Source organism: Culex pipiens, chromosome 1 (genome assembly GCF_016801865.2).
Source record: "Culex pipiens pallens isolate TS chromosome 1, TS_CPP_V2, whole genome shotgun sequence".
Lineage (NCBI taxonomy): Eukaryota > Metazoa > Arthropoda > Insecta > Diptera > Culicidae > Culex > Culex pipiens.
The window spans coordinates 25,298,651-25,422,763 of record NC_068937.1 but is presented as its reverse complement, the minus strand read 5'-3'; the positions used below and the strand labels follow the sequence as shown (position 1 = coordinate 25,422,763).

The following is a 124,113-nucleotide window of genomic DNA, read 5'->3' as shown; positions in this document are numbered from 1 at the left end:
AATTATAGTACCTAGAATTCTCACTTATATATTATATTATTTTCCACGGACTTGATTAAATATTAAGAATAAATATTGTAACTTCAGTGTTTATTCGACATTAACAGTTTATCAAGCAAAAAAAATAATAATTTTTAATAAATTGAACTGTTTAACATTTAGAGTCTTTTTGAATAGGTCCTATAAACATATGAAACAAAATAAATTATAAGACTAGTCACAGGACCTTTTTTTTTAAAAAAAAAACACGCAATGTAAACAAATCTCCTACAAATATATGAAAAACAATAGCTTAGCAAAAAAAAGCAAAGTAATCCACTTTAACGACCCAGGGTCTTTTGTGGTCTCTGTTGCAAGTTTCTGCTCATTTCTATGCGTCCGAAGGTTATGTGTGGTGAGTCACTCAAAACCTCTTTTACGCAATAGCTTAGAGGACCCTTAAAAAACTGGAAATAACAAACATTTGATATTTGTCTAACCGTTCTGTGCACTGAAGTTTGGTTACTGGAGTCCCGAGTTACCTACACGGAAAGAAGGTTTATCGTGAATCTTATTAAAATTTAGTTAAAAATCCTAAAAAAATAGGTTCTTTTTTCAACCACAATTTTTTAAAGTTAGAAATCATAAAACAAATCCTGGTCCAAAATATAGTAATCTAGCTAAATTGTAAGCTGGAAAAATGCTGTCAGTCTCAAAAGCTGTTTGTTTTCAGAAAGTCTGTTAGCTATTTTAGCTAGATTTTAAGGTATCCTTGTGAGCTTTATGGCTAGCCCAGCGAGTTTTTAGACTATTTCAACTATTTTTTAGGAATAATTTTCAAAATTTTCCATTGATGGCTGCGAATCCACATATTTTCACAAATCTTTTTAGCCAACTTTGCCACTATTCTTGGTATGTTCTATGGTTATAATAGCTACTTTTTTTGCTATTTCTACTAGTTTTCATTTCAAAAGCCTCCATTGCTGCCTGTAAAGCTTGCTCTATTCACCCAGCATTTTTGCTGATTTAGTTCGTTTCTTTTTTGATCTTGTCACGTTTCTCGGTACATCCAGCTAATTTTTCGACTGTTTTAACTAGTAATTTTGAAATCACTTTAAAAGTTTTTGCTGGTGTAGCATGCTTTTCCGCTATTCTTGGAACGGTTTTTGGTAGTCCAGAAAATTATTTGAATGTTTCAATAGATTCCAGGCTTTTTGAACTTTGTTATAATTGACCATCCTAGGCTTCACCCATAAAGTGCGTCACGCTAAAATTAGCCAAAATTTAACTTAATTTAACATAATTCAACTTAATTTAACTTAATTTAACTTAATTTAACATAATTTAACTTAATTTAACTTAATTTAACTTAATTTAACTTAATTCAACTTAATTTAACTTAATTTAACTTATTTCATCTTAATTTAACTTATTTTAACTTATCTCAACTTATTTTAACTTGATTTAACCTAATTTAACTAAATTTAAGTTATTTTAACATAATTCAAATTAATTTAACTTAATATAACTTAATTTAATCCAATTTAATCAAATTCAACATAATTTAACTTAATTTAACCTAATTCAACTTAATTTAACTTAATCTAACTTAATTTAACTTAATTTAATTCAATTTAACTTAATTTTACTTGATTTAACTTAATTTAACTTAGCTTAATTTAAATTAATTTAACTTAATATAACTTATTTTAATTTAACTTAATTTAATAAAATTTAAATTAACACAACGTAATTTAACCATATTACGTCAAATTCTATTAAATTATACAAAAAGGAACTAATTTCAACTAATTTTATCATAATTTAACTAAATTTAACTAAGTTAAACTAATTTTAATTAAATTTTCTCAATTTAACATAATTTAACTAAATTTAATCAATTTAACATAGTTTTATTTAATTTAGCAATTTAAAATCAATTTAACTTAATAATTTAACTAAATTTAATCAATTAAACATAATTTTATTTAATTTAACAATTTAACATCAATTTAACTTAATAATTTAAGTAAATTTAATTAATTTAACTTAGTTTAACTGAATTCAAAATTTTTTCTAAATTTAATCAAATGTTACTTGATTTTACTCAAATTAACTTATTAAATTTAAATTCAACTTCATTTTACTTAATAAAACATGATTTAACTTTATTTTATTTTATTTAATAAAACTTGGTTGACCTTAATTTCACTTAATTTAAATTAATTTAACATTATTTAACTCTTTTTTATGTGCTTCAAAGGCATAAGGTGCTCTGCTCGTTCGGATCTGTCAAACATTGAACAGTCTCGACATTCTGTACCCTCAGCCTTCCCCAATGGTAAATTTATCTGTAATTGGCTAATTTAACCAAAAAATCACTGTTTCACCAATTTGAAGCCAGCTAATTTGAATTGTTAAATTTTAGATGGAACTCCTTTCCGTGTATAATTAAATATGTTTATAGAAGTTGGGAATGTACATTTCATGAAACGTCCAATAGAGTTATCTATATGCGCATGTATTGCGTGTACGTACACGAAAAAGATTGTGGTTAAATTTTGTACCTACAAGCAAAACAAATGGCGTGCTAGTGTGCGTGAGATCGGGCTTAGATAACTCTATATTACGCGTTCGCACACTAGGGTACCATTTCATTTTGCTGGCCTATCCCACTCTTACACAACGATAACTGTCACCAGAGCAAGTGGGATAGATTGTTTGTTTACATTACCATTTCGCCCTTGTAAAAAAGTTACTACGGAACTATTTAGGACACACAGGGCCAGTACGCAGCTCGAAAAGGAAAGGAGTCAAGAAACATTTTTACGAACAGCAGAACAACGGAGCGTTTTTTGGGGGCTTTCCTACACCATCGCTGGCTTGCTTTCACTACTGTTGTTGCCCATTTGAAATATTCCTTGACTGGTTTCTTACCAAGTGCATACACTGCTTCAAGTGGAAGAAATCTCCCAGTTACGACGATCTAGCACAGTTCTAACAAAGCTGGAAATTCTTACAGCATTCTAGCAGAAATGCTCCACCGTTCTAGCAGGGTTCTAGCAGAACCAGCTCTGCTAGAATATTACGTGACTGGGCTGAAGCAACATTTGAAAGGGGCGGTACTACATTGCGGTATTTCTCCCCATTTGAACACATGCACCGTCCGAATCGAAAATTTGCCACCATTTCAACATGCTTCTTGCTCTTGCATAGTTTTTGGGCAGACAGGTCATGTGTAACATAACCTCCTACGGTTATATATATCCAGAATTTTTTTTTTTAAAAAAAAGGTCCTATAAGCTATTGTTTTTCATATGTTTAAAGAACCTATTCAAGAAGACTCTAAATGTTAAACAGTACAATTTATTAAAAAATTATTACTTTTATTGCATGCACTGTTTGATAAACTTGATAAACTGTTTATGTTGAATAAACACTGGAGTTACAATATTTATTCTTAATATTAAATCAAGTCCGTGGAAAATAATGTATATAAGAGAGAATTCTAAGTACTATAATTGTAAACGTTTTAACTCTTATAAGAAATGCAGGCACAATAATTTGTTATTTTCTGAGATTTTTTTATAGTCCCCCCCCCCTCCACCCCATTTAACTATTCTGATTTCTGCCATTTGACTATTCTGCCGTTTGACTATTCTGCCATTCAACTCTTCTGCTAATTAATTATTCTGCCATTTGACTATTGTGCCATTCAACTCTCCTGTTTATTAATTATTCTGCCATTTGACATTCTGCCATTTAACTGTTCTGCCATTCAACTCTTCTGCTAATTAATTATTCTGCCATTTTACTATTCTGCCATTTGACGGTTCTTCCATTTGACTATTCTGCCAACTAACTATTCTGCCGTTTAATTTTCTGCCATTTAATTTTCTGCAAATTAATTTTCTGCTAATTATTTTTTCTGCTTATTAACATTCTGCCATTTAACTTTTCTGCTTTTTAATTTTTCTGCCTTTTGATTTTTCTGCGTTTTGATTATTCGGCTTCTTAATTTTCTGCTCATTGACCCTTTCTGCCGATTGACCTTTTCTGCCATATTATATTCTGCCATTTGACCTTTTCTGCCATTTAACATTCGGCCATTTATTTTTCTGCCGATTGAAATTTCTGCCATTAGGCATTCTGCCATTCGGCATTCTGCCGATCGATTTTCTGCCGATTGACCCGACCCCGTTCAGATAATGGTTTGATTATTGTAGCGTTATAGCTGAATCTTCTACCATTTACTTTTTGTGTGTAGATCACTTTATCTTGTACCTTAAAATTAGTTTTTGTTTTCAATTCATCATTCTCAGCGAAAGTGCTGGGTTTAAACTTAAGGTTTACAAATTGTGTTCTTGGTTGAAATGCAAAAATTCGTTCGTTTGGTATGATGTTGTCACCTGTGCTCGGAGTTTGGTGGTGATGATGTATGAATGTCCGTATTTTATTGTCGATCTGTAAAGATGAATGAGAATCTTCCTCGCCTATTATTTTATCCAACACCGCTTTTGTGGTTTGCACTGCCCTTTCAGCTAGCCCATGCTAGTAATGGGTGATAAGGTGGTGAAAATATATGCTCAATATTTCTCGCCTTGCAAAACTGTGCAAATTTTAAACTATTGAATGGTGGACCGTTGTCGCTGACAATAGTGGATGGAAACCCAAAAATAGTGAAAATATTATCCAATTCTTGAACAACTTCTTCTGCTGCAGTTTTACTCATTCTTTTGACTTCTATCCACCGTGAAAAGGCATCTATCAATATCAAAAATGTGTTAAATTTTTGAAAAAAATCTATGTGTACACGTTCAAATGGAGTTGTTGCTTTTGGCCAATTACCATATATTTTTGGCGTTCTGTCTATACCATTTAACTGACATGTTTTGCAAGAAGAAGCATAATTCTCTATGTCTGTACCTATTCCTTCCCAATATAGAAATTGCCTTGAAATAAGTTTCATTTTATGAATTCCCCTATGGTTCGCATGCAATAACTGAAGAGCAAATTCTTTAAGAGAAGTTGGTATGACAACCCTATTTCTGAAAATTAGGCAATTCGCTTCTATGCTGAGGTCGTGCCTTTTCGAAAAATAGTTTTTAAACTGTTTTTGTCTTGTGTATGTTGGCCAACCATTTTCTACGAATCGTATAATTGAGACGAGAACTGGATCGAGTTTGGATTGTTCGGCTATTAATTTTGCATTTAAGTTAAAAGCTTGATCTTCAACAAGAAAATTTAGAAAATTTGGTGCACTTCTTTTACTTTCTTCTATATCCGCGATACTAGGTTTTTCATTGAGAGGTAGTCTTGATAGACAATCTGCAACGTGATTTTCTCTGCCTGGTTTGTGAATGATGGTGAATTCAAATATTGACAGTCTTGAAATGTACCTTTGCAAACGGTTTGCAATTACCATTGGGCTGTTCTTTTTACTTTGGAATACCCCCAACAATGGTTTGTGATCTGTTATTATAATGACTTGTTGACCAATAACGTATTTATAAAATTTTTCCATTGCAAAAACGATGGCCAGTGCTTCTCGGTGTAAAATAGGATATTTTCTCTCTGCTTTAGATAATCTTCGCGATACGAAAAACACTGGTCTTTCTTTTCCCTCTACGTTGTGGCTGAGAACCCCTGCTATACCGTCGTCACTTGCGTCGCATGTAACAGTGATGAGTTTTGAAGGGTCAAAGTGAGTTAGTATTTGTGCACTACAAATAGCTTTTTTACTATTTTCAAAGGCAAGCTTGCAGTCTTCATTCCATTCCCATACAAACAAGGGAGAAAGTATTAGATTTAATTTAGAAACAAATTTTAGCCGTGACCGTGGTGTAGGGGTAAGCGTGGTTGCCTCTCACCCAGTCGGCCTGGATTTGATCCCAGAAGGTCCCGGTGGCAAATTTTGAGACGAGATTTGTCTGATCACGCCTTCCGTCGGACAGGGAACCCAAGTAACCATCCAGCACTAATTAAAGTCATTAATCAGCAGGATACTGGCACTTCAATTGCAAATTAGTCACACAACAGCATTTGTTAATGCAAATCAGCACTAGTTCAACTGCACAGTCAATAGCTGTTATAATGCTGATTTAGAGCTACGCCTAGCAACACTTCCAAGATTATTCATCAAACTGGCAACACGATTCAGATTTTGAGTGAAGAGTGAAAGAGAGAGTGAACAAAGGAAAACATACTTCTCTCTCACTCGTCGTCTTGTCCGAAATTTGGAAGTTAGCAGAAATTAGCAAAGAGTTTTTCTTTTCTAAGTTTGAACTCGGGTTTTCATGTAAGTATGTGGAATAATTTGATGGATTAAAATTTTTACAGAGTTGCTTAATTAATTTTTCCAGTACTTTCCAAACTCTGCACCGTCACCATGTGGAAGATCAACTTGTCAACTGTTCTGGGCAAGCACCGTCCGGATGATCTACAGAGTACGATGGCCCGTAGTCCCATAGGATGTCCGGAGCTTGCAAGGAAGTGCTCGAAGCTACCCATAACGTCGGATGCACGGCAATGACGACATGGAGAGCAAAGCGGTTAATTTTATTTGATTTGCCGGGAGGCAGGAATTTTTGTTGTTCGCATTCAAGACATGTTTGTAGGAAGGATTTGTGTTGAAAGAGGTTTATTTTGTATGTTGTGCATACATATAAATATGTTTAATTAATAAAGGCAGTCAATTGATTTTGATGAATCTAAAAAAAAAAAACTTTTCAAATGTGATCAAGAACAAAATTAATGTATTTTATTCTATAGTCTGAAACAGTAAACACAAGATGCATTGAAGTTGCACTGGGAAATTACTTCTCACTTAGCCGTGCGGACACGGGCTCAAGACCATCACCACAACAGCGATGTCAACTTCCATACCCCTCTGCAGAACATCATCAACAAAACAACATCACAATCAGCTCAGTCGATAATGCAGTTATAAGCAAACTAAAAATAGAATAGAAATCGTGAAGGCAAGGGGAGAGGGAGAGCGAGAGCAACTTTTGTTTTGCTCTCTGTTTTTTGTTTTGACATTTTCCGCAGGGGTGGACAGAAACAGTCGAGGCCAGCACTAAACCAGCCGAGTAAAGTCCAAATGCGGTCATTATTCAGCATTATAGTAGCTGTTAGGGCTGACGTAAAAACTGTTCAGCTTTTACTCATAGCTGTAAAAGCGCATTAAATGCTGAAGTATGGCTATGTTTAAGTGCTGGATGGTTACTTGGTTACGGCCGTCACTGGTTTTCAATACGAATTATCCTACTTTAATAATAACCACGCTGTACACCACGTGCACGTCGTACACAACTTCTGCAAGTACTTAATACTTCTTCCTTAGTCACACAAAGTAACTAAGGGATCCAATCGCGAAATTTTCACCCTCGTCGCCAATTTGCTACGACCTTAATCTAGACACGTGGTTGTAAGACTCTTTCGGATATTAAATAACACGTCGTTCTTGTTTCGAGTTCAAGCTTAGACTGGTTTATTGGTAACTTTGGAGTATGAACAAAGCTTAGGAGAGTGAGGTTTCTCTTCTAGAAATCCTCTCTTAATCTTACCTCTCAATAGGTCCTTTTCAAAAGAAACTCTAGATATTGTTTTCAAAATATCGAGTTCCTTCAATGTGACTAGGTCAAATCAACGGGGTACAAACTAAATAATTCTTAACCACAAGTAAGCGAGTAGGCAAGATTCCATTCATTCTCATATCAGGTAATATAAAAAAAAAACTAATTTTCCGGGAAATGTCCATTCCGGGAAATTTCATTCCGGATAACGTCCATTCCGGATAATGGCCATTCCGGATAACGTCCATTCCGGAAAACGTCCATTCCGGATAATGTCCATTCCGGAAAACGTCCATTCCGGGAAATGGAATTCCGGAAATTGTCATAGAATCAGCGCGACAATGTGCTACTCGCAAAACCAGGCAGTTTGAGCAAGTACGCTCAAAACCAGTTCGCTACCCTCCTTGTAGACGTAAACGAGTAGAGAAGTTGAACGACGGGAAAAGGTTCAACCCATTTTTGTGAAAACTTTGTTTTTTAAACACAATTGCTTATAGGTCCTTTTCAAAAAATACTCTAGATATGTAAGTGTGACCAAAAGAGCGACATCAAGTATCGTGATCAACTCGTCGCCGCTAACTTGTCGTACGTGGATTTTGGGCCACATTGAGTTAAATTTTCAAATTCAAATTCGGTTTTATTGGTGAATAATCAAGATACAATAAGTTCTTTTGGGGTACAAAACAGAGTTTTGGAGTTCCTTTCAGCTGTGTGTTACATCATAATCCATTTTGGAACAGTTATTGCTTGTAAATAAAGGTGTTACCAAGAGTAAGAAAAATTAAAAAAAAACTTACTAAACTTGCTTGGAAAAGGGGATAGAAATAGAGAAAGCTTAAAACTAGATCACAGTTTTTTATCCTTTATAGATGTGCTTAATCATTAATTCCCCGAGGGCTAGAAATTGCTCCGCCTTGTTACGGCAGCTCCGAAACCGCGTCATCATCTCCCCCGCGAGAGCAAAGAACTCCGGCAGGGTAAAGAGATCTTCCCCGGTGACTTCTTGCTGGGCCGCATTGCCGCTACCGGCCGCGACCACGCTGGCAAACGATCGCCCCCAGCCAGGAGGGATCGCTGGGTTGTCCGCTGGAACCGTACGCTGACCAGCTGCAGGAACGGCTGCACTCGTACTTCGTTGAGGAGGGTGGGACGCTGCTGCTTTCTTCTTCCTCTTTTCCTGCTCCTCGAGGTAGGACTTGCGCGCGACGCATCCGCGGTAATTACCGGTATGGTTACCGCCGCAGTTCGCGCACTTTACGCGCGGCTTGGTTTGTTCTGCGTTTTCCCCCAAGTCCGCCTTTCGTGGCAGTGCGCACACCTCCGAGAGGTGTGACTCACCGCACTTCACGCAGCGGGGCTGGAGGTTGCAGTTCCGCGAGCCGTGGCCGAATTTCTGGCAACGGTGACATTGCGCTGCGTCCGTCGGATTTTTGGAGTAAAACCGCCAGTTTACCCAAAAACCGTCCAACGCCTTAGTCCGCCGCAGGTCTTGAATCTTGACGGTGCCGCGGTCGAAGTACAACAGGTACAGTGTGTGTGTACCTGTGACTGTTGTCTTCCGCGAGAGGACTTTTATGTCTCGCGGCGTTATTCCGGCACCCGAGAGGTGCTCCTTGAGGACGGAGGTCGGGCGGTCTTGGTACCCCTGCAAGACAATCTTTACAGCGGTCTTCTGCGCGGGGTCAAATGTGTAGAATTTGAAGTTTTTACGCTTAAATTTCTCCACAACCAGGTCGAAGTTCTTCTGGTCAAATGTGAACACTTGCACTGACGCTTTACCTATTTTGAGGCAGTACACGAGGCCTTCCAGCTGCTCGTCAACATCGTCCGCCTACGTGTCCAAAACAAAAATTGGTGGTGGTCGTCGTTCCTTTGGAGTAATTACTTTTTTTGGCGTCGGCACTTTTTTCCGTGCACGACCATCGTCGTCGTCGTCGTCGGTAGTGCTACCGTCGGTGTTGTTGTAGCTGCTTTCCTCGTCACTCAGCCTCGCGAACTTGTTACTGGTGGGAATGTTGGCGGATGTTGAAGCGCCATCGGTCGACGGATTGCCGGAAGTAGCTGAACGGAGCCTAATAGGGCTGCGATCCTGGACGCGGTAATTAGCGTGTAGTAACTTGGGGTCGAATCCTTTGGCGCTCACACTCCCCGGCGCGATGGCGGTCGACGCGGCGTTGGTTTGTTTACCTTTTTGCACACGGCCGGTAGACGAACTTCGCGGGTTTTTCGAGGCCGCACTCGAACTGCCACGGCCACGGCCGGCCCTTGGCATGCTGTTGGAGCAAACTCGCGGCTAATCACGGTAAATTGTGTGTGTGTGTGCAACCAACCAAATGGAGCCACGCGGCCGCTTCTTACAAATTGAGTTGTTTCCATGTATTTTAGATTTAGATTCTATACATGCAAATAACTCGCATAGGCATTTGGAAGGTGTTAGCTCTGCCGAGCTTCGGTGACCCATTTCTACGCAGGCTAGCCGTGCGCGAGGTACCTCAGCTTGAATCGACAAGCCCCGCCCTGAAGAACGTTTGCATCAATCGGATTCAAACGTTATTTAGAACTTCCGGATCTTTGTCAAATGGACAAAGACCCAGCACGTATTTAGTGAGCAGATTTTTAAATTTATGTTTTGGATGGATCTCACCAAATTTCAGCTGACTTCCTCTAAAGATGTAGTTCCCGAACATAACCAGCTCCTCTAACCCTACCTCTTTGTCGGTTGATAGAAAACATATAAAATATCAGATTTCACACACATCAGTGGAGGAAACACCACAAAAGTCCGCTTCAAAGTATTACAGTGAAGTTTCTTCTTAACTAGCTCGTGTAAACAAAAAAAAAAAAAAAACAACGCAGAATTTGTCACAAGATACCAGTTATTTTCATTCCTCCTGTTCCTCTTCTAGGCGCGTTTTCGCCACTTTCTTCTTGAGCCCCAAAAATCTTCCAATTCTTCAACTTCACGACATCTCCCGTGCGTTGAATGCCACGGTCACCAGATCTGATCTAGCCACCGCGTATTTTCAACCCGGTGCCCCACCGAATGCGTGCCACCGGCCTGGGATTTTATGCCGCACCTTTTGGCCGGAACTAATCAGCACTCCAAAACGTCCCTCAGCTCTACTCGTTGAAACATAATAAAACTACATTTTCAAATTTGTATTATAAAATTAAGCAAAAAAAAAAAGAAAAAAAGCAACAAAGACTCCACATTTTCTTTTTCCTCTATCTTGTCAAAACCACTTTTTACCATTTTTTTTCACAAATTCAATAAGCATTTAGAGGCATCGATTGGCAGAGTTCGTCGTTCACCAATGTGCCCGTTATGCTTAATGTTCCTTATGAATTTTGAACCAAAACAAAACATATACTCGCGCAGTGATTTTTAAACTTTTCGCGGCTAATCACGGTAAATTACGGCGAAAATTTTCGAAAAAACGATGGAGCACTGAGCACTTGACTGCTGCTTGCACTCGTGCGTACACGGAGGTGACATTGAGTTAAGAACGCCATTTTGTGCAGCTTAAAATGCCTTACCTTTTGACCGTCACAGATCCCCAAAATTCGATTTCAATTGGGTCCTAAAATGAAGCTTAGATTGCTGATATTAATGTTTACAGCGATAAAGCTTATTTTTCTGAGTACAATGACCCTTTGTACGATCACAAAGAGTTTAAAATTGATTTTTAAATCAATTTTGAAAAATTAACCTCGCGATACTTCTTGACAGAAAAACTCCTACTTGACAGCGCGTTCCAAGGGGACCATAGTTGATCCATCGAAAAAATGTTGTCTTGTAAAAAAAAAATTGCATTAAAATGAAAAAAAGTGATTTAGAAATGGTTTTTAATCGTGTTTTTTTACCGTTATACATAAAAACTGACATAGGGCTTTAGTACCCAATTCTGAGATTCTGAATGAAATCCGAAAAAACTCCGTGCATATTTGCCTCTTTTCATATGAAAGTAGTTTCAATCTTGTCGTGCTATCTTGTCACTCCCTGAAAATTGATGTAAGTGCGACAACTGGTCAAAGGGATTTCAGGTCAGAACGCGTTTGACGCACGTACTAGTTAGACTACCGTAAACATTTGTAATTATAACTCGGGACTCCAGGAACCAACTTCAAACAAACTTCGGGACAATTGTTATTGTTTACATTGCGTGCATTCGTTTTTGTTTATTTAAGGTCAACCATTAAGACGCGTTTTTCTCGGAACGTCGAAATGGCGGGTGCGGCAAGATAGCACGACGACGTTGAACTGTACCTTTTCTTATCGAGAAAGGGGAATGTTATCGTTCAGTGCACCGTGACGTGACGCAATGTTCGAACTGCTTGCAGTTTGGGCATAGTGGAAGGAACTGTTTCATCAAGAGTCGTTGCGCAACCTGCGGAGGTGAGCATAAAACTTAAGCTTGCAACACAATCAACGAAAACATCGAAAGCGAAATGCTTCAACTGTGGCGGCAATCATTCGACGAAGAATCGGAGCTGAGTTTGTGAAAATCGTAGCAGTCGCAGAATCACCAACATTCAAAAATTACAAACGTGGATTTCCCTGCTTTGGCGTCAATCGCACAAACCGTTATATTGTGCAAGCAGACAAAAATCAAAATACGAGCGCAACCTGTCAAAGCTGTTGCGCCACAGACTGATGTACACGCTAACGAAAAACCACTACATTTTTGTTCGGCGGAACAGATTTTTGCGCACTTCGGTTTGGTGCTGCGCGGATAATATTGTATCTAAAAAACTGCTAGGTTTTCTTAAATCTTGCGTAAAATCCGACAGCATCGTGCTCGACATGCGACCTGAATTGACGACTGGGTATTAGACTGCTTTTGTACTAGCCATACCCTAAATTGGATAGCTCCGTGCGATATAATTCAATGACTTCTAGTGGATTTGCTATGAACGTGTACGCATTGTTTACATCTCGCGTTAAATGTCAAAACAAACGTCGTCGTAACTAAACCTAAAACAATTTACAATTTTCTTTACAATAAATCTTAATTTAATGATTTTTGAGCATTTGAAGGACGTGTGACGAACGAGCTTCTAAGTTACCAAAAATGGCAGAACTGAAAACAGATGATTCCGTAGCGAAAGAGGAAAATATCGGTTCGGAGGAGAGTACAGTGATCTACAAAACAATATTCATTAAGGAAGAATCCGTAAGATTGAGTAAACAGTCGTTGTTACACCTTGATGACTCAAATTCGTATCTTTTAGGAGCTAATAAATGGTGATCTTTTAGCAGACGAAGATATTAAGCAAGAAATCATAGAGTTGGGAGAGTACGAACTGAATGTTCCCGCCGTTGAACCAGCGCAAGAGGCCACCGTGTCAAATGAATCTTCAGTGTCCAAGGAACCCGTAATAATGTTGGAAAAACGGCTGAGACATCCTAGGAATATGCCGTACCCCAGGAAGGAATGCGAGCATTGTGGTAAAACGTTCGCCTTCCAATACAATCTGGCCGTGCACCGGGTCAAGGAACACGGAAGTACGGAAACACCTACGAAAATTTGTTTACCACCAAAGACTTCGTTGCCGCCAAACCTCCGCTGCGACCAGTGTGGTAAATTGTACCATCATAAGGCTAATCTCGCGACTCACAAAGCTAAAGTTCACGGCATTGGAGAAGCCCCACCAAAAAGTTTTGTTCACACCTGCAAGCACTGTAAAAAGCAGGTAACATCGTGGAAATCTTTGGTCGAACACCTGAAGTTCATTCACGGAGAAATCATCGACCCGACGCAGATTGCTCTATGTCCATTGTGCCTCAAGAGATTTACTACGGCCGAGGAATTGTCGGGGCATTCCTGCAGCAGGAGAAATCAAAGGAAAACGGATCTTCCTTTCAAGTGCGACTTGTGCGATAAAGCTTATTCCTTCCAAAAAGGTTTGTATGCCCATTATTCCGTTCATCCGGAATACCACAACTTTAAATGCGATCAATGCCCGAGCGGATTCTTCAACAAAACGCGACTTAACATCCACAAAAAGGCATTACACGTATCAAAAGACGATTACCTTGAGTGTAACATCTGTAACATGCGCTACAAAAGCCAACGTGTCTTGAGACGACACCAGAAACTTCACGCCATTCGTGCATACTGTTGTGAGTTTTGTGGCAAAAGCTACGAGACTCGTGAAAGACTCGGAGCGCATCAATACAATAAACACGGGATTCAGGACGCGCTGCCATACAAATGCTCCTTTCCTCAGTGTGATAAAAGCTTCCTCTACAACTGGCAGCTAAAATCGCACGAGCAATGCCACATGAATAAGAAGAGTCCGTTGTACGCACAGCGGGATCCTGAATGATTTTAATGCGTCATGGCTTTTTATGACTTTGAATAAAATTTCACTTGATTTGGAATGAATAAAAGCAGTTTAAACTATTAAATAACTACGTTTTATGAGTGTTATACCCTCATTGTCATTGTTTTTATATTGTTGAAAAAAAATCTATGTTCAGATCGATTTGTACGGGTCGCATCATCATCGTCTAAAGATTAAACCAGACCAATTTCCTTATTCTGACGATATTTCCGATTTTTGACACTTGTGGCGGTAACCTAATCCAACATCTACAAACTGACATGGCGAGCGTCGTTGGTGACCTTCCTACCGGTTCAGTTCACGTTTTGACGACCTTCGCTTTCTATCTGTTCCATATTGCACGTATTCCCCAAAAAGACACGCGGCAAACCAGCCTCCAAAAATCGACGCGCCGCACTTTCGGCAAACGCGCGCTGTCAAATCCCGTACTGTGCGTTTTGTTTTTGTTGAGCTGCTTCTTCGAATCGCATCAAGGCTGTATACCATGGAATCGCATGGCATCTGTTGCCAGGTAGGTATGTGTTTTTATTGCACTAAAAGTGTAGAAAATCGCAGGCATGAAATGCCTTTGAAAGAAACGGACAATACATCCTGTTGATAAGGACAACACCACTAGATCGCTGAAACGTGAAACATAAAATGAAAAACAAAATTTTTTGAATCCATGTATTCCCGGTTTTGAGCGATCTGTGTCAAATTTAACACAGATCGGTGTTTACTGGATTTTGCGTGTATATAACTCCTAAAATAGAGTTATCTACGTGCGCATGTATTGCGTATACCAAGGGGTTGGAAACTCTTAGAGCTATAATTGGGTCCTAAAATGAAGCTTAGATTGCTGATATTATTGTTCACAGCGATAAAGCTTATTTTTATGAGTACAATGACCCTTTGTACGACCATAAAGAGCTTAAAATGGATTTTTAAATCAATTTTGAAAAATTAACCTCGCGGTCCTTCTTGACAGAAAAGCTCCTACTTGACAGGTCGTTCCAAGGGGACCATAGTTGATCCATCGAAAAAATGTTGTCTTGTCAAAAAAAAATTTTGCATTAAAATGAAAAAAAGTGATCAGAAATGGTTTTTAATCGTGTTTTTTACCGTTGTACATAAAAATTGGCATAGGGCTTTAGTACCCAATTATTATGTTAACCAGTATATCAAAATATATGTTAGTATACTTATTATTTCCTTTACATATCGCCAGTATACTTACCAATACACTGAGAGTATCTTAATATACTAACAGTTTATTGCTTTTCGGTTAGTATATTAACAAGTATACTGGAACATTGTTAATATACTCAGTATTCTTAAGTAATATTAGAGTTTCCAGCCCCTTGGCGTATACGTACACGAAAAAGATTGAGGTTAAATTTTGTACCGGCTAGCAAAACTAATGGTGCGCTAGTGTGTGTACGCGAAACGTCATAAAGCTCTATGTCCAACCCTCTGGCACCACTGTAAATGGCTAGAACGTTTGACAGTCACCAAAACCTCGAAGAGCCCACGTAGTAATATTAGTGAAGAGCCCACGTTGTTTATCGTGGGCTCTTCACTAATACTACTGCGTGGGCTCTGTGAGTGTAGCAGTATTGGTGTTGTCTGTTTGTTTACACCAAATCTTCAAGAAACATCACTTTTTGTGTGTGCAAATCTGTTACGAAAAAAGATGAAAACTGTTGCTTCCGATTGTCCGGTAAGATTTGCTGAGTAGTACTGGACTGGAGACTGGCCAAGTCCCGCTGTTGATCCTTCCGAACAACTCGCTGCAATCTCCGGCAGGGAGTTACCGACCAAGTGCAGAAACATCCGTGATTCCGGTGATTGTGGCGGAGCTGGTCTTTCCGAGCATCCTTCGATAACCTTCTCCGAGGACTGGCCCACTCCCGCTGTCGACTCGCACAGGGAATCGAAGGAATCGCGTGCTTGTGTAGAATCCGACCTTTTGTGGACTCACAAGAAGTTCATCGCGAAGTGGTCCGAATAAATCTGAACTTTGAACTTGCAAAACCGTCTCCATCGCTACTTCGCGGAGCATTTATCCATAGTCTCTGGCGGGTAGGGGTCTTCGGGAACTTGTGTTTGGAAATCCGTCCCGTGTCGTTATTTTTTCATGGAAATCATTTCAACATTATGAAATTATACCTTTGTTTACCACGCGGTTTGTTTATTTTCAAATTTTGACAGCAAATGCGTTCTTCATCTTCTTTGTTGTCTTCATGTTCGCGTCGAACATTTAGGTTTCATAAACATGGCCGTCGTGACAGAGGGCTGTCTATGTCTGATTTTCTGGCGACATTTACAGGGTTGTTACACTCAATATCAGAAGTATCCCTCAAAAGGATACTTTCTATCCTTTTTCAAGTTCACCCGGCGTCACCCTTTTAAGTTTCAGTTCAACCCATATAACCATTTTTATGGTTGCAGTACCTGAACTCAAAAAATCGTATGAAAAGTGGGATTTGGAACTCAAAAAATCATGATTTTTGGTAAGGGTGTGACGACGGGTGAACTAGAAAAAGGATACTTTTGACTTTGAGTGTACGGATGCGCCAATAGCGCGGATTTTTAGGCTAATTTTGCTTACACGCAGAAAAATATTTTGTAGAATCAGCCTGTACGAGGTTTGATTCAACAAAATTTTTGTTGAATATAATCAACGCCGATTTTGCGTTGAAACAAACCTTGATTTTCTCAAATCCACAAAAATCTTTTGTTGTTTTGAAAAAGTTGCTTTGACGTTTAGCGTTGATTCAACAAAAATCTTGATTTTCAAATCAACAAAACGTTTTGTTGATTCAAATATGCTTTATTTTTCTGCGTGTAGGTGTGGATTTCGCGCGGATGTGAAATTTGATTTATATTGCGCGTATTCCCGAAAAAGACACGCGGTATACCAGCCTCAAAACGACGCGCCGCGCTTTCGGCAAATGCGCGCTGTCAAATCCCATACTATGCGTTTTGTTTTTTTTTTTTTATCTTCGAATTGCATGGCATTGTTGCCGGGAATGTTTTTTATTGCACCAAAAGTGCATAAAATCACTGGCCTACCTTCGAGAGAAACGGACAATATTGTCGCTCTGGCACTAAACCGAATCGAGCGATTTCCACTCGCGCCGCGGCCCATTTTCTCTCTGCCTTTTTCTGTCAAGCTTAATTTAGTATTACTCGATCAGTGTGTAAGCCAAATTTGTTGTGATTCTTCCATCTTGTTTTGATTGTCAAAAAATTATGTCGGTGGATGAACCAATTTTTTTTTGTTTATTTTATTAAATAAATAAAATATGTACTACAATATTTTCCCGGCAAACTTCGTCCTGCTCTTTTCCCAAAATTTTGCGTTAGGTAATAAAAGAACGCTCCCTTGTTTCGGTGGCTGTACTGTGCTTAAATCACAAATATGAGCTTGATTGAACGTAACGGATGCTGGTTCTTCGCCTTTGAATTTTAATAAAATCTACCCCGCAGAAAGTTTTTTTTTCTAAATTTCAGCATTCTTGGGGAAATAAATAAAATATCAAAACATTCAAAAATGAAAGCTCCAATATTCAAAGTTTAAGAAATTGAAAACATTTTTGTTTTTATAGTTCTTTTTATCTGAAATTTTAAAAAATCAATATTTAAAATATTGAAAAATAAATATTCCAAAATTAAAATATACGAAATTTCATGAATTTATAATTTAAAAAATCTAAACTTCAAAGCTAAACAAAAATAGGAATCCAAAACTAAAAATATTATTCAAAATTAACTTAAGAATTTAAAAATTTAAAGAGTCAAAATTGAAAAAATATTTTTTTATATACATTCTCAAATGCTGTAAATGCAAATTTAATAATTTGAAAATTCAGGAATTAATCTAATCTAATCTAATCAGACCCTAGCGCAGCCAATCTTTCGAAGGGATCCTGGAGAGTGCCTTAGGTTAGATGACGCCTAGCACTCTTCTTGTCATTTATTAACATTTGTAGTGCGCCATTGCATTAGAATGCATTGAAACATCACAAGCGTTAAAGCGGCCAGGCCTACTGCGTAAAGCCGTATCGCAGAGATGACTCGTAATTGGATTGAGTTTGAGCACTGAGTGTTCGAACAACAACACAATTCTGAATCGACAGGGGAGGAAGAAGCGTGGGGACACACCACCATACGCTCCGAGATTTTTAGCTGTATTCGTTGGGAGCACCATGCTAAGAAGGTTTGGTACTCCGGGACCCTCTGGGATGGGACATTGTATTTCCACGAATGCCCTGGACACTATTTGCCGTGGTTATAGCCGTGGTTATAATTTGAAAATTCAGGAATTAAAGAATTTAATTAAGAATTAAAGAGTTCAAAATTCTTTATTAAATTCTTAAAATCCTGAACTCTCAAATTATTAAATTTTTAAATTTAGTACTAAAGCCCTATGTAAATTTTTATGTACAACGGTAAAAAACACAATTAAAAATCATTTCTGATCACTTTTTTTCATTTTAAAGTCAAAAAAAAAATATTGACAAGACAACATTTTTTTGATGGATCAACTATGGTCCCCTTTGGAACGAGCTGTCAAGTAAGAACTTTTCTGTCAAGAAGGGCCGTGAAGGTAATTTTTATAAATTGAATTAAAAATCCATTTTAAATCCTTTTCGGTCGTTCAAAGGGTCATTGTACTCAGAAAAATAAGCTTTATCGATGTGAACAATATTTTTACAAATTTAAGATTAATTTTAGGACCCAATTATTAAACTCTTAAATTCCATTTTTTTAATTATTGATTCTTTAATCCATTGATTATTTAAAATTTTCAATTATTAAACTTCCAAATTATTACTTTCTTAAATTTTCAAATTCTTAAATTTTTAAACTCTTAGAGTCTGAAATTCTTGAATTATTCTTAAACTCTTAAATTCTCAAGCTCTTAAATTCTTGAATTCATAAATTTTTAAATTCCTCAATTTTTTAATTCTCGGATAAGTTTTCAGAAATCCGTAAGAGCCATCGACAAACAAAGCCCTTTTTGCATCGGTTTTCCACCCACTTACGTTAAACCAATTTCAAAAAGGCTCATCTACACGTCCTTCAAGTGCCCCAAACTAAAAATAAATTATATTTGGTGTCAATTTGGAGAAAAACGGAAATTAATGTCGGTGGTCACGGTGGCTCATACGGCTTTTTGAAAACTCACCCGAGAATTCTTAAATTTTAAATTCTCAAAAAGTTCTCAAAAAATTCTTAAATTCTCAAATTCTTCAACTCTTAAATTTTTAAATTCTTAAATTTTTAAATTCTTAAATTCTTTAATTCATAAATTTCTAAATCAGAAGATCCCTAAATTTCAAAACTCTAAATTATTAAATTCAGAACCTTTTAAAAAAAAGGACCTGCAGAATTCTTAAATGATATTATTTTTGTCCCCATCATAGATTACAGAAAACCTGATATTATTGGAGTATTTTTGGAGACATAAATTAAGGTTCGACAAGTTTTGAGAAGAAAAGAATACAAATTTTGTGCTACAACAAAGATGAAGAGCATTTAACCACTTAGAATGTAAATGAAATGTAATTATTATGAGAAAGTTCAATAAAGACTTATTTAATTAAAAAAAAAAAAATTGTGCTTCGATTTTTCTGCGTAACTCTTGGGCAAAAATCGTTAAGTACGAACTGTATTAAAATTTTCAAATCCCTAGATTTTTTTTTTTTAAGATTTTCAAATTTATAAATTTTTTTATTGTTTAAATTTTTGAATTTAAACTTTATTTATTTTTTCATATCCAAATTTCTAGATGTTTTAATTTCTATTTTGAATTTCTTTTTTTTGCCAAAATGTTTGTTATGGCTTTTCCCTCTGGTTTACTTCATCCTAGCAAAAATAAATTTGTCCGTAAAATTTTTGGCGTTCCAAGATTCTGCGTTCTGAGATTCGGCCTCATGCGGCTATTCTGGATCAGGAATTGTATTTATTCAATTCAACTTAATTTAATGGTTTATCATTTTTGTGTTCCTTCTGATGGAGCTCTTGATTTTTGTTTCTAAATACTTTTTTTATTTCATAAAAAAATTAAATTATGGAACTCTTTTGTATGTTTGTCGCGAAAATATTTTTTTTTGGTCATAATATGGCGCGGATTGGGTTTTGGGACGGCGCGGATTTTTTCCGACTTCTCCGTAACAACCCTGCACTTAAGATTTTTTAAATTTTAAAGCGGTATACGCACTTCAGCGGTGTATGCACTTCGGAAGGAATCGGTCAAGAAAAAAATCAAATGGGCAGCAGCGGCAGCGCAAGCAAGTCAGAGAGGGTGAAGAAAAGCCCCAAGAAATCGCTCCCTCTCCTTTGTTCCGCTGTTCGTAAAGCTGTTTCTTAACCCCTTTCCTTCCGATCTGCATACTAGCCTTAATATTCTAAATTTTTAAATTTTAGAGTTTTTGGATTTATAAATTTGGAAAATTTGGCTTTCGGATTTTTTTGTCTGGTTTTCGATTTGAATTTAATTTCGTTTAGAATTTGCATTGAACTGACTGTGTTATGTCATCGTGATTTCGACCTCGTCAAACCAACCCCACTGCAATGTTTACCAACAAATCTTAAATCTTCAGTGCTCTCCACCAGAGGGAATTTCCCTAACAACCCAAAATCTGTTCAACTTTTCAAAATCAACCCGCGCGCGCCCTCAAGCATTCAAAAAATGGTCCGCCAGTGCGCCGTCCGGGGCTGCACGAGCAACGACCAGGTGACGCTGTGCCATCGGTTTCCGAAGCGGAAGGAATTTATGGAAAAGTGGCGCCGCGCGCTCGCCCTCGACGGCAGCGACCCGTCGGAACTGTTCAACCGGTTCGTGGTTTGCACGTTGCACTTCCAGCCGAATGATTATCGGAACGCGGCCTCGCGGATGCTGAATCTGGTGGCGGTTCCGACGGTGAATGTGATCCCGAAGGGGGAATTTTACGATGCGCCGAGTATGGTGGCGAAGCAGGAAAAGAAGGAATCGGGGCGGGTTCCGGAGGGGACCTTGATTGAAGTGCTGGAGGTGCAAGAGGCGGAACCGGAGGGCAGGACCACCGTTGAAAGCGTTGAGCCCGTGGACGACACGTTTGAGGTGCTTTACATCGAGGAGGAGGTTAAGACTGGGGACGATTCGGAGATAGATTCTATGCAAGTAGAAGTTCTTGAAGAATGTCCAGTTGAGGCGCTGGAACCGCCGGCTAAACGGAAATGTGTCCAGGAAGAACCACGATTGGAGCCAAGCCAGTGTGAGGTCACCCGGCAAGACGTGCAAGTTCAAACGGAAGAGGACGACGCTGAGCAACGGTTGATGGCCGAGCGGTACCCAGAATATTCCGAGTTAGGCAGACTGGAGTTGGCAAAAGAATTGCGGGAGGCCACCGAGCAGTTGGCGGATGTGAAAAAGAAACTGGCCCACATTGAGGCCGCCCATGCCGTGGTGCGGGAGGCGTTCAAGTCGATTATGAGCTAGTTTTAATGTTTAATTTAGCAATTTAAATTAGTTTAGATTCACAAACGTGACTTTATTCAATACTGACCTGTATAATAATTAAGTAAAACAAACAAGATTTAAGCTGTAATAATAATTCTTACTTTGGGAATGCAAGCAGTAATTCATCAGTCTTTTCACTGGCAGAATTTCTATCTATCTTTGGTTGAATAGCTTCTCAATAGCTCCGAGTACAAATCTAATTTGCATACTGACAATGCACAGTGGTACAGATCGCAAAATTAAGTGAAAAATTGATTTTCCGAAAAATGGTTAAGTTTTTGAGCTTTGGTGTCTTCAGAAGAGTTGTTGCATATGGAAAGGGGCAACTTTTGGTTTGGTTGAAAATTAGGGTGGTTCACGATTAGGGTGATTTTGGAAATCTAACTTTACAGGAATATTTTTGGGAATTTTTTCGTCTTCTAGAAAGTTGACGGGCTTGCCAATCCAAGCAACTTTGTAGAAGACACCAAAATTTTATCTCGTAATCTACGCCTTCTACGACCAAATTTATAGAAAGCATCTGAGCAAACCTTCAAAAATCAGTTTTTTTAACGTGGCAATTCAGGGTTAAGTTTTAGAGAAAAGTGGTATTCGGGGCACTTTTAGAGCTCTAAAAAACAAACATTTTTATTATCTGACAAGTCAATTTGGACTTGAGGGTCAAAAGTTACAGCGATTTTAAGGTAAAAAAGGTGCAAATTTAAAACTTAAATATCTCGAAATGGCGCAAGCCAAATTTTAAGCACTAGGTTGCATTTGAAAGAGAAGATCCAGCACTACAAACGCTGAAAAAATCTCAGGGGTGTTTTTCTTTAAACTCGAGATATCTTCATTTGTAAATGTCTAATTTTCAAGGGAAAACCTTATGGGACCACCCTAACGAATTTCGAAAATTGTCCAAATATATGTTTTTCCATGTAATTTTGCCCGCTGAATCTGAATCTGCCCTCAGAATTGACCCAAAGTGTCAAAAAATCGATTTTTGGTCATATTTTGGGTTTAAATGATAATTTTACATGGAAACCCAAAATATGACCAAAAATCGATTTTTTGACACTTTGGGTCAATTCTGAGGGCAGATTCAGATTCAGCGGGCAAAATTACATGGAAAAACATATATTTGGACAATTTTCGAAATTCGTTAGGGTGGTCCCATAAGGTTTTCCCTTGAAAATTAGACTTTTTCAAATGAAGATATCTCGAGTTTAAAGAAAAACACCCCTGAGATTTTTTCAGCGTTTGTAGTGCTGGATCTTCTCTTTCAAATGCAATCTAGTGCTTAAAATTTGGCTTGCGCCATTTTGAGATATTTAAGTTTTAAATTTGCATCTTTTTTACCTTAAAATCGCTGTAACTTTTGACCCTCAAGTCCAAATTGACTTGTCAGATAATAAAAATGTTTGTTTTTTAGAGCTCTAAAAGTGCCCCGAATACCACTTTTCTCTAAAACTTAACCCTGAATTGCCACGTTAAAAAAACTGATTTTTGAAGGTTTGCTCAGATGCTTTCTATAAATTTGGTCGTAGAAGGCGTAGATTACGAGATAAAATTTTGGTGTCTTCGACAAAGTTGCTTGGATTGGCAAGCCCGTCAACTTTCTAGAAGACAAAAAAATTCCCAAAAATATTCCTGTAAAGTTAGGTTTCCAAAATCACCCTAATCGTGAACCACCCTAATTTTCAACCAAACCAAAAGTTGCCCCTTTCCATATGCAACAACTCTTCTGAAGACACCAAAGATCAAAAACTTAACCATTTTTCGGAAAATCAATTTTCCACTTAATTTTGCGATCTGGACCACTGTGCAATGATGAAATCGAGCACACTGACCGTGTTAATATCCACAAAACCGTGACGAACCCCTCACTGGTCCAGCTTGTTGGTCGATCGGTAGCAATCGTGGTACACCTGAATGCCCTTCCCGTCCCGATAGCGGTGGCACTTCCCCCCACAATAAAGACACGCACTGTAAAACTGCGGATGCGGAGCATCCGCGTAGTGCCGAATAACCTCCGCAATCGTCTCCTTGCTAAAAGTGCCCCCACACGACAGGCACTGGGCCTGCTCCGGCTCCAGACGTTCGAGGAAGCGCTGGTTGACGGCGTCGTGTTCGGTCGTTCCGGGCGATGGAGGTTGAGGTGGTGGTGGCCGCTGCACCGGGGGTGGAGGCGGGGGCGGTCGGTTCCTGGTGGCTGGTGCCTGGGCGCGGTGACCGTTTTGGGACGAGACTTGGTACGGGAAGTTGCTCATGCTTTTTGGGCTTGGCGGCGGCGACGGCGACAGTCAATTTAATTTGCATGCAAAACGAATGTTTGACAGTTCTCGGGAGGTTTGTTTTGAAAAGATTGATGGGTAAGCTATAAATAACGTAGCGTTCGGTAAAATTGGGTAGGACATTTTGACATAAACGCTCTTTTGCCATATTTTTGTTTAGATTATGGCATTGGGTTCTTAAAAATCATTGAAATTTTTTTTAATGATTTTAGCTAGGGAAATTCTTTTATGTTTGGCAGGTTTAAGACTCGGTCATAATTCCATCCAATTTGCAATTTTTCATTATTTAAACAAATTCTTTTGCAAATGTTTTGAATCTTTGCAAAACTTTTGATTAAACTTATAATTAATGAAACTTTTGCAGATCACACCAACCAACAAAATTTCGGCGCAGGCTCAACTCAAGGGGAAGCATGGAGTTTGGCGTCCCCAGAAACACGTGCTTTTTGAATTTTTCAAAAATATTTAGACAGGGCCGAATGGTTTTTGCATAGACTAATAAAAGACTAAACAGTGACCTCTGAACCATGACTCAACCTTTTTATGACCCCTCGGCAGGGCCGGTTCACTGTCAAAAATGACAGATCAAAATGTCAAGGACTGGCTCCACTGTCGATTTTCTGACGTTTCTTTTTTTGTTTTTGTTTTGATTCTTGAATTTTTAAACAACCACACACATTCGTTTTATGGGGTGTGATTGTGCCATCCCAGAAGAATCGGAGAACCGGAACCACCGACATCTTAGCCAAGGTTATGGCCATAAAGTTTGTTTTGAAATTCAAATTTCTTTTCGGTCCCGTTCGAATGATGGAAAGATTGGTCGCTTACCGCATCGGTTTCGGTCGTGTATCGTGTCCCAGGACTTCCGACTACCGGTCGCAAAAGGAATGAATCCGGTTAGTGCAACTTTTGCGTAAGAAAAAGTGTGCTTTCCGGACAGACCGCGATGGCGGTAAGCGTGATAACTTTCGGTACATGGAACACAGGGGGAAGATGCGATTGACTTGTCGGTGAAATCGAAAGTAAATGAACCTCAGCCGCGGGCCGCAAACCCTATCCGACTCGGGCAGGTCTAGATAGGCTGGCGGAATAAGCGCCGAAAGGGCCAAAATTGGAATTGAAATTGGACTTAAACAAGGCGCAGCTAAATACTACACAGTGGTCGGCGGCTGCGGGCACCGGATCGCTTAGCTTGCTTCGATGAGTAGGACAGCCGCAGGTGAAGCAGATCATCAGGCAAATATTGCTTATTGATGTTTTAATTTTAATAACTGTTTTTCAAATTGTATGTGTTCGCTTTTCAAATATAATAACTGATTTGATTATTTTCAAATTTTATTTCATACAATTCAATACATCATTTTTGGGATGAGTTTCTTCCCACTCTATCTAGCACTCGATTCATTTGACAATACGGATTCTTCACATTCTGTTACATAAACAGTTTCGGTTTGACAGTAACACATCTTTTCGAAGCTTTAGCGGTTGGTCCTTTGAGTGAGCAGATTGTACCTATGGTAGGTTCTGTCGTCAAAACGATCGTGATTGGAGTTCCCGTCCCTGCTGGCCGTGTACACCGACAAGACGCTACTTATCGCTTATCCTAAGCACGCGCCAGGCCGAACCGACCGTCCCGGTGAATGATGTTCTCCAGATTGTCAAAATTTACACGCGTGGACATCAACTTCATTTCTCGTACCGCTGCAACGACCTGCGCCACGCCACGCCGGACTTTAAAAACGAAATTGTGTTCACCGAGGTCGAGCTGCAGCCGCAGCTCCAGACCCAAGGAGTTTATCTTTGTCTTAATCGGAGCGTACAGCATCACCTAGTCGATGGACATCCGCACGATGGACCTGTTCGACGATCCGATCCAGGTCGGAAAGCGATGATGGCCAGAAGACGTCCAGCGTTGAAATGCTTTTCCAGAGTGGGTTCGATTTTGGAAGTCCTCTGACATTTAGCGTACTTCTTGAGATGCTTTGCTGACTTCTTCACGCATCCTCCTAGCCGGCCTTCAAGTCATGCTTCTTGCCCAAGCAAAGTTGCCGGCGTCCAGACGGAGCACACGGAACTTCCTGTTTCCACAGCGAGTTCGCAGAAAGTGGATACGGCTGACCCTAATCTTGGTGTTGGCTGCCGGACGTTTCAACTCGTACTTCCTCTTCTTGCGGAAGCCGGCTTTCTTGCCACCGATGACTCGCCTCTTGTGATTGCAGATTTTTTGGAGTGGCACCAACACAATGAAATGGTGAAGCTAAAAGTAACAACCGTTTATAAAAAAAAATAACAAAATTCCCCCAAGAACCTGAACTTACTTTTCTACCCTAGCGACGTAACTTTCTCAATGATTAGCACCTGCATTGCATCCTGCTCGATGTAAAGCTGCAGGAGTAGCTGTTCCGAGTACTTTCATGTTCTGATTCCAAACAGAAAAAAGTTCACCTTCTTGATGCGGGAATTTTAATGCTCCTCGTGTACTGCAACTTCATTAACCTGCACCGATTTCCAAACCAATACAATCACGATTAAAATAACCTTTTTGCGGAAATTATGAGCAAAAGTCGGCATAGAAAATTTCACCAGCCAACAGATTTGCAAAGAATCAAAACATAAACAACTCGTTTCGCGCGCGCAAATCAGCGCGAAGCAAAATCGAAAAAAAACAGTGCAGCCAAGCAAATCTGTCATACGGGGGGCGAGCCGATGCGGTTGAACGTGGTTCACGCGGTTCACAGCAAATGAGTCACATTTTTTTGAAAAAAATGTTCAGAGTGTTTAGTCTTTAATTAGTCTATGGTTTTTGCCTTCCTCACCTTACCACAGAGAACAGATGTACATCTTGGCTCTAACTTGTGTGTAAACCGTGCAAACTAAAAAAATGCGTTGCATACAATCTTGCATCAAAGAAATTAGAGTGTGCAGGATACGCTTGGCGGCGCCACCGTCGCGGCTGAGAATACTTGACTTAACAATGAAAAAGGCTCAATAATTTCGAAAGAAAATAAATGTTAACCTCGTTTAAATATAACATTCACTTCTGTATAATTCCAGTTGACTAAAAATAATGCAAAAATGCATTTACATTAACGAAAACATAACAGAAAATTCATTCAAAAATGATTTTTCAAGCGACAACTTAAAATAGTCCCTTTACACATGTTATGTTTGATTTCGTTTTGTTTACCTTCTTTGGCGCGTAAAATTGCAACCCTCTGATAAAAGGCAGTCAGACATTGGTCTGATGTCGTTCGTACGGAATGTTTTATGCAGTGATTAGATGGTCCAACGTTCTGCTACTGTAGGCCATCATGATTTTGGAAGTGGCGCTATCTAGGTGGATGGTGCACACCCTAGCTCTTTTCAACGTATTTTGGTTTGAATTTTTACACACGTTTTTCAATGCTGTTTGTTCAATGATATACATCTGTTCTCTGTGACCTTACTGAGTAAAGGCTATAAAATCACTCGGAAAATGAACTTTTTAATCAGACCTTCTAGGCCTACCTTCATTTGTACATATCGACTCAGAATCACCAGCTGAGCAAATGTCTGTGTGTTTGGCTGTATGTAGACATGATTTTGGCCGGAATGGTTTTAATCGATCCGTCTTAACGTCCCCTAAGTTGCTATTTAAATTCATGCAGTTTTATCATGTATTAAAAAAAATTGTTAAAAAAACTGTTTCATATTAAATTGGTTCCTAAAATGAAGCTTAGATTGCTGATATTAATTTTTACAGCGATAAAGCTTATTTTTCTGAGTATATTGTACCTTTTGTACGACCACAAAGTGTTTAAAATGGATTTTTAAATCAATTTTGAAAAATTAACCTCGCGGTCCTTCTTGACAGAAAAGTTCCTACTTGACAGCTCGTTCCAAGGGGACTATAGTTGATCTATCGAAAAAATGTTGTCTTGTCATTATTATTTTTTGCATTAAAATGAAAAAAAGTGATCAGAAATGGTTTTTGATCGTGTTTTTTACCGTTGTACATAAAAATTGGTACATGGCTTTAGTACCCAATTAAAATTATGGTAAAAAGGGTGGTTTTTTCATGAAACCCTCACATGTTATATATTTTTAGAAAGCATATAAAAAGACCTTTTAGGTGGAGTAAAAATTTTCAAAATTTGACTTACCTATCTTAAATTACAAGCGTTTTAAAAAATGGTCTGAATTCACATAACCTCAACTGGTCGGGTCTGATCGCCACGAAAAAGCCGTGTAGAGGGATGCCATTTTCCTCAAAGGCCGTGTCTGTATAATCTTGACAAAAAGTCTGTAGGTAGTCTGTTTTTTTTACTCATCACTTATTTTTATTAGGACCTCTTAGGTGCTGCGAACGTTAGGGGAGATTCATAAACATGTGGGCACTTTAGGGGGGTTGTAATCACTTTAAATGAGAGGAAGGCATCAACCACCTGAAAGTGGATTAAGTAGCGTTTTTTTTTTTTCAAAAGTTTGCATGTATAATTCGTTTGCTACTCCCGCATATTGCATGCAACTTTTGCTTTTATGCAACAGCGATGAACTCGAGGACGATCCGCCCTAATTATCCATACAAATTTTGGAGAAAAACCATTCGGCCAAGTCTAAATATTTTTGAAAAATTCAAAGTGCACGTCCCAAGTAACCAATCAGCACAAAAACAGGAAATTATTCAGCACTAAAAGCGCATTTAGTGTTACGCATAACAGCTAAGGAGTTTTTAAAATTGCACCAAAAGCGCATTGACAGCCGATTTGCAGCTGATTTTGGACTATATATTTCTGTTTTACAGCTGGGCCCCTACTGTTGTCGATCCAACCCTGTAAGTGTCAAAAAAAAGTGGGAGGAACAAAAATATGTTCTCTCCCAAGGGGTTAGACTTTCCGCACCGTCTTCGGAAAACCGGTTGTGTTCAAGTGTGAAATGGGTGCACCGCGGTGTTCGTGGGTGCTGGCGATGTGCGCGCACCGCGCGCACACAATTCACGCTTGCGGAACTGTCATAGCACATTTTCGCAAAACTGGCATCACTTCGCTTTGAAATGTCAATTTCAAAGTTGTTTACAAACAAACGCGGTATGAAAATGGCCTGAAGGTGTCAATTCAAAACAGCGCAGATTCCGGTGATTCATCGTCGTTTTTTGGGCGTTCAAGAGATTTTCTGGAGTGGCCTTGATGCCAGTTAATTTCCGTTCTACAATGGAACCGCTTTCCTACAATTGGTACGGTAACGGTGGCCACGACTTCAACGCTGTGAGCTTACATCGTCGCCAGCACTGATCCGCGAGCAAATTCTTTTCCGGGTCCCGTCAATGGAAAATTGGCTCCCGGCTCCTCAGTTAGTGCACCGGGGACGAAGAGTGCAAGGCTAAGAAAGGCAGTGGCAGCAAGGAAGTTATCATCCGCCGCAAAATCGAATGAGACGGCCGCCAGTGTCAAAAATGGTCAAACGCATGGACATCAGCAGCAAGACGGACGAAAAGGTTACCGGTGACGAGGACGACGAACCGTGCAAGGTGGTGCTGCCACCGGTTAAGGAGAAGAGCAGCATCTTCTGGAATGGACTTCTCGGGCAGTTGGGCATGATGAAAGTAGACGGACGAATAAACAAATAAAGAATTTGAAAACAAAAGGTAACAAATCTCACACCAGTTATTTGTTTGTTTCATTGAAAAAGAAGAAAATCAACCCGCAAGTTGTACGGCTTTTTAATTGTGATTTTTGGGACCAAACAAAAACTCCTGCAAAGATTGTTAGTTTGCTGAAAAACAGAAAACATCAGCACGAGGGATTGTGCCAACCCACTCCCCCCTAACATGATTTTTTCTCCATACATTTTTTTTTACTTTCTAATAGACCTTGGGTTTTCGGCTGTAAAAAAGGGTCATTTTCGAAGCAGGTTCTTCACATGGGATCTTGCCGTCATCGTCGAAACGGACCACTGCACAGCGCCGCTTGTTTCGCATCCCACCGGTGGCCGTTAATCCAGCGGAAGCATTCTTTGAGTCTTGTCGCAGTTAAAATCTTATTCTTTGCGCCGAGAGAGTGTGCAGAGGCCAACATCAGATATCCGTACAGGGTGAAATTAACCTCTCATGTCATCTCCCAGATGTTCCTTTGTATTCCGCCCCGTGCAAACTCATCCGGATGTTTTCCACAATCGAAACCTGCTACCTCGAACTACCCACCGACAGACAAGTGGATGCTTCCTGGTAGGTCGCATTCTTCCCACCACGACCACGTTCAATCCATTCCGAGCTCTCTAACCAGTACGCAATCGACGAACCCACGCAACCTTCTCCCAATGACCAGAAGGTCACAGTGGCTCTCTCTCCGGTACCGTTTCAGACTAGGTTTCAGATCTTGTTTCAGATAATTTTCCACACTCTTGACCGTTTCCCGCTTCGGCCGGATAAAATTCTTCATCCGTTTCATGCCGTTCCCGAGAATCTTCATCGTTCGCGACAGTAAGTTCTGTAGATTCACCTCGACCTCCTTTGCCACCGTTGGATGCAAATTTCCGGACACTTTCACAAGAAAGCGGTAACCGGGCCAAAAGGACCACTCCGAGCGCCAAAAATTTGCTTGCTCCGCAGCTTCAACAAGTTGTGTGATCAACGGTATGTGTCTTCAACGGTAAACCACGTTTGGTCACCTGCGACGTCGTTGGTGGTGGCAGATCCGGCAAGGCTGTTGTTAGGATCGGTTAGTTGTCGATTTGCAGTGACGATGTACGTACAGTGAACATCGTTCACAGCTGCTTGAGGAACCGGGCGAAAGGCGGCTCTTTGCGCTCCAGAATTGTCAAGTAGAGTAGCCGGAACCAACGCCTTGAAAACGGAATAAACCATATTTGATATATGTTGACCTGTTTTAGGTAAAATTATAATAAAGATATCGTTTTAACTTTTTTACAGACAAATCAAAAAAGTCTTCGAAAATTAAATGGATTTTTCCAGTTTGTTTGAAAACAAAGTTGAATGCATGACATTTCTAGAAGTGTTGCCATGTTATCCAAATTCTTTCTCTGATTCGTTACGTCAAAATGGTGCGCGAAGGTGCGCGAGAGTGCCTGAAGTGTGCGCAGTGTGTAAAACGCCGTGCACGCACATCGTGCTGTGTGTCCAACTCCTGTTCTCTCCCTTTCCTCGCTCTGTCCGTTCTATTTCGGGTTTGTTTACTATTCTATACAACATTACCGACTCTCAGCTGACCGAAGGGGAACCCGATTTATTTGATTGATAATGCGTTGTTGGGGATTTGATGTTGGGATGTCGGAAGTGATCGACGATGTTTACTGGTGGTTCCTGTGCCTTTATCGTCACGCTTGTTTGGGAAATGGTTTTTTGACGGGATTGAGCAGCTTCAAATACTGTTACATTTTCTAATATAACATTCGAAATAAAATCTTTTTCTAAATTGCCTCCCTCGGAGTCAAGAGCCAGATACAGCTATAAATTTAAGAGAAAAACATGCTAACACTTAGATTGGGCTTAAATACATTTAATTGCACTTCATAGATCATTTGTTAACTGAAATTTCATCAATATACCTAATCCGAACTAAACAGAACTTTGGAGCGCTAGAACTACACTTTAACGAATTTGCGAGTGTGTCCTTCCAAACCTGAATCTGCAGCAGGAGCACCGCAAGCCTTTAATGTCTGTTGCATCCTGGCGTCTCCTATTCCGGTCAATCCTACAGACTTGAAATCGGGAATTTAGCTGCCAAATTGCGATACTGGAGGTCTCCGGGACAGCCACTGTTTTCTGGAATAAGTCCCACGGTGGAAAATACTTTGTCCCATGCATCCTGAAAGATATTTGTTCATTATAGGATAATTCTTAAGTGACAATCTTGTCTTATACTTACAAAAGTAGATTAAAAACAGGCTCCAGTTTCAATTTTTGCCAATAGAAATTTTCACGGCCATGCCATGTTTTGATTTGGTTCTTCTACGAGTAAGCGAGAGTTTGTTTTCTTTCTCGGTCGCTCTCTTTCACTCTCAGTCAAAACGTCAGACGTGTTGCCAGTTTGTTGAAAAAATATAACAGTGTTGCTAGTGACAGTTAGTAATCGCACTAAAACGGCTTTTATCAGAGCAGTTATTTTAGAGCTGATTTGCATTAATCTTTGCCTTTTTACGACTGATTAGCTGGTGAGTGCTGTTTAGCAACTGATTTATGATTTTTTTAATGCTGGATGCTGGGTGTTTGTGGAGACCTCAAACCACGGACGAACGGACATGACACTGGGTTTCAAAAAGTGAAGCAGGCTTTCTTTTACTTTTTCTTGGCGAAAACCTGCGCAAGCGAGATCGCTTACGTCAAAATCTTCGCGCCACGTGGTTTGAAACGTAAACAAAGCCAGCAGATGTTGCTAACTCATGGGCATTTTATAAAATGGTCGTATGAATTTATATTTAAAATACCATTTCTATAAAATTTTCGGCAATTTTAGTATCCATGATAAATTACCTAGAACGAGGGGCATGACATTGGCCTTAATATATTAATTTTTCGCATTTAATACATTAAGGAATTAAATTCCTCACGTTATTTCATATTTGACAGCACCACACCTGCTTTGAAAACATTGATTTGCCTCGTGTCATTTTCGCTCGCGAAACTGTCAAGTGTTTGTGTTTTGATTTAGTTTTGGGAAATAAATGCATCGTTGAGTTTTTACGGAAAATTTGAATTTGAATTCGAGGTCGCTGCCACAATTCTTTGGCTTCTACACGCATCTTCAAGTGGATCGGCGCTAGGTTGCAGCTGGACCTGAGCGTGTGGATGATGCCGAGCACGCCGGACCGCAGCATCCGGTGATGCACAGTAGCACCATCAGAGGATAGGCGGAGAGCCAAGAAAGGAGAAGATTTTTATACGAACAGAAGGCGCAGCAATCGATGCATCCGCCACCGGAGGTTCCCCAGCAGTTACCTTACCGCCATTTTATCATCTAGGTAAAGGACTACCTTGTCCGCTACCTGTATTTTCCGGCATTATGAACCAGCCGCCGTTGACGACCCAGTGATTTTTTCTCCACCGTTGAACATGGTTCCCTCGTTGCACCTGCTCCAGGCGAACGTTCAGTCTCCAATTCCAATGAATGTGCTGTCGCCGAACCACCCAGGTTCTGACCAGCGGCTGGTTCAGGAGGTTCAGCAAAATCATCCGCCAGCATCAGGGTCAGAATCGCAGCAGCAGCACAAAAGCCGCAAAATTGCCAAAAGAATCAGCAACAGATGCAGCACCATCGTGGCAAGGTGAATCACTCCGGGGAGTACGACGCGTACGTGAATCTGATGAGCGAACGGGACAAGCAGTGGCTGCGAGGACTTAGCTGACGCAGCTGGACACGGTCACACCTTCTTCATACAACAATTAATTTTTTTTTCATTTGTAATGAATAAATACAAGTTACTTTAGACTCAAGCATATATTTAAAAGAAAATTTGTATATATTGTTTTCACAATTTCACAGCATACTATCGATCTTGTCTAGCACGGGGAAGCGAATGTTGTCCAGGTTGCAACCACGGTTCAACTCACGCATCATGTCGGAGTCAGCACAAGTCTCAGTGGGTACTACTTGCGGCTATTGAAGGAACGATTCTGGCCGGGGCAGGCCATCACATCGTATCCGCTCATGACAATCGGAATGGCGTTCTTCTGGACCAACGCCGACACGTCGCAGTTCACCAGCTTAAAATTATTTTCGTTTTCCTCGGTCATGTGGGGTGGAACGTTCCCGACCATGGCCTACTCGCATCGGCCTCTGCATTCACCGTCACCTCCACCCTCGTTGGCCGGGGGATCCTGCCAGATGTCGTTCTGCGGCTGACGGTTATCATGAAAATCTCTTGAACCGCCCGATGGCCATCGAAAAAGTGATCATCACCAGACTCGCCGACGGGAAGGCTTCCACCACCATTTACCGGAAACTCCTGGGGTGGCAATTGACCCTAAAACGAATAAATATCAGTTTTGTACAAACAAAAAAGGAGGCAAACCTGCCGGATTGTCCCACGTCAGAAGTAGTCAGAAGTTAGTGACGCAATTTTCTGCCGCAACCAAAAACTCACCTGGGAAGACAGCTCCCGCTGCAGGAGTTGCTGCCCATCCGGGTGTCCACCGCCGCCATCGCTGTCGCTATTGCCGTAGTCTCCACCTCGGTTATTTTTGCAATCAATGAACCGGCTACCGCCGCCGCCTTCAACTACTATAGTAAACTTCGCAATCCCACTACGGTCAGAGTTGTGCCTCCGCCGTCGGAATGTCCACCGGAGTGATCTCTGTCACGATCGTAGCCACCACGCCTGGTTGTCTGGACCACCTTTCGACTTTTCGGCGACAACAAGGTTACATCAAACACAACAACAACAATCGTGCGCAATTTCGAACTGTCAAATCAATGTGGTGTAAAAAGAGGTGGCGATGTTTTGATCGTAAACAATCGTTATCGTTAATTAATTAATTTCAGCAGTTAATTAATTTATTTATTTAATTTTTTACTACTGTCCCGCCCCTCGACCTAGAATCATAAAGGCAAATTAAATACCAACACACTGTTTCTAGCACCATACTAAAGGACCATCCATAAACCACGTGGACACTTTTTTGGGAATCTGTTACCCCCCCCCCCCCCTCTCGTGGACAATTGGGTCCTAAAATGAAGCTTAGATTGCTGATATTATTGTTTACAGCGACAAAGCTTATTTTTCTGAGTACAATGACCCATTGTACGACCACAAAGAGTTTAAAATAGATTTTTAAATCAATTTTGAAAAATTAACCTCGCGGTTCTTCTTGACAGAAAAGCTCCTACTTGACAGCTCGTTCCAAGGGGACCATAGTTGATCCATCTAAAAAATGTTGTCTTGTCAAAAAAAAAATTTGCATTAAAATGAAAAAAAGTGATCAAAAATGGTTTTTTATCGTGTTTTTTACCATTGTACACAAAAATTTACATAGGGCTTTAGTACCCAATTGTCCATACAAAAAAAAACATTTTTGTATGGATCTAGGACATTCGCCATACCCCCCCCCCCCCTCCAAAGTGTCCACGTGGTTTATGGATGGTCCCTAATGCTAAATGTTTTAATTAATTATTGCATATGACATTTTGAGAAATCATGCGTAATCGCGCGATGCTACTTCGACAACTCGAATGTAGATGGCGCAAGTGATAGTTTGCTTCAGAAATTTGAAGAAAATTTGCTCTTGGTGTCATGTCCGTTCGTCCGTGCTCAAACTTCATGCTTCCTCTCGAATTGAACCTGCGCAGTAACTTAAAAAATACTTTTCCGGGACAGTACGCTGTTCCAAAAGAAAAGAGGTAAAAAAAATCGAGTGTTTAAATTCGACGGTAACATTTGAAAAGGCATCATGTACATTTTGACACTTTCTGGGTTATTGTATATTCTGAAAGTACTTCTAATAAGCTACCTCTCCACCAAAAATGAGCAAAAGTTACTTCAGTAAAGTCTGTTTAATCATGATTTTAAATAAAGTAACATAAACAAAATCTCTGCCATCAGCAGTCCCTGTTTATATAGCCCTGTCAACCTGTCAAACAAAAGGCTACATAAACCTCGTGACGAAAAAAAAGCAACATGAAAAAAGCGCCATGTACATTCGGCGAAGAAAAACGAATCATAACAAAGCGCCCCCCTCAGTGACAGCAGGGTGATATCGACGTTGGTGATTTCAAAAGAAGTTATGTTTGTTTTTCTCAAATAAAATTACGGAAATAATGTTTTATTGAATATGTATGATCAAGTATCAACAAAAACAACGTTTTTCATCGTTTGTTATCATTAGAACATCTTATTTTGCTTTTATATAAAAATGGTAATTGAAAATGGATGCTCAACATTCAAATGCGTTTTTCTCAAAACGCATGGTTTGTACATGATGCTTTTTGAAATGTTGGCATCGAATTGTGGTTTTGCTGCCATTTAATCCCTTTCTCGTTTAAATAATTTCTCATGCGGATGGCAAAGAAAATACTTCATTTGTTTCCTATGTCATGGCTAAAACATTGCATTCAGTATTTATAAACACATCAGATTTGGATTATTTTTATTTATAAGACTTGAATAAAGAACGCAAGAAAGAATGAAAAAAAGCTACAATAATAACCTTCCGTCGGGCGGGAAGTAAATGTTGGCCCCGGTCTAACCTAAAAGGTTAGGTCGTTAGCTCAGTCCAGGTGTAGGAGTCGTCTCCCTGGGTCCTGCCTCGGTGGAGTCACTGGTAGGCAGTTGGACTCACAATCCAAAGGTCGTCAGTTCGAATCCCGGGGTGGATGGAAGCTAAGGTGTAAAAAGAGGTTTGCAATTGCCTCAACAATCAAGCCTTCCCGCATAAAGATTTCTGATGAACTTACATTAAATTTTAACGTTACAAAACGATAAAATATATAGTCATTTTGACAGTGTTTTAACAGTAGACAGCATCGTTTTTTAAGATAATTTGCGTCGTATTTTGGGACTTTACCATAAAAAAGGGGGGTTGTTATGCACCGGTACCATAAAAATTTCGAAATTTTTCCATACATTTTTTTTCCAAATACGACGCATTTTACTGTTAATCTAATGTTGCATTTTTCATCCAAAAATTCGTTCTGACTATAGACAACATCATACATTAATAATAAAAACAGCAAGCATTACAATGCATTGCACAGTAAATTTACAGTGCTTCATGGTTTTTTTCCCTACTAAATGGAACTGTAAAAACTATATTCGGACAATGAAATAAATAAGCACTACAATGTAATACACAGTGAAATTATATTTTTTTAATGTTTCTTCTGTACTTAATCTTACTTTAAAAACTATATTTGGACAGTGATATCAATCATTTATACAGTAAATTTAGCAGTATTTCTAAATTGTTTTTTTTTTTATTGCATTTTATTTAAATTTCATTTAACGCTTTCTCTCCACGCCGTTTTCTTTTGAAATTCCGGTTCAATCAAGCCATCCACGGATCGATGGAACTGGTTCACGTTTCCTTTAGTTTAGTTCCAGTGCGTCCACACTGCTCGAAAATATATTCTTGATGAAGCTGAACACGTCGTCTACTTCAATGAACGGAGCTGTCGGCATTCGCGCAATCAAGCAGCACAATCCACGAGAAATTAGCCCCTGCAGAAAAGAAAAAAAAAACTTAATTAGAGATAATTCGCTAGAAATACAAACAACATTGAACGAAAATAAAATTAGTTTGTTAACCCTCTAATGCCCAGAGCTATTTGTTTAGCATTAAAAAGTACCCCGTTTAATTTTGGTCCACTCAAACTCCGGTTGTTGGTCCTTTTTTTCTTTTGACTTTTTTTAGTTTGTACGATGATTTAATGTCAAACGAAAAACTGACGAACTGTCATTTTTTTGTACAGAGCTCACGGGCACTAGAGTAGTACGGGACAAAAGTACGCATGGGACAACGTTACGTTGATCTTTTTGATACTTAATTTTTACCTTAAAAGCTCATATTCGGGTTTTTTACTTGATTTGATGGAAGATTGTGTAAGTTATTCAGAAAAGTCACTTTTCGGCCATTTTGATCTAATATTTGAAATTTACAGAATAAGATTTTACAAAACTTCAGGTTCACAAAATCATTGAAGCCATTTCACTAGTATTTAGCCTAGCCAATTACTTTGCTAATCATAAAAGATTTTTTGTAATTTCTCTTTTTCTGATTCTGATTCAAAATCACTGAAAAAAAGTATTTCTGCCAAAATCGAACCAAAAAATAAAACTTATGCAAAAATAAAACGGTTTTAACCCTACAAATTAAACTTTACTTAGTTCAAGAATGTCAATATACTATAAAATTATCTTTATTTGGTGTTCAAAACGACCCCCCATTGAAAATTAGATGAAAAATTTAGTTTTAAACAAAAAATAAGCGAAAAATTTTTTTGCCCGCGTGGTGCGTACCTTTGCCCCACATACGGGGCACTTCATTTTTTTAGCAATTGCCTGGTTTTCGATATACAAGCGATTTGAGGGAAATCCTGGTACTACGTGGTAAACATGTCGAATCTGAAATATTTAATGGTCATCGATGACAGAGTGATGGTCATTAAGTAGCTACCTTTGCCCCGCTCTACTCTATTATTACGAATATCGAGCTGACAAAACAGCAACATGTAGTTAAACATTCTGCCCAGTTGCTGTGAAGCTTACCATGGCTTTTCAAAAAGTCAAACTTCATGCTGCACGCACACACTCTTACTTTTAATTTCTCGTTATTGTAGTGTTTGTGAGCTCCGTGTAAAAAGGGTGTCAAACTTAAAATGGATCCCGATGGTTTGACTACAGCAGTATCAAAACAGAGGTTTCAGTGTATAATAATGCAACAAATGTTTTCACTTTTACCCACAACATCGAATCTGTGCAAAAAAAAAATATATATATTTAGGTGGCAGTGCGTGGCCGAATGGTTACGCTGTCCGCTTTGTAAGCGGATGATTCTGGGTTCGATTCCCATCTACTGCAACCTTCCATCGGATGAGGAAGTAAAATGTCGGTCCCGGTCTTTGTTGTTAGGCCGTTAAGTCATTCCAGGTGTAGAAGTCGTCTCCATGCCATAAGTACAAACAACGCACCAAACCAAGCCTACTCCGGTGGAATTGCTGGCGGCGGTTGGACCCGCAATCCAATGGTGGGGTGGAAGGTTCCTTGGAGTAGAAAGAGGTTTGGATGCTCTCCCCATTCAAGCCTTCGGACTCCTAGGTTCGAGCAGAAACTTGCAATAGAGACCACAAACGACCCGGGGGTCTTTAATGTGGATGGTTTGATTTTTTTAGGTGGATCAATCGGACCGCGTACTGGACTCACAATCCAGAGGTCCGGCGGCGAGCGCCATAAAATTCTAAGTGTCAATTTTTCGGGGCTTCGTTCCAAGCTATACCCTCGTACACTTAGGTGCCCAGTGCGGCGAAGTCATTGCAGATAAAAGGAAGACACTAGTGGTTGGTACTACAAATCTGGAGCAACATTTGAAAGGGGCGGTACGACATTGCTCTTACGGCCTTTGATTACACGCGTTTAAATGGGACGAAAGGCCGTAAGAGCAATGTCGTACCGCCCCTTTCAAATGTTGCTCCAGAAATAGTGCACCAGAGCACCACTAGGAAGATGATTTTTTTTTTTAACATAAAAACTCGTTCTTCGAATTTATTGGTACAGTTGTTAAAAATGATTCAAACAAATTTAAAAAAAAATCATGTTCTTTCTTTGAAGATGTTTCTAAGGGTTGATTTTTAAAACCCAGGCATTTTCAAATTGTCTCTGATATTTCTTGTACAGAGCGGATTTGTTAGCCAGAATTTTGCTACTTCGATCTTTCGAATTAAAAATCACGAAAGCGGTCGAACTAATGTTTACAATTCTACCCCATTGTTTGCCAATTCCCGAGCATTTTGTGTCGTGCTTTTGACAGTTGTCAGTCGTTCCAATTAGGTTTTACGCCGACTCGATTTTTAGGTTAGAAATTTGACAGTTCGGCTGCACTGTTTACATTTTTTGCACGTGTGTCTAAGTAAAAATGTGTGTGCGTGTGCGCTCGTGACGTCACGCTGTAAAACCTAATTAGCGAATGCAATGCTATTCGAATTGAAAATTCCGCTCTGTACTGGTTTGATCTAATTAACGAAAAAAATACTTTTTGACTACATTTCGCAATTTTCCAGGTGCTTAATTTTTTTTTTATGAATTCTACATGAACACCTGTAACTTAGGTTAACGTAATGGGGCCGTGTCTCTGCCTTCCTCATAGAAAAAAAAAACAGAAAAAAATCCCAGGCACAAATTTCACTTCACAACCCAATACTCACTCGTGGTTGCTAAACTAATCGTCGCCATTCGGGAGCCGTACCGGATCCGTCGCCTGGTGGATCTGTCTAGTCAACACCAGCACCAGCACTGGGAACGCGTTCAGGACCTTTCCAGCGCGTCCTTCCTGCACGTCATGGCGGCTCCTCCTAGAAGACAACAAACACAAAAAATGTGGTTAATTATGACAAATGCCAGCTGTGGGATGAGATTCCGCCCCCCTGAAATTACACCGACATCAAATTACTCACCTGCAATTTTTGTTGCTTCACAACAGATCAACCCGGCGGATCTGTCCAACAGGTCCAACAAACACCGGGAGGTAGCTCCGGGAACCTCGCCAGGAACGCGTTCAAACAAGTGCCGGATGCCGATTACGCGGAAATAACCGAACCAAAAAAAACTAAACGGCGACGCGAACACGCGCGAGTGAAAAAAAATGACAGCTCGGCGCTCGCTCAACCATGGTGCGTTCGTTTCTTGAGCGTCGGCTGCACATGTTCAGTGTGTCATGGTGCGTTCGTTTTAGGAGTGTCGCACGGGTTCGGTGTAATAGTGCGTTCATTGTAAATATTATTTTTTAAAGTTTAATGTTAAATTTAAATGTTACAATCGAGATTTATATGTTAAACTGTTAAAATGTTAAAATGTTTGAATGTTTAAATGTTTAAATGTTAAAAAGTTTAAATGTTTAAATGTTTAAATGTTTAAATGTTTAAATGTTTCAATACACTCAACCCCCGGTGGTTGGTCACTTTTTCGTTTGAAAAAAACAAACTAAACTGTCACTTTTTACACGACGCACACTATCAAAACGAACGTTTGGTAGTGTATGTGAACTCCATGTAAAAGGGGTGTCAAACTAAAAAGTGACCCCGTTGGTTTGACAACAGTTGGTATCAAACCGTCGGAGTTTGAGTGTAATAAAATCAAAAAAATATAAAGTTTCAGAGTATCAAAACTTCACAATGTGTAGAAGCAATCAAACAACATTTAATTCTAAAATGTAAAAATTTCGAAAAAATCTAATATTTTTTATGTTGCCATATATTTAGTATTATTTTATGAATATTTTATTACTGAAATATTTCTATTTTCGACTCTTTTGATATTTTAATATTTATTTTTTTAAATATTTCAATGTTTTAATATTTTAACATCTTAATTTTTCAATATATTTTATAACAAAATAGTTTATTTTTCTAGTATTTCAATACTTTTCAAATGAAAATAGTTTAATATTTTAATATTTAAGTACTTTAATATTTCAATAATTTGATTTTATTTGATTTGAGCTTGTCAAAATCGTTTGTAATGTTTTGTATTTAAAATATAACTCGGTTTTCAATACTTTAATTACAAGATTCGCAATATTTAAAAATAAACCTTACACTACGCAACTAGGTATAACACTACAATGAAACTTACTGTAAAAAATAATTGGAAAAAATGCATTATGAGATTTCCAATAACAGAACCATAATATTTGGTGTAACGATAAATTTTAAGGTAGCTCTATCGGCATTCCAATAAAGGTCGAAAAAGTCAACAATAAACTTATCATAGATATTATAATATCTATTGTAACTGCATGATTTTAACAGTGCAAATCATCATATAATTTTATGCGGGATACCAAAGGTGAAACTGTCGAAATCATAAGAAAATTATTTCTGGTATGGTTACCATTTGTGATATTGTTGATATAATGTCACGACCATATAACAAAATTAAAATGGTACTATTTCCCGAATTGTTACACTTATCTTGACATATTCGAATGGTTGATTTTTTTTCCTACAATTTAATGAACGGTATCTATTCGTCATACGATTAGGATGGTTCGAAACAGCTATTGTTAGAACATAATAGTACTGTAGCCGGTATGATAAAAGTTATGATACTCGGTATGATTTAGTCAAAGAAACCTAAGCGGAAAATTTCCTAAATTTCCTAAGTCCTAATAATTGAAACAATTGCACAACAATTAATGGTACGATATAATGATTCCTCATATGTTTGGTATTATTTCAAACAGTTTTTGTATGATTGAGCCAAAAATGAATTTTAGCGAAAATTTTCTTAAGTCCCAATGATTCAAACAATTGTTCAACAATTCATGGAGAAATATAACTTTTCGCCATATGGTAAGGATTTTTCGGAACAGCTATTGTTAAAACATAAGGGTACCATAGCCGACGTAGTATTTCCAACTTGAAGCTCAGCGAAAAACTCTTAAGTCCCAATAATCCAAACAATTGTACAACAATTCATGGAACGATATAACTGTTCGCCAAACGCTTAGGATTATTTGAAACAGGTATTGTATGATTTAGCCAATTGAACTACAGCAAAAAAAAATCCAAAGTCCGAATAATTCAAATAATACTTTAACAATTCATGGAACGATATACCTGAATTCAGCGAAAATTTTCCTAAGTCCCAACAATTCAAACCATTGTTCAACAATTCATGGAACGATATACCTGAATTCAGCGAAAATTTTCCTAAGTCCCAACAATTCAAACCATTGTACAACAATTCATGGAACGATATACCTGTTTGCCATATAGTTTGTATGTAAAGCTAATTTATTTTCGTGATAATTTTTATAAGCCCAAATAATTTAATCAATTGATTGACCATTATCAGAACGATAACTGTTCGCCATGTGATTGGTCTATAATTTATTTGTATGGTTCTACCATACATGTTACGATATATTTATGATAAATTTTTCATAATAAAATGCATTTTAAACCGCCAAACGTAATGTAACTGAGATAGCTCAATTAGATAAGGCGGCAGCACCACGGAAGAATCAACAGGAGACATCATCATCAAGCGGTAACAAATCCCGGACATTACAAAAAAAAAACGCTCACCATTAATAATCATATACTTACCATTCCCGTTAAATCCATAGTTCCCAGAACATTTGTAAAGTTTATTTTTTGGCTCCTCCCTTTTCAAATGGTGTCGGTAAGTGTCGGTAAAGCAGTTCACCATTTAAAATCATATTTTATTAATTTGTGGTACGGTTCACATAAAATAAGAATTGAACAGTTTGGGGTAGGGTACGACTATGATCCACGAAAAAAATCCCTTGTAAAAATGTATTGTAACATTACCTAACGACCTATTTAATAAATTGTAGGATTGTTTGGGGAATGGAAAATGTACGGTTGCACCCTATTTGGTGTATTATTAAGATCATTTAGGAAAAATCATTCGACAAATGGTGACTGTATGGTTGTTGACTATGCGGGATGTAAATATTTTTATAATTTTGGGTTTTATGTCAAATAAGCATTGCCCAAAAAAATTACTATTACCTATATAGTATCTGAAAAACTACTTTACCGACACTACTTTGCCGAATTTGATAATATAGGAATTGTTTTTAAAATATTTTAATCGTATCATTTTACAACCAAGCTTGTTTCAAATTATAGCATCATTTTTTTTATATATCAACCCGGCCGACACCCCTCCTCAAAATCAATTTTACCGAACGCACCAGCTGTGAACTGTCGATGCGCGGAAAAGGCGGGCGGTGAAAACGGATTTTGACAGTTCTGTTTCGGCTTTTTTTCTCGGTTCTGCTGTGTCTGTTGCACATTCACATTCGTTGTTCCACTCGCCATTCAATCCAAAAGTCCCGTCAAATAAGCTCGCTCAGAAACGATCTGCGTCGGGTAATAAAACTTCCTACCTTCGTGGATGCTTCCGGAGCAGATATCTAACCCCCAGTTCCGTTTTGTCCCTTCCAGCGTGAGTGTGCGTGTGTGTGTGTGTGGTGATCCGGACCCTGAGAATCTGATAGAACCAACCAACTAACCAAGATCGAAGATGGCTCTGAATCCGCAGTACGAAGAGATTGGCAAAGGATTTGTCACCCAGTACTACGCCATGTTCGACGATCCGATGCAGCGGCCAAACCTGGTCAACCTGTACAACGTAAGTGGGGGTGCCCCGCCCCGGTCGGGTTTCGGCTGGGAATCCTGTGGAATTAGGGTCCTCCTTTCCGCTGTCGGACAAGTGGTCCTAACCTCAACTTTTCTTCCTTTTTTTTTTGCTGCGGTGCTGGGTGGAACAACAAGAGGGAAAAGAGGAATTTTCTGCATTGCCTTATTTACTTCTTTCGTACATTCGCGAAAACGACGTCAGAGTGACCTTAGCTCTGAATCATTTTTCCTTTGCTCACTCACTTTTTGTTAAATTATTTTTGGCCAGTTTTGGACGTTCGACGTGAAGACTTTTTACGCTTTGGTATCTTTCACAAGGTCATAATGGCAAAATGTAAACAAACAAGCGTTATCTCTCAAGTAAAATGCTTGATAAAATCAGGAGTTTTTTTTTTTAAAAAAGGTCCAATAAACCAAATTTTCAGTTTTTGCTTTTTGGGTGTTTTTTAATACCCCTGACTCAAGACGGTTTCAAAAACACCCAAAAAGCAAATTTGGTTTATTGGAGCTTTTAAAAAAAACTCCACAATTTAACTGTCATGCTTTGTTAATTTAAAAAAACATGCTAATTGATAAAACATGCTTTTTAAGAGGTATTGGTTGATTTCCAAAATTCAATTTAATTTAAAAGAATTTAAATACATTAATTTTCGATCACTTTTTGAATTTACGAAAAAAAAAATCCTAAACTTTTAAGTTTTGTACCGATCTGTGGTCTATAATTAAAAATTTGTTAAAAGATTAAAAATGCATAAATAACTGTCATTATTTTTAAAAATCGAAAAACTGCAAATATTTCGCTAAAATCAAACTTTCGGTGGATATATCTTGAAAACGGAGCCCTTTATCAAAAAATCTGTAAAGTAATTTTCGATTGCAAATACAATTTTGCATTAAATATAACGTCAATTTTTTTTTTTGCATTAAACTTTGATTTTTTTCGAAATCAAAAAATACGTATATTGGGAAATTGAGTTTCTGTGAAAAAAAGTTGATTAAAAAATCAGCATTTTTTTTCCGTGTACCTATTTTTTTCTCAATAGTCCTCAACAATACCTGCAACTTTGCCGAAGACACCAAATTGATCAGAATATTCACTCAAAAGTTACAGCTGTTTGAATATTTACATACCATTTTTGTATGGACAGCAGCCAAAATTGTATGGAGACTTGTATGGGTAAACCAATGACGCAAAATAGCTTATTTTGTCATAGGGAAGACCCCCACAAAGTTTGAGTCGAATCAAAAACACAAAAAAAAAATGGTCGAAATCGGACGATTTCGTAGAGAGTTGCTCGATTAAGTTTTTTGGTCGAAATGGAGTTAAACAAAAAAAAAAAGAAGTTGTCTTTATAGCTGTCGGCCATCGTGTCGCCAACTATTTATTGCTAGTACCAACCAGCGACCTCTGGATTATGAGTCCCCTGCGCTGTCCGATTGATCCATACTGGCGGGACCGAAATGAAGTACACCAGAGTGAAAATAAACTTGACAATATTTAAAAAAAAAATCTCCCCTAAAAGAGCACCCAGCTAGCCAATCTGAGCGTAGAAATATGTACCCTCCCTGCAAAGGTTTATGAATTGATCTCAGATGAAAGGTTCTCCAAATCTCTAAATTGGAAATGTGACCATCTGGAACAGAACTGCAAAATCCTAATTAAAACATAAACTGATTTTTTTTTATAAATTACAAGTCGAAATTTCAAAAGTGCTAAAAAAATGAAATATAGAAATTCGAAAATACTAACTTACAAAAACTACGAAATTGTAACATTCAAAAATTCTATTTTTACCTAAATTCAAAAAAAATTCTAGAATGAAATATTAAGAATTTAGGAATTTCAAAAAAAAAAATGAATTAGAAATTCATTAATTATAAAACTAGAAATACTAAAATTTTTAAAATTATAAAAATGCTAAATTATGGAATTATGAACATATGAAATTATGAAGTTATGAAATTATGAAATTGTAAAATTATGAAGTTATGAAATTCGAATATTATAAAATTATAAAATAAGGCTGGTACAAATTTATTGATTTTTTATTCTTTAATCTTTAAATTCAATCATTTCAAATTTCCTAAATAAAAAAAACTGGAAATTAGAAATGCTTAAATTATAAAACTAGGAATATTAAAATTTTAAAATTATAAAAATACGAAATTATGGAATCATGAAAATATGAGATTATGAAATAATAAAATAATAAAATTATAAAATTATGAAATGATTAAGTTATGAAATTTGAATGTTAAAAAATTATACAATAAGGTTGGTACAAATTTATTGATTTCATTTTTGCTTAAATTCAAAATTTTATTTTTTTTATTCTTTAATTTTTAAATTCTTAAATTTTGAGCATTCAAATTTTTGAATTTTAAAGTTATTTAAATTTTAAATATTAAAACTTGTAAATTTGTAATTCTCAAATTCTTAAGAAAAAAAATAACTAAATTTGAAAAACTTAAAAATTAAAAAATCAAAAATTTAAATACTTAAAATTTAGGAATTTAAAAATTAAAGAATAAAAAAATTAAAATTTTGAATTTAGGATAAAAAAATCAATAAATTTGTACCAGTCTTATTTTATAATTTTCTAACATTCGAATTTCATAACTTCATCATTTCATAATTTTACAATTTCATTATTTCACAATTTCATATTTTCATAATTCCATAATTTTGTATTTTTATAATTTTAAAATTTTAGTATTCCTAGTTTTATAATTAAAAAATTTCTAATTTTCAGTTTTTTTTTATTTAGGAAATTTGAAATGATTGATTTCTTATTTTTGTTGATGATAAATTATTGTTGTTGAACGTTTTTGAATAAACGTTTTCAATCTATTTAATTTCAACTTTCTGCATATTAAGCTTAAACTTTTAAAAGTTTACGAAATAACAAGTTTGCTTCTTCGAAAAAGTATCGCGTGTTTTCACGAAAACCATTGTTTATTCAGAATTTTACTAGCTTTAGATAGCTTTGGATAAATATGTTTTGTATTTAAGAAATTTGAATAGAACAATTAGGCCGATGCTTATATTTTTGGCGACAAAAACTTTAAATAAAATTTGTTACTCAGAGCTGTGAATGTGTTTTTCAATTCTCGACCAGAAAGCCTTATGCAATGTTTTCTAAAAATAATCAAATTGATTTATTACTAGTTTTCACAATGCACATTTAAATTTTTGTCAATAAATATTTTTTTGGTTACAAAAACTTGAAATAAATTTTTTTATATTCGTGTTCTAGCGTGTTGCTCGTACTGACTCAGAGCAAGGGCGAGATGTAGGTGTAAGAGCAGTGCGTGTTCATCGGGAACCTGGTGCATAAGATCGGTCAAGACCCGTTCTTACACTGAAAATTGCGAAAAACTTGAAATAAAATTATTGTTTTAAGCCCTTTCAAACAGCTATTCTTGATTATAAAACATTGAAATATTTATTTATTTGTTTTTTTTTTTGTTTTGGGAAAATCGTCGAAAACCGACGAAAACCATATAAACAGTGTACGCGAGCTGTCAAATGACGTCACCGCGTAAAACCTAATGGCAATGACCAGTTGACACCCTGGTTTGGAAGTGTAAACAATCCTGTTTTTCGCGGTGCTCTTTTTTCGATTTTTTTTCGTTGCTTACGGTACGGTCACCAGTGATTCGGCATCCTGTCGGACCAGGAGGACTCCGCGGACACGGGAGTGCAAAATGCGACCGAAAAAACGTCGCAAACGGGCCAAGTGTTAAATGCGCAAAAACGTAAGCTCGACGACGACAATCCTAACCTCGAAGAGGAAACACCGCCCAAGAACCCGTACAACACCCGTTCGGCAAAAGCAGCGGCAGCGGCAGCAGCAGCAGCAGCAGCGGCAGCAGCGGCAGCAGCAGCAGCAGCAATGGACGAGGGAGACACTAGCAGTGATGGCGAGGGATCGGTGATTGTCGATGCAAGCATACCGATCAGCAACCAGTTCGACGGACTAGAGGACGAGCAGGGTGGCGACCAAAATTCGCTGCCGTCAATTCCAACAGCACCACCGGTGCTGAAAATCGGCGAACCAACCAAAGCGAAGAAGGTGCGAATTCCCCCCATCTCGGTGGTCGGTAAATCCACCCGGCAGCTGCGCGAGTTCCTGGGCAAAAGTAACATCGCGCAAACGGCGTACAACATGAAGGCGACTAAGAGTGGCGTGCAACTGTTGTGCTCGGGTGATGACAGTTACCGTGGTGCGGTTCGAGCTCTCCGGACTGCCAACATCGAGTTTCACACATACACGCCCGCGGCCGAACAGCCGATGAAAGTTGTCCTCTCGGGACTACCGGTGTACGATGTGGACGAGTTGGAAACTGAACTCGCCGGACTCGGCATCCACGTGTCCGAACTGAAGCTTTTCTCCCGGAAGGTGGTTGGGATGGAGGAGAGTGCGCTCTACTTGCTACATTTCCCGAAAGGTAGCATGAAATTAGCGGATCTGCAAAAGATAAAGGCCATTTTCAACATCGTTGTGAGGTGGCGATACTTCGAACGCAAACCAACCGATGCCGTTCAGTGCCATCGTTGTCAACGTTTCGGCCACGGAATGCGAAACTGCAACCTGGCCGCACTGTGCGTTAAATGCGGCGAAAAGCATTTCTCGGCGGATTGCAGACTGCCGAACAAAGCAGAGTTCGCGAGGGCTGACAAAAGCGCGACGCGGGAGGCGATCAAGTGCGCGAACTGCAGCGGCCAGCACACCGCCAACTACCGGGGGTGCCCAACCAGGAAAAATTACCTGGCCAAGCTAGCCGAAAAGAAAGCCGAGCTCCGTAACGTGCAGCCCCCAACCCTGCGTCCCTTCCGCAACACCGTGCCGCACCACGGCAACCCCGGCAACAATTCAACGGCCGACACGTCGGCCATGACCTTCGCCGAAGCCCTGTCCCAAGGGAACAGCAACAATTCCAACAGTAACCTGTTCACCATGTCGGAGTTTCTCACCCTTGCGAGGGAAGTGTTCGCTCGGCTGAAAAGCTGCAAATCCCGACAAGACCAACTCGAGGCTCTCGTGGAGCTTACCGCCAAGTATATCTACAATGTCTAACGTTGTAGATAAATTGCGCGTGGCTAACTGGAACGGACGATCCGTTCACAACAAGAAGCTCGATTTTTTCGACTTCCTACTGCGGCACGAGGTGGACGTGGGAATCGTGACCGAAACCTGGCTACACGAAGAACTCGCCTTCTACCATCCAAAGTTCTCCTGTGTGCGCTTCGATCGTGACTCAGCCGATGCCGAAAGAGGCGGCGGCGTCCTGATAGCGGTTCGAAAGGGCATCGCGTATAAGGAACTCGACTTTTCGACCAAGGTCATCGAGATTGTTGGTATTTCCATCAGCACGGCGGACGGAAACGTACACATCACCGCAGCTTACTTTCCCGGTGCGAGACGCAGTTCGGTATGGACGCAATTCCGTCGCGACATCTCCACAATTACGCGTGGGCACGAGCCGTTCTTTGTTGTCGGTGATCTCAACGCTCGCCATCGTTCCTGGAACTGTGCTCGTGCGAACAAAGCGGGGACAATCCTGTGCCAGGAAGCAGCCAGCCGCAATTTTTTTGTTCATTTTCCTGACGCATTTACCTTCCACCCGTCGGGCCGCGGTCGGCCTTCAACGTTGGACCTGGCGCTGTCCAACAACCTGTTGGACATGACGAAACCGATCGCCCTGAACGAATTGTCGTCGGACCATCGGCCAGTGCTGTTTGACGTCAGTCTATCAGCCCCTGTCGAACGGTCAACTCCAAAATTTCGCTGCTATGCACGAGCTGACTGGCCTCGCTTCCGAAGGGAGATAAGTGAGAAACTCGACCTGTTGAATCCCGAAATTACCACTCTCAATACGGAAGCCGATGTTGACACAGCTGTCGAGTTTTTGACCACAGTCTTGTTGGATGCGGAAGCCGTTTCAGTACCTGAAGTCCATCAACGAACCTACCAACCCGCTACGATCCCGGAAAACACCCGTAAGCTGATTGTGCTGCGCAACACGCGACGTCGTCAGTGGTACAGGAGACGGGACCCGATCTACCAGGACATCGAGTCGTCCCTGAACCGGCGAATCCGAGAAGAATGCAACCAGGCAAAGTTCAACAAGTTCAAGGAAACACTTCGCACGATGCACGATAATCGGGACACACTCTGGCGAATCACCAAGGCGCTGAGAAAGACAACCAAGTACAGTCCTCCTCTGCGCCAGGGCGACAATAGGTCTATTCCCGTACTTGCAAAATTGCAGAATTTCTGCAGCTTCTGCAGAATTCTGCAGCCAGCATAAGTCACTTTTTTGCAGCACGTTCCCGTACTTTTCAGCTCGCTCTCTTCATCTCTCTCTTTTGCAGAAGTTCTGCAAGGAGAGAAGCGGCAAAAATTTTGCCTGGGTAGCGCGTTCCAGTACTTTTTCTGCAACATTGTACACAGTTGAGTGGATTTACTCAAACTGGGTATTAAAGTTTTTTAATTATTTCAAAACATTAAAATAAAGGGATTGAGAAAAATAGTAATAGAAAGGAGTTTATCTCTAGAACGGGGGCATTATTTTTTTTATTCAGCTCAACATTTTATTTAAAAGATCAAGCATGTATCATTTATTAGGTAACTAGAAATTAATTATGCTTAGGTAGAAATTATACATTAGAAACAATTCAAAACTTTTACATTAAGTAAAAAAATATAAATGAGAGTTGCAGGTACGTTTAACTAATATAATACAAAAAATGACAAACAAAGATTTAATATAGAAGGGACCATAAATACACGTTTTAATAGCAAAATGTTTGAAAGATTATTCAGGATAACATAAATAAATTATGACTGGATGTCACATGGAAGAACAACGGTGACGCAGCGAAATTGACGAATTAAAAAAAAATAATCACTAACTCATAAATTTAGAAATCTGGACAATTTATTATTTGTCAATTAAATTTTCCTATTATTTAAACACACATATTCAGTCTATTCAAAAACAATTGCATATAAAAATATATTCCTAAACAAATATTTATTTGAAATTATTTAACACAAAGAAATGTGCCTTTTAAATGTTTTTAAAAACCATTTGTTTTTATAATACATTTTTTTGGTTGAGGCATTAGCCGTGCTGTAATACTGGCTTTAATTTTTTTTTGTCAGGTCAAAATATTAACATCCATCACACCAAATTGCAGTAACTTTTCAACAAGAAAGAGAAGAGAGAGCTTGCAGAAAAGTACGGGAACGGTTTTGCTGCAACTTTTACCTCTCTCACTGCAGAAGTTCTGCCTGAGAGAAAAGTTACTTTTGTTGCAGAAAAGTATGGGAACGCTCTGCTGCCGTTTTTGTGCAGAATTGCAGAATTCTGCAGTACGGGAATAGACCTAATATCATCGCCTCCTCATCCGAGAAGGCACAACTACTGGCGGCAAGCTTCGCTCGTGCCTGCATCTGGTGCAGGTGGTTATGTCTCTACATGACCAATAAGACAAAGAACTTTGTACAAAACTCTGAAAAAAGATTTTTATTTATATTTTTTAAATTCTTTGCAAATTTATTTAATCCTGAATAATTAATTCTTATTTAAAGATTTCAATTATTGGCACCTCTGTAGAAATAAATTGCGAACACACGAAAATATTGACAAAAAAGTATGGTTCGGAAAATGTCCCCTTCCCCTCCACAAAAATCCGGAAAATCAAGTACCTTACAACTGCTATCGAAATGGCAATTTTCAAGTCCAGTCTAAAAACCATGTTGCCCAAAATCGTATGGATAGGTTAATGTCCCCCCGGGAAGACCTTCCCTCAGGTCCATGTTTACTCCGGGTGTGGCCAATCCTGTCAAAATGGCCATTTTCATTACCAGTAACAAAAACCATGAATTTTGATACCCATATTGCCCCAATTTGTATGGTTCCGTAAATGTCCTTCCGTGAGAACCTTCCCCAAGGCACTGGCCACTCCGGGTGTGACCAGTCTTGTCAAAATGGCCATTTTCATTACCAATATCAAAAACCACGAATTTTGATACCCATATTGCCCCAATTTATATGGTTCGATAAATGTCCCCGGTAGAACCTTCCCCAGGGCCATGGCCACTCCGGGTGTGGCCAATATCCAACCAGTTTGGTCCCAACCCCATTGCCTCAAATCATTCTGGTTTTCCGGTGACCTTCCTAACAGTCTTCATTAGAACAGAATTCCTCCCAATTTGGTGCACAACCTGTGTCTATCAATGTGTGCATGTGTGTGTCTGAGCAATAAAATTACCAACGTGGATCCGTCTTTGATGAAACCGCGTTAGGTACTGAAATTATCTGAGGCTATCTGTTAGCTTAAATAGTTCGCATGAAATGTGGCAACCATGGTGCAACATTCTCGCGTGACAGTCCCACGAAAGCAGGAGACTAGGCAAAAATTGTTAAGAGCTCTCAGCCAATCAGCAGCCGGGATTTTTCCTGCATTATTTTTTTCTTTTCATCTTAACTTTTAAATACTTTAACAAAGTTTTATCAACTATGTGAGGTAGTCTACTTGCAATTTAAGACTTCCCCTTTCGTTTGGTGGATAAAGCATACAGATTGCTTGAATGGGGTGGAAGATATAAGCGTTTAAACAATTACAAAAATCGTTACACTTTCGCTTCGCGAAATTTTGGATTGACACCCGTAGACATGCCTCGTGCCAGATGATCCAACGACTGTCGCAGAGGTGAACAACTCCGTTGATTTCATCGATCGGACCCCGCTGGCGGACGGCCATTCGTGGCTGGTTCGTCCCAAGGAAGTGGCACAGCTCATCCGAAGACTCAAGGCCAAAAAAACCCCTGGCAAGGACCAATTGCGGAACATCGTGCTGAAGCGGCTTCCCCGGAAGGCGCACATATTCATTGCAAAAGTATTCTCCGCCTGTGTCCGACTCGGATACTTCCCAGCCGCGTGGAAACATGCGGTGGTGATAGGCATTCCGAAGCCAAACAAAGACGCCACAAACCCTTCGAACTACCGGCCGATCAGCCTGCTGCCAACCCTCAGCAAACTCCTGGAACGGTTGATTCTGGGGCGCATCGAGCTACACCTGGAGAACACAAGGATTATTCCGGACGCTCAGTTCGGGTTCAAGCGAGGACACTCCACCAACCATCAACTCGTTTGACTTGTTAAGGAGGTGCGCGCGAACTTCGCGCGACGCAGATCCGCCGGTTTGGTGCTCCTAGACGTCGAGAAGGCATACGATTCGGTGTGGCAAGAAGCGATCTTGCACAAGATGACCGAGCTGACTTCCCGCTGTACGTCCTGAAGATTGTCCGATCGTTTCTTCAACACCGCTCGTACCACGTTGCGGTGAACGGACACGTGTCGGACCGGCACGAAGTTCTCTACGGCGTCCCGCAAGGCGCTGTTTTAAGTCCTACGCTCTACAACATCTTCACGGCGGACCTAGCAATGATCGACGGTGTCAGCTACTTCCTCTTCGCCGACGACACGGGGTACCTCGCGTCGGACTCCGACCCGGTCATCGTAGTCACCAAGCTGCAAGCTGCTCAAAACGCCATCGAACGCTACCAGAAGAAGTGGAAGGTGAAAACAAACGCCGAGAAGTCCCAAGCGATATTCTTTACCCGAAAGCGAAGTCCACGCAACCTGCCCCGCAGGGAGGTGTCGGTGTGGGGTAGCGAGGTGCCATGGTTGGATGAAGTCAAGTATCTGGGGGCCTCCCTGGACAAGAAGCTGACTCTCGCCAAGCACATCCAGAACGCCACGATCAAATGCGGTAAGATCACCAAGATGCTCTATTCTCTCGTTAACCGGCGGTCCCACCTGGATATCAACTCTAAGCTGCTGCTCTACAAGACGGTGTTCAAGCCGGCGATGACGTACGGTTACCCGGCGTGGTACGACTGTGCCGCTTCCCACCGGAAGAAACTTCAAGTCAAGCAGAACCGGCTGTTGAAGATGATGCTAAACCTGGATCCTTTCCACCCGACTGACGACGTCCACAGGATGGCTAAGATGGAGTTGATCGACGATTGGCTCCAGCGAGTGCTACCGAAGTTCTGGATGGGGTGCGCCACCTCAGTCAATCCCCTGCTGCAGCGGTTGTCCCCTTGAGCTGTGATTTTAGATTAAGTAACACCTCCTTTCCTCTAACTATCCCACATCTATTAGCTATTTCGAAGGTTATTTTCGCAATTTTTTTCCTTCTCTGTCCAATTCGTTCTCCTTAGTAAGAGTAAACTCTATCCTCATTAAGAACAAATCAGCTGTTGAAAGGTAGTCCATATCTCAGCTCAGGATAACAACTGCACCAATGTATTTGTTAAAGCAACCAAATAAATGAAATGAAATGAAATAATGGCAATGACGGATTCACTACTGTTGTGAAGAAAGGCAAATCTAAGGGCATCTCCAGTGCTGGGGTGCAAATCAAATTCGGCTCATGAATACCGAGATCAAATTTTCCACCTTGAGAAAACTCCGTCAACCCCACAAGCCCACCGCGGGGGGCAAATATGGGTTTTTATCATTTTTTGCTCTCATTTACCTTCAAAATCAATAGTTATGTGTTGATTCATGCTTAGAAATGCTGAAAGTTTATTAAACTATTTAATCCTATTGAAAATTTCAAAGAATTTTATTTTTCGAAAATGTCGAAAGTTAAACCATTTGCTACCCCGTTTGATTTCCACCAAATTTGCTCTCGAGTTTGCCCCCGAGTCTCCCACCGCGCGTAGCAAAATTAAAAAAATTAACAATTCAAAAATTCAAAAATTAAAAAAATTAACAATTCAAAAATTAAAAAATTTAGAAATCAAAAAACTAAAAAATTGAAAATTAAAAATTTTAAAATTGAAAAATACAAAAATTTAAAAATGCGCTTAACTAGCTTATTTTTTTTTCAAAAATTTAAAATTGCAAAAATTCAAAAAGTCAAAAATTTTAAAATTTTAAAATTCAAAAATGAAAAATCAGAAATGCGATTAAGGGGTTACATACATGTAGAAAATCACAAAATTTTATATTACAGAATATGTGATAAATCCACTCAGAAGATGATTATTAATCACTGCTGAAAGTTTTATGAAGATATTTCATGATTAAACTGAGTTAGAGACGATTTAAGTTCAAAATTTTGCCATGCGCAAAGCGGACTGTCATACTTTGTTGGCATTTTTCTCTAAACCCCTAGTTGTTTTACGGGTGCCACGATATCTCGAGATGGGATGGACCAAATTGGCTGAAATTTGAGGTGAAGACTCTCAAGATGTATTTCGTGTGCATGACGAAGCCCAATTTTTAAAATAAGCTTTTTAAAAAAATACAAAAATCAAAAGTTAATGGTTTTTTTATATGAAAAACACAAAAATATTTTTATCTTTTTTTAAAATAAACTTTTTGAAAATCGGGCTTCGTCATGCACACGGAGTCGGTTTAACGAGTCTTCACCAAAATTTTGAGCCAATTTGGTCAAGACAATGTTGAGATATCATGGCACTCGTTTTTTGAAACTGCTCACTTGATATTGCTACATCTCGGCAACGATGCAACCAAATATCTTCAAATTTGTTTTGAAAGTAGGTGAAAATGTAAAAAGAATTAAAAATGAGTTGATGTGTGTGCTCATACTAACCTCTGACTTTTTTGCCGATATACATGTATATAACCCCTTAAATAGCTTAATTTTTGTTTGTTTTTTAATTGAAATAGCTATTTTTTTATTTTTTCAATTTCTGTTTATTTTTTTCAATCTTTTAATTTTTGTTATTTTTCCAAATTTTTCTATTTTTTGATTTTTTTTTAAATTTTATTTTTTTTGATTTCCTTTAAATGTGTTATTTTTTTAAATCTTAATTTTTTAAATTTTTTCTTGGATTAAAAAAAAATATGTTTTTTAACTTTAGATTTTTTTTTCAATTTTTTAATTTTTTATTTTTTTTATTTTTCCAATTTTGTTTAATATTTTTAATTTTTTTGATTTATTTTTTAATTTTTTTGTTTTTTTTTATTTTGATTTTGATTGAATTTTTTTTATTTTTTATTTTTTGTAATTTTTCTTAAGTTTTTTGAATTTTTTTTAAATATTTTTAATTTTTTAAATATTTTTAATTTTTTAAAATATTTTAAATTTTTTTAAATATTTTTAATTTTTTGGATTTTTTTTATTTTTAAATTTTTTTAAATTTGTTTAAATTTTAAATTTTTTTTGTATTTTTTTTAATTTTTTTTTATATTTTTTATTTTGTTTAAATTTTTTTAATTTTATTTTTTTTCAATTTTTGTTTTTTTTTATTTTATTTTTTTATTTTTTTTTAATTTTGTCCTTTTTTTAATTTTTTTTAAATTTTGTCCTTTTTTTATTTTTTTTATTTTGCAATTTTTTTTGTTTTTTTTTTTTAAATTTTGTCCTTTTTTAATTTTTTATTTTTTTGTACTTAAAAAAAACAATTTAATTTTTTTTCCGTGCAAGATTCAGTTTTCCGTGCATAATTCCATTTGCCGCAGTAGCAAACCAGCAGAATAGCGGGTAGCAAAGTGAAATCCCGAAGAACTGAGAGCAAATTTGCTACCGCGACAGGGTTGACGTCGGGTGCAAATTTGATTTGCTTCGACGTTTGCTACCCGCGCTGGAGATGCACTAAGAGGCAATAAGAGGAAAAAAGTGCCCGAAAAGAAAAGCCATCTACACCCGATGGGCGAAGGTTGGATGACAATGGACAAGCGGTGAAACAACCAATAGTAGCTCCAAAGAGAAGACTGTGGAAGCCTACAGTTTGACAATTTAATCTAATTTTGTGAAATTGTAAAACAAAAGTTGAACTTGGCCGAATTATGGAAACAAAAGGCCAGTTTGTTAAATAAAAAAAAACCCTGTCGAATTTCTTTGCTCTCGCGAGGGAGATGATGACGCGGTTTCCGACCTGCCGTAACAAGGCGGAACAATTTCTGGCACTCGGGGAGCTGACGATTAGGTACATCTACAAAGAGGTTCGGTGGTGTAGAGGTTAAGTCGTTAGCTCAGTCCAGGTGCAGTCCAGGCCTTCAGACACCTAGTTTCGAGTAGCAATTTGTTTTGAGTTCAATCCGTTTCGGGGTTCTATAATTGACTATTAAACTTTTCGAATTTTAGGAAAGTACTTTAGAAGTTATGACCTGTTTTCTTCTACCTTTTTAGGCGGAACTCTCCTTCATGTCGTTCGAGGGCCAGCAAATCCAGGGAGCGGCCAAGATTCTGGAAAAACTGCAAGTAAGTATTGACTGAATGGAATTCTATTCTATATGAAGAAACTTACACTGTCTTTCTTTTTAATTCTCCAGAGCCTAACCTTCCAAAAGATCAACCGAGCCCTGACGGCGGTCGACTCGCAGCCCATGTTCGACGGTGGCGTCCTCATCAACGTCCTCGGCAGACTACAGGTGAGAATAAGAACCCTTCTTTTTACCTTGTTTTTAGATTAGAGCTCGCGCGCGCGTTTTTTTGCCAGCAGGACATTCCAACTAATGTCGATCTTTTTTCGTGTCTCTCTCTCTCTTTCGATTCCCTCTTTTTTTCGATTTGGTTTCGTTTCGCACTTTGTCCTGAAAAAAAAAACATTCCGAAAAATAAACAAACAATTCCCTCGGGTTCCGGTAGACCGACGAAGACCAGCCCCACGCGTACACGCAAACGTTCGTGCTGAAACCGATCGGAACGAGCTTCTTCGTGCAGCACGACGTCTTCAGATTAGCGCTGCACGACATGGCGTAGCGCGGCGTGTGATTACTTCTACCTACTTGTCTGCTATTTTATGATGCTGCTGCTACTACTAAAACTGTTACAGAGAAGAAGAAGAGGAAGAGGAGGGAAGATGCTAAAGCTAGGATTCTATCGAATTTTATAAACACAGCAATTTAAAGAAAAGGGGGAATTATTAGTAAACTTAAATCTGTCTGTCCTCTAGTTTGCTTTCACAAGTTCTCTCTATCTCTTAACTCAAAGAAGGAATCGCGACGATATTTCTGTTCTGTTCTGTTTTTTTTTGTAATCCACGCGACGATAAGTGAAGAACTATAAATAATAAATTATTTAAACTTAACCTCACTCGAGAAGCGATTATTTGCGGGGCTTTTTTTTGGTGGGACCGATCAGACTCGAAAACGGTGAAGGTACGTTTATCCTTTTGCTTTCGTTCGTTTTGCGTTCTGTTTGCACCTTAACACAAATCTTACCCAGAGAGTGTTCTCTTCTTAAGTTGTGCCTCACATTTAATTCTCTAATCTTCCCCACCATAAAAATCTAAATCCCATCAAACTAATTTCCCGCTTAATCTTCCAGTGCGACGACGATCCACCGCACGCGTACGCCCAGGTGTTTGTGCTGAAACCGCTCGGGACGTCCTTCTTCTGCGCCCACGACATTTTCCGCCTGTGCATCCACAACTCGGCGTAATCGACGGAAACATTAAACATAACCAGGAATGTGAAAACGAAATGTTGGGTAAATGATAATAAAAAATCACGTTAATTTAAGATAAATTAATCGCAACGGGGTGTGTTTCGAATTTTGGTGAAGAATGTTCCCTAACTGCATATTTTAAAAGTTGTGGGGTCCCCGGAGCATTAAAACGTTCCGCAGGTACTCTCAAGTTTCTTTCTCTGCCCTAAATCAATCCACTTCACAGGGTAGCCACTCAAGTCGGGAAATCGGGAAAGTCGGGAAAAAGTCGGGAATTCGCCAAAATCCGCAAAAAAATCGGGAAAAAGTCGGGAATTTATAATGTTTTGTCAAAAAGTCGGGAAATGTCGGGAGTTCTAGGCATACTTGTTTGAAAATTATTTTTCAATTCTTGAATAATTTTGTTTTTTTTTTAACAATTTTTCAATTGAATACACTGAATTATGCTTTAGTGTACAGCAAATTCTGATTTTCGTTTTCAGTTTATATTTACTGAAAAATGCACTACTGAAATTTTCAGTTAGTTTTTCTGTGGAGCTGTCAAAGTTTGCAGAAATTTCAGCAAGTTTTCGTTTTCAGTAGTGCAGATTTCAGTAAATTTAACTGAATTCAGTAATGAGAAATTGGTGTGTAACTTACTTTAAATTTATGGTTCTTCCCACTTTTTTAATATATTTGAGTAAGGAAAAGCTGTTTAAGACATCCAAAATCTTAATGAATACTGGATGCCTTTGACACAGATTTTCATAATATTTTTTATGAATCCAATGAAAGGTAAAGTTAATGAAAAAATAATATAAAAATAGAGAATAATGGCCAGCTTAGTGTTATGACAACTTGAGTTTGGCAATTTTTTTTTTTTGTAAAAAAAATTAATTGTTTATCTTAATTCATTAAGTATTAAGTAATTTATAATATGTATTTACCAAGTATTGCCCTTGAACTTTTTTTTAGAGTATGGAAAATTTACCTACAATAGATAAAGCTTGATTTTCAGTTTTCGAAAAACTTAAATATCGGATAAAATCAAAAATTGAAATTTTTTTACGTTTTGAAACCATGAAGAAAATATTGAAACTGCAAAAAAAAAATAATCCAGGAAATTTTGAGTTTATTGCAAAATTGTTTAAAAACATTGTCTCTTCAAACATTTTGCTTAAAAAGTGAGAATACACAAATCATATCAAACTGAATTTTCATTGAAAAAAAAAAAAATAGTTAATTACTGGCTACTAGATAAATTAACATTGATTAAAAAATTCAATATCAAAAATTACGAAATTAAAAAGTGAACTTGGCAAAAACATTTTTTATGCATTCCTTGGCATTTTTCTAAATCCTTTGAAAGATTAATAACAGCAATTATGTTTATATCGTTCTTTGATTTAAAATGATGATGAAATTAAAAAAAAAGGAGCGAAATTTTAAGTTCAGTTATCTTTAAATTTTGTTATTTCCAATTGAAACAAAGTATCAAAAAGTATACGTTTGCCAATTTAAAAAATAAGTTATAAGTATTGTTGATCTTCCGATTATAATTCAAAGACTAATTGTTTGTGTTTCTCTTTCAACTCTGAATCATAATAATAAATTTCCATTTTTGAAGTATTTTTTATTTGTTGTTCAGTTTCTGCATTTACAAAAATTGCCTATAGCTGGATTTTTTTAAATTCATTTAGATTTTTTTTCTCGGTAATTAGTATTGACTTTTTTTTAATAGAAAGAGTTATGTTTGAAATCTTTCTTTAGATAAGATATCATTTGAGCACTGTGGAAAAGTCGGGAAATAGTCGGGAATTTGAAAATGGGCTTTGAGTGGTCACCCTGGACTTCAACGAATCATCTCTGCGTTTACGCAGTAGGCCTGGTCGCTCGCATGTTTGTTGCATATAAAAATGGTTTCAGTTTGAAATTTAAAACTTCGTTTCAGATCTGAAAAAAATATAAATTTAAAAAAAGTAGCAAATTCAAATAAAGTGCCACCTGGTTTATGGATGGCCCCATAAACCCCATGTTTTTTTAAAGCTAAGTACGGAGCTTGATTTTTTTAATCAAAGAGATTGTGTCACTAGGGTGGAATCTAGTTATATGGAAAATTTAAAATGACAAAATCAGCAACACATTTTTTGGCTCCTTTTTAGGGCATCTCCACCGCAGGGACCTAATTGCGTTGCAAAGCTAATTTGGCACCCGCGTCAAGCCCACCGCGGTACTTGTGCGAGAGCTAATTTAGGTTCGAGTTCATTCGTGTTCATCCGAATCTAAACAAAACTCAGGTTAGCTCCGGGATCTACCGGGAGCAAATCGTCTAACGGATGGTTTTTTCAAGCAAAACAATTACTTTTGACAATCTGGGGTGATGCAGTTTAGTTTTTTAGGTCAGATTGGGGCTGCACTGGATTCAGAATCCAGAGGTTACTGGTTGGTGGCCGACATGTGGGCCGACAGCTATAAAGACAACTTCTGTTTTTACTCCATTTCGACCAAAAAACTATATCTGTCCTTTTAATTTCAAAATTCTGCATTTTGAGATTCGGTAAGGGTTTTCAATATTATTATATCGAATACAAGATTATTAAAACGTTTGTGATTTTTAGTCGCATTCAAAAAGGAAAATTCCAATTCTTCGATTTTTTCATCAAAACATATTGCAAACAAGCGCCGCGAGAAGAAACGTCAAACGCCACTTTTCGTTTTTGTTACTTTTTAGTTGCGTACCGCTTAAGAAAAATCTTTTCGTGGCCCGGACCGTTTCTTGGTTGTTTTTTTTATATGGGGTTGTTATTTTTAAATGAAATGAAAAAAATAAATAATAAAAAAACGCATTCGTAATTTTATCTTACTCCCCACTGACGTAAGCAAGATACACCCTTTGTTTACAAACTCAAATTGGCCCAATTACATATATATTTAAATTTTAATAACAAATTTAAAAATGTTCAAATCGGTTAAGTTATTTTTAAATTTTCTGTGATGGTGTGCTTATTAGGGTGTTTCAGCCAAACAAAAAATTTCTCAGAATCAGACAAACCGAGGTTCCCCTAGTAGAGGATACCCATAAGGACTCTCATGCCAAATATCAGCCCATTTGGTTGAGAATTGGGCTGTCCCCAGCGGTTCAAAGTTTACATGTAAATTACTATGGGATTTTTATGCTTTTCGTTCAATCGTTCCTACAGGTCTGGGGACAACATGGATTCACTCGGAATAAAGACAGGTGTGTAGGGGATGGTCCAATGAACAAATTCCAGAAGGAATTAGGCTTGTCCATTCCGTCCCCAAGGTGCGCATTGGATCGACGTCCGGTGTCTCCAAAACCAACGATTCATCCTTCAAAAGCATCGCATTTCCTTAGTATGCTATGACGACTAGGTGGAAACCACGACGCCCCATATGAGACGGTGAACACGTGGAGAGGCATCGATTGCATTATTAACACAAAATCATCATTTTACTTTATTTAGAATAGTTGAAATTCTTCCAGGAACATCAATTATTATAATTTTAATACTTTAAAAAATGTTTCTGAGCCAAAACTCAAGTAGATGCTCTGCCACGTGTTCACCGTCTGACATGGGGCGTCGTAATTTTCTCCTAGCCGTCATAGCATACTAAGGACAATGCGTACATTTGAAGGGTGAATCGTTGATTCTGGAGACACCGGACGTCGATCCAATGCGCACCTTGGGGACGGAATGGACAAGCCTAATTCCTTCTGGAATTTGTTCATTGGACCATCCCCTACACACCTGTCTTTATTCCGAGTGAATCCATGTTGTCCCCAGACCTGTAGGAACGATTGAACGAAAAGCATAAAAATCCCATAGTAATTTACATGTAAACTTTGAACCGCTGGGGACAGCCCAATTCTCAACCAAATGGGCTGATATTTGGCATGAGAGTCCCTATGGGTATCCTCTACTAGGGGAACCTCGGTTTGCCTGATTCTGAGAACTTTTTTGTTTGGCTGAAACACCCTAGTGCTTATATTAAACATAGGTGGCTTATTATTTTTCATTTAAAAATACAAAAAATGATAAACTCAGCAATTTTTCAATTAAATAAAATCGTTTTGAATCAAATTACTCATTTCTTTAATATTCATGAAAATTTGATAATCAAAATAAATGCATCTTCAACCAAAACAAATACAAATAATTCTAAAAATCGCTGAAAAAATTAGCCACCAGCAGCTCGGGGACTTCTCGAGCACCTATCTTGCCTACTCGACGGATCCCCGATGAACTTTTTCTTCGCTGAATGAACTCGAAGGCTAATTTAGCTTTAGCTTTGCTACCCGCGGTGCGAAAGTTGGGGTGCAAACATGTCGGGAGCAAATCGGATGAACTCTTTTAAAAATTTGAAAATGATATTTTATTGATGTAAGCAAACAATTAGGACATATCAAGCAAAACAATGCCAAAGGGCCGTTGTGGGTTTGTAAACAAAGAGTGTGTCCTGCTCACGCTAGAGGATGTTTACATCTGGCATGAAAGGGATACACTCTTTGTTTGCAAACCCACAACGGCCCTTTGGCATTGTTTTGCTAGATATAATGCAATTGGAAGCATGTTCTATCATACTAGAACATAGTTTCATTGATTTTGATCAACAAAACGGCTAAAATTGGAAAATGAATAAATTAGATCCCCGCGGTGGGCTTGATTCAGTAGCCAAATTAGCTCCCATCGGTGCGGAAACGTGTATTAGCTACGGAGCAAAGCTAAAACTGGGGATCCAACCGATAGGTTTGCCACGCAATTAGATCTCTGCGGTGGAGATGCCCTTAGCGTCCCAAACAACCTCCCAAAATTTGGGAGCGATTGGTTAAGCCCACGATTGGCGCAAAGCGAATGAAATTTGTATGGAAATTACTATGGGGAAACTTGAATTTTCACATTTTTAAATTTACAAAAATCATGTTTTATTATTTTATGAAACTAACACCGTAGAAGTATAGCCCTGGATATCCTGAACAACTCTCCCGAAGACAGTATGGTGCTAAAGTGCGTCACAAAAAAGATACAGAGTTTTCAAAAGTAGTGTATTGAAATAATCAGTGAAACTCACATCTTCTGCCAACATTGCCGAAGGAACCATGAAATACAAAATAAATACAATGGAGCACCGGATTCGAGTGGTAGAAATGACAGTTCTCCCATAAGGAATACATTGTAGAAAAAAGCAAAAACTGCTCGAATGGAAATGCTCCATTGATGAGCCTTACGTAGAATCGATATGAAGATATGTTCAGAAGACATTATTTAGTTAAAATGCACCCCAATTCCTCAAATATATTATAGTTTACGAAAGTTTCCTTTTGACTTGGCAGTGTTGGCAAAAAGTATGATTTTTACCGAGTATTCCGAAATGACGCTCTTGAACGCTCTTTAACTTTTGTTAGAAGCAAATTAGCACAATACTGTCTTGGAGAGAGTTGTTAAGGACATTGAGGGCTATACTTCTACGGTGTTAGTTTCATAAAATAATAAAACATGAATTTTGTAATTTCAAAAATGCGAAAATGCAAGTTTCCCCATAGTAATTTCCATACAAATTTCATTCGCTTTGCGCCAATCGTGGACTTTACCAATCGCTCCCAAATTTTGGGAGGTTGTTTGGGACCCTAAAAGGGACCCAACAAATGTGTTGCTGAAGAAACAATTTTCGATTCCACCCTATTGTGTCACGTTCCCCAGAATGTATCATATCCCAGAAAACCATTTCCTGGAAAAGTTTCTTTCTCGAAAAATATTAGGAATTGATGCAGTAATTTCAAAGATTAGATTTTTTTGAATTTCTTAGAAAATATAAAAATTGAACAAAGTAATTTTATCCATGCCAAGAAGTTTTCCTTCTGTTTTTGACAAAAAAATAAAGTTAATTCGGCCTATAACTCGTTTTATTATTCTAAGAAATTTTCCCTTCTTTTTGTAAAAAATGCTTACAAATGCCGAATAAATTGCAATTTAATTTTTTATTTTTTTTTTCCGTGAATGCTATTTTTATTTGGCAAAGAAGAAAAATGATTGTTAAAATTAAAATTGGATTTCGGGTGTTATTTGGTATAATTCCATTTGACATATTGGACCTTTGGCATATTGCTAATTTTGTATGATGATTTAAATTTTCAACAAAAATATTATTAGAATCGCTTTAAAGAAGAAGGTGACAAAAATTGAATTTTCTTTTTTTGGAGAGGAAAACTCTCTTGACTTACAATAACTGCTGACTTACAATAAATGATTATTTTTTTCTTGCTTTCCTTCTGACACGAGTTGAATTTCAACTTCTTTAAAGAAGGAAAAACTCCCTTGAATAGTAATAACAAATTTAAAAAGTTGTGTGATTTTGTTCTCTTAAGGAAAAAATAAACTCGTGTCAGCAGGCTTTAATTTTTTCCCTTCCTTCAAGGAGGGAAAACTCTCCTCCTCCCTTTTAAAGTTAAAATTCATCTCGTGTCAGTCAACAGAGTTTATTAATCACGCTCGAGTGATTATTGCACTCGGACGTAATATTTCAATCCTTAATTGACGCATCACGTTCGCAATTTGTCAATGGTTAGTCAAAAAAATTCAAAGCTTTAAATGTCTTAAATTAAAAACATTTTTAAAATTCGAAATTGTAAAATCATAATTAAAAAGAATCAAAATTATTGAAATTCATATTTTTATTAGTACTTTGAAAATTTGAAATTTAAGTCACTTTGGAAATTTTGGAAACTTTAAAAATTTTGGAAATTAAAAAAAAATATTTTTTTGGAAATTTTTGATTTTTTTTTGGAAATTTTAGAAATTTTGAAAATTGTGGAAATTTTGCAAATTTCAAAAAATATGGAAATTATGGAAATTTTTTAAAAATTTAAAATTTTTAGAAGGTTTGGAATTATTTCTGGAAATTATGGAAATTTTGTATGTTTTTAAAATTTTGGAAATTATAAAAATTATAAAAATTTTGGAAATTTTTAAAAAAAATAAAAATTTTGTTTTTTTTTCCTGCAAATTATCCAGATTTTTAAGCGAAGATGGCGTTCGAATTGTGAACGCCCGAAATGTCAAAGTCATGCAGTGGTATCAACATTACGAAGAAAGTGTGCCATGGCATGACAGCGACATTTTTTTTTCTTATGTTGGTGCTACTGAGCGATTCTGACGATTAGAAACCTGGGTAGAAATTATAGAAATCAAAAAAAAAATTTGAAATTTTTGATTTATTTCTGGAAATTTGGGAATTGTGGAAATTTTGTAAATTTTAGAAATTTTGTAAAATTTAAAAATTTTAGAAATTCTAAAAACTTTGAAAATCTCGGAAATTCTAAAAATTAAAAAAAAATTGGCTTCTCAAATAAAACTAAGATTGCTGATATTATTGTTTGCAGCGACAAAACTTATTTTTCTGAGTTCAATGGCCCTTTGTACGACCACAAAGAGTTTAACATGAGTTTTTAAATCAATTTTGAAAAATTCGCGGTCCTTCTTGACAGAAAAGGTTCTATCGCTGTAAGCAATCTAAGCTCCATTTTAACCCCCAATTAAACAAATGGGTTTCAGATTTTTCTTTTCCGTTATGTGAATTTTACAGTTTTTGAATATTTTTTGAATTTTAGATTTTTTTGCTTTTGATTTTTTTTTATGATTTTTAATTTTTGAAACTTATAAGTTTCAAAAATTATAAGCTATTAAATTTTTAAATTCAAGTAAAAAAATTGGGCCAATGTTAGTTTAAAAACAAACAATGAATCTTGCTCACTCTAAATATAAACATTCACTGACGTCAGCAGGATATCCTCTTTGTTTACAAAATAACATTGGGCCAATTACAATGTTTTGCTAGAATTTTTAATTCCGAAAATTTTTTAATGTCATATTTTTTAATTTTTCAAACTGTTTATTTTTATTTCTTTCATTTTTAATATCTGAATTTGGGACATGGATGACTAAATTTTATCTTCAGTATTTTTAAATTTACGGAAAAAATTAAATATTAGATTCAAAAATTTACAAATTTAAATATTGCAAAATTTTTACATAAAAAAATTAATTTAATTAAAAAAAATATGGAAATTAAAAACTGAGTTCCAAAAAAAATATCAAAAATTCATACGTTCAAACATTTTAGAATTGCAAAAAATCTTTAAATGATTAAAAAATCTTTAAATGATCCGAAAAATACTACATAAAAAAATCTGAAGCACAATGTCAAATTTATAGACAATGAGTTGTTCCTGCTAAAGTTAGTGTTAGTGGATGTTTACATTTTAGAGTTAGTAGGATAAACTCTTTAGTTACAAACTGACATTGGCCTAATTACACTGTTTTGCAGGAATTTTTAAATTCAAAAATTTGAAGATTAAAAAAATATCAGACATAAAAATTAAAAAAAAATATAGAAAAAACAAAAAAATATAGTGTAAAAAAAATACAAATATTAAAAAAATTTAAATTCTGAAATTAGAAAAAAATAACAATTTAAAATTAAGACATTTTAATAAAAATTTCAACTTGTAATAATTTCAGAAATTTTTAATTTCAAAGATTTACAACTTTGAAATTAAAAATTTCTGAATTTCGATTTTTTAGTTTTTTTTTGAATTTTAATTTTGAATTATTGTCTTTTTTTATTTCTAAATTACTGAAATTTTAATTATAGGATACTAAAATTCAAGCAAGACTATGTATGTATGACTAATTGGACCAAAGTCTGTTTGTCAAAGAGTGTACCCTACTCTCTTCTAATGGAAACATTTACTGGTGTGAGCAGAACATACTCTTTGTTTACAAACTCGCATTGACCCATTTACAATGTTTTGCTTAAATTTTCATTGTTTTCTTATTTTTGAATGTCTGAATTTTGGAATTTTTGAAATAGAATTTTGGAATTCATTTTTTTTTATATTTTGTATTTTAAAATGTATTTAACAATTGATTTTTTTTTAAGTTTTTGAATTATCAAAAAATTGAACCCTTTAATTGAATTCTTTTGTGTTTAATTTTTTAATCTTGTTTTTTTTTCAAATTTTGAATTTTTTACTGTTCGAATTTATGATTTTTTTTAATTTTAATTTTTTTTCCAGATTTTGTATTTTTTTAAGTTTAATTTTTTTAGAAATATTGTTTGCCGTTTGATTTTTTGGATGAATTATAAAGGGGCGGCTGGGGCAAGATAAACCTCAATAAATCTTGCAACGAATTTAATTAATTTTGAAGTGTCCAAATTGTTTTTTTTCAGATTCGTGAAATTTTCTGATTTTTTTTTACACCCGTGCCTCCATCCACCCCGGGATTCGAACTGATGACCTTTGGATTGTGAGTCCCATATTAAGACTATGCTTTCGGATTACGTTGGTGTCAGATGAGCGACTAAATAACAAGGCCCACACTTTTTCCGATAAAACTTCAATTATATTTCAGTAAATTCATTTCTGATTTTTTTTATTTCTCATTTTCTTGCTGCATCAATTGCGCGCGCTCAATTGGTTAAGTAACTACACACACACACTGTTGCGGTTGCGTATTTTGTGTTTTTGTTTTATTTTATTTCTTTACTTAAGCTTAAAACGAAACTTACTGCTTTAGTTGCTGCTGCTTGCTGCTTTACGCTTGTCACACACATTTCGTGCTTCCTTTGAATAGTTTATTCTTTTTACGCTTCTTTAAATATACGACATAATTCGAAATTTTGCGCGTTACGCTACTACACTCTAAAATTAAAATAGTTTGGTATTTTTAAAAAAAGTACACCGAGGATGAGATTTTAAAACAAATCGCTTTTAAAAACAACCAATCGCATCGCGGATTTTTCTTTTTTTTGGATTAAATTAAAATGAAAATATATATCACATTCGATTAACAACAGGAGCAGAAGTTATTTTTTTTAATTTCCAAATTCGGGTTTCGGGGTGTCTACACGATGATTTTCACACAACCTACGACTATTGTTTTCTTTTTCGAGGTTTGCGAGAGTTTTGCGAATAAATTTAAATTTAAAATCAAAACTGTTGATTCTAAAGTACTTCTTGTGCCTCTTCTTTCTGTTGGTGATATTTATTTTTTTTTTTCGGAAGGAACTTTGCGCTCGAACGCAGTCTAATCGTTAAGGGTTTAAAATCCTACTACAAAATTATAAAAATAATAATTAAAAAAAAAGAGTATTCTGAGTGTGACTTGTTGATTTGAAAATCAAATTATTGTGTAAAAGTAGAACAACTGCACGCGCCTTTTCCTTTCTTTTACTCACTCCTCCTTTTGTGTGTGTGTGTTTTCAGCTTGATAAGGATTATTATTTTGTTCGGTACGATAGTAAATAATAAATAGTTAGTTGTTTGCTGCTGTTGCAATTATTTTGTTCTTTCTAGTGCTTCTTTTTTGTCCTCTCTATTAGCCAGTGTTGTGTGAATCTTCAAATAAGCGCCTTCTCTCGAAAGCCACACACGCCCTACTTCCGGTACCGGAACGGGCGGAACGACCGGAAGGCGACACTCCGCAGCGAGCGCATCGCCTGGGCCCGGTTAAAGTGCTTCGCCGGCCGGAAGTTGGCCAGCGAGAAGCTGTTGATGATGGGCCCCAGCCCGTTGTTGTTGTTGTTGTTATTGTTGTTGTTGTTGGTGTCACTTCCGTCGTCGCCGCCGCCGCCACCGAGGCCACCGTCCGGATATCCACCGGCGTTGCTGATGTTGGTGATGCTGATGGCGGCCGAACTGCCCCCGCCGCAGTGGCTGTGGCCCGAGGCGCGCGTTCGCAGCATGACCGTCACCATCAGCATGACGAACAGGGACTGGGGAAATGAAAAAAAAAAAACGAATCTTGAAACTAAATCAAAATAATCCTTCCTATAGCATCGTAGCTTGGAAGGCACGTAGGAAGCCGAGACTTTTCAGTTACTCTGTAAAAATTACAATTTTTTTAATTCGACTGTACATATTAATCCAAATCCAGGCTTCTTCGGGGTTAAATTCCAAATTTGAGCTCATTCTGACCACGGGAACCCCTCCCTCTAAGCCCTTGAAGTTTGTATGGGAAAAATCGTCAAAATGAATGGAGAAAAGTAACAGTTCCAGTATTTTCAGGCAGGCAAGCTAGCTCGCAAGTAAGTTCAAAAATAAAAATAGTTTCTAGGTAGCTCTAGATTTCAGGGGGTAGCCCCGAGGAAGCACGGATTTGAACCACCCTAATAAACATTTTTGAAAAAACTCATTTATGGCACAAGTCAAAAATCAATTGGCAGTGTTTCCAATTTTTTAAATTATGATTTCTTGAAAAGGAAAAAAGAAAAAAGCTATTCAAATTGGGTTTTAGATGAAAAATCTAATTTTTAATAAAAAAATCACATAAATTTCAAATTGTGCACTGTTTTAAATAAAAACTATCAATAAAATTTGTACCAGCCTAACGTGATTTTTTTCAACCCGTAGTCATACTTAGCTTGATTATCACTTAAAATTTTTTTTTTTCTAAAAGGAGCAAGCAGTATCCAGGGCATTCGTGAAAAGTAGGCCTGGCCGCTTTAACGCTTGTGATGTTTCAATGCATTCCGATGCAATGGCGCACTACAAATTTTAATAAATGACAAGAAGAGTGCTAGGCGTCATCTAACCTAAGGCACTCTCCAGGATCCCTTCGAAAGATTGGCTGCGCTAGGGTCTGATTAGATTAGATTAGATTAGTAGGTATTTATATTGGCTTTTGCATTTAAAAAACATTTAAATATTTTCTGACCACTTGAAGCAAATTTGATATATAACATACTTTGACACAGATTCTTAGTGATGGAAGAATCTTCTTAAAAAAAACTTTCGACGCACATCAAGAAAAAAAAATCGAATGGAAATTTGGCTATTCGCTCTCGCGCACGAAAGATCGGTGAAAAACAAAACTCAAAAAATCATCATCTGGATTATTTGGCGGAACATCAATTTCGATTTCTAGGTATAACGTAACTCGTCGAAAAATAACCTGTCACTTTTTATAGATGATCAATGTTTGTTAACAAAATGAAAAAAAAAAAAGAATTTTCGTGTAGCTAAAACAGTAAGATTCACAAAAAATCATCAACGAATTGAGCAACTCTCTACGAAACTTTGTGGGGGTCTTCCCTATGACCAAATAAGCTATATTGCGTTATTGGTTCACCCATACAAGTCTCCATACAATTTTGGCTGCTGTCCATACAAAAATGGTATGTAAATATTCAAACAGCTGTAACTTTTGAGTGAATTTTCTGATCAATTTGGTGTCTTGGGCAAAGTTGTAGGTATTGTTGAGGACTTTTGAGTAAAAAAATAGGTACACGGAAAAAAATTGCAGATTTTTTAATCAACTTTTTTTTCACTAAAACTCAATTTCCCAAAATACGTAGTTTTTTGATTTTCGAGATTTTTTGATATGTTTTGCTTTTGAGCCATAGAGAAACATGGTCAAAAAATCTGCCGCCGAGTTATGAATTTTTGAAAAAAAAACAGTGATTTTTGGAAAAAATCAAAGTTTTATGCAAAAACAAGTTTGACATTATTTTTTGATGCAAAATTGAATTTGCAATTGAAAAGTACTTTACAGATTTTTTGATAAAGATATAGCCACCGAAAGTTTGATTTTAGCTAAATATTTGCAGTTTTTCAATTTTTAAAAATAGTGACCATAAGTGACCATTTCTAAAAATATTTTTTTGTGAAGTTCAGAAAATTTGCTATAAAATTGTCTAAGAGACATTGAAGATTGGACCTTGGGTTGCTGAGATAGAGCCGCTTTATGAAAAAGAAACATGAAAATTAAAGTTTCCTTAATCTCACCAAAACAACCCACCATTTTCTAATGACGATATCTCAGCAACTAATGGTCCGATTTTAAATGTTAAAACATGAAACATTCGTGAAATTTTTCGATCGCTTCGAAAAAAATATTTTGAAAATTTTTAAACCAAGACTAACATTTTAAAAGGGCCAAACATTGAATATTACGCCCATTTAAAATGCTTCAAAAATTCATAACTGGGCGGCAGATTTTTTGACCATGTTTTGGGAAATTGAGTTTTAGTCCTCAACAATACCTACAACTTTGCCGAAGACACCAAATTGATCAGAAAATTCACTCAAAAGTTACAGCTGTTTGAATACTTACATACCATTTTTGTATGGACAGCAGCCAAAATTGTATGGAGACTTGTATGGGTGAACCAATTACACAAAATAGCTTATTTGGTCATAGGGAAGGCCCCCACAAAGTTTAAGTCAAATAAAAAAAATACAAATAAAATCCATTTCCGGTTTTGGTAGAGAATTGCTCAATTGATTTTCTTAGAGATGGTCGGGAGCGATTTTTTTTTTGCGTATTTCGCCTCCTCTCTCTTTCGAGGGTTAAGAAAGTTCGCAAGCGAAAAAGATTTTTGCGATTATTCCATCCCTGATTGAAAACTATTCAGAAAAAATAGGTACACGGCAACAAAATTGCCGCCAACTTATGATTTTTTGAAAGGAAAAACAACGATATTTTTATTTCAGTTTCAAATGTAAAATCTGATCTGCAATCGAAAGACACATTTTTTGATGAAGTGCGTCGTTTGTAAGATATATAGCCAGTTAATCTTTAAAATGTTCATGATTGTCAATTCCTGAAAGAAATTTCGAAGTGTTCAGAAAATTTCCAATTGAATTGCCTGAGAGACATTGCTGAAAAACAGCGAATAGAAGAAAGAAAAAAAAAAAATGTAGTTTCATTCCCACTTTACTAATGTCAATATCTCAGCAACTAATGGTCCAATTTTCAATGTTGAAAAATGAAACATTTGTGAAATGATATGATCTTGTCGTTTTTTTTAATTTTAGAATCAAGACTAACATTTCAAATACGCGCAATGTTGAATGTTTGGCCCTTTGTTTGTTGGATTTGTTTTTTTGTTTGTTTTGATGGAAAAATTTTGAACACCTAAATTTAAAAATATTCTGAACATTTCGAAAAAAAATATTTTCAGGCATAGACAATCATGGATACTACATTAATAAATCGAAACACGGGATTTTTAGTTAAAATTAAACTTTTAGTGGCTATAACTTGAAAACAGTGCGCTTATAAAAAAAAAATAATTTGACATTATAATTCTGCGGCAAAACTTTTGTCCATACTTCTTTATGGCTCATAATTACGGTTTTGTACCCTAAAACGTATCTAAAAATTTCAAAATTTCCAAAATTAAAACATCATTTGGATTTTGGGGAGTAGATTTTTTGTTAAAGAAAGGTATTTTAAAAATTGGCATTTTTTTCCATGTACCTTTTTTTCTGAAAAGTCCTCATTAATACCTAAAACTTTGCCCAAGACACCAAATTGATCTGAAAATTATTGTTAATCTTTATGGATTATAAATGCTTATTGTTTGAGGTTCTGAATATGTCGCGAATTCGAATATGGGATTTGGGTGACCAGTGGTCACCCTGGTTTTTCAAAGTCTCAGAGAATTAGGCCGTCGCAAATATTTTTTGAGGTTTATGTCCCTTGACTCCGATTAAAGTCGAGGAGGAGGAAAAAAAGGTGCAGGTGGTTATGTTACACATGACCAGTATGACAAAGAACTTAGCAGAAAAGCTTTTAAAATTAAGTAATTTTGTTGAATTATGCGTCAGATAAAATCAAAACATTATTGGATTTATAATTTCGTTTAATTTCTCTTTAAGCTCCGTATTAAAAAACCATGATATCTCTATAATTCGATGTTTGTCCCCCAATCGGAACAATCGTGAGGTAGCGACCTCTCCAGATTGTTGCCACCTTTTACGAAATGGCCAGTATTGTAAACCATGAGTTGTGATACCCATATTGCCAAAACTCGTTGGTTCAAAAGATGTCTTCCTGGGAAAACTTTCCTTTAGGGCACCGACCACTGCAGCTTTTGGCCAACTTTTTCTAAATTGCCATTTTCATTACCAATATCAAAAACCATGAAATTTGATACCAATATTGCCCAAAATCGTATGGTTCGGTAAATGTCCTACCGGGAGAACCTCCCTGAGGGCACCGGCCACTCCAGGTTGTGGCCAATACTGTCAAAATGGCCATTTTCATCACCAGTATCAAAATCCAAGAAGTTTGATACCCATGTTGTCCAGTCTCGTATGGCCTTCCATCGGAACACCCCTGAGGAATCTGGCCACTCCGGGTCTTGTGACCAGAATATTCCGGTGGCTCTCAATTATTCTGGCTGGCCTGCCTCCGCTTGGTCTGCTCCTAGCTCTGGGCTAGATGCTTTTCGGCCAACTGCTTCTGAACCTCCAGGTCTTCTGCTTCCAGGTCCAGTTTGTTGTTTACTCCTCGGCGTCCAACGATAGAATGATTTCCCAGGGTTGACCAAGCGGGCTTATATTGGCTTAGAATGGAGACGGATGTCCCGCCCCTTTGCGCCGGTTATCCCATTCCTACGTCATTCGCTGTTTGATGCACTGGTGGGAATGGGAAGTCGTAAAGGCAGCATTTTTGCCAACGATTTTCATTCCATCGTCATCGTTCGAACCGACAACATCGTAGCAGCAGCAGCAGCAGCAGCAGCGGAAAAAAATCAACGACTGGAGGAAATCAAGAGCGAGCTCCGAGAAGAAGAGCGTGTGCGTGAAATTGCTGCCAAAACGACGTCGAAGGAGAAAAACAAGGCCGACTTGGATGGACGCTCGAGAAGATGGCCACAAAAATCAACTTCTGCTGCAATTTAACAAAATGGCGCTTTTCAGCGCCAACGAAAAATTCACGAAAGAGTTATTGTTTCAAATGATTCATGCACTGCTGTTGGTGCAGTTTTAAAGCTTTTGACGCTTGGCGTTTAAATTAATTTAAATATTTCCTCCAAAATTTTCATTTTAAAATAATTTAACGAATATTAACAATTTTCGCTTGCAAGTGTCCACGGTCAATCGATCGCAGTTGGCCTTGAACAAGCAAGCGCGTGCTTTGACCCACGCAAAAAATCTTTCCGCTCTCTGATTGGCTGTTTTGTTTTGCCGTGGAGTCGTGAAGGCAGCATTTTTGCCAACGATTTTCATTCCATCGTCATCGTCAACGATCGCAGTTGAGCCTTGAACAATTGCTCAAAATCATATGGTTCGGTAAATGTCCTCCCGGGAGAACCACCCTAAGGGTACCGGCCACTCCAGGTTGTGGCCAATACTGTCAAAATGGTATTTTTCATAACCAGTATTTAAAAACATGAATTTTGATACCCATATTGCCAAAAATCGTATGGTTCGCTTAATGTCCTCCCGAGAGAACCTCCCTGAGGGCACCAGCCACTCCAGGTTGTGGCCAATACTGTCAAAATGGTTATTTTAATTACCAGTATTGAAAAACATGAATTTTGATACCAATATTGCCCAAAATCGTATGGTTCGGTAAATGACCTCCCGGGAGAACCTCCCTGAGGGCACCGGCCACTCCAGGTTGTGTCCAATACTGTCAAAATGGCCATTTTCATTACCAGTATTGAAAACCAAGAAGTTTGATACCCATATTGCCCAAAATCGTATGGTTCTGTTAATGTCCTTCCGGGAGAACCTCCCTGAGGGCACCGGCCACTCCAGGTTGTGGCCAAAACTGTCAAAATGGCCATTTTTATCACCAGTATCAAATTCCAAGAAGTTTGATACCCATATTGTCCCCTCTCGTATGGCCTTCCATCGGAACACCCCTGAGGGTTCTGGCCACTCCGGGTCTTGTGGCCAGAATATTCCGGCTGGCCTGCCTCCGCTTGGCTGCTCCTTGCTCCAGGCCAGCTGCTTTTCGGCCAACTGCTTCTGGGCCTCCAGGCCATCTGCTTCCAGGTCCAGGTTGTTGTTTACTCCTCGGCGTCCAACGATAGAATGATTTCCCTAGGCTGATCGAGTGGGGTTTATATTGGCTCGAAAATTCCACGCAACAGTGCCTTGTTGCGTTGCAGACCCCTTCCCCAGTACCAAGCATGCAACATTTTCGTAACGCGCGACATTTTTCGTTTTTCTGGATTGACACCTCACCAGAATAGAGCCCTTAGGACAAAGTTCTTTGTCAAAAATATAAAAATTGAAATTACAAGCAAAGGTTTCAACATACTTCGCTTCGCTTCGCTAGGAGACGGTGATTTTAGCGGATTGCAGACTGGATTTTCGCCATGTGATGTGATGATTGTCTAAGCCCAAGTTGCCTAGGAATCGATAATTGGGAATAGAACCAATTCCACCTGAACCAGATTCTCACCACCATGGCAGCCGTCCATTGCCGGCCGCTCCCATCTCCACCGCGCACCAGGGACAAGGAAAGGGATTTGGAAGACGGGAAGTGTTGATGCTCCACTATTTTCAGAGTATTAAGGGAAAATCTCCACGGTATTCTCAAGTAAGTTTCGCTTGGAGTTGGACGGTTTTTGGGAAGGTGAATGGTCTGAGGAGCCACCCTAGGCGAGTGGTAACGACCGTTGGCATTGTTGTTCGAATTCTTCGTGTGTTCACATTTCTAATGGGAATGCTTTCAATTCTTCTCATCTCTTGTTGGATGAATTCTATCAGTCGCCCAGGCTATTTATAGCGAGGTATTTTTAGATTCAATTTCAACTGCGCTTGCAATCTTGCATGCAATATTGTTTGAGTTCTGATGTTCAACTTGCATTCAATTTGACTCTTTGTCCGATTCTTGGATTCAACTATACCAGTCTAATTCCTCCTCAAGCTACCAATGCTCCACGGTTAAGTGGAGAGCATTTTTGCTTGCCAATACTAAGGACAGGGGATCGAACCCCGCCGTGAGCTGAAGTTTTTTCATTAATTCCAAATTCAATGAGTCCAGAACTTTCTCGTTGGGAGCAGATGGGTATCGAACCCAGAACCATTCGCTTATAAAGCGAACATCGTAACCATTCAGCCACGACCGCTCCTCAAGCAAAGGTTTCAACATACTTCGTCATAAACTTTGAAAAATATTTGCAACGGCTTTACTTTGGTGTAACAAGTATAAACGCTCTTTAAAGAAAATCACATTTTTTTATGTTCGCACAAAACATTATTTGCACAAAAAAAAGAATTTTATTTATTACTTTTTCTTATGAAGTCAAAAAATGTCATTTTTTGGGCTATAGCGAAAGTTGAACAAACTTTATTTGGCAGTGTTACCAATTAAAAAAAAAATTCGAAGACTGGAAAAAAGTGCAGGTCTTTATGTTACACATGACCACTATGACAAAGAACAAAAGCTCTTGAAATTAATTCTTTTTTTTTTTTGAAGTTTATGACTCGAATACAAGTGAGATTTATTTGGAAAAAGAAAGTTTAATCTGTTTGATAAAAGAAATCTCAGATGAAAAGTACCAATTGACCCACAAGAACTCTCAAACCCAGATCGACACCGCATCTGAAATAGAGCCCTCAGAACAAAATTCTTTGTCAAATCGTTGTCCCGTGTCCCACAGAACTGGTACTCACCAGCACCGCGATGATCAGCCCCGTGTAGAACTGCATCCGCGTCGTGTTGGACGCAAACTCGATCTTCTCCGCCTCGGCAATCAACCGCCGGATCGGTTCGTAGTGCGGATGCAGCGCCAACGCTTGTTTTAAATGTAGTATCGCGTCCGACAGCTGGCCGTACGCCTTGAAGATCTCCCCCAGCGTAAAGTACTGCCGCCAGGCGCTCCGATCCGGCGGGTGCACCTCCAGCGAACGCTTGGTCAAACTGATGGCGTCGTCCAGATACTGCAGGTTGAACAGTACCCGGGCCAGGTTGAGCAGCGTGTCCGCGTTGGTGGGCGCCACCGAGAGGGCCCGCCGAAAGCACTCGATCGCGTGGCCGGCGTTTCCCTTGATGCGCCAAAAGTTCCCGATCTGGTTCCAGAGGGCGATCGTGTGCGGTTGTTCCTTCTTGGCGCGCCGCAGCCGCCGCTCGAGCGCGTCAATGTTGAAGTGCTCCAGGGATTGACCGGTTTTGCGCTTGAGGAAGAGGTAGGCCACTTCCGGCTCGGGGGCTGGGTTGTGCTCGTACCGTTGGGCCACCCCGACCAGGTCGTCGTAGTGGGTAAAGTTGACCGGTTTGCCGCAGGTCAGCAGATCCAGCGAGGGATCGCCCGGTTTTGACGGGCCGGATCGTGACGGTTGTGGTGCAACGGGACTCGCAGCGGTTGCGTTGAACGAGTTCGCACCGAATGACGAGGGACTGTGGGAAAAGAGAGCAAAGTTAGTAGACCCTTGTCGTCAAACATCTGCTCGACAGATGGTCACAACTTTGAAACAGAAGACGAAAGAGGAGATACAAATTTACTTACTTTTCTCCTTCCGCAAGCCTCCGCAGCAGCTCCTCGGTCGTGCCCTCGCCCCGGTTCCACGTGTTGTGCCGGTAGTTGGCCGCCGTCGCCGTGATGATCGAGAACGTCGATTCTTCGTCCTCGTCCGGCTCCCCAAGCCTTTCGGCCAGCTCGTCCAACGTAAAGTCGTCCTGAAAAAATGTTAAATTCGCTAATTTTAATCCCTCAACAGACCGCAAGAAATACTGACCCTTCCGGAACCGCCGCCACCACCCCCCGTCGGCACGCTCACGATCTTGCCCTGCTCGGCGTTCAGCTTCCACAGCGTCGAGGACATCCGATCGTTGGTGGTCGCGACGATTTGCAGACAAAACACGTAAACAAACACGTAGTGGATGGCCAGCTTGCGCTCGCCACGGGCGCCCCGGCACCGGAAACCGGTGCCCGCCGCCGCGTTGGGCATTGTTTCCCCACTCGATTCTTGGAGTTTTGAGTTTTTTTTGTTGTTTTTATTTTTGCACAATTTTTTTCTTCTACTCCATTAAACAGAACGCGATTTGCGGATTTTCATCGCGCATCGCATTGGAAAGCATACTTCGCGTTTTGCACTTGTTGTTAGCACCTTCGACAAAAGAAACTCACTAAATCCGATACTTTTAACACTAAAAAACACCAAAATCACTAATTTAGTATTATGGTTTTTCTGCTCTCCCTTGGCGAAAATCACTTTTTTACACAGGACCGACGATGCAAAAAATTCTGGATTCTTTTGCTTCTGACAGTTTGACAGAGCTCTCACACGCTGACTGGAAAAGATGTAATTTTGGTTTTGAGTTTAGCCCTCGCACAATGTTTTGTGGGAGAAACCCAAGTGGTGAATTTTTGCATAGATTAAATATCGAGATGTGTAAAGTGCAACTTGTATGATTTAGTTTTTCATGTAATAAAATCAATAATTCTAAAGATATTGTTTGAAAAGGTCTACATACCATACCAATCAGCATAGCGCACCAGGTACGCGTGCTGTAGCAAGAAGACGCTTCCATCTTTCTCGATCTTGAGCTGCTACTCTCCAATTTCCCAGGTTACAGATCTTCCGGATATCACCATTCACTTGATCTCCCCACCGTGCGCGCGGTTTCCCTGCTCTTCTGCCTGTTCCGCCAGCTGGTTCAGCGCGGTCAAAAAGCAGTCTGACAGGCTGGCTCTCGTCCATTCGGGCGACATGGCCGGCCCACCTGAGCCTCCCGAACTTCGCCTGGGTGGCGATGGTCGGTTCTTCAAGAAACGCGTGCAGTTCGTGGTTCATGCGTCTTCGCCACACTCCGTCAGACACCTGCACTCCACCGTAGATCGTTCGTAGCACCTTCCGTTCGAAAACTCCAAGGGCTCGTTCGTCCTCCTGCCGCATCGTCCAAGTCTCGTGGCCATAGAGGACTACCGGTCTAATCAGTGTTTTGTACATCGTCAGCTTCGTGCGGCGTTGCACTCGATCTGATGTGAGAGTCTTCCGTAATCCGAAGTACGCACGATTCCCGGCAAAAATACGAGTCCGGATCTCTTTGCTGGTGTCGTTGTCGGCGGTTACCAGCGATCCCAAGTACACGAACTCGCTCACCTCCTCCAACTCATCATCATCCACAGCTAGAGGGGTGAGACATGGGGGGCCAACGTCCTTCGAACCCCTTCCTCTCATGTACTTCGTCTTCGTCGTATTCATGCCAAGTCCTACACGCCTTGCTTGTACCTTCAGTCGGGTGTAGACATCCTTCACCGTCTCCAGGTTTCTTGCCACAATGTCGATGTCATCGGCAAAAGCAAGCAGCTGGTAGGACCTGTTCATGATCGTGCCACTCGTGTCAATGCCCGCCCTTCGAATAATGCCCTCAAGGACGATGTTAAACAGCGCACAGGATAGGCCATCACCTTGCCGCAGCCCTCGGCGTGATCCAAAGGGTTCCGCTAAATCCCCCGAAACACGCACGTGACACATCACACCATCCAAGGTAGCCTTGATCAGTCGAGTCAGTTTAGGCGGAAACCCGTTCTCGTGCATAATCTGCCATAGCTGCTCGCGGTCGACTGTATCATAGGCCGCCTTGAAGTCGATAAAGATGTGATGTGTGGGCACGTTGTACTCACGACATTTCTCGAGGATCTGTCGGAGACAAAATATTTGGTCCGTGGTGGCGCGCGCGCCAGTGAAGCCCGCTTGGTAGGGCCCCACGAACCTCCTTGCATGGGGTGACAGCTGACGGCAGAGGATCTGGGAGAGGATTTTGTAGGCCGCGTTGATAAGCGTGATGCCGCGGTAGTTGCCGCAGTCCAGCTTATCGCCCTTTTTGTAGATGGGGCACACGACACCATCCATCCACTCCTCCGGTAGCTTCTCCTCCTCCCAGATCTTGGAGATCACACAGTGAAGCGCCCTCGCCAGTTTCTCTCCTCCATATTTGAAGAGCTCACCGGGTAACCGATCCTTGCCGGCAGCTCTGTTGTTCTTCAGCTTCCTGATCTCCCTCTTCACCGTTTCTAGATCAGGCGCCGGGAACTGTTCATCAGCTGCGGGCGCTCCAAGGTTGACTTCAACGCCGTCTCCGTCCGCTTCATCGCCGTTAAGGTGCTCGTTGAAGTACTGCTTCCACCTGTCCAACACCTCGCTTTTGTTCACGATCAAGTTCCCCTCGTTGTCCCTGCATACATCGGCTCGCGGCACGAAGCCTTTGCGGGACCGGTTCACCTTCTCGTAAAACTTCCGCGACTCGTTAGCTCGGAATAGCTGCTCCATTTCTGCGCAATCCCGGTCTTCCTGCTGGCGCTTTTTGAGCTTGAAGACCGCGACCTGCCGATTCCGAGCCTGCCTGTATCGTTCCACGTTCCCTCTCGTCGCCTTGTGCAGCTTCCTGTCGTAAGCTGCCTTCTTCTCGGCGGTAATCCGTTGGCACTCGTCGTCGTACCAATCGTTTCGGCTGACTCGGATCGCACTACCCAGTGTGGCTTCCGCTGCACTGCCGATGGCTGAGCGTATGCGACTCCAACCATCTTCGAGCGAGGCTGCGCCAAGTTCCTCCTCACCTGGCAGATTCGCTTCCAGCTGCTGCGCGTACCTGTGGGCCACTTCTCCGTTCTGAAGACACGCGGTGTTGAACGGAGGGGCCCGCCGGCTCCGGCGTTGGTTAAACACCGTCGACAGCTTTGAGCGCATGTCAACTCCAACTAAGTAGTGGTCCGAGTCAATATTCGCACCGCGAAAGGTGCGCACGTGCGTTACGTCCGAGAAGAATCGGCCGTCGATCAGGACGTGGTCGATTTGCGTTTTCGTCCGTTGGTCAGGTGATGTCCAGGTGGCTTTGTGGATGTCCTTGCGAGGGAAGTAGGTGCTCCTGACCACCATTCCTCGAGAGGCTGCAAAGTCAATGCAGCGTTGGCCGTTGTCGTTCGTGACCGAGTGCAGGCTTTCTGGGCCTATTGTCGGCCGATACATTTCCTCCCTCCCAAACCGAGCGTTCATATCCCCAATGATGACTTTCACATCCTGCCGCGGACAGCCGTCATACACCTCCTCCAGCGTCGCGTAGAATGCTTCCTTTTCATCATCGGACTTTTCCTCGTGGGGGCAGTGCACGTTGATTATGCTGTAGTTGAAGAAACGGCCTCTTATCCTCAACTTGCACATCCGCTCGCTGATCGCCGTGAAGCCGAACACGCGATCCTGCATCTTGCCCCGCACAATAAAGCCGGTACCCAGCTTCTTGTCCTTGCCGCCGCTCAGAAAAAAACGGGAATCGGTCTGCCGACCTGGCCAGTCGAGCACCTGCTCCTCCTCCAAGCACACCTCCTGCAGTGCCACAACATCGAAGTTGCGAGGTTGCAACTCATTCGCCAATGCGAACTGGAAACCCAAAAAGTTCAGGGATCTGCAGTTCCAAGAACCGAGTCGCCAATCGGTGATCTGCTTTTTAATAGGCTTCTGCCGTTTGCTCCGGATTTCCAATCTTCTTGCCATTCGCGATCCTCTTTTTCGGTAGGCAGCCTTATCAGGGCCGCGCTACCTAGCCTCGGGGCGACGAGGTCGCCTACGAGCTACCGAGACTTAGCTCCGGTTTTCTCTCTATACCGTAACGGGGGCTTTTGTCTCGAAGCCTAACGGTCTTCATATCCGGAAGAGAACGTAGCAGCAAAACATAAATACACTGCTTTGTGCTTGTGTGCTTTTGCGCTACCGAAATCACTTTCTAAATTTTCAACAATTTCAAAAACTTTTACCACTTTTTTTCTCAAAAAAAATTGCACTCTCGACACACCGCGATCGACCTTTAATGGTGTGCGTGTCGTCACCCGTAGCGAAACACTAGCCCAGGCCACGACCGATCACTTGTTTTGCTTCCTTTGTTTCTTCCCACGATGCCGCCGCTGTGCAGCAGAATAATCTTCACTTTTTCTGCTCCGCCACCGGTCGCAGGGGAAATATAATTCACTGCACTGATTCCCGGCACCTTCCCGCGTTGATTAGTATCACTTTGGGTCGCGATAAAACCGAGTAACCGTGGTTTTGAGGATACTTTCGCGGAGCCGTATCGAGGCACAACAAGCGCGCACTACTGCACTACACACAGGTCTTATAAACTATTATCTTTTCTATGTTTATAGGACCTATTCAAAAAAAAAAAAAAAAAAAAACTCTGGGATTGTTTCAACAATAATTACTATGGTCTCCATGGAAAGAGCTGTCAAGGCACGTGTCAAGGCTTATCTTGACAATCTTATCTTGGCAAAGCAAATTTTTAAAAAAATTGCACAGTGCTGAAAAAATAAATATTTTTGTGAAAAGTAATAACAAAAATTAGTGCCTCGATTTAAGCTCAATTTTAGGACCCAATTTTTTAGCCAGTAAAGTAACTCAAAAAAGAGAAATTGACAAAAGAAAAAAAATCGTGAGGTAGTAAATAAACTAAAAAACAGTATTCATTTTGCGAGTGACTTCTGACTAGAGGAGAAAGTCAACTCAAATCACTCAAAGTTCATTTTGTGAGTGACTTTAACAGTTTGGCCTTGTTTGACAACTCGATGCCAACATTTCAAAAAGCATCATGTACAAACCATGCGTTTTGAGAAAAACGCATTTGAATGTTGAGCATCCATTTTCAAATACCATTTTTATATAAAAGCAAAACAAGAATTTCTAATGATAACAAACGATGAAAAACGTTGCTTTTATTGATACTTGATCATCCATATTCAATAAAACATAATTTCCGTAATTTTATTTGAGAAAAACAAACATAACTTCTTTTGAAATCACCAACGTCGATATCACCCTGCTGTCACTGAGGGGGGCGCTTTGTTATGATTCGTTTTTTTTCGCCGATTGTACATGGCGCTTTTTTCATGTTGCTTTTTTTTTCGTCACGAGGTTTATGTAGCCTTTTGTTTGACAGGTTGACAGGGCTATATAAACAGGGACTGCTGATGGCAGAGATTTTGTTTATGTTACTTTATTTAAAATCATGATTAAACAGACTTTACTGAAGTAACTTTTGCTCATTTTTGGTGGAGAGGTAGCTTATTAGAAGTACTTTCAGAATATACAATAACCCAGAAAGTGTCAAAATGTACATGATGCCTTTTGAAATGTTACCGTCGAACTGCTTTGTCCCCAGTTTTCTGCGGGAGAGAAAAGGAGGCGAATACTTTATGAAAATCATACCTGTCAAAATTCCCAGCTTCAAAATTTTGTCGCGAGTTGCTTTTCTCCTCTATGGTTTGTGTAGGGTCTTCGTTTTTTCAAAACAATGGCAACAATAAAAATATATTGACCGGGTAATTATAACCCGAAACAGACTAGTCCTTACAGAAGCGTGTACTTGACTTTGACAACGAATGAAAAGAGGCACGTGTTTATGTGCAAACGCTGTGGACAGTTCCAGAGTTTTTTTTAAAGGACCTAGAATCTATAGAGATATCCACGCACGAGAGTGTGTTAGTGTTTAACAAAATTACACTCAGACATAGGCAAATCGAGTAGAATAATTCGTCTGTCAAAATCAGCTGTGTCCTTTGTTATACCACGAGCACGTGGTAAACAGCTGGTTTTTATAGGCCAGTTCGGCTACTCGATTTGCCTATGTCTGCGTAAAAATAGTGTAAACAAAATCAGCTGCATGGAATTCAGCCAATCACAATCGATCAAAACCAAAACAATACTTTAAATACAAATACTAACACAGAATTATAGTGTGCGTGAGAGAAACCGTGGAGATCTCTATTGTGTTTCATATGTTCACGCAAAAAAATCAGGCCGGTTTGAATCAACAAAATATTTTGTTGATTTAAATTGACGATTTTTTGTTGAATCAGATCTCAAAACCAACTAAAACAACTCAAAATTTTGAGTCAAATTTACTCTGTGTATTTTATCAAACCTTTTTGGAAATATCAACAAAATTATCGCGTTGATTTTACTATGAACGACGTTGAATCAACTTCACTTTGTTTTTTGATTTTAATGAAATTACTTGCTGTTCACACGTGCCCGCTATCTGTCAAAATGTTCTTTCTTTGGTTTTGATGAGTGGCCAGTGAACAAGCTCCGGAGTTCGATTGTTGTCGTTCCGAGCAACAATTCCGTTGGTGTTCTAGAAGTTCTGCTGCGTGTAACTTTAAAGGAGGAGAACCATTCAAGTTATGCAGAATTCAAGAAATCTCCCAACATATTAATCATCGGTGGAACATGCTTGGTAAGCGATTCAGCATTTTACTTCAAAAGTCCTTTTTCAATGCTCTTCCCACCCTTGCAGACCTTTGTGGAAAACAACGTAGCCACGATTCACCGGCAACATGGCCCATTTAAAACGGGAGGCAACTTAACAAACTCGTCATTTTATCAGAAAGCGGCGTTGCCACCGACAACAGGTGCGGTTCAAGAGCAGCGATATGACACTCGGACTGAGCAAGATGGGAGACATGAAGCATCAGATTGAGTTATGTTCTATCCAATAAAATAAAAATGCTAGTATCAATAAATAAATAAATAATCACTATTTTTATTACAATTCAACATTTTTGTTAATTCAATTGAAAGACTAAGCTTATTTTAAATAAAATGTGTGAGTTGTTTGAACAAAAAATCGACGTTGTTTCAACAAAAATCTGATTTGACGTTCTTTCTGTCAAATTTTGATCAACAAAAAACTGCTTAGAAGCAACAAAATACGCCAATTTGAATCAACAAAATTTGAGAGTTGATTCAGTGCAAAAATTTCGTTGATTATATTCAACAAAATATTTTGTTGATTCAAACCTCGTACAGGCTGATTCTACAAAACATTTTTCTGCGTGTTATAAAAACTCTAGAGTTGAAAGTAAACCAAGTGAACGTTTAGCGCGGAAGTGTGAGTGTGATTAAGTTGTCCTGGAACCGGTTGGTTGAATCTGGAACAGGACACGACGGAAGCGAACATGAGGTCAGTGGGTGGTTGGGAGGTTAAAGGTTGGCAGCGATGGTGCTGCGCCCGGAACGTCGTGTCTCGTGGAGTCCCGATTGCGCCTCTACAGTTTGACAGATAACTTTTTCGATTATGATACCGAAATCTGATATTTTTTTTAAATCATCTCGCAGAATCTAACTTTTTTGGTCAAGAAACTCCCAGGAAAAATTTGAGCCAAATCGAAGCACTTTCCCAGTCAACTCAATCGGAAGCCTGAAACGGAATTCAATTTGAATCGTTTACGTATTCCGTTTCAAACTCAACAACCGGTACGTGCACGGAATCGGTTGTTGCCTAGAATTCCGATTGAGTTGACTGGTAGAGCGTCCAATTTCCCGGTGTTCTCGAAATTAAAAATTTAACGAAAATAATTCTGATCCAGTTTCTGATTAATATTATACAACAGAATTAAAAAGAACAGCAACTCTAATGGTCCAAATGAGTGTGAGGATCTAGTAATGGCTTGACTGCTTGAAAAAAAATTATGCAACTTTGAGAAAATATGTAAATATTCTTATTTTGCATGCTGTCTTTCAAATCAGAAAAAAAATTTGTCTCAGTGACCATAAAGCTGAAATAAAAAAGAGAATCATGAACATGAATCATGAAATATTCCAGAACAAGTATTTTCTACTTATAAATAGCTAGATAATCACTGAATTTGCCTTGAACACATAATTTCTAGCGCTATTTAACCGATTTAACGTCGATTTAACCCTATTTCATGAAATCACAACTCAAAACTTTAAAATATTTGAAGCGAGTTTTTGAAACATTCTTTGGGTAAATTTCATATGATACGATGTTGTAATTTAATGATTTTACACGATTCCGTGGTTTTGCCTTCCTCACCTTACTGAGGAAAGGCTATAAAATCACTCGAAAAATGAACTTCCTAATTCGAACTCGTAGACCTACCTTCACGTATACCTATCCACTCAGAATCAAATTCTGAGCAAATGTCTGTGCGTGTGTATGTCTGTAAGTCCGTGCACCGAAAAAAATGCACTCGATTATCTCCGGACTGGCTGAACCGATTTGGGCCGTTCTGGTCTCATTCGATCCGTCTTAGGGTCCCACAAGACCTATATTAACTATTATGAAGTTTTGTTAAGTATTTCAAAAGTTATGCTAAAATAACGATTCTGGCTAAAGTTTGAAAGATTGTAAAAAGGGTGTTTTTTGTCAGAAAAGCCGTCTGATCACACATTTTTAGAAAGGTATATGAAAGACCTTTCTAATGAGCCCAAACCATATGAAGATCTGATAACCCTATCAAAAGTTATGAGCACTTTAGTGTTATTTGTACACATTTTAGAGGCTGGATCTCAAATATGTTGATGAAAAAGTTGTCCGGATCTATCATGTGACCCATCGTTGGATAGGTAATCAAAAGACCTTTCCAACAAGCCCAAAAGATTGAAGATCTGATAACCCTATCAAAAGTTATGAGCACCTAAGTGTCATTTGTACACATTTCAGAGGCCGGATCTCAAATATTTTGATGAAAAAGTTGTTCGGATCTATCCGGAGATCTGGCTCCCGGGATTTTGTTGATTTGAAACTCCCGGGAAAAATGAACAGATATATTTTTTTACTGCCTTAAGGCTTAAAAAACTTTAAAGTAATATAACTATTGAAAGTGAACAATTTTCATGAAACAGCCCCGTAGGTGTTGTTCTAATATTAGGTCCAATGATTTTTGGGATTCTAGACCCCATAAGATATGTTGTAAGAAGTAAAATTTAGATAAAATTTGTAGGTTTGACATTCTTACTACAGAAACAAATTTGTACATAATTGTGAGGAAGGCACCAACCGAAAAAAAAAAAAAAACGAAACTATTGGCACTACGCCCCCCGGGGCATGGCCTTCCTCTAACGTGGGATTTCTGCTCCAGCGCCTCTGACGAGACAGGAGAAACCGGGACCGACGTTTTACTTCACCATCCGATAGAAGCTCAGTGGATAAGGCGGGAATCGAACCCGCGTCTCATAGCATCATCGGGAGAAGGCACCAACCACCATCGGTAGATTAAGTAACGTTTTTATGGTATAATAACTGACATAGAAAATATTTGCACACCAAAAATCATACCCTAAATATTTTTTTCCGAGAATTCCCGGGAAACATATAAGCAAACAATACTCCTAGTTGTGAATATTTCAGAAATAAATATTATCTGAATTAAACCTTGACATGAAATTTACAGACTAGCTGATTATTGTCCATGTTTGCATAAATGTCTCATATGCAACAGCAAGCTGAGAAAAACGCATTTGAAGTTTGTCCTATACATAAGGCTACGTGTTAAATTTTCGCGAAAAAACTGGATTTCCTCCTGATTTCAAGAACAAAGTACTGGATGTTATAGACATTTTTGAAAGAGCACATGATTTTGAACCAAACTGCATCAATAACTTAAAAGTGATGAAAATGCATATGGGACATTTATGCGATCAGGGGCAGTTTAGTTCAATATGAACAGTAGATTGAAATGAATTAAATCAAATCAGGTTCTCTAATAATTATTTTTTGTATAATTTTAAAACATTGGTGTCAAAAAGGTAGAAAAATGTACACATCCGCTTGTATTTTGGTAATTGAGTCCTAAAATGAAGCTTAGATTGCTGATATTATTGTTTACAGCGATAAAGCTTATTTTTCTGAGTACAATGACCCTTTGTACGAGCACAAAGAGTTTAAAATGGATTTTTAAATCAATTTTGAAAAATTAACCTCGCGGTTCTTCTTGACAGAAAAGCTCCTACTTGACAGCTCGTTCCAAGGGGACCATAGTTGATCCATCGAAAAAATGTTGTCTTGTCAAAAAAAAAATTTGCATTAAAATGAAAAAAAGTGATCAGAAATGGTGTTTTTTACCGTTGTACATAAAAATTGACATAGGACTTTAGTACCCAATTCCCTGGAAATTTACAAATTTCCCGGGATTTTTTTTTCGGAAAATCCCGGGAAATTCCGTGATTTTTTTCCCGGGACGGGAAATTGGACACTCAAGTTGACTGGGTTTGATCTAGATCCTGGTGGTTTGACGTCAAATCGCTGTTTAAAGGTTTTATTGAAATTGTGAAAACTATTTAAGTAAAAAAGTGTCCCTTCTTTTCCCAAAAAAATACAATGGGTCGGGTATGCGAAGCTTTTTTCACAGCCGTATTTTTATCATTTGCATTTTTGTAGCGATTGAGAATTTTAAACGAGATTTTAATTCTCAATTATTCTGTGGACCATAAGATAATTGAGTTTGAAGGAGTTAAGAGAAAATACTCTAGATTTTGGTCAAGAAGTCAACTGTTGGTTTTATGAATATGAAAACAAACATTCGATTTTTTAAATGAAATTAAAAAATTGATTGTGTTTTTCTTTTGACCAAATTTTGAGGCTTTATAGAGCTAGGGGAAATATTTCCATTATTTTCATACCTCCGTAATCGTTCGATTGTTCATTAGGGTCAATACACGTTTGTTTGGCAGGTTAGGGATTCCGTTCCATTTCCTAGTTAAACATCTCCTTTCAAAGAAACTTGCTTGCTTACTTCCTGCTGGACTTTGGCCGTCTTATTAATTTAAAGATTCATGCTCAAAAAAGAAAAAAAAAGGTTATTAGTTTTTCCATACAAGTCTCTATAAAAATTTGACGGCTGGTCATACAAATAGGGCACTCGACAATCTGTATTTTGTGATTGTTTTGGTGTCTTCGGCAAAGTTGTAGGTAATGATTAGGACATTCCAGAAAAAAAAATCACGGAAACAACCTTTTGTGCTAAAGTTCAGGATGGTAAAAAGCTGGTACCAATGTTATGATTTTAGGAAGAAAGAAAAATCTAAATTTCCAGAAATATGAAAAATATAATTTGCAATCTGCTGTGATTGCGAAAAAACTACGATTTCTTCTTGGTTTTCATTAAGCCCAATAACTAAAAATCCCTAGGCCAATAGGTTTCTCTGTATGGGTTTTGCTTAAATTTCGGGCACCGGCCTTTTTTGCATGTACGCTCGAGTGTACGCTAGTATTGACCACCAAATGTTCAGATCGATCCGTGATAGTTTTTACTGTCCAATAAGATTGTATTGAACCCATAAAGTTGGAATATTTGTTGTACACTTCAAGTTCAAGTCCAAGGTTTTTCATTGAATCGAAATTTCGATTCCTAGTTCACACAACTTTTATGTTATTTAGTTTTTGTTCAAAAGTTATTAGGATAATTCCATATTTCTTGTGTAATTTTCTTTCATCCTAAATGAAACGAAGAATGCTAAATTTAAGTTAAGCTCTAGTTTATTTGCACTTTTTCCTTATCACTAAAATGCACCTTAACATTACAAATAATCGTATTCACTAGACACTGCCACTCGCACAAAGGAACATACACAACTGATGAAGAGAGAATCGCTCATTGCTACCCCTTAATCTACACTTTAGTACGGACAAAAGGGCGCCCCGGCCGCGGGTATACTTCCGGGCAGCGCGTACGGCGTCGGATTCAGCACGCGGCAGATCTCCTTGTACGACCGTCCCTTGGGTCGGGGTTTCGCCGTCCTACTGACCGCTCCACCCCCACCGCCGTAGTATCCGTACTGGTTTCCACCGTAACCGCCACCACCACCTCCACCGGAATACGACGGTTGATACGCCGCAAAGCCAAACAGCTTGTCCAGCAGAACCGGCGTCGCGTGGACCATCGCGGTCACCAGCAGCAGCACGGCGGCCAGGGCTGCCAGCAACGAGTGGAGCGACCTCATGTCTAAGAGGGGAGTTATTTTTAGATCAAGAGAGAGAGGCTGGTTTAGCGCACCTTAAGAAGGTCTCACTTGTTTATGCGGGGTCTTAGACGGTTTGTTGGTTGCCTTTAAAAGGTCTGGCCAAGATCACTTCGGGCTGCTGCAACGCGATCTTCAACGACAGCTATCAATTAGCAACTACGCTGTGGCTCGCGAGGTTTAATCAAATCAATTATCTCGACGCGATTATTTTCACACCACCGACTTCAGGGCGATCCTTAGATGTAGAGTATTTGGAATGATCACTTGGCACGCGCGCGGCGGTAACAAGTTGCTACTTTTTGTACGTTCTTAAATACGAGTCTACGCGCTTCAAGAGAACAGGTCTGAGATCTGATGTGGCAAACGGTTGAGGTTCTATTGGATGGAGTGACGCCGAACCGGCTTGCTTTTATAAGGGCTCCCTATTTTTTGTTGTTGTTGCGGCCGAAGTCTAGTGGCGCGCTCGATCGGGATCTTGCCGGTTCTTCGGTTTGTTTTGTGTAAAGTTACTGATAGGAGCTCGGGATGGTGGCGGTTGTGAATGAAACGTTGCGATGTGGGATTACACGGGAGGGATGGGGAATTTTCTGTAAATAAAAACATTAAAATGCATTTTGAATTTTTGACACTTTTCCTGATCAAAGTACAGTTCATTTTGCGGTCTAGGGACCATCCATATACCAAGTGGGCACTTTTTTCGAAATCCCCCAAACATGTTCCTAAGTGATAAAGAATTTTTAATTTCGAGATGGTGGCCAAAATGGCGGGGTTGAAATCAGGGGTGCCAGGTTGCCAGATAAATCTGGCAATGCCAGATTTTTGGAGTGCCAATTTGAAAAAAATAGTTTTCTATTTCTTCCTCAAATCGTTTTATTGGTGCATTTTGTTTATTTTGTGAATCTATAATGTATAAAAAGTGAAAATACACTGTTTTTGAACACAAAATTGCTAATTACTTTGAGAAAAGTGGCTTGCCAGATTTTTTCCAGATTTTTTGCCAGATTTTTTTCTGTTCAGACCTGGTAACCCTGGTTGAAATACTGAAAAAATGTATTTGGTTATTAAATGGCAAATAACAACTCATTTTTTTTTAAATGGGAACACAGAACTCGAATTTAATTGAGTAAATTGAAAAATTAAAAAAAAATGATTTTTTTGTTCGTGATTGGAATATCTGAAGTCCCATACAAAATTTCGGATAATCGAAATTGCGTATACAAGAGGCTTCGGATAATCGAGTCTGGAATGTACTAGTTTTTTAACACTAATAAGGCCGTTGCAAATAAACTTTGGAAAATATTTGCAACGGCCTAGCTGCAAGCTTCAAACAAAAGTTCTAAGTTCTACCTTTTAACTTGTAACTTGTAACTTGTAACTTTTAACATTTAACTTTTAACTTACTTCTTACTTCTTACTTCTTACTTCTTACTTCTTACTTCTTACTTCTTACTTCTTACTTCTTACTTCTTACTTCTTGCTTCTTACTTCTTACTTCTTACTTCTTACTTCTTACTTCTTACTTCTTACTTCTTACTTCTTAAAAATTTTCAAAATTTTTAAACCAAGACTAACATTTTGAAAGGGCGTAATATTGAATGTTTGGCCCTTTTGAAATGTTAGTCTTGATTTGAAAATTTTGAAAATATTGTTTTTGAAAAGATCAGAAAATTTCACAAATGTTTCATATTTTAACATTGAAAATCGGATCATTAGTTGCTGAAATATCGACAATAGAAAATGGTGGGTTGTTTGGGTGAGATTTAGAAAACATAAATTTTCCTGTTTTTAAACACTGGCATGGCAATATCTCAGCAACTAAGAGTCGTATCAACAAAGTTCAAAAAAGCAAAATATGGAGAATTTTCTCAGCTTTTAAAAATAGTTTTTTCAAAGGTGGGCACACATGTGCAGCAATTTAAACAAATGAAAAACTGCGACTATTTTCAAAAAAGTTACCTAAAAATGGATTTAACTTGAAAACGGTGCACTTTATCAAAATTTCACTGAAGTACTTTTTGATTGCAAATTTGATTTTCCATCGAAAAATGCAGTTGAAAAATTTTTGAGACCAATATTTCAATTTTTTCAAAAAATCAGTATTTATTAAAAAATTCATAACTCGGTCAAAGATTTTTTCCACAACCTGGAAATTTCTGAAAAGTTGGCATTTTATGTCTTCTAAAACATATCCAAAAATAAAAAAAAAAATTAAAAATAGTGTTTTTTTGCAAATCATGTGTTAGTGATAAAAGGTTAAATAAAAAAATCACCAATTTTTTTTACAGTGTATCATTTTTTTCAGTGTAGTCTGTATCCATACCTACAACTTTGCCGAAGACACCAAATCGATCAAAAAATTCCTTCAAAAGATACAGATTTTTGAATTTTCATACATCATTTTTGTATGGACAGCTGCCAAATTTGTATGGACAAACTAATAATGCAAAATGGCTCCTTTGGGCATACCGAATGCACCAAAAAGGTTTCAGTCGGATTAAAAAATACAAAAATTAAAATTGAAGAAAAAAGACCGATTTCGTAGAGATTTGGTCAAAACTAAAATAATCTTAAGGGATCATTCATAAACCACGCGTGGAATTATTTTAATCTTAGACCACCCCTCCCCCTCCCTCCCGTCCTCCTCTCGTGGGCAATTTCCATGCAAAACATTTTTTGAAAAATATTTAAATATTTGTTAAGCCCCTTGGTTTTTCGGGATGATTTTGTTGGGGAGAGGGGAAGGTGAGGGGGGGGGGGGGGCGGAGTCAGTTTAGTTCCAAAGAGTAACACTAATATCACTTTTGGGACCATCCATAAACCACGTGGACACTTTTTTAGGAATCTGTTACCCCCAATTAAAATTCACACACACAAAAAAATATTACCGTAATGACAAAAGTAACTTATTTTTGATTTAAAAAGTTGCTTAAATTAGCATGACGGAAAGTTTTTTTCTTGTTTAGAAAATGAAAACTTTTACTGGTAAAGTCTTCCTACTAACTGATTTAAAAGTCTTAACTTTTAATAGGACTGTAAAATTTATTTCATTTTGACGTTCTCGTGTAACCGTGTACGACTAAGTTCCAAATGTAAACAAACACTTTGATGGGTCTGGAGGTGCTGGTGATTGTAGGACGCAAAGCAAAGCCGACCGTGGCAGCAGCCAGGAATCGGACGCGGGAACCTTCGTGAGCCAAACAGCAGCAGCGGAACGCCTTCGAAGGAGGGTGGCGCGGGTTCGGGACGAGGTGAAGTGCTCAAAAAGGACAAGGCAAGCTTCCTGCAGGAACTGCAGCTGTTCCACGACCGGAATGGGTAAGAAGAAAGCTTGGGTGTTTTGTGGGGCTTGTGATTGATTTTGTTTGTTTTTTTTTTAGGATGGGAGGTAGGAATGTCGATTCGCACCGGTTGTATTCGGTGGTGGTGGCCCAGAATTGGTGATTGAAGGTCAATTCCCGCGAGGACTGGAGCGAGATCATCGAGGAGATGGCGCTGCCGAAGAGTTGCGTGCACAACGAGATTGCATTGAAGAAGATAAACATCCGGTTTTTGGACAAGTACGAGACAGGTGATTTTCACGGTGAGGAGAAGGAGCCGACGAAGAGGAGGATGACGAGAAGCGGGATAATCGGAGGTGGCCAGAGCGGATGTTGCACTCGGTGCCGGCGGTCTACAACACCGGTGGGTAATGAGAATGTGTGCAGTGGCTTGCCAACTTCACTAACTTCCATCTCTATTAGCAACTAACCGCCAACAAATGCTCATCTCGCGACGGCGCAGCTCCAGCCGAATGAACCTGGACAGCGTGCTGAAAAAATCTGTGTCATTCTCGAAGGAGGATGAAGTGCTCGAAATCGAATTCCGTTCCGAGGGCCTCATCAACCCAATCTTCCGGATGCGCTTCCAGAATCGAGAACTCCCCGTTCAGGCACTTCACTTTCCAGCCAGGAAACGTCGATCACCCTTGCCGAATCTACAGCCAACTTCTCCAAACCTGTCCTGATGAAGGCCGGCAACGTGACTATCCTGTTCTCTACTTTGCTGTCGCGCGTCGAAACGTCCATCCGGAACTGTCCAGCTTGGGGTCTTCGGAAGTGACCGGTGGCGTACCATAAGAATCGGTACAGCTTGGACTCGGGTTTTGGCCAGAAGCGTTAAATACAATAACAAAATGTCTTTTTTTAACATACTGTTCAAAACTTTTAAAAATAAACATAAAATCAAGCCTAGAATCAAGCCCATTTTTCTGAAACTATCACTGTAGTATTAAATGTTGTTTATTCTTGCTATAAAAGGTTTCTTTTCAGATTAAAAGTAAAACACTTACCGATACAACGATTTTTATCCATAAATGCATGGTAGTATCAAAAACTTTCCAACTTTTAAATTGAAAAGTTTGAACTTTCTACAAATATTCACCAACGCGAACTTTTAATCCAACGAACGATCTTTTTAAATTCAGAGTATTTTTTCTTTGTGTGCACGCACAAACACACTAAGCCATTTGTACACAGAAAAAAAAGTTGAATTTTGGAATGTTGAAAATTTGGTAGGTTGAATATTACCTCTTTATTTGTGTAATATTACATAAAAAATGTGTAAAGATGTGAACCTGATGAATATTCATCAAAAACTGATGAAAATTCATCATTTTCTGGGGTAAAATTTATCATTTATTTTGCCACAAAATCTGTCACCATTTCCTGATGAATATTACCATCATTTTTTTTTCTGTGTACAGTTTTCGATTCTGAGTCTATAGGTTCACATGAAGAAAAGTCTCACTATGTTTCAAAAAGGTTTTTTTTGTGTGCTCAAAAATGAATCACCAGTTTCATCCGTCTTAACGAAGATCAATTGAACAGATAAGCATGTGGATTCATTTTCTATCCTACAAAAAAGAGATAAAATCATGGAAAGACCTGAGTCCATCAACCATCGAAGAACTTGGAGAGAATCCCCATGAGTCAAGAATAAGATCCTCGATTTATGTATTCTCGTCATAACTGCCCTGAACCATTAATTCCAAAGAAGTACCTGTGATCATACAAGGGAATCCCCCTCCCTCTTCGAAAGAGATTGGCACTGCACACTTTCTTCAGGTTGCAAACAATAATAGCATTCCTCGCCAGTGGACGCCACATCCATCGCTCTTCATTAGCGTCATGTCGAGCTCAACAAACACGACAGAATGAAACCTGCACTATAGGTAACGCAAAGCAAACAAAACCAGAAAAACAAACAAACTTTAAACGTTTCGTCGACTTCCGAAGACCAATTAACGAACAAAGTCGGAGGTAAGTCGTCATGTTTTGCACGCGAACGAGAGCGAGTCATGTGCGCGATCATGTTCTGCTGGCACAACGTTGACGCGTGATCCGATGAAAGATCACGTCGACGACCATTAATAAGCGTTTTATGTTCCAGTTTGTGTGCTGTAATACTTTCCTATTCTACCTGGTTTGATCGTTTTGGTGGTCTGTGGCTGTACATTTTTAAGAAGATTTGATCGGTGAATACCAAGTGCTTCTTGTGTCGTATAAAATAGTCCTTTCTATTTGAAAGCAATTATGTGAGGACCGGTTTTAAAATCTAGTTTAATGCCGACAAAACTTTGTAAGCACGTAGTGCGTAAAGATGACGCACTATAATCGTCCACACCATATCATGAAGTCCACGGAGTCTTTAGCTCGGTCTAACATTTTTTTGGAAAAAATAGATACCCAAAACTAGTTTTTTAACCACAATTTTAAATTAAAAAACGAATTTAAAGTCAAAAGTCGTTCACAGAAATTGATGAAATGCACCGTTATCAAAATATGGCCACTTAAAGTTTGCATTTAACCGAGCATTTAACTAAAAAATTGTGGTTTTTTGATTTTTCAAAATAGTGCCCATCGTATTTCCCTGTGGCAGATGATTTGTGAAAAAAAAAGTTTATAAAAAATTCTGCAATTAATTTGCCGATTTTGTAGAATATTCCTCATCAATACCTACAACTTTGTTGAAGACAGGGCTACGGAGTCGGGTCATATTTCAAGCGACTCCGACTCCGACTCCGGCTTTCTACAAATTGTTGACTCCGGCTCCGACTCCGACACCTAATCTGTATTTTGAATATTTAAAAAAAAAACGCATTTTCAGGACAACAATTTTCTGAGTAAATTTGAATTTTGCTGTTTGAAAAATTGGAACCTTTTTATTTAACTAAGTACCTTAAATTTACTTTAAATTTACATTCATGTACTTTAAATTTACATTCATTTTTTAAGTCAATAAGCTAGCTACCCCAATTTTTTTAAAAAAAATTCAGCAAGTTTTCATTTACTGAAAATTTCAGTAGTCAGTAGGATTTCGGTCATTCGTTTTTTTTTTGTATTTTTTAATCCGACTGAAACTTTTTTGGTGCCTTCGGTATGTCCAAAGAAGCCATTTTGCATCGTTAGTTTGTCCATATAATTTTCCATACAAATTTGGCAGCTGCCCATACAAAAATGATGTATGAAAATTCAAAAATCTGTATCTTTTGAAGGAATTTTTTGATCGATTTGATGTCTTCGGCAAAGTTGTAGGTATTTTACGGACTACATTGGGAAAAAAAATACACGGTAAAAAAAAATTGGTGATTTTTTTATTTAACTTTTTATCACTAAAACTTGATTTGCAAAAAAACACTATTTTTTTTTTTTTTATTTTTTGATATGTTTTACTTACTTACTTACTTTACTTTACTTTTATTGGCGCTACACCATTAGCTTGGCCTGCTGCACGATTCTCCGCCAACAATATGTTTTAGAGGACATAAAATGCCAACTTTTCAGAAATTTCCAGGTTGTGCAAAAAATCATTGAGCGAGTTATGAATTTTTGAATCAATACTAATTTTTTCAAAAAATCGAAATATTGGTCGCAAAAATTTTTCAACTTCATTTTTCGATGTAAAATCAAATTTGCAATCAAAAAGTACTTTAGTGAAATTTTGATAAAGTGATAAAGTGAGTAGAAAAATTAAAATTGAAAAAAATACCGATTTCGTAGCAAATTACTCAATACAGGTTTTCGAATATATACGTTGGTATCATTTGCATGGACCGCTGTTAATATTGTATACTCAAGGTAACGGAAATAGCTCTGTCACAGGCTACAGAGACATTTTAAAGTAATGTGGATGGCACAAGGGTTCATCTCTTGCACGTTCAATGTAAAAATATCGTTCATTTCGATACATTTGGTAAAAAAAACACGTATTTAACGCAAAAATGTAATTTGAACAAAATTACCGCCAAATGTTTACGTTGGGGTATAATGACCACCCCTGTGGGGTGATTTGGACACATTATGAAATAAAATAAAATATTAAATATACAAACTTAGATTTCTTTTATCGAATTCGGTAAATATTACAGAATTTTCAACTGCTGAACAGTTCGGTAAACTGAAAATTACCGAATTCGGCAAAAACTTACCGGAATTCGGTAATGAAGTCATTATTGTTCATCGTATAACTGAAGTTCGGTAAAATTTTGTTAAATTTAACTAAACTTAACTGATTTTTCAACTACCGGATTTGGTTAAAATAAATCTAATTGTGTAATAATGAATAAATAAAATATTTGAAGTTTTTATTTTATCTTTAAAACAAGTTTTATATATATTTTTGTTTTGTATAAAAACGATTCTGTACACATGTTTAGTTTAAATTTTAATGTTTTAACTTGGGTATACCTGAAACAATCAATAAAAGTAATCCAAGTTGTCTATTTTTTGGATTCAATTCCTTAGTACTTCAAATTAAAATTTTATTTCTGGATCTGGATTTATAAAGAGAAGCCAAAATTGGAGTTTATTACTAGAATTAGAATTTAAGGAAGTTCTGACATTCCATTGTGGACCATCATTCAGTGAGGTACTCCTGGATTTTAGCTTCTGAAAAGTGCTTAAAAAGTGCAAAAATGCCTCAGGGCAAGAAAAAGAGGCGGTCCTCACCAGCAGGATCGGCAGATTTGAAGAAACTAAAGAATGCCGAAGCGCTACCTGCAAAGCCAGGCAGTTTGAGCAAGGACGCTCCAAAATTGTCTGGAAACCAGTTCGCTACCCTCCCTGTGGACGTGAGCGAGAAGGAAGAATTTGAACGACGGGAAAAGTTGCCACCCATTTTTGTGAAAACATCGTCATCGGATTCGGTGCGAAAGTGGCTGACCGGGTTTATCAAATCTGGTGCTTTACGAGCTTCCATTCGCTTGTGTGCTGATGGACTCAAAATTCTGCTACCTACCAGAAAGGATTACAACTACGTTCGGGATTTCCTGAACAACACAAAGATTGAATACTACAGCCATGACGATCCAGGTAAACGCCCCATGAAACAGGTCCTCCGTGGCCTGTATGACATGGATGTGAGTGTGCTGAAAGAAGAGCTCAAAACTCTTAAATTGAACGTGATCGAAGTCTTCAAGATGACGAGACACAACAAGGACATCAAGTATCGTGATCAACTGTACCTGGTTCATTTCGAGAAAGGATCGACAACGCCGTCTGAGCTGAAAGCAGTTCGGGCAATTTTCAACATCATCGTGTCTTGGGAACGTTATCGTCCAGTGCACCGTGACGTGACACAGTGTTCGAACTGCTTGCAGTTTGGACATGGTGGAAGGAACTGTTTCATCAAGAGTCGTTGTGCAACCTGCGGAGGTGAGCACAAAACTCAAGCTTGCAACACAATCAACGAGAACATCGAAGCGAAATGCTTCAACTGTGGTGGCGACCATTCTACCAAGAATCGAAGCTGCCCAAAACGTGCTGAGTTTGTGAAAATTCGGCAGCAAGCGAAGACGAGGCACCAACCAAATCGTCGCAAAACACCACCAACTTTCACGGAGGTGGATTTTCCTGTTTTGGCGTCACCTGGAGCGGGATCTGTTCGAGTGGTTCCAAATCTGCAGCCATTGCCGTTGAATCAGCGGCAAAAAGTTGCAGAGAATACAACACCCCCTGGATTCAGTCAGCAACCGAGGGAAAACCAACCAACATCAACGGGTGAAGGCAGCAGTGACCTGTTTACATCACAAGAACTTCTGAACATTTTCATCGAGATGACAACAACTCTGCGTGGGTGCAAAACTCGCCAGGAACAAGTAAGAACTCTTGGAGCATTCATCTTAAAATACAGTTCGTAGTTTACTCGTTCTAGTGATTTTGAATATTTCAATGGATTTATTTTTTTAGTTTTAGGTTAGGATTAGTTGTTAAAGTTATTTTTTTTCTTTTTTACCCAAATGTATTCAATTCAATGCAATAATGTAAAACAATTTGAAGCTTATAAATAAATGTGATCAGTAAATAATAAACGAAAAATACAACAAAGATGAAGAGCATTAGGCCATACCACTTATCATGTAAAAGAAATGTAATTATTATAAGAATGTTCAATAAAGACATATTTAATTTCAAAAAAAAAAGGAAGTTCTGACAGGAATTCTAAAACATTTACAGATTGTTCTAAAACTACCTGAATTATATTTTTTTGAGTTTTCCGTACTTTTAAATCTTCACTAGTACTGTTCATGTTATATATATTTTCAAATTCTTCTCAAATCTGAAAAAAAAAGATTTTTAAGAACTTGTCCAAATTACCCCCACTGTCCATATAACCTCAAACTCTCTATCTGATAAGGTAAGGCGGGTTTTGAAGCTGTCAAAAATAGTTAGTTTCAGAAAAGTGGAAATTTGGCCATTTTCTTGGATTAAAAAAAAAGCAGAAGGTGTAGCGACTTCAATGTAATCATCATTGATTTCAAATTTAGCCTATCCCAACGAGTTAACCAAATTCAATAAATTACATCTGGAATGCCGTTTCACCAGCGCAAACATTCACTATCACTATCAATTGGTATATGTACCGTAAAACGGGGTGACTTTGATAGGTTTTAGATTTTCCGCAAAATGAAGAGTACAAATTAAATTCGTACGGAATGGTTTGGAATCATATTGAACGTGGTAGAGAAGTGTTCAATCTACCCTAATAAGAACTTTTTATATAGTTTTGAAAAGTTTAAAAAGTTAGTTAACTTTAATTAACCTGGCCATGACCTTCATTTTTAACATACACGAATGGTATTAGACCCAGATCCAGAAATGTTTTCGGTTGCCAACAATCGAGATTGTAACCGATTTTGGATGTCTTGGCCGCAAATGAAAGGCTAGGATGTCTGCTTTCTGAACCCGACCGGCAGTACCGGTTTTGGACACCGTGGCCACCGGGAACCTCCTAAACCGAAAAAAGTCATTTTTGAGGCCCCTACTTTGAGGACCTGCACACACGGAGAAAAAAGAGTTCCCAAAATCGTGAACAAGTGTTCATGAAAATGGGAACCTCGAACAAAGTGTTCAAATCCCATGGTACGATTTGGACGATTCGTGCTTCGAATTACGTTTGAAATGCAATATTATTCGATAATTTTATAAACCAAACTGGTTTTAAACGAATTTAAGACAAAATTTCGACTTTTAAACAATTTTACAGTCATCCCACATATCCGGAACGGTTTCCAGATCGGCCAGTGTTCAAAAAATCATAGCAAATCGATAATTGAACTTAATGATTCGCTTTTACCTTCATTTGAAAGCTTTTTTGCGATCTTTCGAATGCTGTATCGAACATCTGTAACTTTTAACTTTTATATGAAGTTTTTGAAGAATCACTTTGACCCTTGAAATCCACAAATTCGGAACACTTTTTTCTTACGAATGTAAACAAATTTTGGATCTCTCCAGGAGTACATATTTATTACCAGATAATGACTTCACACACTGAAACCAATGAAACTCAGGCTTTGTGATGTTTTATACATGGTTTGATAACTTTTTTGTGAAAATATCAGTTAAATTCAGGTGTTCCACAATTGTGGGAGGCACAATAACATCTCACAATTATGAAACAGGCCATTTCGAGGCAGTGTTTTGCTGCTCTGGACAAAATAGTGTTGAAATGAAGTTTTTTGTTCAAAAAGTACTACTTTTACTAGTGAAATAGCAAGATAATGTCCAAAGGAAGGTTCTAAAAATACACTCAACCCCCGGTGGTTGGTCACTTTTTCGTTTGACACTTTTTTAGTTTGTACCCCGTTGGTTGGTCAAAGTCAAACTAAAAGTGACGAACTGTCACTTTTTACACGGCGCTCACGTACACTATCAAAACAAACGTTTAGTAGTGTGTGTGAACTCCGTGTAAAAAGGGTGTCAAACTAAAACGTGACCCGTTCGTTTGACAACAGTTGGTGTCAAACCATCGGGGTTTGAGTGTAGTAAGGTCGACAGAAAAGCTACTTTTGGCATGCTATTGACAAATTATCATAAAAGTGTTCCGAATTTGTGGGTGTTCCAAATATGTGGGATGACTGTACCTATTTTTTTTATATTTTGTTAAACAGCTTATAAACTTAGTTAACTAAAGGTAAACATTGAGAACACCACATTTGACGTAAAAATAAAGTTATAACATCTTAAATCTGATTTAAAAAGAAAAACTATGACTATCAAAGTCACCCCGAAATTCAAACTACGAATTTTTAACGTAGCTGATTTTTAAATACTCCATTTAAAAAACTTGTTTTCAAAAATAGTGCATGGACTTTGTGTGGCCTACCCCAGTACATGTTTTACAAATAACAATCTTGAGAAAAACCTTATCAGTTGAAAAATATTCCAAAAATAAATTTAAATCCTATCAATGTCACCGCGGTTTAAGGTAACACAAACACCTGACGAACGGTCGCGATTCTTGCGGTGGAATCCACCAAGAAGCGATCATCGCTACTATCCGTTGGATTGCAGTTTCCGACCTGGACGACCTTGGCGTGGCGTGCCAGTAGATTACGCCTGCTCGCTTATACGTCCCCTCATCTGGTCGTTCTTCGTCACCCATGCATAGAGTACGAGAAACCGAACGTCAAGATTACGGTACACATGCGTTGCAGATTGGGCTGCGCAAAGATCTTGAACTTCAACTTGTGTAGAGTGACCGAGCGCGTTTTGTGCGTTGAACCTGCTGCTCTTGAGGCACGGCTACAAAAAGGCACAAATCCCGTTTTCTGTGCAGCGTTGCGATGACGTAAAGTGGCCGTCAGTGCGTGACTCACTGATTATGGCGTTAAATTGTTTTGGAGGAAAGCAATCTGGACGGCCTTCACATGCCGAGAGGAAGACGATCGCGTGTGAAAGTTCTTGGCTCTCTGTACGGCGCTTCCCGGAATCACCCTCGATCATCGACCGCGTCCGCACTATCAGTTGTGTTGTTGTTTTTTGTTTACAACTCCACTCTTAATCACATTTTTGTTTTCCTTTTTGCACAGAACAACATCACTCACCCCCAAAATGTTCACCGTCGAGTACAAAAACGTGACCTTTCCCGCTCGAAATTTGCGCGCCAACTGTTCAAGTCGCGGGTTTTCCTGCTGTTGTTCTCTCGACCAAATTCAAATCCTCAAAAGTGCAGTGCAGTGAACTGCAACGATTTTTTGTTCGAGCGCAGCTGGTTGGTTACAGTTACGCGAGGGACATTTACCGCGGAAAACCTGTTGCCCGCGGAGTGCAGTGTGGGCTTGCCCACGTGAAGGTTTCGGGAGGTTCGGACTAAAGAAGGGCAATGAGGGGTGAAATCGCTATTGGTTTATCGTCACGGAAAAGAGCTGTATAGGGTTGAATTGTAAAAGTTACAGAATATAGGCTAAGATAAAAAAGGTTGTTTGAGCAACCTAATTTTTATTAGGTGAAAATCCCCAGAAAAATCGTAGATTTGACACATAAAATATTTCAAATACTTCAAGTACTTCAAGTACTTAGAATACCGTAAACTGGGGCGAATTGGGACAGCAGTTTTAACCATGTTAGAGCATAATATTTTGATTTTTCTGGTTGGTTTTGGATGGAACAGAATCAGACCAACAAAATGTGTACATTCATTTCCAAATTTAAATCCTTTAAGTGCTCTAAACACTGCTGTTCCTATTCAGACTGTAGTCCCAATTCACCCCAGATGACGGTAAGGTTTTCCAGGCCCAGCAAAAAAAAAAAAATAACTCATAAATGACGGACTCTTTGTCATAGATGCAAACAATGATCCAGCTCGAGCTGTCAAAGTCCCTGCGAAATATGTTGGCTGAAATATCGGGCGGTTGGTTAAAAAACAGCTTGAAGTCGCATGACCATAAACTTTTGCTAGAAAGTGATAGCAGATCTGATGCAAACAAACCTGCAGCTACCATGTTAACTTACTTTGAATGTGTTGGTTAATTACTAAAAATACTTTGAAAAAATATTAAAATTTTAAATACATTGAAAAATAAAACTAATAAACTAAAACCAAAAAAAAACAACAACAAAAACTAAAAAATAAAAATACTAAAAAACTAGAAAAAAACAAAAAAAAAACAAAAATAAAACAAAATAAAAATAATACAAAAACTAAAAATACTTCAAATACTTAAAACACCTCAAATACCTTAAATAATAAAACAAAACTTAAAATATTTCAAATATTTAAAATACTTAAAATACTTTAACAACTTAAAATGCTTAAAATACTTAAAAATATTCAAATATTTTAAATACTTAAAATACTTAAAATACTTAAAAGACTTAAAATACTTAAAATACTTAAAATACTTAAAATACTTAAAATACTTAAAATACTTAAAATACTTAAAATACTTAAAATACTTAGAAAACTTAAAAAACTTAAAATACTTAAAATACTTAAAATACTTAAAATACTTAAAATACTTAAAATACTTAAAATACTTAACATACTTAAAATACTTAACCCTCTCACGCCCGTGGTTACTCCAGAGCACCAAAACTTTGAACTCAAATATCTCGAAACTGACACAACTTTTCATGGTGCTTTAAGTTGCAGGTGTTCATGTAGAATGTATACTAACGTCTTCCCAAATTTCATCAAATTTGGTTAAGCACAAGCAAAGTTACAGTGTGAAATGTAAACAAAAATGGGCCAATTTTAGGGAAATAAATAAGACCTGTTTTCGAAAGCCCGTAAAAAATACCAAGCACAAAATTTCATGAAACAAAAAATGTTTTGCTATCATTTGAACCTTGGACAAGAACCCCTGTGAATAACATTGTGAGTTTGGACCGGTTTTAAGTGTTTTTCAACCTTTTTCATTTGGTGCACCAGAGCACCACCTAGGCATATGAGCAACTAAATATTCAGGAGCACTTTTTTCTAAATTACAGAAAAAGCTTATTTTTATCAAAACAAAAGTTTATAAACGTTTTGACTATTCATAAACAAGACAAAACATTGTTATTAGACCGATAATATTATTATTTTCCTCATTTTTCATGAAAATGGTTGTTTGTGGGTTTTGAATGAGCCAATCAAAGATACCTGAAAATGCAGAGATTTTAGAATTTGTAGTTAATACTTCAGAAATATGGTCTTGCAGCAAAGAATAAGTAGTTTTTTACACATTTCGAAGCGTTTTCAAACAAATAAACAAATAGATTTGAAGAAAACGAGATTTTGTGGTTTAAAAAAAAGTTGCTCATCTTCCTGATGGTGCTCTGGTGCACCACTTCAAATTATACTTTTTTGCCCCAATTCGATGTTTGTGGGTCAAAGTAAAGTATTTCCTGCATTATTGTACCAAAATTAAGCCATTTACTATTTTTACGATAAGCAAACAGCTCTGGGCGTTAGAGGGTTTAAATACTTAAAATACTTAAAATACTTAAAATACTTAAAATAGGGGAAATTCTCGTATGTTTGGCAGGTTAAGCACTCGCTCCTAACTCCATCCAATTTGCTGATTTTCACTATTCAAACAACTAGTTTTGCAAAACTTTTGATAGAAACTTGCTTGCTCACTTCTTATTGAGCTATTTATCACTCGATTTCAGTTGAAAACGCTTTTAATTAGCTTGAATTGAATGTCAAAGTTCTGACCTGCCAACATTAGAGGCACGCTGGAATTACCCAAGTAGCACTCATAACTTGTCGTCTGTTGAATAATAGTTAGACAGCTGTTTTTGATCAACATACGAGAAAAAATTTCAACGTTAGTTAAATAACAGTTTGTTTCACTACTTGTATAACTGACTTATGTAACTCTTGAGATTTGTGCCACACAAGTGTTAAAACACAGTCAACTTCACTCTTTTCCAACTTTAACACACAACATAAGGAATATTTTCACTTGTTTGGGAGTGCTTACCGTTGCTCCTAACTCCATCCAATTTGATGATTTTCACTATTTAAACAATTTATTTTGGAACACTTTTGATAGAAACTTACTTGCTTACTTCCTATTGAGCTATTTATCACTTTATTTCACTTGAAAACACTTTTTAAGAGCTGTAATTGAACGTCAAAGTGCTGATATGCCAAGGTGCTGTTCCCTCATCTGCAATGTTTTACTCGAAAACAGTTTGTTGAATAAAAACAATATTGCACTGTTTGTATCACTGCTTGTCTAACATTGTCATGTGACGGCATCTTCTAAAAAATGGGCGTGGCCAACCATTCTATAAATAACCTTAGGTTTTCTCGCTTTGTTACACAAATGTTATCGGAGAATAGATTATATAACTGATGCTCAACATACATATCCAACTTGAAATTGCGTAATGTTAGGTGGTGTGAATTTGTACATGAGGAATTTAGAGTTTCAAAAATGTTTGTTTATTGAAGATTGCAATAGTTTTGATTGTTGACCGATTTATTTGTGAACATTTCGCTGGTAAAAGCTACAAAAATTATCAGCTTATAGAGTTTATGATAGAGTAAACAACAAATCAAAATCATACCGATTTTCAACATTACTCCCTGGTACGGTAATCGAAATGACAGTTGAAACGGTTTGTTATAACAAAGTTATATAGTGGAGTTATAAAAACTGATTTGAAACAAACTTATATAACTTCAATTCCAATGACAGCATTCGTTGGAGTTAAGTTCTTTAGTTAACAAAACAGACAGCAGCCTTCTTATAGACGCTTGGGCCAGATTGTTTACTATGAAGCCCCGTGGAGAGATGTGGAAGCGCGCCTGGACCTGCCGTGAAGATAACAACAAACCGTCAAAGTCATCGGATCGAATCTTGGGAAAGAGGAAGTTCATCAAAAAAGGAAAATCTAAAAATTCGCCATGCAGAGAATTTCACACTAATCACATGCGCGCCAGGATTGTTTTTCTTTTATTAAATTCAATTTAAAATTATTTCAAATAAATCTTGCAGAAGCAAGCGTACTTTTTTTATTAGCTTCGTCGTTGATTGAAATTCTAATAAGAAACGTTTGTTTACATGTAAGTTAGTCGACGGTTAGATAGCTGTTTTCAATCTAACTTTCCTTTCCAGTGTGCGCTTTGATTTGACAGCACAGCCGTAAACCACGCCCACTTTTTCGTTGAATCTCTTGTTAGATAGCACAGTGTTGTCAAATACATTTGTACAACTTACTCTGATAACTTGCATATTTTTCTGGCAAGTTATACAACAAGAAAAAGTGCGCTTTTTACAGTTCACAGGAGTTGTAGAACAAGTTGTGATAACGAGGTGGATGGGTTATACAACCAGTTAGGAAATACGTTTATCTGACTAAGTGTGTTGCTTGGGTAGATGCTGTTCCCCTACTTAAAATACTTAAAATACTTAAAATACTTAAAATACTTAAAATACTTAAAATACTTAAAATACTTAAAATACTTAAAATACTTAAAATACTTAAAATACTTAAAATACCTAAAATACTTAAAATACTTAAAATACTTAAAATACTTAAAATACTTAAAATACTTAAAATACTTAAAATACTTAAAATATTTAAAATATTTAAAATACTTAAAATACTTAAAATACTTAAAATACCTAAAATACTTAAAATACTTAAAATACTTAAAATACTTAAAATACTTAAAATACTTAAAATACTTAAAATATTTAAAATATTTAAAATACTTAAAATACTTAAAATACTTAAAATACTTTAAATACTTAAAATACTTAAAATACTTAAAATACTTAAAATACTTAAAATACTTAAAATATTTAAAATATTTAAAATACTTAAAATACTTAAAATACTTAAAATACTTAAAATACTTAAAATACTTAAAATACTTAAAATACTTAAAATACTTAGAATACTTAAAATACTTAAAATACTTAAAATACTTAAAATACTTATAATATTTAAAATACATAAAATAATTAAAATACTTAAAATACTTGAAAATACTTAAAATATTTAAAATACATAAAATAATTAAAATACTTAAAGTACTTAAAATACTCAAAATACTCAAAATACATAAAATACTTAAAATACTTAAAAAAATTGGTTTTTCGTATGTAAAAACTAAATATTGTGTTTGATGATTTGAAAAATTCTCCAAATTTAAAAGGCTTTCTAGGCCCAGTGAAAAAAATATAATTTAACTCAAAAATTACGAACTCCTCGTCACAGTGTCCTGATGCAAACAGTGATCGAGCTGTAGCTGTCACAGCCCTGCGAAGTATGTTGGCTGACATATCGGGCAGTCAGTCAAATAAACCAGCTAGAAGTCGCTTGACAGAAAAAGTTTTTTGTCAGTCGACTTCTAGCTGGTTTTTTTTGACTGACCACCTGATATGTCAGCCAACATACTTCGCAGGGCTGTGACAGCTCGAGATCGATCATTGTTTGTATCAGGACACTGTGACGAGAAGTTCATCATTTTTGAGTTAAATTATATTTTTTTCACTGGGCCTTATAGATTTTCAGTTGAACATATTTCATATAAAATGTGAAAAAATTGATTTGTGCTTCGAATTCAGTTTAAAATGCAATATAAATCGATAATTTTTTACGAATTTCAGGCAAAATTCTGACATTTTAGCAATTTAACTTAAAATTTATATGTATTTTATTAAAAACCTTATAAACTTATTTAACTAAATATAAAAAATGAAATTTTTATCTTAAAACTATATAAGTAACCTTAGTGATGATACATTTCACGTAGAAATAAAGTTTGAATATTTTAAATCTGATTTAAACAAGAAAAACTATGACTACGAAGTCAACCCGGAATTCAAACGAAGATTTTTTAACGTATTTTTTTGAGCACCATTGAAAAAAGTTTTTTTTTTTTTCAAAATAGAGAATGGACTTTGTGTGGCCTGTTCCACTACATGTTTAAAAGATAATAATCTTGAGAAAAACCTTACCAGTTTGAAAATATTCCAAAATTAAATTGGAATCCTATCAATGTCACCCCGGTTTACGGTACTTCATCAAAAAAAAAAAAAAAAATAGTCATGTCTGTTTTCAGCCTGCACACTTAGATTTTTTTACCGAATTTTCAACTGCTGATCGGTTTGGTAAACTGAAAATTACCGAATTCGGTAAAAACTTACCGAAATTCGGTAATGCAGTTCATTATTGTTCGTCATACAGTCGAAATTCGGTAAATTTAGTTGGTTTATCGATCTAAACTTTACCAATTTTTCAACTACCGAATTCGGTAAAAAAATCTTAGTGTGAGTGACCTTTGAAAAGGTAAAAATTATCTGAGTTTGACAGACTTCGGCAAATGTTTTCGAAAAAATTTGTGCAGATAAAAGCTTCCTTCCAAATTCAACGCGATGTCATTATTTGCATTTGTATAAAAAATATAAATCATCAAAATAAATTCTTACAAACCATGAAAACAAAACACAGAAAATTAAAAATAAGCAAATGAACAAAAGAAAGAAAAAAGCCAATGGAACGAAACATAAGAAGTATAATGTATACAGAAAAAAATCAATAATAAAGAAAATTTTACATAAAAGAAGTAGGGGAAATATGCCCATTTTAAGCCTAATAAGCGGTCGTGTTTGAATGATGCTGGATAATCTGGATTGTTCCTTGAAATTCACTAAAACCAAGTACACCAACGAGTAGAGCAACTTTTTGTGAACATTTCTGTTTATTTTCACTTTTATTTAAAGTTATGCTATTCCTTTTACAATCATTTAAAAAAAATATTTCAAAAATGCATTCTAATCAGTCGAGTGCATTGGGCCACGCCCATTTTTCTATTTTCAGCATAGTTTTTTTTTCTTCCAGCGCTCTTTTGGGTCTGCTTAGTGCTGCCAAAATTGATGAAATTTTAAGCGAACACTCAGGAAAATTTTCATAGCGAAAGTTTCCTGGCAGCACTTGCTCACTCTAACAGGCGCTGCACCAGCATGTTGGTGGTGTTGGTGGCCACCCTTTGTTCTTTATTTGCCTTCGCTCCTCGCTCGGTTTTCTTCAGCCTTCGATTGGAATGGATATTCAAAATTGAAACGTCAAAAGACTTAGCGCGTTTGTTTTTTTGATGGTGCTTGCTAATTATTTACATTTTTCGGGACTATTTTTCAAGTGAGTGACTAAGTAATGGTCAAAAGAACATGTTGCCGGTAGTTGGAAGCAATTTTTTATCTTAAGCGCTTTGAAATCGTTAGCGCAAGTGAAAAGATATTGATGGCGACTTTCGTTAAGCAGTTAACCTCTGATCTTGCGTGTGGATGTGTTTGCCACCAAAATGATGAGAAATGGTCTCGCAAAATTCTATTGCATTAAATTTGATCTTTTTGGCCAGTAAATGGCATAAAATTGCGTGCTTACTCGAGGCGGTGCTGTTGCTGGTAAGTTTATAGCCTGAAGAGTATTTTTGGAGCTTAAATCGAGCATCAAACTCTCCATATGACGAAGATATGTGTTTGATTAGAAAGGGTATATTTCCGATATTTCCCCTAATTTGCAAAAACATATAAATCCATTTTACCCCATTAACCTAGTTTTTCGCCAGTAAAATAAGTCAAAAGTCGTGCAGCCATAAGCTTGGAAAATGTCTAAAAACCACAACAAACCTTGCTCCTATCACAGATGTTTAGTGCCTATATTCCATTGGCAAAGTGCACAAACCGTATCGGGTGCGGCGTTCCGAAGCCAAATTTGAACCTTTGTATTCAGGTTTGGGCTAGCAAAGGCAGACAAGAAAGACCAAAAACAAACAAAACGGCCCAGGATATACAAGACATGCTAGTCAGATCGAATCAAGTTGATGGGCGTTTGTCTTATGTAAGGAAAATTTGGCAATATGATTAATTCAAACCCGGGCAGACGGTAATAACATAATTAATAATATTTCAATAACAAATCCTGTTAAAATAACAAAAAGTGTTATTATTTTATCCTGAAGTTCAACTTCAAGAAGAAAAAATAATAACAGTTTCTGATAAAATAACAAAATTTGGTATTGAAGTGATATTATGTTGAAAATGTTTAATATTACGCTAATAAGAGGAAACGTTATACATTTCAAAAACTCTCCTAATAACAAAATTTGTTATTCGTTCGGTATACTGACTGAGAACTAAAATTACCATAAATCGCACAAATGGAATAGTTTCCAAGTGTCCATAACACAATCTGTTATTATTTTTTCTTTTGTTAAATATGTTTAGATCTTTGGGATAATTTTGACTAATTTCGTCGGGGTCATTATTTTAAAATCCTTAAGCTAAAATTATTCTAAAAAGTTGAAATTTTGAAAGTTGATTTTTTTAATTATTTGATATAGGGTATTTTAACCATTAGTGGACCCCCTAGTAGAACCGAAGCGCATTTTTCACAATTTTTCAATATTTCAAGCACTTTTTCATAACCCTTTGTACAAAACAATGAAATCTGAAGTCTTTTGAACAATTTTGACTATTTGTTTCATCAGTTATTTGTTTTTGAGCAGAAAAATAGCCATTTGAAAATAAAGTGTTTTTTGCCTATTATGGACCCCCTTTTCCTATAGTGGACCCGGGTCCATAATCCGATAGTGGACCCGGGTCCACTATAGGAAAACTGTTATTTTTATACCATATTTCAACGATATTTGATGTTTTGATGCATGGTGTAGGTCTAATGATAGATATATATAATAAATGATGAATATTGCTCACTTTTCCTGATAAACAAATATGTTTTGTTAACAATTTTGGCTTAAAACAACAAAAAACCTAACAGACATTTAAACACATTTATTTCCGTAAAGGATCAGAGAAAACGTTTCAAAAACTACTGTAAACATAAAAATGATTAAAAAAGTAATTTTGATGCAATTTTTTTCATATTAATTACATATACAATTACAAATAGTTGACCGAAACAAAACAATAGATTTTTTTACAGTTGCTTTACTTTCCAAATATGTTTTGTTATTGATTTATCATTATAAAATATCATTTCAAACTTCAATTTTGATGTTTCAGTTAAGTACAATTAAGTATAGTTTTGATTAATTATAAATTCTTACGGCTTCAGCATTTTTGATACTTTTAACATGAAAACAACTATATTTATACTCATAATTGAAAAAAATATGCAATCAGGTTGGTTACAACAAGCATTTATTGTATGATTAAGAGAAACTTTTGCTTAAATACACAGTTTTCTTCATTTTTGAAGGTTAAATTAACAGGGGTCCACTTTTGGAAAAGTTTGGATTTTCGTTGTCCTATATTGGACCCCCGAATTTTTGCTCGAAATTGAGCAGTTCTTCGTTTTATTTTAGTAAAGTTACTTAAACTTACATTATTTCGACTTGCTGAAGTTAAATAATCAGTCAAAAAATGATTGGATAGCTAATTCAATCATAAAATATAAATGCAGTTTTGTTGTGAAAATGCTAGTGGCCATGGGAGATTTCAGATGTCGAACTCAAAACACTTATTTTGGTGAAAAGGACAATTCAATGTTAGTCAACATTGTTTTAAATGATGCTGAACAGGCCAAATAAATGATTTGTACACAACAACATGCTTGAAATTGTGATTTTATTGAATTTTTCATCAAAAACCCTTCAGAGGGTCCACTATAGGAAAGGGGTCCACTAATGGATAACGTACCCTACCCCCTAAGGGACTTTGCTAAAATTGGCTAGAACTATGGGATAATTTTGAGCAATTTCGTCGGGGTCATTATTTTGGCCATGAAATGGGGTCCTTAAGCTAAAATTATTCTAAAAAGTTGAAATTTTGAAAGCTGATTTTTTTAATTATTTGATATACCCCCTAAGGGGCTTTGCTAAAATTTGCAAGAACTGTGGGATAATTTTGACCATTTTCGTCAGGGTCATTATTTTGGCCATGAAATGGGGTCCTTAAGATAAAATTATTCTAAAAAGTTGAAATTTTGAAAGTTCATTTTTTTAATTATTTGATATACCCCCTAAGGGACTTTGCTAAAATTGGCTAGAACTATGGGATAATTTTGATCAATTTCGTCGGGGTCATTATTTTGGCCATGAAATGGGGTCCTTAAGCTAAAATTATTCTAAAAAGTTGAAATTTTGAAAGTTGATTTTTTAAATTATTTGATATATTCCTTAAGGGACTTTGCTAAAATTGGCTAGAACTTCGTCCGTGCTAGAACTATGAAATAATTTTGACCAATTTCATCGGGGTCATTTATATCACCATTAAATGAGGATTCAAGCTAAAATTAATCCGATAAAATTAACTTTTGAGAGTTGATTTATTTATTGAGAATTTTTGAAGTGTGAATAACAAAAACTGTTATTATTTTCACAGAGCCAGGAAGTCGGAGCTGAAGTTGAAGTTCGAGCTGGAGTGAGACCTCGGAGACTGCATCGGATTAAGCAAATTTTTAGCAACTTTTACTTCGAGTCGGAATCTGTGAAGTCGAGTATTTTTGGAGAGCTGAAGTCGTCGTTGACGTCATATCCTGCATCCAGAGTCGGAGTTGTCTTCAAAGTATGGATTCAAAGTCGCTTGGAGGTACCCGACTCTGCAGCCCTGACTAGTACAGAGGAGTTATTGCAACTGCAGGTTTATTTGCAAATTACAAATAAACCAATACAATAACTTTTTTTTTTGTTATGGAGACATACCAGTTCAATAACAATTTTTGTTATTATGCTGCTCCACCTCTCCGCACAAAATAACAAATCTTGTTATTCCTTCATAATTCCTTCTGTGTTATTGATTTTTGTTATTTTAACAACTAATCCGATCATCCTAATAACATATGGGTCATTCCATCTCAACTATGCACGAAAAAGTGCAAATTTGAAAATTACCCTCTCCGATCCAGCTCAAATTTGGCAGAGCTGTTAATACTATCAAAACATGCAAGAATCCCGAATTTCATCCAAATCGAACCACCCCCTCAATTTTTGTACCTCCCCAAAAAATCGACTTTTTGGCGATTTTTGACCAAACCTTCAAGTTTCAAACGACGATAACTCAGGAACCACAAATCTTAGAGGGTCGGTCTTGGACTCAATTTTGAAGGAAATTGGACGTAGAATCCATTTCTGTGGTCAAATTTTTGATTAATTTATTTTTTCTACCTGTATTGCGCAATTGAAAACTTTAAACGGCCGTATCTCAAAACACCCCAACTTATTTTTTTAATTTGACCTCACCATCGTGTTCCCCGGCCAATTTTACATAAGAATCACTTATCGACAAAAAGGAATATGTTTCGTTCCAGAGATATCGAATTTTAAAGTTTTGTGTTTTCGAGATTACCTACATCAGCTTCATTCGCCGCATCTGCTAGAAGCACAAAGGCGGGCTGATCAATAACTGCTACCTGGTGTTCTAGGAGATGATTAATTTAATTTATATTTTCATAATTTTACGCAAATATTTATTCAAATGGCTAATAGGGGAAATTCTGGTATGTTTGGCAGGTTAAGTCCTCGCTCCTAGTTTCGTCCAATTTGCTCATTTTCACTATTTAAACAACAAATTTTGCAAAACTTTTGATAGAAACTTGCTTGTTCACTTCTTATTGAGCTATTTATCACTCGATTTCAGTTGAAAACGCTTTTAATCAGCTGTAATTGAATGCCAAAGCGCTGATATGGCAACATAAGAGGAACGCTGGAATTAGATGCTGTTCCCCTACCTTGATCAATCTATTTTTGTGAAAGGAATATTTATTGGGTTATTTTACATGTTGCTAACCGTTTTAGAGTACCTCCGAGGCCATGACTAGGGCCTTCATCATGAGCGGTAGCAAAATAGTGCCATTCAGCAAAAACCCCAAAACCTGCTTTATTATTATTATTATTATAGTTCATTATTGACACTTTACCATAATTTGGCAAATCCTATTTATGGTTTAAAAGATTGATCATATTAAATCATTTTTAATTTTGTGAGCCAGCTCCATTTGATTAAAAGAATCCAAGAATGATGTAAGGAAAAAAATACTGTTGTTCGGACGGTGTCGAAATCATCGCAACTAAATTTGGGGAATTAGCCGCATTGCAGCAGATCAAACTTTGTGATTTTCTTACATTTTTCAGTTTTATACTTTCCAGAAATCCTTTTCCTACTCCTTGTGAACGTCCTTCACTAGAGTACAACGTATCAACAAATTTTATTAATTTTTGTTCATATTTTTTACTCAGTAATGTATCGTGTACTTATTGTTCAGTGTTACTAACAAGATTAATTGCATTTTCCTGCTCGCTTTGTCGGAATCCAATTCTGCCCTCTATTGCTCTGTCCTGTGGGTTAGCACAGAAATTCACTTCATTCATTTTTTTGAGCAGATAAACATTCGTGATTCAACTCCAGTTTCCTACAGTGTTATACAGTCAATTTTTGCCCAATTTGATAAAGATTGTTCATGATGAAATATTATTTCAATAAATGACCAGGTAGCAGTTATTGATCAGCCCGCCTGTGTGCTTCTAGCAGATGCGGCGAATGAAGCTGATGTAGGTAATCTCGAAAACACAAAACTTTAAAATTCGATATCTCTGGAACGAAACATATTCCTTTTTGTCGATAAGTGATTCTTATGTAAATTGGCCGGGGAACACGATGGTGAGGTCAAATTAAAAAAATAAGTTGGGGTGTTTTGAGATACGGCCGTTTAAAGTTTTCAATTGCGCAATACAGGTAGAAAAAATAAATTAATCAAAAATTTGACCACAGAAATGGATTCTACGTCCAATTTCCTTCAAAATTGAGTCCAAGACCAACCCTCTAAAATTTGTAGTTCCTGAGTTATCGTCGTTTGAAACTTGAAGGTTTGGTCAAAAATCGCCAAAAAGTCGATTTTTTGGGGAGGTACAAAAATGGAGGGGGTGGTCCGATTTGGATGAAATTCGGGATTATTGCATGTTTTGATAGTATCAACAGCTCTGCCAAATTTGAGCTGGATCGGAGAGGGTAATTTTCAAATGCTGTTCCGCTTCAGATGGAATGACCCATATTTCGATCTTCTCACAATATCAAAAACTGATCTTCCCAAGTTATTTCCGTCTGCTCGGGAACAGTTAATTAATTTTATTTCAATTTCTAATCTAATCTAATCTAACACAAACACAGCCAGTCCGAAAAAAGAATGCTGGAAAGTCTTGTGATTAGATTACGTCCCAAGCACTTTTCTTGTCATTATTAATAATTGCAGAACGTCCGAGAACACCCGAAAAAGTGATACAAAAATTAAAGTAGCCAGCCTTACTGCGCTATGAGAACGGATCACATTTCACAGAATCTAAAGGGGAGGAAGGATGCGTGGACATACCGTACCAAACGCTCAAGTTTACAGTTTCATATGTGTTTTGAATAATGTGTTTAGTGTAAAATATAGTGTGGTTATATAATCAATTAAATATAATAATGCAATATAATGATCATTTAATAAAATCCCACACAAACAGCGACACAAAAGAAATGAAAATGAGCATGCAAAAACGAGACAGTGCGTCCCCGTGGTCAGCGCACTAATCGTTAATTAATTTTATTTTCATTTTAAATTTTGTTTTACATTTTATGATGATCGTCAAGACTTATTCTAGCATAAAAGTAGAACTCACACGACCACCTAGTCTAAAAGGAGGCTCGTCCGTTCGATGAACTATGGCTCCAATCCATGCTGATCAGCCCGCTCTGGTGCGTGTGCGTGTAGGAGGTCATAAATCACTGGCACTAATTAACCCGTACTTCGGAGGATGGTGACGATTAAAAAGAGGAAACAGCTGACCATGCACCAGCAGTGTTCGGTGGTCTAGTTTTGTACCTTTATGGGCGGCTGTTAAAACATGACTTTACAAGCCACTTTGGTCGTTTATCATCAGAAGGTATTGAGATCGACGAGACGAGAAGCACTGATGCAGTTTGTTCTCGACGGTGTTTAACTTGTTTCGTTCTGATTAACGACAGGTCGTAATTATGATCAAGTTTTTTAGCTACCCCCACGTCAGCGCGCCCCCAAGATTTGATCTGATTAGTTAGCTCAAAGTGTATGAAGTTAATGTTATTCAAGAGATTGTGTCCAAACCAATCATGCTATTTGGTGTGTGGAATCTCTCGTTGTTTACAATGGAGCATTACCAGGCCCAGATCGTCGTTTGTCTTGTCTCTGACACAAACCGTGCATTAAAATGTCCATTTAGACAACACCCAGCTGAAGCATACTAATGCGGCATGGATCTGATGCTCCTCCCATCCAAGGGATTGTTCTGTAACTCAGTTGTTGGTCAGTATATCACCGGGGGCCGACAGAAGAATGGGACAGCACGTGCTGCGCGTGTGTTTAGAATTAGAAATACAGATCGTCCCCCGGTGAAATTTTGCGTTCTTGAAAACCCTGCGCAAAAATTCCCTGGTGGGGGTCTGGAAACACGTAAGAAAAAATTAACATGAGGTGTGGAGTTTCCGTTTAGTGTTAATTCGGTGAATTTGAATTAACGGCTGCTTTCTAGGAATAACATCATCTGCAATATCAATCAGAAAATGTTTAACATAGTCATTAACAGCTAAAAAAAATGACAGTTTGAGTTATTCAACTTTCTTGTTCTTCAACTATTTATACAATAGAGCAGTTCTCTCAGATTTCGGTCATTCGATATTTTTTGTATTTTTTAATCTGACTGAAACCTTTTTTGGGGCCTTCGGTATGCCCAAAGAAGTCATTTTGCATCATTAGTTTGTCCATATAATTTTCCATACAAATTTGGCAGCTGGCCATACAAAAATGATGCATGAAAATTCAAAAATCTGTATCTTTTGAAGGATATTTTTGATCGATTTGGTGTCTTCGGCAAAGTTGTAGGTATGGATATGGACTACGCTGAAAAAAAAATGATACACGGTAAAAAAAATTTGGTGATTTTTTATTTAACTTTTGGCACTAAAACTTGATTTACCCTATTTTTATTTTTTTTATTTTTTTTATATGTTTTAGAGGACATAAAATGCCAACTTTCCAGAAATTTCCATGTTGTGCAAAAAATCTTTGACCAAGTTATGAATGTTTTAATCAATACTGATTTTTTTTTCAAAAAATCGAAATATTGGTCGCAAAAATTTTGCCATGCAAAGGTTTACAAACAGGAAAAATCATGTTTTCTAAGTCTCACCCAAACAACACACCATTTTCTAATGTCGATATCTCAGCAACTAATGGTCCGATTTTCAATGTTAAATATGAAACATTCGTGAAATTTTCCGATCTTTTCGAAAAAAAAAATCAAAATTTTTAAACCAAGACTAACATTTCAAAAAGGCCATACATTCAATATAACGCCTTTTTAAAATGTTAGTCTTGGTTTGAAAATTTTGAAAATATTTTTTTCGAAAAGATCGGAAAATTTCACGAATGTTTCATATTTTAACATTGAAAATCGGACCATTACTTGCTGAGATATCGACATTGGAAAATGGTGTGTTGTTTGGGTGGGACTTAGAAAACATCAATTTTCCTGTTTTCAAACCTTTGCATGGCAATATCTCAGCAACTAAGTTCAAAAATGCAAAATATAGAGAATTTTCTCAGCTTTTCAAAAATATTTTTTTCAAAACTGGGCAAACATGTGTACTAATTTAAAAAAAAATTAAAAACTGCGACTATTTTCAAAAAAGTCACCTAAATATTGATTTAGCTTGAAAACGGTGCACTTTATCAAAATTTCACTTAAGTACTTTTTGATTGCAAATTTGATTTTACATCGAAATTTTTTGCATACATTTTTTGCACAACCTAGAAATTTCTGAATAGTTGGCATTTGATGTCCTCTAAAACCAGCCGGACCCTAAGCTGACAGTTTTCGTGAGTTACGCGTATTCACCAACAGATGGCCAGTGGGCCTCGTCGGATCCGCCCATTAATTACGCAACTCAAAATTTGCATGGGAAACTTTTTTTTCGTGACGGCTTTCGCGGCACGCTCCTTTCAACTGTTCTAGACTAATATTTGGACGAGGCGTATCTCTAAACAAGTTTTTTACAAAAATGATTCCAAACTGCTTATTTTGTCGTTTTAAACCGAAACAAGGCAAAAATATTTTTTATTAAAACTATTCGCCATTTTCAAAAAATTGTCTAGATAACATCAAAGGCCGCCATCTTAGGCCCACTGGGCCCACAAAAAGAGGTACGCTCAGTTTGTATGGGAGCTGTCAACATGCTCCCGGGCTGTCTAAAACATATTGAAAAACAAAAAAAAAAATAAAAATAGTGTTTTTTTGCAAATCAAGTTTTAGTAACATAAAGTTAAATAAAAAATCACCAAAAAAATTTTTACCGTTCATCATTTTTTTTTCAGTGTAGTCCATATCCATACCTACAACTTTGCCGAAGACACCAAATCGATGAAAAAATTCCTTCAAAAGATACAGATTTTTGAATTTTCATACATCAGCTGCCAAATTTGTATGGAAAATTATATAGACAAACTAATGATGCAAAATGGCTTCTTTGGGCATACCGAAGGCACCAAAAAAGTTTCAGTCGGATTAAAAAATACAAAAAAATCGAATGACCGAAATCTGAGAGAACTGCTCAGATGGCAAAATTTCGAGCCTAAATAAATTAATTTAAGAAATATTCTTCATGTATGTAACCCCTTAAGTCTTAGTCGTACTTTTCTCCTCCTGTTCGACCAATCTTTAAAAAATCGTCAAAAATTTAATTTTCGACATAATTTCGTTCTCTTGGTTTCCAGAGACCCAAACCATAGACTAATGAAAGACTACTCACTGGGCTCTGAACCATGACTCAACCTTTGTATGACCCCTCGGCACGGCCGGTTCACTGTCAAATATGACAGATCATAATGTCAAGAACTGGCTTCATGGTGCACTGTCGATTTTCTGACGTTTCTTGATTTTGTTTTGATTTGTTAATTTAGGATGACGGAACGTAGGGGAAATATACCCATTTTAATCACATTAAGCCGTTCGACCCATTCTCATCACTTTTGCCATTTTCCGCTATTAAATCAACATTTTCAGATGTATCAACAATGGAGAGTTGCTTGCTCACTTTTATTTGAGCTATTTATTACTTCAGAATTGTCAAAAACACTTTATAAAAGCTGTAATTCATGATCAAAGTGCTGATAGGCCGATAATAGAAATAGGCTGAGAAAGGGCATAGTTCCCCTATGTCCATCGTTTCCGAGTTGAAAATATTTTTATCGATCCCAAACATGCTAAATATGATTTTAAGTTGGTTTAAGTTGGTTAGACTTCTATTTCCTTAAAAATTTTGAAGATTTTTGGTCTTTTTAGTTTGACACCCCGGAGTTCACACATACTATCAAACGTTTATTACACTAAAAACGTTACTTCATCCACCTTTAGGTGGTTGGTGCCTTCCTCACATTCATAAAGTCAATACAATCAGTAAAAATAGCAACCTTCCCCCTTAACATGTTTAAAAAATCAACTTTATTACACATTTCTTTTGATAGGGTTCGCAAACCTTCAATATTTCTGGCTCATCGGCAAGGTCTGATAAAAAAACCTATTCAACGATAGTTCGCATGGAAGATTCAGACAATATTTCTATCACAATATCTGAGATCCGGCCTCCAAAAAGTGTATGAATAACACTTAAGTGCTACTAACTTTTGATAGGGTTATCAGATCCTCGATGTTTTAGGCTCATTTCAAAGGTCCTTCGATTATATAACTAGCGACAGGTCGCATGATGGACCCGGACATCATTTGCATTGAATTATCTGAGATCCGATCTCCAAAAAGTGTATAAATAACAGTTAAGTGCTGATAACTTTTGATAAGGTTGTCAGATCTTCAATGTTTTGGGCTCATTGGAAAGGTCTTTTTAATACATTTCTAAAAATGCATAACATGATAGGTTTTCTTGCAAAAACCACGCTTTTTACACTCTTCCGGACATACGCCAAAATCGTTTTTTAGCATAACTTTTGAAGTACTTAACTAAACTTGCTGATTTTAAATAGAGACCTATGGGACCTCAAGACGGATCGAATGAGACTAATACGGTCAAAATCCGTTCATCCAGTCCGGAGATAATCGAGTGACATTTTTTGTCCACCCACCTACACACAGACATTTGCTCAGAACATGATTCTGAGTCGATATGTATACGTGAAGATGGGTCTACGAGGTCAAATTTAAAAGTTCATTTTTCGAGTGATTTTATAGCCTTTCCTCAGTAAGGTGAGGAAGGTAAAAAGTGTCAAACGAAAAATGAGCAACCACCGGGGGTTGAGTGTATGTATCAGGAAAAGGTGGTCAAAATGTAAACATAACCGGAATGGTAAAATACATGACAAATTTGTCCAACTTTTTAGATTTAAATTCTGGACTTTCAACTTCCAGTTTTAGTCGATTCGCTATAATAATAAAAAAATAAAGAAAACCGAAACTAATTTGAAGATCCATTTATTTGCTCCATAATAAATAGTTTTGTTTAGTTGTGTACGTAGCTTAGATATTAAATGCAAGTATGTAGTAGGTAATATTTATATACTTTCACATTAAAAAACGGATCCTAAACGCAATGAGCCCGCTCCTCTGGCATCACAAACGACTCGTCATACCACATACCATAGTGTAGGATGTTGTTGTTGTTTTTCTAACTTGTTCGCAAAGTTACAGTGTTCAAACATTTACAGATTTGCTTTCTTCCCTCTTTTTCCGTGTGTGTGAGTTATAGAGTTTGTTTAAGGGAATAATCAACCGGATGGTTTGTCTTTTCTGTTGCCTCAATAAAACACAAAAATACTTGGCGAAATGCGGACTATGCTAACGGTACAAAACAAACATTGAGTCCTACCATATTGTTTCTCACAACACACACACACTCGAACAGTTAACAGAACAAGTTGTCTTAAAACAGTCGCTTCTGCACGATGTAGAACACGCAAGCCAGAAAGAACGCAAACGCGAAAAAGAGCAGAATTTTGTCGGTGCACTCGCGCCGGCCGTACTTTTTCAGCAGCTTGCCGGACTGCGAGATGGTGCCGGCCGTGTTGAGCAGCTCGTCCCGCGTGCCCTCGACGGCCGTGCTGGACGTGATGAGCGTATCGAGCGTGGCCGCACTCTTCTGGGTGGTTTCCGACAGCTGCTGCGATATCGACCGCATCCGGTCGGTGACGCTTTCCTGCTGCGAGAGCAACGTCGAGCGGTTCGATTTGGTGGCACCGCCGGAGGAGGTCGATGAGGAGCCGCCGCCGCCGCCGGGATGTCGCTGGCGCAGTTCGCTGTCCGGGCTGAGCGCAAACAGTTCGTCCTTTTGCTGCTTCTCGATCTCGAGCATGGTTGATATGTTGGCCTTGCGGAATGCTTGAAGGGTTCTGGAATGGGTGGGAGATGTGTAGAGCTGCAGAACTGGCAACTGCCGAATGGCAGAATTCTAAGGCAGAAATTGTCGAATGGAATTTGACATTTTCTGCCTCTTGAAATTCTTCCGATGAGGCAGTGACAGCGTAGTTTAACTATTGAAACAAAGCAATGGTTTACACTGTTTGCAAACTACATTGACTTCATGCGCTTCCCAAACACAGACGTGAATTTCAAGTACCCAGAAACCATTATTTTGAACAGCTTTTCTTGCGTTTCCCAAACACTGACTCCAATTTCAAGTATCTAGCACTTAGAAGCAAATTGTGTGGCTCAATTACTTGGAAAACTGCTCCCGGTGCTGGTCCACCTCCTTGTACACGTTCGGGTCGCCCTCATCCCGGGCCCAGTCGTCGAGTCGTTCGATGCACTTCCTGAGCGCGGCCAGCTTCCCTCGGCCGGCCTCGTTCAGCGTGTCCAGTTCCGCAATCGATCCGCGGAACGCGAGAATGTCCTGTCCAAGTATCAAAATCAAACAGGTTAGTGTGAATTTATGCTGAAGAAAACCCCCAGAATCAGATCCGCTCAAACCTGTATGATGGCTTTGACGTGCAGATTGTTGTCGACAATGTCCTGCCGGATCGAGGACAGCGTGTACTTGTGGGACTCCATCACGGTATCACTGGCGCAAGTGTCCACACGGAAAAACACGGAGTTCCTGCGGGGAAATCCGACCGCTTTTCACATCGGCCTGTGGAAAGCGATGGCGAAGAGAAAAATCTTTTTTCCACCGTTGTGGACGATACAATGACACATCACCGACTTTGTGGCTCTGTGTGTGAGGAGCTGCCGGAGCTGCAGGTATTTTTGTTTACGTTCTCGCGAAGGAACCTCGGTTTGAGAGCTGTCACGAAACGTCAAAACAAGGGGGGGCACTCGCGGCACTCGGGAGAGGTTTGAGTGGATTTTGGGGTTCGGGAGAGTGAGTGTATTGAGAGGTATGACATAGAGTAGAATTGAGGACAAAGTAAGATTGCTTCAAAGAAATTGGTAATAAAAACGGATTATTTGGAAAAATATCTCTTATATTAGCAGTAAAAGAGCCAAGAAGGAATTTCTGATCGAAAATTTAAGAAAATATCACGCAAGTATCACTTCTGATCAACGGTTTCCAGAATATCATGGAGTGAAAATTGGGTGGAACATTAAAAAAAAAACCTATAATTGAAAATGTAATTTTTTGAAAGGTAGCAATCAAAGGTTGGATCAACAATGTCCACAAAAGCCAATTGTAGAGAATATTTCTAAGCTTTTAGAATATAGGGGAGAGTGGGAGACTTGATTATGAACCCTAAATAGGGAGACTGGTCGAAGTGAATTTGATGTGCCCAAACAGACACGAGTTTGCCTTTACACCCAGCAAAACTTGGCAATGTTGACAAGCTCATAACATACGTTGCAGATCGATTTAGTAAAGTCTGATCAGTCTCCCTATTTAGGGTCTCTAGATTTGATCCCCTATTTTTGTATCGCACATAACTCTCTTAATTTCTCACAAAACAATGAACTTGTTGCTTGAATTCAAAGCTTAAACATTCAACAATGTTTGGCTGATAAGAGTATTAAATGCTCTTAAATTTAATTTTAATCAGATGAACTCTTCGAGTCATGCCAAGTATTAAAAATAAATAAACCGGAATTATCAAAATGTAAGAGGTAACTTGATCCCCCTTTCAACATTTTGAAATCCATAGCAAAATGTTCCTAGTTCATTCATACTTTTGAGTTTCTATCAGTTACAGCAATTTCACATAAAGTTTGAACGTTTTTGATCAAAATATAACAAGTTTAGTATGTTTATTTAAAAAAAAAAAGAAAATATTCTTTTTTATAGAGAAATTGAGCATGTTTACAAAAGCTGGTAATTTGTTTTTACAAAATATTTTGAAAAATTTAAAATTTTTAAAATTGTTCAAACTGCAGTAAGTCATCTACAACTATACTAAAGGAAACCATGCACGAACAACTAAGCCAGTTAATAATGATTGAGCCTGATTCCAGCGACTGAAAATGCAGGGATCAAGTCTCCCTAATTGCACTTTAAAAAAATGGTTGTAAAAATAGTATATCATCATACTAACGTAAAATGCGTAAGAATAAATTTTAAGCCTTTTCTTATCTTATTTCACCTGAAAACGGCAATAACTAAAACTCGTTGGCTCAAATACTTTATCAAAATATAACAATAATATTTTTCGATTTGAAATTTAATTATACATCTAAAATGACTGTTTGATTTCTTTTTGTGTGCATTCCAGAAAACACTATTTCTTCAAAAAATAATATCTTGGCCAAAAGCGTCCTTCATACTGTATATCTTAAAATTTACCGCTTTTTGTCTACTAAAACATTTAAAAAAATTGAGAGGGGTAAAGTTAGTCAAAAATTGTTTTTTTGTGTAACTCTTTTTTCCTGAATAGTCCTAATCACAACCTATAACTTTGCCGATGACACCGAAACGATAAAAAAAATCCAGATTTTCTAATGTTTTCGGTTTCCAATGCACTTTTCTATGGACAGCTCAAAAATGTATGGAGACTTGAATAAAGAACCTAGTGATTTCGTTTAATTGATTTTGAAATAATTCAAAAGCCCTGGAGGAAGTTTTTCTCGATTTGCCGGTTCCGTCGTTTGTTGGTTAGGTTTGGCAGAAACAAAAAAATAATTTAATAACAAAATAGTGGTGACATTTATAGACGTCACAATGACGTTTTATTCAAGATGATTCATGTTAGGGTGTGATGGCGTAAGTATACTAAAATTATTTAAGTATACTTATTAATATACTAGAGTAAAGTTCTAAGAGTTTCCAGCCCCTTGAGTGATGCAAAAAGGCTTGTTCGGACATAAGGAATGGACTAAGTTTCATTAAAAAAAATACAAAAATTAAAATCGCATTCGGTAGTTTGGTAAAAAAGTATTATAGAAATGAAAATTTTTTTTAAATCAGTAAAAAAGTTTTTTCTTATAAAAATACCAATTCCAATTATTTCTATTAAAAATTAATTTATG

General features: G+C 37.7%; 6 protein-coding genes, 1 long non-coding RNA gene and 1 pseudogene across 9 annotated transcripts; 4 read left to right on the top strand and 4 right to left on the bottom strand.

The window, feature by feature from the left end:
• The first annotated feature begins 12,471 nt into the window (after positions 1-12,471).
• LOC120427212 (zinc finger protein 714-like) lies at positions 12,472-13,991 on the top strand. The gene is made up of 2 exons (XM_039592070.2): positions 12,472-12,730; positions 12,789-13,991. The coding sequence occupies exons 1-2, from the start codon at positions 12,629-12,631 to the stop codon at positions 13,884-13,886; spliced, it is 1,200 nt and encodes a 399-aa protein (XP_039448004.1). The 5' UTR covers positions 12,472-12,628; the 3' UTR covers positions 13,887-13,991.
• Positions 13,992-20,502: 6,511 nt separating this feature from the next.
• On the top strand, positions 20,503-21,388 carry LOC120427226 (uncharacterized). The gene has a single exon (XM_039592088.2). The coding sequence runs from the start codon at positions 20,584-20,586 to the stop codon at positions 21,370-21,372; it is 789 nt and encodes a 262-aa protein (XP_039448022.2). The 5' UTR covers positions 20,503-20,583; the 3' UTR covers positions 21,373-21,388.
• A 15,179-nt stretch (positions 21,389-36,567) lies between these two features.
• On the bottom strand, positions 36,568-39,905 carry LOC120427229 (uncharacterized). Its single transcript, XR_005606839.2, has 3 exons — positions 39,761-39,905; positions 39,512-39,658; positions 36,568-36,812 (listed from the first exon to the last, which is right to left on the bottom strand). It is a non-coding gene; the product is annotated as an uncharacterized LOC120427229 (long non-coding RNA).
• A 3,146-nt stretch (positions 39,906-43,051) lies between these two features.
• On the top strand, positions 43,052-58,013 carry LOC120427227 (probable nuclear transport factor 2). 2 transcript variants are annotated; one of them, XM_039592091.2, is made up of 6 exons: positions 43,052-43,207; positions 43,283-43,469; positions 56,664-56,735; positions 56,807-56,905; positions 57,123-57,230; positions 57,804-58,013. In XM_039592091.2, exons 2-6 carry the CDS (start codon positions 43,362-43,364, stop codon positions 57,915-57,917), a joined length of 501 nt encoding a protein of 166 aa, XP_039448025.1. In that variant the 5' UTR covers positions 43,052-43,207; positions 43,283-43,361; the 3' UTR covers positions 57,918-58,013. The 2 variants fall into 2 exon arrangements, with proteins under 2 accessions (XP_039448025.1, XP_039448023.1); XM_039592089.2 differs by lacking the exon at positions 57,123-57,230 and having other exon boundaries at positions 43,061-43,207.
• Positions 58,014-67,645: 9,632 nt separating this feature from the next.
• On the bottom strand, positions 67,646-77,931 carry LOC120427225 (uncharacterized). The gene is made up of 4 exons (XM_039592087.2): positions 77,407-77,931; positions 77,178-77,347; positions 76,345-77,068; positions 67,646-68,696 (listed from the first exon to the last, which is right to left on the bottom strand). Exons 1-4 carry the CDS (start codon positions 77,617-77,619, stop codon positions 68,358-68,360), a joined length of 1,446 nt encoding a protein of 481 aa, XP_039448021.1. The 5' UTR covers positions 77,620-77,931; the 3' UTR covers positions 67,646-68,357.
• Positions 77,932-88,916: 10,985 nt separating this feature from the next.
• On the bottom strand, positions 88,917-89,815 carry LOC120427222 (uncharacterized). Of its 2 annotated transcripts, none has more exons than XM_039592085.2 (2): positions 89,457-89,815; positions 88,917-89,405 (listed from the first exon to the last, which is right to left on the bottom strand). In XM_039592085.2, the coding sequence occupies exon 2, from the start codon at positions 89,401-89,403 to the stop codon at positions 89,080-89,082; it is 324 nt and encodes a 107-aa protein (XP_039448019.1). In that variant the 5' UTR covers positions 89,404-89,405; positions 89,457-89,815; the 3' UTR covers positions 88,917-89,079. The 2 variants fall into 2 exon arrangements, with proteins under 2 accessions (XP_039448019.1, XP_039448020.1); XM_039592086.2 differs by having other exon boundaries at positions 89,473-89,815.
• Positions 89,816-92,525: 2,710 nt separating this feature from the next.
• LOC120427210 (uncharacterized) lies at positions 92,526-93,564 on the top strand (annotated as a pseudogene).
• Positions 93,565-120,125: 26,561 nt separating this feature from the next.
• LOC120427228 (vesicle transport protein SEC20-like) lies at positions 120,126-121,888 on the bottom strand. Its single transcript, XM_039592092.2, has 3 exons — positions 121,633-121,888; positions 121,383-121,555; positions 120,126-121,055 (listed from the first exon to the last, which is right to left on the bottom strand). Exons 1-3 carry the CDS (start codon positions 121,711-121,713, stop codon positions 120,590-120,592), a joined length of 720 nt encoding a protein of 239 aa, XP_039448026.1. The 5' UTR covers positions 121,714-121,888; the 3' UTR covers positions 120,126-120,589.
• Positions 121,889-124,113: the final 2,225 nt, after the last annotated feature.

Bases quoted from the DNA above. Each gene is read 5' to 3' on its own strand.
- LOC120427212 (XM_039592070.2), top strand. From the start codon at position 12,629: ATGGCAGAACTGAAAACAGATGATTCCGTAGCGAAAGAGGAAAATATC. The intron at 12,731-12,788 runs GTAAGATTGAGT...CGTATCTTTTAG, and splicing joins TATTCATTAAGGAAGAATCC to GAGCTAATAAATGGTGATCT.
- LOC120427226 (XM_039592088.2), top strand. From the start codon at position 20,584: ATGGTCCGCCAGTGCGCCGTCCGGGGCTGCACGAGCAACGACCAGGTG.
- LOC120427227 (XM_039592091.2), top strand. From the start codon at position 43,362: ATGGCTCTGAATCCGCAGTACGAAGAGATTGGCAAAGGATTTGTCACC. The intron at 56,736-56,806 runs GTAAGTATTGAC...TTAATTCTCCAG, and splicing joins AGATTCTGGAAAAACTGCAA to AGCCTAACCTTCCAAAAGAT. The intron at 57,231-57,803 runs GCGTAGCGCGGC...TTAATCTTCCAG, and splicing joins GATTAGCGCTGCACGACATG to TGCGACGACGATCCACCGCA.
- LOC120427225 (XM_039592087.2), bottom strand. From the start codon at position 77,619: ATGCCCAACGCGGCGGCGGGCACCGGTTTCCGGTGCCGGGGCGCCCGT. The intron at 77,348-77,406 runs GTCAGTATTTCT...ACATTTTTTCAG, and splicing joins GTGGCGGCGGTTCCGGAAGG to GACGACTTTACGTTGGACGA. The intron at 68,697-76,344 runs GTGAGTACCAGT...TCATTTCCCCAG, and splicing joins GGCTGATCATCGCGGTGCTG to TCCCTGTTCGTCATGCTGAT.
- LOC120427222 (XM_039592085.2), bottom strand. From the start codon at position 89,403: ATGAGGTCGCTCCACTCGTTGCTGGCAGCCCTGGCCGCCGTGCTGCTG.
- LOC120427228 (XM_039592092.2), bottom strand. From the start codon at position 121,713: ATGGAGTCCCACAAGTACACGCTGTCCTCGATCCGGCAGGACATTGTC. The intron at 121,556-121,632 runs GTTTGAGCGGAT...ATACTTGGACAG, and splicing joins ACGTCAAAGCCATCATACAG to GACATTCTCGCGTTCCGCGG. The intron at 121,056-121,382 runs GTAATTGAGCCA...CACCCATTCCAG, and splicing joins CACCGGGAGCAGTTTTCCAA to AACCCTTCAAGCATTCCGCA.